Source organism: Danio aesculapii, chromosome 20 (assembly GCF_903798145.1).
Source record: "Danio aesculapii chromosome 20, fDanAes4.1, whole genome shotgun sequence".
NCBI classification, from domain to species: Eukaryota; Metazoa; Chordata; class Actinopteri; order Cypriniformes; family Danionidae; genus Danio; species Danio aesculapii.
Window position 1 is genome coordinate 13,559,516 of NC_079454.1, and position 122,314 is coordinate 13,681,829.

Genomic DNA, 122,314 nt, shown 5'->3' on the forward strand with positions numbered 1-122,314 from the left:
AAGAGGTTTGACCAACTTAGCCAAGGGGTAGTCTTGCTTTTTGAATTCAAACTATAGCAGTCAATGCTTTTTATTGCCTTACTAAATTTTAAAAGTTATAGCCAACCCTGAAGAAAAAAATAAATAAATAAACTTTTTAAGACTTCATGCAACCAACCACAGGCAGTCAATACTGTATGAAGTAAAATACAAATAAAAAAAGTCCTATTTATTCAAGTGAATTTCTTCATTCTACCTTCTCTTATCTATGGCTTACTGGAACGTCCGAGTCATTCTAGAGAATTGTTTTGCCCTGATGTTCATATTTCCAATTGTCAGGTGTGAATACAGAACCCAGACGCAGATCAGCAATACAAATAAACTTTATTGATTAAGAACAAAAACTGGACACAGAGCTCAAATAACAGCCTACAGGGCTAGAATAAACATAAAACCCATGGTAGGGAAATTTGTAATTTTAACCCTTGCCCACTGTTCAAATTTACCACCCCTTTTGTTATCAGAAAGAGAAAATCAGAAACAGCTTTATTGGAGGCAGTGTGCTGGATGTGAGCAGTCCAGGGTGATTTTGGCAGCCCTTTTGCTCGCTCTGGATAAGTACAGTTCTTGGGGAGTAGGAAGGGTTGTTCCAGGGATTCGCTCAGCAGTCCGAACTATTCGACGTAGTGGAGATCATATTTAGTAGCTGAGCTAAACCAGACAGTTATTGATGTGCAGATGACTGATTCAATGATGGAGGTGTAGAACTGTTTCAGCAGCTCCTTTGGGAGGTTAAACTTCCTCAGCTGACAAAGAAAGTACAGCCTCTGTTGAGCTTTTTTGACAATGGAGTCAATGTGAGTGTCCCACTTCAGGTCCTGAGAGATGGTGGTGCCCAGGAACCTGAATGACTCCTCTGCTGCCACAATGCTGTCCATGATGCTCAGTGGGGGGAGAGCAGGGGGGTTTCTCCTGAAGTCCACTATCATCTTCACTATTTTGAGCGTGTTGAGCTCCAGGTTGTTGTGACTGCACCAGACAGCCAACTACTTAACCTCCTGTCTGTAAGGAAACTCATCGCCGTCCTGAATGAAGCCGATAAGTGTGGTGTCGTCTGCAAACTTCAAGAGCTTGACAGAGGAGTCTTTTGAAGTGCAGTCATTCGTGTACAGGGAGAAGAGCAGGACTCACCCCTGGGGGGCACCAGTGCTGATTGTGCGGATACTAGATGAGAATTTTCCCAGCTTCACCAGCTGCTGCCTGTCCGTTAGGAAGCTGTTGATCTACTGACAGACAGAGGTGGGCACAGAGAGCTGAGTTAATTTGGGCAGGAGAAGTTTTGGGATGATAGTGTTAAACGCCGAGCTGAAATCAACAAACAAGATCCTCACATAGGTCCCTGGTCTGTCTAGGTGTTGCAGAACATAACGCAGTCCTATATTTACTGCATCATCCACAGACCTGTTTGCTCTGTAGGCAAAATGAAGAGAGTCCAGTGAGGGTTCAGTAATGTCCTTCAGGTGGGCCAGCACCAGTTTTTCAAAAGACTTCATGACCACAGACGTTAGCCTCACCGTTCTGTAGTCATTAAGTCCTGTAAGTTTGGGTTTCTTTGGGATGGGGATGATGGTGGAGCGTTTGAGGCAGGAGGGCACTTCACACAGCTCCAGTGATCTGTTGAAGATCAGGGTGAAGATGGGGGCCAGTTGGTCAGCACAGGATTTTAAACAGTTATAAAATCTGGGCCTGGTGCTTTTTTCCCTCTTCTGTTTCCGGAAGACCTGGCGCACATCATCTTCACTGAACTAAAGTGCAGGTATGGGGGAGGCGGGGGGTAGTGGAAGTGTTAATGGTGGCATGAAGAGCAGTTCAGAGTGGGTGTGGGAGGTTTTCTCCAACCGGCAGTAAAACTCATTTAGGTCGTTTGCAAGTCGTTCATTGTCTACAGTGCTGGGGGATGGTGTCTTGTAGTTTGTGATGTTTTTCAAACTTTTTCACACGGATGCTGAGTCGCTAGAAGAGAACTGACTCCTTAGTTATGGTAGGGATGAAAACATCCACTGAATTAAACTGCTGTAAAATGCATTAGATAAATATTTTTTTCCATTTTTAAATCTGTTAATCAACCTCAGTCCTGATCAAACTACTAAACTGTTTAGAAAATTACAGGATTTTAACTCTTTAATTGCCAAATTAATAAATAATGTCACTGTTTGGTGAAAAAAACAAACACACTAAATGATGTATTATTAGTAAAAAGGTAATTGTGGACTGGATTTTTTTAACCTTTTATCAGTCTTGGACATGTGAACGATTAGTAACAACATTGGCTTTGATGCATTGTTTGATTTAATTTTTTTGTCTCCGTAATTTAATGTTGGTGGCTGTTTTTGCCTTGTTGACTTCTATTATAACAACATTTGATGGTGCTTAAGTCATGTTTTTTTGTTTACTCCATGTAGCTCTGAAAGCTGAGATGCCTATTTTGATTTTCTCAGACACGTCAAGGTAAGTGCGCAAAGGTCACTCTCACACACTCAGACACACATACACACACTTTAATTTGCTGTTATACTCCATATAAATTCTAGAAACTAAGCTTTTTTTTGCAGAGGCCTTTCTAAAGGGTTAATGGTGCCAACTGATGATCAACTGTAAAACTCACAAATTTTGCCTCTTCCCAACAGGGAAAACCACCAACAATCAAAAATGCATGATTAAATGGGGTCATGGTTTTTAATTAAAAAAATGTAGTTATAATGGAAGTCATTGGGGAAAAAACAGCCACCAACAGTAAATGGATTATGAATGGCAATGATCTCAGCATGTCTGAATTTTGAAATCTTTAGAAATCATGTTCAAGCACTTCTGATCAGGTCTCGTTTTGGGGTCAAGAACTAAGCATTAAAAAAATATGAGCCAAATCTATCTTAAGAGGTTTGACCAACTTGCTTTTTGATTTAAAACTACAGCAGTCAATAATTTTCTAGCCAAACTAAATTAAAAAAGTTATAGCCAGCCCTGAAGGGAACATTTTTTTTTAAAGACTTTATGCGATCAACCACAGGCACTCAATACTGTATAAAGTACAATATAAATAATAAAGTATTTAATTCTAGGAAATCGCTTCATTATTCCTTCTCTTATCTGTGGCTTATTGGAACGACCGATTCATTGTAGAAAATTGTTGTGCCCTGATATAGCCGATTCAATTTATTTCATTAAAGCACTTTCCTATATGTGTTCCCAGTTGTGTTCCCTTGCCCTTCCCTGGACGTACAGTTGAAGTAAAAAATATTAGCCCTCCAGTGAATTTATTTATTTATTTCCCAAATGATGTTTAACAGAGCAAGGAATTTTTCACAGTATTTCCTTTAATATTTTTTCTTCTGGAGAAAGTCTTATTTGCTTTATTTCTACTAGAATAAAAGCAGTTTTTAATTTCAAAAACCATCATTAGCCCCCTTAAACAATATTTATTCTCAATTGTGTACATAAGAGACCATCATTATGGTTTGCCTACTTACCCTACCTTGCCTAATTAACCAAATTTACCTAGTTAAGCCTTTAAATGTCACTTAAATCTGAATAATAATATCTTGAAAAATATCCAATAAAATATGATGTACTGTCATCATGGCAAAGATAAAATAAATCAGTTATTAAAACTTTTATGTTTAGAAATGTGTTGAACACAATTTTCTTTCTGTTAAACAAAGATTGGGGGAAAACATACAGAAGGGCTAATAATTCAGGAGGACTAATAATTCTGACTTCAACTGTATATGAAAAACCTCTCTCCCAAAACTTGAGGGGCTGAGGCACTGTCCATGTAAACTCCCCTCTGCCACATGACCACATGAGAAGTAAAATGGCAGTGGGGATTCCCCCAAAGGAAATGCTTAGGAAAGTTCATGTGCGTGTGTCTAAGCTAATTGGAATGCAGCCTCTCTCTCACAGTCTGTATTGTTTGAACATCAGATTCTTCTAGTGAATGGCTTCACCCCGATGGATCTATTATTTAAATGTCTGAATCATTCTAGTTCATTGCTTTGCCAGAGGCTGTGTCCAAATGCTTATGCAGCTTAATTGCCCTAACAGGTAGTGACTTTAGAGGGAGTGTTTGTGCAAGAAGGCACCTCACAACACTGATTTAGGACAGACTTCAGACTTCCGAGGCAGCATAATTTAGTCATCTTTATTTGTAACTGACCTGTTAGGAATAAAATTTACACAGAATCACATAAATGGAATGTATTTGGGTATTGGGGGTAACACAATACAAGTAGCGTGAGTTATGTAATAATATTACTTTTATAAGTATTGAGTAAAGTAACATTACTTTTAAAAATTAAGTAATAATATCTGAGTTACTTTTTAGTTTAATTAATTAGCTTTTAAAAAATAAATTGCTGAATTAAAATTAAAGGAGTCACAATGAACCATGCAGTCAATGAGAGAATGTGTTAATTTTTTTAACACATCAAAGGAAAGGAAAGGGGGATTGTCTCAATGTACAGGGATTTTACTTAACCCTCCAGATACCCTAAAATCTGCTGACACCTTTTTTCCACTGGGGTCAGTTTGACCCCAGCAATTAAAACCAAAAGGTTAGTGTCAGGTAATTGATGTCTTTGTTGACTACTTAACAACACTCTGAAATGCACCCCGACCCCCTGCTCCTCACTCCCAACCCCCCACTTCCTGCCCCTTATACATAAAGATTACCTGCATTATTATAGACAAATCTACAAATCAGCATGAAAACTCACCGTTTCACCTAAAATTGGAAAACTACATATATTTTTGTTGTTTTATTAGTTTTGTACTTATGAATAACAATTTCTTTTAGCAAGGACTGGAACTCAATTATGTATGGGGTCAAATTGACAGCAAGAAAAGCAAACATGGTTTGCTGGACATGTATTGTCTAAAGCAGGGGTGGGCAAACTCGGTCCTGGAGGGCTGGTATCCTGCATAGTTTTGCTTAAACTCTAATCAAACACAGCAACCAGCAGAGTTTAGTTCCCACCCTGCTTTAACATTACCTGTAGATTAGCCTCAATTAGTTTGCTTAGGTGTGTTTAATCGGAGTTCTGAGTTCAGAGTTTTAATCTAAACTGTGCAGACCTGTGGCCCTCTGTTATATGTCAGATGATATTTAAATGTTTGACACCTGTGCTATATACACTGCATGTGTTGTTTATTAAGCTGCGGTCACACTGGGCTTTTCCTTCCATAGACTTCCATTCATACGCACGCGAATGCGTCAGACTGGAAACGCAAGGTCATGCGTCAAGTTTCGCCGTTTGCTGCGGTGCAAAGTTCAAGCTTGGTGAACTCAGACCTGCGAAACCGCATCACTTGACTGCGTGAGACCAATCGAGGATCAAAACATGACCTCTCTGGACAGAGGTTTAAAACATCGAGCTATCACTCGCTTTTTTAAATGTCTAATCATCTTGTTTAATCCGGCCCCTTTTCGCAGCGCCGCCCGACAGAATTTCGCACACACAAAGCACAGTGTAACCGTAGCTTTAATTGAACCTTTTCGTTTCATTGTAAATAGAAAATGTATTGATATCTGCTGATTTCTTTAATTTTGTTGAACATTTTCTGTTGTATATTTGTTTGCTGCCAAAACAATAAAATACATTTGTCTGAAGAATTTATATGCTTTCTATTTTAATAACACTTAAGAATACTGATTCATTTTAGTAAAACTACAATAACTATAAATGACATACTATCAATGTGTATGCTGTATAATGCTGTGAGTTGTAACACTACAGTAATTAACTGTAAGCAGTTTCCAGTTAGTTACCACTACTGCTCTATTACAGTAATTAACTGGCAACACTGTTGCCACTTACTCACTGTAACCAAACCATTACAGTGAGTAGCTGGCAACGGTGTTGCCAGTATTCTACTGTAAAAAAGCCTGGTAAGGTCTAACAGTGTAAAACAGACTATATTTGAAGTGTTTGGAAGTAATTTGTGTTTTCTTCCTGTAGAAAAACGTCATAAGAACAATGTTTAGTGGCTCAATGTATTATAACAGTGTTTTTAAGACAAAACACTTTATTGATATAGTATACAACCAGGGCTTGACATTAACTTTTTTGATCACCAGCCACTGTGGCTAGTAGTTTTCCAACATTACTAGCCACTCGCCATTTTCACTAGCCACAACTTTATTGTTGGAAAAATATATTTTATACATATAAATATGACTTTGACATGCTAAAATTACTTGATTTAGGTTTTGCATTATCTCCACATGCATCCTCGTTCATTTCACTTTTTGTGTGTCGTGTATGAGCTTGCTCAATAATCATGAGCAAATGGGTCATGGTTTTAAAGTATTACAATTAGTTTTTATTTCACATAATTTTCAGAGATCAAAATGAAGGATTTACCAAATTTATCTCTGACCACACCAAACATAAACAATTAATTATTTCTTAGCCACAAATTTTAAATGTGTCAAAACAAGCAAAATATAGCTGTATACTGTACTTTTTATTTAACAAAACATATGCACAGTAATCTGTCCTGGCTAAAGGTCCAATTTCACCAGTTAACTACACATAAATGGGAAGTTAATCTCCCATTAAAAGCAATGTTATTGTAAAAAATGATAATTAAAACATATTAACGTGAAAGAAAGCAGGTAAAAAACAAACCAAGTGATAATGAAAGGATTATCATACACACATGTAACGTTAGACCCATAAATAATCTGTTCAAAGAATGGTTAAAGCGAAAGCAACTGGTGCAGCTTACAATAAGTCAACTCTGGAAATCTTGAAAGCAGCAAGACTGTGGGTGCATGTTCATCACTTTTTGTCTAGTCTATTAGAAAGAGAACCGATCGCATCAGTTGTGTTTCTAGACACAGTTGCTTCACGAAAGGAAACAGGAGCGTGCACGCCTTATAAACTGTTGCGCGCATCACCTCAGCTGTTAGCGCAAGTGATTATCCTCTCATTCTTTATTCACCTGCTTTGCTCGCGTGAATTTGCGAACGCAATTATGTTTGTCAGTCGTGTTGCTACTCAATTCTAAGATCGCCTTTGGATGCATATTGGACCATCCTTATTGTCGAACCCTGCTTTTAAGAATTATTATCTGTGAAAATTATTTTCAACCAGCCAAAGTGGCTAGTGGGAGTGTCTGTCTTACCCGCCACCGCTTAAATCTACCCGCATTTGGTGGGTTGGTGGGTGTTAATGTAAAGCCCTGTATACAACCAAGCACATGTGGTAACAGGTAATGGAGTATTAATCATTTCTCCCAAAGAAAAGCCTGTCTAAGCAAAATGCTAGCAGGCGTCTGCAGCTCCGCTCACGCACCGCCGCTTTACCCTTGTTTGGTATCGACTGGTTGGTGCGATGACGCGCAAACATAATGCCGACCGTTGGTCATGCCCACTTGTAGCTTCATTTGCGCTCTTCAGAAACCTATGGGTGATGTCACGGATACTACGTCCATATCTTTTACAGTCTATGATTGTTACGAAAGTTCAATTGCTGGACCCATTTGTCCCATACATCCTGCATTGCTGCGAGTTTGTCACGATCTCATCTGCCCTGCCTTGTTTCTTTGTCACTAAAGCATATGATACGGGAGAAAACATGCAATGTCTTCAGAGACATGGTGGCTTGAAATATTGACCTTCCAGTGTCAGCAATCCAAAGGCTTGCTTTTGCTTCTCCTTTGAACTTGTATGCTCCTGCCAAATTGAGCAACCCAATGTAGGCTTGCAAATCAGTCACATCAAAGTTTTTCCAGCTTTCCCCATAGGCCCTCAAATTGACCACAAGGATAATAGGAGGATTCCGACAAATAGTACAAAAGTAGCAAACACATTGCTTTAACCTTTGAATAAGTTCTGAAAGAGATCAAGCCTCAGCCAGGTAATAAAAAGTAACTTAATGCATTACTTACCGTAAAAGGTAACTATGTAACACAACTAATATTTTATAATATTGTAATGCATTACTTTCAAAAGTACCTTTCCCTAACACTGTCTATGACTGTGCATATTTTACGTAAATTAAGGTAAATGTTTTGTCTAAAACCACTCCATTTATGTGATTAAAACATTTTGTTAATATATGTGGGTTTTTGCTAAACTGACATGCTTCTACTATGTTTCCATAGACCACACGGAAACGACAACAAAATAAATGTACAAAAACTAGCACACCTACTTGCAAAACTCCTCCACAAAATATAGTCATAGCTTTTAAAGAGACCATATATGAGTGAGTGCAATTGTGTGTATTCTTACAGGTCACATACATTAACCTTTTGCAAAAGTAGTTGTGTAAATGACCAAATATAAAGATTCCATTTTCAATTTTAAGAAACAGTGCCATCTAAATGTCCTCTTAGAATGGATTTAATGTGCTTTCCTTAAAATGCTGCTGATGACGTTTTGTTGAAAAAGACTAAAATAAATATGAATTTGTATTGTATTACTTCTGTATGATCCAATAATGGGTCCATTGGTTAAATAATACACCTATAATGATTTAACTTCTTTAGCAATTCAGCGAGCACATCAAAATATGTGGAAAAACAAACGTGTTCCTGCCTCTCAAGAGGAAACTGTACACTTTTCTTTGAACTGTCAATAATACCTCAGATCCTCAAATGTGTACTGCCCAAAAATAAATCACTGGTGAGACTGAATCGAGGTCCTCAGAAAGTAAACACAATGAATCACGCACAGAATAATGTAACTTTGAGTATTAGATTCATGAAATTCCAAGAATAGCATTGCCGTTTAATAGATATGAGCAAATGCCCTTGATTGTTTCCACCGGATTAGCCAAATTGTATGGAGTTACTCATTCCCCTGTTTATTTACTGTGTCAACAGATACCCACTCATGGCTGTATAAAGGGCATTTTGGGTGTTATCTCCCACAGTTCTGCTCGAACATGGCGAAAGCAGTGATTTGTGTGCTTCTCGCATCTCTGTTTACCCTCTGTAGATCTGTTCCAGTGGTAAGTTTTTTGAATTGAACTATTGTAGGAGCTCACAATTGCAACTTTTAAATGATCAAATGTAACTTTTAGTATCACTGAAGTGGCTGGTTTATTGCTACAAGTGAGGACAATTATGCATTTTTATGCATTTTTGTTTTGTTTTGTCACATACCCTATTTTATAGAGAATTCTAACCATAAAAAACTGTGTTGTTATTGAAGATCATGGTGCCAGAGAACCTTTCACCACATGTCTTTAAGAAAAAAGCTAAAGCATTAATTGGTTCTTTTTCAAATTATTTGGTTAACTAGAAGTAACTTTGCAAGTACATGTCAATTTATTCTACTAATTCTAACATGCAATACAGTCTTCTAATACTCTAAGACTTATAGAGTTACTATTAATAGATTCAGTTGACATAGTTACATATAGTTAACACAGTGTTTAAAGGGGACCATCAAAATAAAGAGCAATCTAAAATGGTTCTTGTATGGTATTGCTTTGACTTACAGCTGACACATCATCAGTGTTGCTAACTAAACGATAAAAAACTATTTAGATTCAGCAATCTTTTACTATACTTAGTTATACCTCGACAGAACAGCTAGCAAGTAATTTAAATGATATATTTTGGCCTTTTTAGCAACTACTGAAAAAAAAACAAGGCATATATTTTCCTCTAAATTATAAAAAATGAAACTACTGTAGCCAGCAAGCATCACACAGACCTGAAGATTAAAGAAGTAAATAATAATGAAAACACTAGAACATTTGGTAACACATTATAATAACGACACACTATGAATCGTTTGTTAAGCATTAGCAAAATAGTTCATTCATTATTTAAGCATTAACTCTACATTAATAGACGTTAGTATAAATACAACTACAAATGCTGTATTAGCGAGTTATAAGGCACATATATAATGTGTTTATTGACTGTGTTTTCGCTTTGTTAGTGATTCGTTTCGCTTTGTTCATTATTCTTTACTAAATTAAGTATTGCATTATTTACAAACCAGTTATTAAAGAATAGTTGGTGGTTTTTAGCTAGTCTTGAATGAGCTTTGATTAATCTCATTGCATATTCTATGCATTGACTGTTTTGCACCATGGTTGCATAATGATGCAATATAATGCAATTTAGTAGCATGGTTGTGCGTTCAAATTTGATTACATTTCAAATCATGGTAATGTGCTTCTCATCCAGTGTGTGACCTCTATATTTGCCATTGCTCTGTGAGAGCTTTAAAGGGGCGAATAGGTTACCCCTTTTTCATATTTAATATAAGTCTTTTGTGTCCCCAGAATGTGTCTGTCAAGTTTCAGCTCAAAACATGCATCAGATTATTTATTATAGCTGTTTGAAGTGTCTATATCATAGCTGGAAAAAAGGTTTTGCTGTTTTTATGTACTGGCCCTTTAAGGCTCGTCCTTCCCGCCCACCGTTCCCACGTGCCTGTCAGCAATCGTTGCCCTCGGCTGCCTCAGGAAGCAGATCTGACGTAATGTGTGTGAGAAATACTACAGTAAGAACTTTAACAATCAGTATTTGATGCATTTTTTTGTGGATTTGCAACAATGAGTCACACACAATGTCATTACAAAGTTCACGCACACACACAGCAAGGACAAAAACACATAGCGCAGACACATACACACACACACAAACGTAGCGCAGACACACATAGCTCAGACACACACACACACACACGCGCGCGCGCACGCACACACACACGCACACACACACACACACACACAGAGAGAGAGAGAGAGAGAGAGAGAGAGCACTTTAAGCTTTGCACTCGTTTTGCACGCATATGTGACATGATACTGGCAATCTCCACTGCTGTATGGATATCTTTTGTATTAATGTACAAAATAAACCTGATTTAACGTCCACAAACCGCGATTGAAGCGTCTTCCTTTATAATTGTTCTGACACGCGGCCGTGCTGATTAAGTGCATCTGAAGTGAATCGCTGTAATTCATTACACACATGCACTGTTTTAAGTCATTTTCAACTTGTAAAACTCACTCTTGATCACGTTTGATGATGATTGATGATCCTAGCGAACTGAACACACCTTTTATTCCTGGTTGCTTTGCGCGTGTCCTCTCTTGATGATATGATTATACACGTGACTACCAGACATGTTAATGTGCACAGCTGTCAATCAATTTTGGTGGGCTGGGGGACCACACTCCTACATAAAGTTGCGGTCGATCTGAAAACCGCTCCAATTGGTCCACCGTTTTTATGTTGTTAAATTTGAAAAAAAAAAAAAGGACTGGGTGTGTTTATTTCAAACCAATATGACAGTTTATACACTATACTTACACACATTTCTGTCCAAACAGCTTGAAATGTAGATTTTTCACCATAGGTGCCCTTTAAGCTCTGTAAACAGCAAAAATTGCCAGTTAAAGCTTTTTACGAATAGAAATCTCTTTCAGAGTCAAAACTTCACATTTGGCTGTGATGTTTAACTTGGCATTGACACAAAATCTATAAAATGTATATGATAAATGTCTCCTGAGTTGGCCTCTTCAGGGTGAGATGAGGTAGCTTGAGTTGTTGGACAGGCTAACATATAAGTTGCAAGGTTATCTATGCTCTGCTATACAACAAAGTGCTGCAGTTAACTCTATACTTGGAAAACACACAGCTGTACGTCCAGCCGGTCACTCACCCAACAAACAGCTCTGAGCTGAAACAGCTATGTTCATTACATTGTACATTATATATCACATTATTTTAATCACAGAAATATACTAGCAATTCATTTTGTAGATTAATATAGTTGCATGGAGAAAACCTTCACTTTAGCAGAACATTAAAGAATATATTTTCTTGGTGTTTGGTGGTTCAAAAAAATACAAGTAAACAGCTACCAGCAGAACAAAATGTATATCCATAGATTCCAATAATACATTAAGAAATTGATTGGCAAAACAAAATGATTGGCAAAATTAACATTATTTACAATTTTACCTTTAAATCACAGCAAATGACCATTCTGCAAATGGCAATTTTGCTTCATTATATCTCAATGCATTTTCTAGACTCTAGGGGCACAGGTATTCATTTAGTTTTGCTTATATAGGTTATTTTCTGTACTGTGCTGCTAGCCATTGACTTGCTTTATATGAATCACCCATGGTTTTAGGTAAGGATTTTCTTTATTTTTCTACTAGAATAAGGTCACTGATCAATCATGTGTGGCCTGTTCTGAATAACAGCAAATTACTATTTTGGGTGAACTTTTTAAAAGGTTAGTTTACCCAAAAATGATAAGTCTGTTATTAATCCCTTGCTCTATTGTCGTTCCAAAGTCATAAGACCTTCTTTCCTCTTCAGAACAAAAATTACAATATTTTGGATATCTACTTGATCCTCCATTGACAGAGACTTATTTAAAGTATAGAAATATAGCAAAAACATCCTCATGATTCAGTGGTTCAATTGGAATATTATGAAGGTACATGAATACTTTTGTCTGCACACAAAACAGAAATAATGACTTTATTCAATAGTATCTTCTCATGCTTCCCAGGCTTTTCATGGTGGCTCAGATGCTCACTGTCCTCTGACGGTGAAAATCCTGGACGCTGTTAAAGGGACGCCTGCTGGAAATATAGCTCTGGATCTGTTTCGTCAAGATCAAGGTGGGACATGGGAAAAGATTGCCAGTGGGTAAGAGAACATTAACCTAACTACATTACTAAAAAATATTTTAAAAGGTTATCAATAATTACATTACAGATTTTTCCTGACCCAACATTTCCTTAATATGATAATGATATCCACATTCATTTTTAACAACAACTCTTGCTTCTGTTTGAGCTCAGTTAGAATTTTTTTTACTTATTAATGAAAGCACTTAGTAATTAAAGTGATTGTGCAAAACTTTGTTTTCAGTTTCACTTTTCTTGCCTAGTGTTTATTTAATTTTGATTGATTTATTGTTGTAATTATATATATATATGTATAGATGTATGTATGTAGTTGAAGTCAGAATTATTAGCCCCCCTGTTTATTTTTTTCCCCAATTTCTGTTCTGTTAAACAGAGAGAAAATTTTTTCAACACATTTCTAAACATGATAGTTTTAATAACTCATCTCTAATAACTGATTTATTTTATCTGTGCCTTGACGACAGTAAATAATATTTTACTAGATATTTTTCAAGACACTTCTATACAGCTTAAAGTGACAATTAAAGGTTTACCTAGGTTAATTGGGTTAACTAGGCAGGTTAGGGTAATTAGGAAAGTTATTGTATAATGATGGTTTGCTCTGTAGACAATTGAAAAAATATAACTTAAATGGGCTAATAATTTTGACCTTAAAACGGATTAAAAAAAAAATAAAAACTGCTTTTATTCTGGCCGAAATAAAACAAATAAGGCTTTCTCTAGAAAAAAATAAAATTCCTTGCTCTGTTAAACATAATTTGGGAAATATTTAAAAAAGAAAAAAAAAAATCAAAGGGGGCTAATAATTCTGACTTTATAGATGTAAATACATATATATACATACTGTAGATTGTATCACAAATTAATTACATTTACGTACATTACATTTACTGCACTGATATTCTGTTATCACTGCTATTCATTAATTATAATTGTGTCTTGAATTTTAAAACAGCATCATTAATATTTTTCTTGACCTCAACTACAGTGGTACAAACTGATTTTGTCATTAAAATGTTAGAAAATTATTTGACAGCGTAACGACTCATTTAATGACACATTTTAAGGACAAATTCAGTTAAGTTCCACTGGAAAACGTGATGAGAATAATATACATAGCAGCCTTATGACAATCATGTTTATGACAGATTTATGACAAATTATATTGTCTTGAAAATATCAAGTTTTCAAAGACAAAGGCACTGAAAGATTCGATGTGGAGTTTGCATGTTCTCCCTGTGTTCGCATGGGTTTCCTCCAGGTGCTTCAGTTTCCCCCACAAGTCCAAAGACATGCTGTATAGGTGAATTGGGTAAGCTAAATTGTCAGTAATGCATGTGTGCGAATGAGTCTGTATGGCTGTTTCCCAGTGATGGGCTGCAGCTGGAAGGGCATCCGCTGCGTAAAACCTATGCTGGATAAGTTGGCGGTTCATTATGCTGTGGGGCCCCCTTTTTTAAAAAGGGTCTAAGCCGAAAAGAAAATGAATTCCATAACCAATTGAAAGTGACTTAATGACAGTTGTCATACAATCTCAGACAAATGCAATCTCCTTTATATTCATGATGTGCCATGACATGATTATACAGGTCTAAAGAACACCCCGTCAAGTAGATTGTTACCCTTTTGTTTAACTGTTGACTGATTTCAGGCGGCCACCATTTTAAAAGCAAACTCGATGCAGCGGTGGGAAGAAACCTGGAAGTATCGCACGTATCGGTGTCATACAGGAATGTTGTGTACCTGGCTGTATATCTTATCGGCGAAAAAAAGTGACACAAATTTATCATTTCACCAATTTACAAGTGACCCAAAGGTCTGTTCTGAATGTTTAGTAAAAAAAGAAAAAGGGATATCAGACCTCATTTTCAGCAAAGATAAGTGAAATGGCACTAGATAGCTAACGTTTTCTTTCCCAAACACACATTTTAGATAATGTAAATAATGTTTAGATAAAGTTAATGAACGGATTCTTTCACTATATTAGACTTGTCCCAAAACTGAATTTTGGTACTAAAATGTATAAAAAACAATGTCCATATCCCACTAACGTTCAAGCACTGTTGAGCACGTTCTTAAACAGTACTGATTTGCCATAGTATTCGCCAGTGCTTAACAGAAATGACTGTGATTAGTCACGAAGGTCATCAGTTCACCGCACTTCACCAATGTTTAACACAGATGAGCGATCCGCTGATGACTCGACTGATCTTCGCGGCTTTAAAATGCTCCAGTGTCCAGGGTTTTGTGTTTGCACTTGGTGAAGATTGGTGAACTGATGACCTTTACGGCCAATCACAGTCATTTCTGTTGAACACTGGTTAACACAATGGCAAATCAGCTGCGTTTAGGAACACGCTTAACAGCTCTTACATTTTAGCAGGAAATGGACGTTTTTGAAATTAAGTACCGGTACAACACTATTACAGACAACATGAGGGTGTGCTAGAGAAGACTGCATTTTTTTATCGCTCACTAGGTTACATTGACTGAAGCTGGGAGGCGTCCCCACGGTGTTTAGCTGGTGCCATAAACTTAAGCCTTTGAGGACATTTAAGCGTATTACTGTTAAAGAGATTATGATTTTGTTTGATGCTTAATATGCTTTTAATTGTTTAAACTAAACTTGAATGATATTAAAGTGATGTTTACAGCATATCTGCATTTTAAAATCACGGCAAAAGCTGGAGGTGTGTAGTCCACAGCATGTTATTGCAATGTTTGCATTGCTGATCCTATACTTCTGGGTTTCTTCCCTCCGCAGCCTCACTTTCGCGTTTTAAAATGGCAGTTGTGTGAAATAAGCATATAGAAATTGAAAGTTAAAATGCTTAAGTTTCTTTCTCTAAATCTGGAGTATAGTTGAAATTTTCCAATTAAAATTATATTTATAAAATTTGTATGTTTATATAGCAGTCAAGTAAAGTGACCTTTATTTCTAAAGAACTTGATTGTGTCAAAGCAGCTTGATGCATAAAACACAGGATAAATGCGTAAACAAAATAGTCAGGTATAAAGTTTCATCCCACAGGAAAGTGGACATGACTGGTGAAGTGCACAACTTGATCACGGAGCAGGAGTTCACTCCTGGTGTGTATCGGGTGGAGTTTGACACTTTAACCTACTGGAAGGCGGAGGGTCGCACACCTTTCCACCAGCTGGCCGATGTAAGTACAACTCTGATGGTACTCATGTATTCAGGAGCATTTATCCACAACAAATGGGTTATTGTTATATCAAGTCACCGTATAAAACAAGAATGGACCAAGTTACCATAGGAATAGGATTGGCTTAGGACTACTTATTTTGATCTAGTTTTTAGATCCCCATAGTAGATTATAACAACTATGTGTAGATTAATACCCTGAATGATTGTCTTGGATGTGAACCAAGAGCTATACTAACACCAGGGAAGTAAATATTTAAGAACCTATATCTTGTTTTCTATAGACACACAGTATATTGACTAGTTTAAGATAAGAGGACAGAGCATTCAAGGACACCACATGCATATATGTTCAACCATACAGAGCACATGCATACTGTGGCTAATACTGGATTGGACTGTTTTTGACTTCAGAAATGCCTGAATTCCTCATGGCATAGATTTAACATGGTGCTGGAAAAATTCCTCAGGTTTTGTCCATACTGAGATGACACTATCACTCGCAATTGCTGTGGAATTTAAAAATCTCCAAGGTGCTCTATTGGACTGAGAACTGGTGACTGTAGACGTCATGAGTATTGGTGAACTCAATGTCACATTCAAGAAACCAGTTTGAGATGATTTAAGATTTGTGAATGGATGTTTTAAGATGGATGTAGCCATCACACATAATACAACGTGATCATGGACACGGTCAGCAACAACATTCAGCAACACAGATCAACAGATGCTCAAGAGGTCCACAGTGTGCCAAGAAAATATCCATATAACATACAAATATATCATTATATATATATACAATTTTGAGCATGTTGGATCCATGCTTACATGCCTTTTATTCCCAATTCTGATCCTACCATCGAAATGTTGCAGTAGAATTCAAGACGTAGACTTCTGTTTGTTGAGCCTATGTGAATTGTAGCCTCAGTTGAAAGGAGTGTCAATGGTTATGCTCTCTTCTTCTGCTGTTGTAGCCCATTTGTTTCAAGGTTTGTTGTGTTCAGAGATGACTTCAAGACATCTCCTGCCACTGATTGGCTGTTTAGACATTTGCCTTAGCAAGAGGTTTAAGAGATGTACCTAAATTAGTGCCATTGCATGTAAGAATCTCAAGTTGCATTAATGTCATCCTGTAATAACAGGATTCAGATTTAGATGAGAGATCAGTAACAAAAACGATTACATTCTTACATACTCAACTTTACATCTTGTAATTTAAAATCTACTATTTTATGTTTTATCAAAATTGGCTAAATTGTACAAATTAATATGATTTCATTTGGATGAAAATGTAAGATTTTAAAAAGGAGGCGTGTTCCCAAATCCCACTCCTAACCCTATTACTCATTTGTGGGGATGTCTGATATGAAACTGAAGTTTCAACCAATAACATCCAGCAGCAGGCCTGCAGAACCACACACGTTTTAGGCACACACAATCAGAAACTGCAGATGTTAAAATGATCATTACGATATAATAATTATGACTGAAATGGGAAATCATATTTGTGAAATTCAATAGGTGGCGATAATGCTAGGGAGTTAGTTAGTTAGTTAGTTAGCATATATGGTTTGCCTAAATCGTGTGTGCCTGAAACGTGTGTGGTTCTGCGGTTCTGCAGCTGGCAATATCTTGTTTCAACAGTGTCGAGATCCCAAAGCGCAAGTGTTTCGAAACGCTGTGCCGAAGCATGATCCGAAACATCGAGATCACTTGACTAAAGGCCCGTTTCCACTGAGTGGTACGGTACGGTTCGGTTTGGTACGCTTTTATAGTCGTTTCCACTGTCAAAAAGCGTACCGAACCGAACCGAACCGTACCGTACCACTTTTTCGGCACCCTTTCGAAAGGGTACCAAACACGAGAAAGGGTACCAAAAGGCAGAGCTAGACGCGCAGCTGTCTTTTTTTACGAGGCAGTCTGAGGCGCGAGCGGTTTCGCTTTCTTCCTTGCACTCGCCGCACGTATATATCTGTAATAACAAACTTCTTGAGCTGATGATAATAACGTGCGCTTAATTATTGACGAGCTTTTGAAACCCGATCCTGTCAGACACTGACAAACGTGAGAGTGAAGCGCAGAAAAAACAAAGGAGAAGCCGGAAAAAGGAGCACATTATTTTTTCAGCAAACGTGAACAAACTGCCTTGTTTAACTATTATTGTTATCATCACCTTTTGGACTAATATGAACTCAGAATAATGGAATTGTTCTCTAACAGAGGCTACATGTGCTGCTGAATATTATAGACACAGATGAGAAGTTTACACTGACTGTAGGCTGTAGGCTATATATTGTGTTGTTTTGAACCTAAATACCGACGAAATGTCTGCTGTGTGTTCTTCTGTAGTTGATAACATATCGGAGACTGTAAGGGTCTGTATGTGTTTATATATGTTCATTTATTTAGTTATTTAATATAATTACAGCCGTTACAGTAGGCTGTTTCGCACTGTCATTGATCTGCAGTTATAATCAACTCATGTTCATTGAAAAGTTAGTAATAAACATTTCTACACAAGTATTTATGTGTATGAAGCATCTGTTTTGTGAGAAGTGCTTTTCATATGATATGTGAGCGACCTGTACAGCTTTGTAGACATTTCCTCCAGCGAGAATGACGTCGACTGTAACTTTGTCATACACCACGCCCCCAACAAAAGGGTACCCTTGTTAGTGGAAACGCAAGCTTGATAAAGGTGACCCGTACCAAACCGAACCGTACCAGTCAGTGGAAACGAGCCATAAGGTGATACAAAACACCCAGGTCACGTGACTAAATGACTAAGGAGATTCAAAACACCACGTCACATGACTAAAGCGATTCAGAGCATTTCGTGACCTGGTGAATCTGCCTTTGACTGACAAGGTCAGAATCAAATCTCATGTAGGCTAGTGGACGGTGCGTGTACACAGATGAACTGTGCGGCAAATGACCGGAGTTTAAATTCCGACTTATACAAACACTCTAAATTATGACTTGATGTATTTTAATAATGTTACTTTTTATGACCAAAACAAGACATTTATTTACAAAGTGTTCATTCGGATCTCAGACTAATGTTAAAACAAAACACATTACAAGAACAGAGCACTTAAAAACTAACATCTACAGCTGCATCAACCTGGATTCGAACCCATTATCCCGACATGATAGTCTGGAACTCTCACAGCTCCTCTAAATCACTTGAAACCTCGACTCTACAACATGGGGTTTAATACCTCAATTTGCGTTCCAGAGCAATACATAAAAAAAATTACCACTAGGTGTCACCGTAGAGACAGGTTTCAAAACGTTTCGAAGCTTCGACACATTTGCTTCGACTGTTCCAGTGTTTCATGAAGCTTTGCTTTGCCCACCACTACTCATTTGGGGGATGAGCAACTCATTTTAAAATGTATGAATGAGTTTGTAAAAAATGGATACAAATTAGGCAGTAAATCAAAACATTACAAATTGCCTTAAGATTGTGTTGGATATTTACGCACTAGGTTTAGATGTTTTCAGCTTTTCATAAAAATACAATATTATGTGAACAGCTTGCAGAACACAATACATTGTCATCTTGGAATAACGGTAACATTTCGTAATAGATTACATAAGACAAGTACAAACCCTTTGTCTTCCAAATGTGCTGAAAGCTGTTTCTCAGTGGATCTTGTGTTTTTTTTTGCAGGTGGTGTTTGAGGCTCATGCAGAGGGACATCGTCATTACACACTGGCTCTCCTTCTGAGCCCTTTCTCATACACCACGACGGCTGTGGTCGTCAAGGCACATGACTGACATCATGAAACTTCTTTGAAAGATGGTCCACATCAACAGCTTTAAACCAAATACAGTACATCCAGAGTTCACGATTAACTCCTTGCAATAACTAAGTCACTTGATTGCCATTTCATTAAGTATTTATGTAGGTATTTGTGGTAACTTTTTGATAGCTTTAAACAAGTTATCACACCTGGTTTTCATAAAACCATTTACAAGTGGGAGACGCTAGTTATGTTTCCATCCAAAGATACAAATTTGACTTGTGCAAAACTGGAATATCATATAAAACATTTGTGAATAAAGCACCATTTCGATCCAATGAGCAAAAGGGAACAAAATTGTCACTTCCTGATAAACTAGAATGCCAAAAAAATATATATATATATAATAATAATAGAATTTGGTGTGGTAGGAGAAGCCATTGTGGGACTTATTTCTTATTTAATAAATGACTTGAGACTCATAAGATGAAAACAAGACCATGATCGCGTGGTGGCTTTTGGAGGCCTGAGACAACTCTTTGAGAGTGCAGTCACATAAGAAAGTTGAGAGGTAATAATACCCAACCACTTTGAGGTCTTTGACTACGGACTACGTTTTACATAGTGGTCAGTCCACTAGACGATAACCGTTTTCAAGGAATACCGCGTTTTAGAAAAGTCAAGGTTTTAAACCCTGCCAAAATTTTCTTTTTTTTTTATCCAGACAGTTAAAAAGAATATTTTAGAGCAGTGAGCACAATACCATGAAACCGTGATATTTTTATCCAAGGTTATCATACCGTCAGAATCTTATACCAGCCCATGCCTACGGTCCACTGGTTTGTCCATTAATGTCATCCCATCATGAACATGTGTTATTATGATCTGTTAAAACCAAACTTTCAGTAATCTCTTAAACTTGATGTTCACGATATTGTTACAGCATGCTGTAATTTATTTGGTTAAATGCGTTTTCATCATAGTTTATGCATTTTTTTCTTATAGAATAAAGATTTTACCCTAGTCATTTGTGCGCATAATAGCGTGAACCTTAAATTCGAGTCTATATTTGACCAATCCCAGAGGTACATTAAAACAAATTGAATTACCCACCTTTGGGGTTGAATGGAATGAGATTGTCACAGAAGTTTACCTATTTTCCGACTACTTACTTCGCACCATCACACCATTAAAAGATAACCACTTTCCAAAACCCAAAGATCAAAGTTCGTAATTTATTTTTTCGTATGATGGACCAAAAGCCAAATATCCATTGAGAGCCGTGGGTCGAAGTTAAATATACCAAACTATATTACTTTAAAGTCACCATGTGTAATTTCCCCATTTTTTTTTCATAATTTTTCAAAATAAATGGAAAACATTCCTTTAATTGCAGTGTAACTTTTTAAATGTTAACATATTGCAATAAAAACATAACACAGTGGAGTTTAATGCTGAATACACTAGTAGAGCAGTCTGCCTTTGCCTCGATTTACTAACTGAAGTCTCTGCATTGTTGGGTGACCGTGAGTACATTTACATAAAATATGATTAATTTGCACAATTTAAACATTTCAGTTCGCTTTTAACAATAAAACAAAGGGTTACATTACATTTTAACTGACAATCTCGAAACCATCTCCCCCTCTTCTCAGATGGGATGGCAGACCAAATCAAAGGTTACCTTGGGCCACAGGCCCTAGTTTTGGCATCTCTGTATTAAACCATAAGGTCACAAAAGGCCTACCTGAACATGTTAATACCAGGTGGAAACAGTAAAGCTCGGCTGACCACTTATCAATGGATTACTGAAAATGCTTGTTAATACCAGGGTAAATCCCTTGGTGTGTTTTTGTGGTAACAAAACAACATTTAAACTGTCGGCTTGTCGACTTGTAACCACAAGTGTCTTTAATGTGGCTTGTACTAAAAGTGAATCATATTTATTCCATAAATCCAGTTTTACAACTTGCATTTGGTGCCTCCCAGGTATTAATTTTGGTGCTTGAGTATAATCAAGTAAAGAGATCAGACTCTTAATAAGTTTTCAACTATAAAGTCTTTTAATGATCATTACAGAGCGAAACGCAGTGAACAGACTGGTACAACAACGAAAACAAAAGAGAAATCTGGAGCCAGGATTGTACATGTCAGTCAAAACAGCTGGCATCTCAAGACATTCTGCTTCTCACACTGGTGTTACAGTTAAAGTGGACCCTCAACGTTGAAGAAACATCAAGAGAACAGCAAGAGAAACCCCATGTTTTTTAGTCCCATTCAATGACCAGCAGACAGATTTAGGAGACAGAGCTCCAGATCAAAACAACAAAAAAAAAGAAAGAAAAGAAATTGATGTAAATGTGCACCCAGTTTTATTTTTATACACCATCCACACGCACCCCACTGCACATCTCAACAAATAAAGTGAAAGTGGAAAAAAAATAAATATATATTTTTAAAACTCAAGGCACAAATATGAATACTGCAAAAATGTAACACTCAACACATTACAGTACAGTAATGGTGAATAAATCATTTTTTAAAACTATCTATTGTTTGTTTTATTTTCTGGATATTTTCAGACAGAATGGAGCAGCTATGAAAGGGCTGGAAAATGAGATGATATGAATCCAAATTAGAAGACAAATGACAGCACTGAAAATGAAAGCTTCCGCAAAAAGCTAAATGCCAGAACCAAACACACCGGAGCAGTCTCACAAGTATATTTCTCCATAAAAAAAGAAGTTATATCATGAAAATGGCATGTCACCCCCAAAAAATTAACTAACTAAATAAAAATCAACTAAACATTCAATATTGCATCCCACCACACTTTAAGAACAAGGTGTCATTTTCAGTCTCAAACTCTGTAACCAAGCAATTTGCAGCAGTGCAAAAGCTAATGATTAGCACAATCCCTAACAGTCCTGTCTGATAATAATGAGCACAAGACTCCACCATTAATCCATTACCAAACTAAAGTGCGGCCTCACGCCTGAATAAGAAAACAGTGCACTGTGACAGGTGGAATGATGCATGTTTATTTGAACACTCTGCAAACCTTGTATGCCTTACTTCCCCTCTTCAAAAGCTTATACTCCTTCTAAAATGCCTCTATTTCTACTTTAAACATCTAATAAAGTTGTCATTTCTCACTAGCCACTTCAACACAAACACAGGGTGTAAGCCAACTCACATTTGCTCCAGCTTTGCCTAAATTTTGTTTATGTAAATGGTTGACCATGTGCAGTGGAAAAGCATGGCGAGTTTTCCATGTCATTCTCTAGCCTAGAGCAATCCTCTTATACTAAACTGCATATGTATGCAACATGTGGTCATGACATACACAGACTCACCCATACCGAAAAAAACAAGTCACTTTTAAAAACAGTAGGAGAGCGAAAAAGCAGACTTTGGCATCAGTAACCTCCATTTACATATACATATATATACATATATATATATATAATATGCGGTTTATGAAATGACAAGAATTTTTAATTCTTCAGTTGGTCAAATGGTATTTGTAACCCGTAACCACAGTAAACAGGTCTGATTAGACTCCATTTTAAGTCTGATTGTTTAAAAAGACACTGTAAACAGCAGACTGAGTACTGGAGATCACGTCAGGGTCACCACAAAGGTAGTAAGACTGTACTAGGGTTATGCGAAGCGTCCACTCAGAAAATGTGAAACGGAAATATGCAGATGGAAAGAACCAACAACAAAAAAAAAAAAACGTTTTGTGAGCTGTGAGTGTCTTAACTTCAAGAACTAGAAGTCCGGTTAATGCCGCTGCTAAAATCTCTCCCTCAATGTGTAATTCTTCAAGTGGACACAAACATATGTGAACGCACACAGACAGACAGGATAAGAGGATATGAAACAGCAGATTTAGGACATACATATGATAACTTAAAAAGAAAAAAAAATACACAAAATAAAGCAACATAGTACAACTTCAAAAATTAAAAATATATACAAAAAAGGCAAACATGAACCAACCAATAGTCTTTCAAAAAAGTTTTCCAACAGCTTGTAATGCTCGAAACTTTAACAGCATAAAGTTGTCATGGCCCAAGTGTGCTCTGAATGCCATTCAAGGGCAGCGATGCCGTCGCCCTCTCATTTTGGCCCTACCGGAGCACAATCTTCACACAGAGAGCTACGCACACAAACAAACAAACAAACAAACAAACAAAAAAAACACAGGTTGAAATACACGCCAAACCCAGTGAAGGGCGTTTTGGCTTTAGCAGCTACAAACCCGATTAAATATCAGGTCTTCCTGCGAACGACCTGTCTCGTAAACACCTCGCTATCGCTTCAGTCACATCTACTGAGGAGTGCACTTCAAAAAGCAAGATGTGAGAATGATCACGCTATTAACAAAAGCAAAGACGAAAAAAAAGACATTCAATAGGACTAAAAGTTTAAGACACAAAATAATCATGTAACAAAAAATAAATTAAGGCATGCAGTAGGTGATGGTATCTGATGTTGGATTTGATTTGTTTTCCTGCATTCTACGGTCATTGCTGTTGTTTTTTTAAGTTTTTTTTAGTTTTTTATTTATAAGTCTGTCATGTGTCCCACACCATTGAAGATATTTTTTTAAAAATCACTTAAAATTAACAAAAACAACAAATAGCTGCCAAAAAGAAGAGTGTTTCCATTGGAACCACAGGCGTCTTTTAGGGGACAAAGCTAAAGCATTGTTTAAAAGGCCAGTTATTTACAGGGTAGTCTGGGTAATTCATGCAACGTGTCAGCATTCTGTATAGCCATGGGACTGTTGAAAAAAAAAAAAAAAAAAAAAAAAACATTACACACCACCAAGGTGAGATGTATTCCATAATATTACAAAAAAAGGTGAAGGACAGTTTTAAAATACATCCATTTAAACTGCAATAACATCTTTTAAACAATTTCTCTTTAAAAAAAAATGGTAGATATGTATAAAAAAAAAAAAATTTGATATTAACAGAACATGACAAAAAATGTCTATTGGCGTCAAGTATATAGTGCTGTTGCAATGTAAAACCAAGCTTTCTACAATGTAAGCACAGATGACTGAATCTAGCGTTTGATAGCCTATAAAATTCAATTAAGGCTTTGCAGTAAACATCTGATTCGTTGACGCTGGCACTCCCCACTTTTTTTTTTAAATGTGTTGTGATCGGATTCGCTAAAGCCAGCATGGACATAGAGAAACATGCAATTGAACGGACGCAGTCACGCTAATACACTTTCACAGATATGATCCAGTAATCGTAGATCCGCACGCACACACTCACGTCACGCAATTAACTGTGCATTAGACAGGCCTTTGCCCTCGTTGCTCCTGTTTTTAAGGGCGTTTGGCATCGATACATCACATTTTCTGACTCGAGGGGGGGAACTGGGGGAGGATTGGTCACGCTGAGCCTGTCAGTACTCTGCAATGAGGGCGAGCTCAGGATTGAGGTTGACTGTGATGTTCTTATACAGGTTGCTCAGATAGATTTCCGGAGAGTATTGCAGATTATTCAAGCCGTCCAGATGCTGTCGCTCTTTGGAGTACCTCAGCAACTTGTACCTGAGGGGGAGGGCGAGATGAACATGAGTTAGCATGTCCTTGGGATAATCTGCTGGAAAATGTAAAGATCTCTGCGGACGTATGACTGCAAATATGTTTTTGCCACACACGGGTCAATCCACTCTAGGTTAAACAGCAAAAGATGAATACTAGTTTTAAGGTCGGGTCAAATGTAAGCAGGTCAGAGGTAAAGATTCAACAAGGCTGTTTTCTACATTCATATCATAGTAGTGCTTGAAGTCCTAGCTTCCTAGATAAACAAAGGGGGGTGTTGAAGAAGAAAGTGGATCAGTAAAAGGCTCCTTCACAAAATGTTTGTTTGAACAAAAAGGCACTTCCTCAGTGCAGTTAACCTAACAATGTGCCAAGCAAGCAGTTACTGTTTTTAAGGAGAGAAGGAAGGGGAGGGTGTAAGGTCAGGCTTTCCCGTCCACTATAACTGTTGTGATGCCAGAAACTTATAGGTAAAGAGGGGGAAAAAAACGAGTATTATTCCAACTAATTTAATTTGTATTAAATCAATGATATTTGCACATAACAGCTCAAAAATCATATTAATTGTTTAATTTGTTTCATAATATTTACACAATACATAGTGGTATGAATGCAACATCTCAGGTGTCATTTAAGGGTTATTAATGAGTTATTAATAAATTGATTTGACTTAAATTGATTCATTTACAGTTAAAAAATAATAATAAAAAACAGCATTTTTTTACCCATGATGAACCACCTCAATACTAGATGCTTTTTGTTTTTGTACTAAAATCTGCTTTCTAGATACTAACATACATTGGGAAAGAAATCTTTATCATTTAGTATGCAAGAATTATTTTAATAATGCATATCTGGGTCTGTAGCTTTTAAGAAAAATATACAATTACAATTTACAAATACATATACACATTGCAATATGCAGTTTAATTTTGTGATGACATTAGAATTAAATTAAATTGCACCGACCTTCCCAAGAACTGCACTTCTCCTCTGTGGTGATGGGGGATAGATTTGTATTTGCCAATATCACCTTCTGGCCTGGTAACATTGAAGCCTGCATAATGAACCCTGAAAAACAACAAAAACACACTGTTACAAATAGGTATGGGACGATAACCATTATATATGTATACCGCAGTTTGGAAAAGTCAAGGTTTTGAAATCACCCATATTTTCTGCTATACTGTTCCCAAGGTGTGCGTAAGATTTTTTATTTAAATAATAATAATAATAATAATAATAATAATAATAATAATAATAATAATAATAATAATAATTCCTTAAAAATATACAGCACTTTTCTTGACACTCAAAGCACTTTACATATTGGGTGGAATCTCTTTATCCACCACCAGTGTGCAGCATCCACATGGATGCGCAACGGCAGCGATATTTCACCAGACCGCACACCACACACCAGCTGATTGGTGGAGAGGAAACAGAGTGATGTGGCAAATTATGATATGGGCATAGTTGGGGGCCATGATAGACCGAGGACAGTGAGCAGTTTTGGCCAGGATACCGGGGTTAAGCCCCTACTCTTTTTGAAGGACATCCTGAGATTTTTAACAACCTTGAGTCAGGACCTCGGTTTAACGTCTCATCTGAAAGACGGTGCTCACTAACAGTATAGTGTCCCCTTCACTATACTGGGACGTTGGGACCCACACAGACCGCAGGTTGAGCGCCCCCTGCTGGCCTTACTAACACCACTTCTGGCAGCAACCTAGCTTTGCCATGTGGTCTCCCATCCAGGTACTGACCGGGCACAGCCCTGCTTGGTATCAGTGGGCAACCAGCGGCCGGCTATTAGTTTTTTAGGAGAACAGTATCTCCAGCAGAAAAAAAAGGATCAGATCTCGGTTATGCTGGTGCAGTCGTTAATACACGGTTCAGGTAATCAAAAAGCCAGCTCACCTACATGATGTTTAATTATGGGTGGGTCGCAGGTGGATAAGTTCAATGATTGGTTATGCAGACCACTTTGCCTAAAATATCAAAAAGTTCAAACGCTTTGATTAAACTAAAGCGATCAATGGATGTTTGTCATAAAGAGTGAAAGTATAGGCTGCTCTTTTAATTTTGATCATACAGTTAACAAAGATTCAATATTCAAAACTGAATATTTCACTTTTATTTTATTTATATTACAATTGTATTTACCAGACCAGTTTGTGTTTTGGCCGCGGCATATAGCAGACCCTGAGGCACATCGCTTCACCTCAAAGTTTATTAGTTATTCTTGTTTATTTGGTAAATAACTGACCGACAAAAACTAAGATACAAATTGTACAAAACAAAATTCGTTCAAAGAATATTTTTCTTCAGACGAAAATATATGAATTGTATATTTTTGTACGTCCCCGTCCGCTACACAACTGTGCAGTGTTTGTTTCGCTCCACGGGAAAAAAGGATTTAATTAATGCTCCACTGTAATTGCTGCTACACAAACTCCTGTGATATATTAGCTAGATATTTTTCATAAATGTATTTACACACAATTATTATATGCAATAGCCTGTAGCCTACTTTAAATAAGTCAAAATATATGCGATTGTTGACTCATCACCGTGGTCGCAGCATGCGTGTCTGTTTATAGCTTCTGTAAAAAAAAGACCTACATTTGACCAGCCTTTTAGCAAAGCCTATATTAATATACTGATATTCCTGTGCCAGTTTGACACTGTAAATTAAACTGAGGAGAGTTTAACTACTCCAAAACACTCCGTCACCTGAACTGAGCGCGAGGGCGAAGGAGAAAAGTGCAGCGCTGAGGTAAAATCATATTCTCAAGTCATAATCTTTAAATTAATGACTTGTATGAAAAATGTTGATAAAGGGATTGGGATATAGAAATTACAGCAGTGCGTTAAAAATGCTTATTTTTTGTGGAGCGATTAATTTGAGTTAGTAGGCCTGCTTTATTAAAATAAGCTTAAAATAAAAACAGCCTATGCTGGTTATTAAAAAGGATTCAGTGTTTTCGTTTTGTAATCTAAATTTGTAATTTAAGTGTAAAATACTTAGGGCAGGCCTTTTATTCCTTCTATTTAGTTTATTCTGTTTTTCTATACAATCCTGAAAGATTCACAAGCAAAAATAAATAATAAACTAAAATGGGTAATAACCACATCACCGCGGTTGACATCTCATTATGGTGGTAAGGCGGTGATGCGGTTATAGTCATACCAGCGGCATGACATGCTCGCACCAATGAACCCCGGGCCGCGAGCGCTCCGTGAGTCACGTGACAATTCAACTGACAGTTTTTTGTCATAATTACTGCAAACTTATTTGAGCAATTATAACATTAAATGTGGAGGGTGGCCTTACAATATTTTCCAGGGAAAAAGGGGGTCTCAGGCAAAAAAAAGGTGTGGAACCACTGATTTAGATAACAGGTCGTCAGTGTGACAACAGCCAATCACATAACACTAAACATCAAATATATTCACCAAGCCGCAAATGCCACCTTCTTCCAGGCTTGGGCACTCCAATACAAGTCCTGGTATGTTTAAAGATTATTCATAAAGCACTTGGTGATTACTATCCGCGATAATAAGCTTTTCTTCCAATTTGATGAACTGCTATTCTTTGGTGTTGCATGTGAAGACTAGACTCCTCTAGTATATAGAGATCTGATTGGCTGACACCCAATTTGGTGGTTGAAAAGTTGAAAGATTTTCAACTTCTGCTTTGAGCAACAGACCCAATGGACACACAAATCAGTTCGGCAATGCTTGATGCCATGTTAACACAGAGGCAATTAGATCCAGTATGATCACAAATTTAATAGTTACACTTTATAAATGTTTAAACAAGTAGTTAAATGATTTTAAAAACTATATTGTCAATAAATAAATCAGTCGAGTCAATGATTCAATTACCCATTTATAGACGTGCTTAAATGAATCTGCTGTCTGTATGAATCAGTTGAATCACAGTGGCTGCGTCCAATCACTACGACAGTGGCTGCGTCCAACATCGCCTACTACTTCAGTAGGTACTACATATGAATTTGAATTTACTACACAACCACTACAAAAATACGTTCTATATTGTATGTATTTGAGTAGTATGAATGGAACTCGGTTGTACTACATCCACCATTTGTCATTATCACATGACTTACCTACGTCAGTTGCGTCATTTCACTCCCATTCATGAATTCTCTCACATACCATCATGGGATAGCGTAGCACCGGAAGTATTAAGTCATCCGGGTACTTCTCAAATACTGTTTTTTAAAATCTATGAATTCTAACATACTACTCAACTCGCATACTGTTTTCAACGTACTATAAAGTATGGAAGTAGAATATAATTCAACTTGTTAAAAATAAAAACTTAATATCAATCCCTGTTTATAAACTAACCATTTTGATGGTCCTATATTTACACACATACTTAGAAATCAAATAGAACCAACCTGTTCCAGAGGTCATCATCCTCTCCTCCCCAGCCCCAGAATGCATTGGGAAAGCCATTAATCTTGAGGAACTGTTCAACAGTAAGTCCACTCACTCCACCAAAAAACTCATTGTAGGGAAGGCTGCAAACACACACAAACATTTGACAGTCACTAAACTGAAGAACCACAACAAACTCTTGAAAAACCTTCTAAATAAATTCAAACAAAAGGAGGACAGAGAACACAAGAAGAAACAGAAACCTTACCATCAGGGATCTCTTGAAAGCAATAGGCAACAAAAAACAAGCCTTTTAATAGTACAGACTGTCATGCTACTTTACAAAGTAAAGAGGAGATTCAGCACACATTTATTCCTTTGCAGTCTGTCCACAAAACAGTTTTAGTTCCAACCAAGATACACCCACAGGAACAATTGTTCTTTTAAACCAAAGCATAGAAAAGCTGCACCATAGAGTCACATGCAAAATAAGGGTAAATTCTCAAACCATCCCAAAACACTTTTGAGAAGCAATTATGGCAGTGTTAACGCATCATTATGCAAATCACATGATCTGCAAAACACAGACAATGGAAAAATAAATAAATAAATTTCGCAATATTTATTGTCACTAATAATATAATATTTGCAAGCTGATATCATTGAATGTGTCACTAACTTTGCAAAACCACAAACAAAAACCCTCCAAGATGAAGTCTGTTAGAATGAAGTTAAAAATACTACTTGAATTCAAGAAATGAAATTCATAGTATTTTATATTGGTGGTAGTTTCACACAAGAGTGGCAATTTCATGAATATTATTGTACAAGCAATAAAAGCAATGAGTAAATAGGATAGCTAATATTATTTGAATTTCACAATATTCTTTTCCAAACAATGTTTAAGTAAAAATTTTGCATTTACACTGTGCTTTTCCTTATTCTTTTTACCAAATTGTAATCTAATGAATAATTACCTACTCATGTGCTTTGTTTATAATTTAGCTATTCTGAATCAATCATTTAAACGAATGATTCAATGAATCACTTAAAACACACAACTTTTCTATTTATATATCCATTAGCCACAACGAAAGCACAAAAACACACTCTGCAAAATATTGCTAATCATCACAACAACAACAAATAACTCCCCAGAACATTGAGATATAGTTTTTCGTCAGTATCAAACCTTAAGTTCCAACAGCATTTCAGTTCTACGTTACATTTGTGCAATTTCACAGCAGTTTACTGAACTTATGCAAGCAGCAATTGCAGCCCTGCATTTGACCAAACACGAGGATGTCTTTGAAAAATAGGCACTCAAACACAGCTACTACAGGGATTTTCTGGTGCTTAACACTGGCGAAATTACACAGACAATTTCTCTCTCAGAGTAGATAAAGGAATCAAAGAGGGAAATTCAATACCTTTTAAGACCTTTTTTCAGACTCTTCCATACATTTTAAGACCTTAAAACCACTTTAAGTTTCAACTGACGAGATTTTAACTTACAGTATATTTAATAAATATTAATGTAAGAAGTTAATCCAAAACCAAAACATTATTCACATATTGAATAAAAATCCATTAAATCTAGCTAATTCAGCAGGTTGGCGCCTATAGAACTGCAGAAATAATAGTGATGCCTTAGTTACTGTAGTAAACAAAGCAGCTTGATGTCAAATCTAGTAGGACTTCATTGATTTCATACACATTTTTACACAGCATCCTGATATTTGCAGATTTAATTTAGGAAAACTTTAGCATACAACCATACATTGCATAATCAAAAATTATCTAAAATTTAATACCTTGCAAAATAGCATTTAAGGCTTTTTAATACTTTAAGATCTCACGGACACTCCACCTCTAAAAGGATTTGAACAAACATTATGGTCTGGATGAATGAGAAACGAAAAAGAAAAAAAACAGACTCTCAACCATGGCATGAAAGCCTTTACATAAAAAGTTATTAGCTAAACAGGTTTAATGACATCCATTAAGAAGCGCACATTAAAATCAATGCAAATACACCCTAAATATTTAAGTGTCCAAATCGTCTGTAAATTTTATAAGCTCTTATTTTATATACAGATTTTCTTTAACTATGTTTATCTGAACTAAGCCAATAGTTTTGCATGCAAAAGTGGTTTAAAAGTTCTTCTTTCATGACCAAGCAAGTAACACATCAAAGTATGCTGTGGTTCAAACTGAGAAACTATATCTTCACACATTATTTTATACCAAATAATGTTACCGGTTAGTTTACTGCAAAGTTAAACTACAGCTTAAATCAAATGAATCATTTGAATTGGAACGCTTTATTAAAGCATCTGTGTTCTATGGAGCCAGATCAGTCTCAAAAATAATACATTTACAAAACAAAAGACTAAATACTAAATTCAAAACAATTTGTAAATTCAAAACAGAATTCATAAATGTACACAATATTTGTTTTTTTGTTTACTTAATATTAAAGTAATATCAAAGGTTTTTTATTGTATTTGGCATAATAGATTGTGTATTTTAAGCATAATTAAAATTAAAAAGAGAATTTAAAAATAATTTTGAAAAAATTTTGTGTTACACTAATGAGAATGAGTGGAGGAAATCTCTTAAAATAAAATACTAAAATAAATTGATTAATAGATTGATATAAAAAATATTAAATATAAAATAAAAAATATATAATATAAAATTGTCATTTTGAACTATATAATGCTATGTAAAAACCAGTGAATTCACAAATTGTGTTTGAATTTACATATTGGATTTGTGTATTTATGAACAGTGTTTTGAATTTTCGAATTGTATTTTGTATATGTGAATTGTGCTGTGCATGTAAGAGCTTTTTTTGCAAATGTATTATTTTTGAGACTGATCTGGCTCCATACATTCTGGTCTTTCAACTGAGAAATTTCCAATTTTATAACTATGATCATAATTTGTTTTCCAAAGACAAATGTAAAACTTTGCAACAACACAATGTCAGAATTAATTAAATTCTTTAAGCTATGAATATTCTTGACATTTTAAAAGTTTTTATTTATTTTTCTTAATTTTGAAATGTTTTAATCTTTAATTTCATGAAAACAGATTCTTCTTTTTTATTTTGGTGTAAAATGTCATTTGGAACCTTAATAAAAACAATAAACCCTCACAAAACACTCTAACCATCCGACTGAACAAACACTGGATTTATCCCTAAGGATTTCCAAGGGTCTACAGGCACTGGATAACATCACAACAGTTAATACAATTACACATACTTAAACTTGACAACGCGTGGTCTACAACACTAAAACTCTTTAAACACAAGTCTAGAAGAGTTAAAAACACGCACTTTGAAATCAAAACTGAACTCATCTTAGCTGCCTTAAAAACCTGGAGTAAGTGGGCAATAAAGAAAATAAAAGTCAAACAAATAGAAAAAACACCAAAAGTAGGAGAGATAAAAGAAGAAAATAACAAAAATAAACCTCTGGAAATGCTTTCAGATGGCTAACTTACATGTACATGTATTTGTCCAGCTTGGCGGCAAAGTGTCGAGGCATCTGACCACAGCCGTAGTAATTACGGTCGTTTTCTGGAATGTGATCGACGTCGTGAAACACCACACAGTCCCAGTCCAGGTCTTTCATGGCCTCTTTAAAGCCCACGTTAAACAGCATGGCACGGTTAAATGGCTGAGTACCCGTCTGAAAGCACACAAACACATGACTGAAAACAGACCCAAACTAACAATAAATGCTGTTTTATTTTACATTATTGGTATTATAAACTTGAAAAAAAATACTAGGGGTGTGAACCTACACTGGTCTCACGGTCCGGTTACGATTATCATGCCATCGATTCAGTTCAATTCGATATCTTAGTGCATTAACAATGCTTTCCATGCACAATTTAATATTTTACCAAAGTCCCTTTAAGGCAAGTCATTTCACTCAGCGGCCATCTTTGAAATGCCTCTCTGGCAGTATGCTCAGGCATTCTGTTTGAATGGGGAAACATCAAATTCTCCAAAACTACTTGCCAAGATTACGATTACATTACATATTATGAATAACCAATAAAATTAAACAACAACTGTCTCCTTAGTTGCATTCCTAAATGTTCGTATCACACAAAATCTGCAGAAACACGTCTAGTCCAAGCCCTTCCCCTGGCGAATTGTCATTCTATAGCGATCGCTGATTGGCTCATGTAATAGAAGGCAGGCTTTATTCGCCATATAGTGATCACTGATTGGCTCATGTACTAGAAGGTGGGGCTTCATTCGTCATATTGACTGTTACACTTTTACCCATTCAAAAGTATACGAGTGACACATCTTGTGTATTCTATGGTCTTTGATTTTACTTAGAAACACAATTCTTGTATTAAAATGCATAATTTTTAAATACATTTTATATGTATTTGTAATACAATCTTGTCCTTCAATACAAGCAGTCAAGTACCTTTAATTTTACCTGCTCTTTTTGAATGCATCAAAAAAAAAACAAAAAAAAAAAAAGTACATGCACAGAACATGAGCATTTATAGCAAATAAACAAACGTAAATATTACTTTTAATGTACTGTTGATGTTCACCGATGAGTGACACTGATGTTAAACAGACGTGGCGATCAAAGCTGATCCATCATAGACACGGTGGAGAAAACCCACTCTGCAGACATGTTCATGTCTGGATCCACAAGTATTGTTATAACAGCTGAGAGGAGAGGAAACTACGCTAACAGATTAAAGGGGCCAAAGTGAGAGAGAGAATTGGAGTTTACTTTTATTTTCTCCATAAATAGGGGCTTTTACTGTAACCTCAGTGTCAGTGTATGACTGTCCAGCAAGAGTTCAGAGTTTCGAACACTCGTTTTGATTACTCATGCTCGCCTCCCTCACCATAGTATTCTACCACGACATAGCACATATGAGATAAATGACGTCTATATGTAATAACCGGTTATGATCTATTACTGAACCGAAACCGAATTGTCCTTGTCTGTATTGCGGTGCACCAAAGAAACAATTAATTTTGACACCCCTAAAAAAAATGCTATAGTCGTCAAACGACATTTTATATAGACACTTTTCTCACATTAGAGGATTTAGACTACATTGCTCACATTATCAGTTTATTCTCTATGGTTTTAGAAAATGGTAATAAAATATGACAAGAACTGTCAAAACACATTAATCTAGATAATGAAAACATTTGGAAATATGAATAGTGTATTACAATCAACCAAAATAATTCAGACAACTGCTAGTTTATCAAAACTTGCAACTATCAACACTTTGTCGTTTCATCCTTAGCCTAAATAGTTAAAATCTTTCCATCCAAAAGAGGTGAAATAGACTTATGCGCAAAACTGAAATATTGCATAAAACATTTGCGAATAAAGCACAGTTTCCATCCAAGCAGTCAGACAGAGCAAAATCCATGGACGCCATTGTGGGTCTTTTTATATATAGAATAAATTACCTGCGCCTCAGAAGAAATGCAATGAACACAAGATGATTTTTGGAGATGCGAGAGCACTCTAAGGTAATAATACCAGTCCATTTTGATGACAGACTTTGGCTGAGGGATTTTAGAATTACCCAAAAAAAAAAAAAAAAAAAAAAAAAAAAAAAAAAATTATATATATATATATATATATATATATATATATATATATATATATATATATATATATATATATATATATATATATATATATATATATATATATATATATATATATTTTTTTTTTTTTTTTTTTTTTATTATTATGTGGTCAGTCTTCTGGTTTGTCCATTAATGAAGTTGTGTGCATAAGTTTATGCGCATTTTACATTTTACATTTTTTTTACATTTTACATTTAGTCATTTAGCAGACGCTTTTATCCAAAGCGACTTACAAATGAGGACAAGGAAGCAATTTACACAACTATAAGAGCAGCAGTGAACAAGCGCTATAGACAAGTTTCAGGTGTGTAAAAGTCTAAGAGGCAAAACATTAGTAGAAAATTTTTTTTTTTTTTTTTTTTTTTTTGAGAAAGAGAGAGAGAGGGCACAGTTAGTGGTATAGCCAGAGAGGCAATTGCAGATTAGGAAGGAAAGTGGAGACTTTTCAAGAGTGGAGAATTTTCAAAAATTATGTGCATCTTGGAATCTCCAATAAGCATATTATTAAGCAATATTCCAAAATGCGTATGAAAACAGATTGATGGAAAGATAGCTAATGTCATTTTACTTGATTTTGCTATCCTCGCTTGAATTAAGGATCTATAATGTACACAACACTATCTTTTTAAAAATATATAAATAAATATATTTGTTGTCTGAATAATTTTGGATTTGACTGTATATCAAGTTAATAAACATTGCTTTGCACACCTGTTCAATGACATAAAAGGCAAACTGCAAGCGTTGGCGTTGGAGCATTGGAGTAAGGTGCTGAAAAAGAATGGGAAGATGCTCATGGCGATTCCTAAAGGGGATTAATATGGCCACCTAAAGGGAATGAAGAGGGAAAAAAAGTGTCACACTGATGTCCTGATTGACCTGTTCTGAACAATGAAATCACAACAGTGACTCGCCTTCCAGCGTGGTTTGCAGTCTTTGGGCTTCCAGTGGCCTCCAAATTGAATGTCCATATGTTTGAGCCTCAGTTCAATCTCCTCCATAGGGACCTCTGTCATGTTGACTTCCATCTGACCCTCTGCAAGATAACACAAAAGTAAGAACTAGGAAAAAAGAAGACCAGGATTTAAAATGAACACTTTTTTAATGACTTAAGAACAGTTACCAGCCATGAAACTTTATGCATTTCACAATCCGCTAGATAATTGTTGTTAAGTTTAAGTATTAGTAAAAAGACGTGGAAAAAATAGATTTGGAGAAAAAAAAATGTAGCTGAAATAAGGTCCGAAAAACCACACTGAATGGGCCTGAATAAGACTTTTAAGTAACTAGTCTTGTAGGCTAGATTATTTATTTCACAATTCTCTTCTCTCTTTCAAAGAAAACATTACAATGATTTACATTTTGTAAAGTCTATTTAAGGTCAGCTCAGCTGTATGCATGAGAGTGACAATGGTCATGAATAATTCACACCTGGAGAGACAAAAGACACTCCCCCACTGGCTAATGTACACCCATCAAGGGCATTGAAAAGCAATGTCCAGCTGCAAAAGGTAGCCCAAACTAAATGCTTGCTGTATTATGACAATGTAAACCCTACGGGTTAAGCAATATATGTGCACTTGTACAGCATGCATAAATATATATTTAAAAAAGTATAAAACATGTTTGCAATAAAAGTTGTAATTATTACAGTTGTAATAAAAGCTTTGACTGGCTTCGAACTTTGACTGGTTCAACTACAGTAAAATAAAAAATGTATAAAATAAATAACACTTATTACATAAATCGCGTTCTGAATAAAGCAGCATCAGATTACAGTGGTCCCGTGAGGTCAAATGGGTCAATTATATAAATATATATTATATAAATATATATTCCAACTTCCAAATATATATAACTTCCATAATTCCTAGAAATGAAAATGAATCAACCTTTCTAGCCATTGAGCCGTGTTTGTTTGTGGGTGTGCACAAGCTCAGGGAGCTATCGTCATCATTTGTGTTAAAGGCTCATGAAACCCCCCCCCTTTTCAGTTCAAGTCTACCTCCGAAATTTTTCAAAAAATGCTCCAAGATGGGCATGGAGCAGCGCTGTGAGAAGAGGGTGGAGTGGGCGTAGATGACAGTGCAGGGGAAAAAGAGGAGCGAACTGTCAGTTGGCTCACAAAATGAGACAAACCGTGAGGAGACTCATGATTTTATAGTTTACAAATTTATAATGCAAAGGAATAAACAGTGAGTAATTTAATGTCCTGCTACATTTGTTATTCGTAATTTCATATACACATAGCCACAATTTATTCTATCATTATAAAGATAATCGTGTTTATATAAAAACTACAAATGAGGAGGAGTTCTCTCCTCGTCAATCTCCAGGTCTGAATGCAGACACAGTGGACAGCAATGCACTCTCTTGCCATGTCTATTCCAACAATTAGCCCTCAACATGCACTCACTGCATTTAAAAGTAGGAACTTTAAGCTTTCTATAGATATATGTCTCATGTCTTTGTGATTTGTTGTCATGGAGTTTCAGTGCATTGTACTGACATGTTTCTAAAAACATTTACTAAATGCCTATACTGTTTATTTTCCTTATTTTGCAAAAGCATATATTTTTGTTGTTATTGTGAGTGTACACAAAAAAGTGTACACACCTAACAGATTCGATTGATGCATTGCTCTTATCTGTATGATCAAAACTGAAGTGTAATTTAAGTTCTTTCGCCATTATCAGAAGACGACAAACCGTGTATATGCGTTTGCAGACCCCCGAGGGTTTATAAATACCAATATATGCAATCTTATAAGTAGCTGAAATTAAAAATTGATGTGTGGCCAAAATTGTTTACTCAATCTTTGTTTCCTTTAGTCAAGCTTATTTGTATACTTACTTGAACAGCACATCATTAGCTTACCAACAAGCTAACACCAAACTATTCAAATAACCAAGACCAGGAGTGCTCAACGCTGTTCCTGAAGATCTAACTTCCTGCAGAGTTCAGCTCCAACCCTGACCAAATACAACTAAACCAACAAAGTAGGATCTGAAGGAGCACTTGGTAATTAAAGACAGGTGCTCTTGATCAAAGTTGCAGCTGAGCTCTGTAGAAAGGTAGATCTCCAGGAACAGGATTGGGCACCCCTGACCTAGGCAAACACATTTCATTAGCTTAAAGCACTTACTCATAGAAGGTAACCGTTCCGGACAGGGCAGGTTCTGAGCGTATGTGAAGTTCTCTGGGAGGTATGTGGTTGGCTGAGCGATATACTCGCTAGAGTTATTTCCATCTGGATAATCTGTTAAAACAAATGCACATTAAAGTCAATGGCCATTGCTGCTCCTTTTTCAGTTCCACAGTATTACTTATGACTGAAAAAAGTACTTCAAGGGAAGATTTGATTTTATCCATTGGGAATTAATTGGACGATAAATGGAACAGAGCGAGACTGAGTGGGTGTGTCTAAACAGCTCTTTGGCTTTTGTTTAAGATCATTTAGCAGCCTGCATTATATATGATGCTAGAGAAACTATGCTTCAGAGGAAGACTGAATTTCTGCATTATGATTAAATATTCAACCAATGTTTCTTCTTTGGAAAAAGTAATGAATAGTTCACAGCGAGACCAGGGACATTCATTAAGTGAGGAAATAAGGTGAAATTGACTGTGTAGAGGAACAGAATCTAATGAGCCAAAGGTTTACTTCCCTTGCTCAGCTTCGATCTGACTCGCAGACAGCCCAGAGGGTGTCATTTTTGTCATAAATCCAGTATACATAGCAGTTTTGTACATAGATAAAGTGCTCAAAACACAAAACTTCACAAAATTGTCCACGCATGCTCATGATCAATGAAGTGTACATTCGGCCCGTTTCCATGGAGTGGTACAGTACGGTACGGTACAACAAATTACAAATACTCAAATTACTGTAATTGAGTAGTTTTTCTCAGGAATTGTAATTTACTAAGTAGTTTTATAAATGTGTACTTATACTTTCCCTTGAGTACATTTTTAGTGCAGTATCTGTACTTTTACTCCACTACTTTCCTTCAACCTGCAGACACTTCTTTATTTTTTCTCGTCTATGGGGATTAGAAAACTCAGTCCTGTGATTCCTGTCCAATCAAATCGCACATAAAAAGGTAAAAGGCATCATAATGGACTAACTCAAGACATGGTGATTTATAATTGCAGAAAACTGTTTGGAAGCCTTAAAAGTGTCCAAAAAGATGTCCAAAATCTTTACATGCAGACCCAGAGACTGTTTAGATGCATGTCACTGATGAGAAGATGACAGACGTTTACTGTATGATGACCAAAATGGACTTAAACACCCAGCAGGCACAGGATGTCAACATAAAGCCAGATTGACGTTGTATCCCAACGTCGTGGGGATGTTGCAAAATAAGGCTGACGCCAGAACCCAACATCAGGCCGATGTCATTGTTTAACATCCAACCTAAAAATCAACCAAATATCGACGTCTAATGATGTTACAGCTTGATGTTGTGTGGACGTTACCACTATGACGTCTATCAGATGATGGGTTGCCACACCTGAGGAATAAATGTCAGTATTTGACGTCAATATGACGTTGGTTTAAGATGTTGGATATAAGTCACTTTCTAACACAACTTAAAAATCAACCAAATTTGACACTGTACATCATTTGACAAAATAACGTTCTCCTTAGACATTGAATTTTGGTCACCTGACATCACAACCTAAATCTAACCTAATATTAACATCTCATGATGTTGTGTGCCTGCTGGGCAATCACTAAATGCACTACAGAATGCTATGTTTACACACATCCACAAATTATATGTAAACGTATCAGCGTTTCACAGCGTAATACTCACTACTCAAGTACTTTAGAAAGGTCTACTTTTACAACAGATACTTTTACTCTACCTGCACTACATTTTGGGCAAGCAATGGTACTTTTAATTAAGTATGATTTTTCAGCACTCTTTCCACCACAGGGTACGGGTCACCTTTCACCTTTGCGTTTCCACTGCCAAAATGGTACCAATGGTAAAAATGTCAAATTAAAGCTATGGGTCATTCACATAATCACAAGAAGCTCTTCTCGCGAAACAGATGCTTTATACACATAAATTCTTGTGTAAAAACATTCATAACTAACCTTTCTATGAACATGACATTATTATAGCTGCAGATCAATGGTAGTGCGAAATAGCCTACTGTAACATCTGCAATTATATAAAATAAATAAATAAATGCATCAATTATGAACACATACAGACCCTTATATCTCCGATATATCTCCGATATGTTATCAATTACAGAAAAACTACACACAGAATACATTTAGGCCTTATTTGAGTTCAAAAACAAAACGCAACTGTGACGGCCATCATTACATTTAATTTTTTAATATAATTGACCTTTTATTGTGACAGGACAGACAGGAAAGCATTGGAAGCAAAGAAAGGGGAGGGATCGGCACAGGACCTCAAGCTGGGAATCGAACTCAGGTCAAAGTGAGCACACCTTGGTGCTATATGTTGGTGCAATTTACCACTAGGCGATTAGCGCAGACCATAATTAGATTTTAATTTCTATTATTATATGGGCGAACTGTGATTGGATCAAAATGGTCACCTGAAGTTATTTAAAGCGCCCTGAATGGTGGTTTGGTTTCTTATTCATTGTCACACAGTCAGAGCATGCAGGTGATTCCGGGTCACGAGGTCATGCTGCTGTGTGTTTGCAGAGAGCGCAGTTGCTTGTATTAAGCCCAGTGGCTGTGAAACTGTAAGTTTTCATGCTGGTTGTTCTTATTCTGAGGGAGTGGTGGTGTTCCTTGGAGTTAGGCATGGTATCGAAAGTGCAAGTGTATGAGAAAAGTGTTCGACGCAGACGTAGAAGCAGAAACATACATGAATGGGAGTGTTTTTTTTAAGGAGGTTTTGTTTATTTTATGATGCGTGTTGATCGTATCATGTATTCGGGTTTGATTTGAGTGACAAGGTATTTTTATTTTTTCTTTGACACTCCAGTTGCCTATATGTTTTGTGTTTTTCCTTTTTTTGTTTAAATGTTTGATCACTGCTGTGATCGTATTTAGTTTGAAACAGTTTTCTGGGCCCAGTATTATCAACGGGTGATCGGATAAGCAAATGTTTTTCTTCTTCTTTAAACTGAGTGATGTTATGAGTTTTGTGTTCAAAGATATATTGTTTGTATGTTAATTTGGTTATTTATACATTTAAAAGATTACGTTAGAACATGGTAGAAGAGATGTTTCGAAGTGCATTGAATACATAGTTGTTTCAGCGTGCACAGAATGAAAATCTACTTTAACATTTACGATCTGTCAAAGTGCATTAATTACACGATTGTAAACCTCTCATCTGTGTCTGTAATCTGTAGCCTCTGTTAGAGAGTAATTCCATCATTCAGAGTTCTTAATAGTCCAAAAGTTGATGATAGTAGTTGAACACGGCAGTTTGTTTGAGTTTGCTGAAAAAATAATGTGCTCCTTTTTTTCTGGCTTCTTCTTTGTTTTCTCGCGTTTGTCAGTTTCTGACAGGATCGAGTTTCAAAAGCATGTCAATAATCAAGCGCACATTATTATCATCAGCTCAAGTAGTTTGTTATTTCAAATATAGACGCGTGGCGAGCACAAGCAAGAAAGCGAAACCGCTCGCGCTTCAGACTGGCTCCTAAAAAACTAAGGGGCACAGGGTAAAATCTGCTCTTTTTTTGCCATCGTGGCTGTTCATCAAAACGACGACAAGGTTTGTTTGAGCCCGGGTCAACCATGGCTCATTATTATATGTATATATTATTACGGTGTAATCTGTCGGCTGTATTTTAAACATGGCGACTCTTTTGTTTTCATTCTGGCTTGTTGCGCAAGTGAATGATGTTTCTCTGCAAACCAATAGCGTTCAGCTGTGCGTCTAGCTCTGCCTTTTGGTACCCTTTCTCGTGTTTGGTACCCTTTCAAAAGGGTGCTGAAAAACTGGTATGGTACAGTACGGTACGCCTTTTGACAGTGAAAAATCACCATAAAAGTGTATCAAACCGAACTGTACCGTACCACTCAGTAAAACGGGCCATTATAGTCAGTTAAATGCCTGTTGAAGGAGCAGTATCACCATATATTAAGCAGACAGTCTACTAATACTCAAATGGACCATCAAAATAAAGTGTTACCAATATACTAAATGTTTTACAAGGGCAATCAAATATAAATAAGGTAACTGTTATTGAGCTACAGCATATTTGTATTTACACAATATATTCAGGTGTCTGGTTTTGCCAAATATAAACACGCAACATATGCCTTTAGAAAAAAATTTTGAGATTTGACATTCATCATGATAATCATCAATATGAACTGATTTTAATGAAGTGACATTCACTCTTACCTGTGCCGTTGAGTGTACTGTTCTTATTGGTGTATAGTCTGATCATGTGACCAATGGTCCGCACATTGTCTCGCAACATGATACCCTGAGCCTGTACCATGAAGAAATATGTGTTGACTGAAACAGAGAAAGAAAAAGAGAATGAATTTCCCAAATGATGTAAAGAGGAAACAATTAAGGTGAACAGCACAGTGATCTCAGAACAGAACTCCTGAACAAAACAAATGCGTAATCACAAATTTGCAAACATCCTCATTGCAAAAATAACTAGCAGGGCAGCAAAACTGAAAGCTTTTGTCTTGAATTACATCCTCTCAACAAGACACAATTATAAAAAAAATGGCGATTATTTTAAAACTACAAGCTATCATTGTAAGCATCAATGGCTTACTGTGGTTTCGCCTCAGTTCCTGTCAGTGTAATGTAATTTTAATTTAACTACTATTGTAAGGTTGCGTCAGCATTCGTAAGTCCAGATATGAAGAGAAATGAACCGAGTTCAGCAGAATGTCTACCGATGAGTTTCAGCTGTGTATCTGTAGGAAAGCTATACCAGGTTTCACATCCTCCAATGGGAAAAAACTATATAAGCTGCCAAGTCTACACCCATAACATCTATGTAGACCATATAAATAAGCAAATGATCTTTTTAACTATTGCAAATGAAGGTTTTTTTTGTCATTAAAAAATAAGACATACAATCATGTTGTTCTCATAGGTACAATTTGATCAAATAAATTTATTCACTTGACATTTGTTTGTATATTTTAAAGATTAACTTGAGACAAAAACTGTAAATGTTCTACTCCGTAACAGCTTGTTTTTTTAAACAGCGTGACAGATTCTGTAGAAATTTTCATGTCATAAAATAAAACAAATCATAATATCATGATAAAATTGCAAATTAAAAGTAACTTTTCTTAAAATGTTAACTCAATAATATTAAGTAGGATGGATTTACTTCAATGGGACTCAATACAGAACACTCTAATTTAATATCCTTCAAGGATAAAGGATTCTTACAAAGAACAAATTGATGGATCTTCTCTTAATATTCCAATCTTTTGGCACCTTAGAATGGTCAATTCAAAAATGGCTATAGCAATCAGGCTGTCAATTTATAAAAAATCTGTATTCAATTTATTAACATACAAATGTATTACTGCTTTCAGATCCATAGAGTGTACTGCACAATTTGAGGTCTTTTGTGGCAGTATCTGGTTCCTTATTTCCTGCGATTCAACAGTATCCAGGTACCCTGTACAAATATTTAAATAAATATCTTCAGCAGGTTGCATCACTAAAACTTGAAAAGGCCTGATTAAACTAAAAATCAATGTAGTCAAAAAATATAGTCAATCGCAATAGTTTTTTTCAGATTAAAAAACATGAGTCTCAAAACAAAGTTGGCCTTCTAACACCTTGCCAAGGCCAACATCACAGAAAAGTTGGCTGTAGCCAGTAAATGTATTCAAACTACCATTAGCTGTGGTCATGGGCTCTGCCTTCTTTGACTTGGAAGTCAACAAAATAATAGTTCTTTATGTTCCCTCTTGAATCATTTGCTTGGCCAATCAAATCGCTCTCTTTCACCCAACAGTCGATTCTACATGCTGTATTGGGTAAAGTCATTTCAACGTTAGCCTGGTGAGAGGTGATGTGTGGAACACACCAAACAAACTAGCCCTACAAATGCTTACCTGTGTAACAACACTGCCCAACATTAGCTTTGTGTGCCCTGGCCACAACATTTTAGCACTACTCAGGATATCAAACTGTGTTTTTTTTATAATACTAAACTTACATTATCTTGGTTGTAAGTATATCAGGACATGACGTGTGTGTGTGTGTGTGTGTGTGTGTGTGTGTGTGTGTGTGTGTGTGTGTGTATATAAGAGTTGGGCAACGTTGACCAGTTCGGCATTGCACTATGTCTAATGTGATTGCATCGTCATCATAGGCGGCAGTGAATTAATTATTATGAATATATGAATCTACCATTTCAACTACCTGACCCACATGGTCTTTTTTTACCCATAACCACATCATAAATAATTAAAGATAAGTTACACACAAATTACCACCTGGCTAATCACTTTTTTCGTGGGCATGAATAGGCAAAGTGATCGGTGTCATTATAATGCCGACAAATTTGGTTGGCAAAAAAGATGCACAACCAACAGGAACCAACCAATAGTATCTGAGGTTTTCGCTAAAATTACTAAGTACAAACGTGAAATCAAAAAATTAAAGCAGTGTACTGACGCTGTGACACATTACCTGATAGATTCAAAAGATATAAGATTTGTTATATAGAAACAAGATTAATTAAATATCACGTTTAACAACTATGTTGAGACACGATCCAGCGGTACATCCTTGATAAACTGCCCGACGTGCACTGCTCTCTGTGGTTTTGTGCTCAAAGTACCTGCTCACGCTCTAGAAGTGGAGGTGAGGGGGCTGATGTCTACCAGCGATGGACGATGGCAACCCTAGTGTGTATAGACAGTAACCTACTCATTCTAAAGTTAATAGCTATGTTTGTGGAAACTGCACCACAGTCAGTAAATTCACACTGCTGATACACATCTTTTAGCGAGAATATAGCACCCATTAAAAGGTAGAAAAAAAAAATTTACTCCAAGCCTAGGGACAAAAAACACACATTGGTTCTTCCCAAGCGCCCAGAGCTCTTCATAAATTAGACACAGTCCAGTGAATGCCGGTCAAACAACGGTGTGGAAAAAAACATTACCTTTCTTGGACACTGATTCTAAAAACACAGCGACAGCCATTAAACAGGATTTGGGTGTGTGTGTGTTTCTAATGTTGTGGAATTTTGTTGGAAGGTTGCCTGGATTTTTAGAGAATATTTTAGATTAGACCCTGAAATAGGGACAGCAGACTAAAAGTCTAGCATGTCTACAAATCAACACATCGCTGTGACTGCTAAGGTAATGAAATCCCATCTTTAGGCTACAACATAACAGCATTTAGAAAGTTAAATTTCACAGTTTAAGAGCAACTTAGCATATGTGAAAGCATTCAATAAAATCAAGACAAACTAAAAACAAGTTAAGTTAAGGTTTGTGGCCCACAACTATAAATAAAAGGACATTTAAGACTACAGCTCAGTTTCTTTTTTACTGACAGTTGAATGTGCTACCTTTGATAGCGTGCACACAATACGCATAAAAGAAACATGTTCATCTTTCTTCAGCAATTAAATGTTAAGACTAAGTTTGTCTTTGTGCTTTTTTAAAGCAGAACTGCAATAATATATTTTTATATCACATCAACAAGGACAACAGCACTGAAAATAGAGCATTTTGGAAACATTGAAGCGGCCGTTTTGGGTTTCAAACGCTGCTGCTCCGTTACAGTGTGGATGGGGAAAACAGAGACATCTGAAAACATCTGACATCTGAGGCATGGCTGCAAACATTCACCTATCTGACATGGGGCTTTTTCATCAATATTAAGTGCAGTCTTGCATCCTTTCCTTAAGTTCAGACTTCGCAAGTTTGATATGGAAAACAAACTCCCAAGGACACATCAGGTAAATCTTCAAAGGGAACAGTGTACTTTATAACCTCATTCACATCACCCTGGCTACGTTGTTTCACTATAATAATAAATAACAATAAAACAATGACATAAGGAACTGCCTATTTCGTTTTAATATTAACAACTTAACAGACACGATAATATTGCGGCATCATATAGCTACAAATTTATATGACTGTCATCTTCACTGTATGCATATTTATAACAAAACAGAGCCTATAAAACTAATGCCTCCTTTCATTTTCTTCGAAAAATATCAATCACACGTACCCTGCTTCCTTTGCTGAATATCAGTTTTAATAATCAATAATGACCATTATAAAAGTGTAATGTAGAAAAGGATTACAATATAGGAAATAAAGGCAAGCAATCAGTCAAACATGCAGAATCAGTGTACATGGTTACATAAATTAGTATATTAATCTATCTTTGTGCTCAGCCAAAACATGTTACCTAAGAACAAGTAATAGACTCAAAAGACCATTAGATAGGAGCAAGATTAATTAAATATCACGTTTAACAATTATAGTGAGATGAAATCCAGCAGAAGATCCTTGATGAACTGTCCGACGTGCACTGCTCTTACCTGGGGAGGTGTGCTCAAAGCACCCGCTAACTGCCTGGAGCTCAGATGTGCACATATGTGTGTGTACAGTCACGTGATGTGAGGTTTCAGCAATGTAGTGTAGACAGAGAACTTTTCAGAAACGCTAGGTGAAACGCCAGATTGGACGTGGGTCGATTTAGTTCTAAAACGCAGTTTTAAAACTTAAAAAACGTATAAGTGTAAACGGGGTCTCACATAGGCATAAAAATTCAAGTATGCTATAGGCTTAAAAGAGGAGTTTCAGGATCAGGTTTCTTGTACATATTGTATGACAAAAACTTTTTAATTGACTTGATAATATTCAAAACAATAAGATCACATCTTTGTTTATGTGTGTGTTTTTAAATGTGCTTTTAACTTGTGAAGACTATGATGGTGTTCATGTTGCCATTGTGTTTTGTTGCACTTCAAAATATGTTTTGCTTTAAATAGGCATTAAATTAACTGATTACCGCATTTTAAATTATGCTGAACATTATTATTCCTAATAATTTCAATAAAGATAACACATTTGTTACCATAAATGGTTAATATGCAGATTCAGCAAAGGCTTAAGTCACATGTATAAGATAAAGACTTGTAGAATTACATTTAAAGATATACAGTGTGACTATACTGTACTCAATCTATGCACAATGTACATTTAATGTGTATTTAAACTAAACGTATATGTAAATAACACAATGTTTCCAAAAACATTAACTCATTTCTGCTTTATATTCTAACACACAATTTATTATCTATAGCCTATATATTTTACAATTACTGGTTTAAAAAGCATGCTAAATTTTTCCACAAGGATAACACAGTTAATATCCTACATAGTCTAACACACTGCTTACAATGTTCTTTGTGAGGGAAACATTGCAGATATGATACATATTACAAGGGAGGAATTCAGCTTTATCAGAACTAAATCACCAGATGGTAAATTTTACATGTGGCTACTATGGTCTGTTTGTTATGCTAACGAGCAGCCTTGTTTGCTGTGTTTTACTACAAATACCACCTATAAACTTGTAGTATTTTGAAAAGTGATAGCAAATACCCCTCAAAGAGATATAAACCGACTACAACCATGCGGTTTATAAGTAGAGCCAACAAGACGCAACTACACACATGGAGCTCAAACTTCGATCATATAGTCACTGGCTAAAAGCACATAATAAACCACTAACTGGGTGTTATAAGAAGCTGAAAGTGAAATCTGCACGTACAACACACGTCTCAAACCCTAGTTATCCACCTAACTAGACGCCAATTGTTGGACATCACATGCGCGTGGGACATTTCTAAACATCAACACAATAGCTGTTTATTTAGGCGGATCACTGGGTTTTTAAACACAACCCGTCGCTAGTGCCTGTTTGTTTGGGGAGGTGGCGATCAGTATCAGAGTCAGTGATGAATGAAACACGATTAACACGTTTTATCGCATCGCTCCCAATGAGCCACAAGGGCCGGTTAAGTTATCAGAGCCGGACTTACCTATTCCGGGAGCCACATAAATGAAGTAGAGGCAGGTCGTGGACATGGAGAAGAAAAAGAGAAAGGCCATTAAGGAGCGGTTGGACAACCGCATCAGCCGTCTCCACTTCCACATTGTGTCTCGGCTACTAGCTATCCGTCACTCCCATAAAAACACGCAGATCGCAGAAAAGAGACGCTGTTGGCTGTGCTGAAACGGTCATCCGGGGGGAAATGCGGTGCTAAATCAGGCTGCTGGTAAAGTCCGCATCGTTCATTCAGCTGGATGCAAGGCCGCAGTGCTCGCTCGCTCGCTCTCCCAACAAAGTCAAGAAATTTCCAGATCGAAAAATAAATAAATAATAAAACGTGCTACATCAAACGCCGTCCGGGCTCGGCGGGCGGTCAGCACAATGCATTTTGTCCGGTGCTGAGGCTGCTTGAGTGTTCTGGTGTGTTTCTAGTGTAGGCAGACACGCCTCGTCGCGTTGATGATGATGATGTTTGGAAATGATGAAGGGAGTGAAAGTGATGATGATGAGGGACCTGCCCTTCCTCCCTCTGCCCCCTCTCTCTCGGTGTGAAATCCCCCCACGCTCCAGGGAACGCTTCTGCGACACGGCGGCAAAGAAAGGCGCTAGGGCCGCAGAGGACGCCGCGGCGACCGGGAAGGGAGCGGGAGAGCCGAGAAACGTGACGGAGCTCGACCGGGATTCCTCCGATATCGGTTCTGCTGTCGGTGCAGGTGCAGACACTGTTTCCGGTAGGCGTGACTTACAAAATGGCTGCCAGTAAAAAGCGTCATCATCGTGGTTTACGCTTGAAGACAGTTTTCAAAATAAAAGTCACACAGTGTCAGATGTGAATAAGGGCGAGGGATCGGGAAAAAACGTTTAAATAATTTACCACAAGTAGTACAACAATGAAATTCCATAGCACAAACAGAGGTTAGTATCAATTCTGGCTGGTTTTAATCATCCTAACTTTCTTAAACACCCTTGATAAACGTAATCTCATAAACAAATTAGCATATCCAACCTTTACAAAAACTAACCATGGTTTTACTACAAGTTAAAAATCAATAATAATTTCAAAACATGGTAATTGTAACCTAATCATGGTAGCTACAAATTGGGCAAATCCATTGTGGCCTATTGAGAATAAAACTGGTTACACTCCCAAAATGGTTTTTACTACACATTTACTATACTGGTTAATTTTTGTAAAGGAGAAAGCAGCTGAACACATTAACAGCTTGGAACTTGGACTTCAAACTTATCAACAAAATAATTGCTGAATAAGTGGGTTGCCAAGGGGTTGTCTAAGGCATCTAACACATTGGCTGTCTCTCAAATCCTACCTAAAACCTAGCAAAATCTAGCTGTCTAACTAGAAAGCATAATTAACCGCCACTGGTGCATGGAAGATTACTGTGCATCAATTTAAAGTGTTTAGTTCACTGCGTTATTGAACATCACTGATCACTGGGTTTTTGAACATAGCCGATTCATATAATGTTAACTTACACAATATTTTCCAAACCTGCTTATCAGAGTAAATTAGCATTACTTATTAAACATTAGATAACCTGAAACTTTTAAAAAAAATCTTTTCCCTAATTGTACTGGTAACTGCATGATTTGTTTGAGATATAATCTACTTCTATTTTTGTGCTCCTAAATATGGCATTTAAACACACTATAAATTATTAAATTTAAACTATTAAATTACACACTATTAAATTATGCGTTAACTTTCTGTATTATTAATACATTTCGAAACACATTTAATAGTTTTAATAAACAAATTTACAAAGTAGTTGAAATATTTTAGGATTATTTTGGATTATTTTTAGGTTAAAGTGCCATGATCATTGAAGTTTAGTGAGTCATGTTGCATAATTAATTAAAAAACTCTCCTCACATACAGTTTGCATGTATGAACTCAAATATCCAATAATCAGAGGTGGAAAAAAATCACTGTATTTATCGTTTATGTTTCACTGTTTCTCTTTAGTAAATCTCTACAGTACATGAAGTTGATAATATTATGCAACCCTGCTTTTATTTAGTAGTTTAGTAGAGTAGTGACAAAATTCATTTGTTTTTTTTTTTACAGTTTTTTGTTCTTCTTTTTTTATACTAACACCAGTTGCGCTGGTGATATATCTGTCTGTGGTGACACATTTTGACAGCATAGTGCAAAACTTAAAGGCATAGCTTACTAAAAATTCTGTCATCATTTACTCACCCTTAACTTTCTCCAAAACTGCTTGTGTTTCTCTCTTCTGTTGAACACAAAGAGGATCCTGAAAAATGGTGTCTTGTCCTGGATGTCAACATTTTTCAGAATATCTTATGTTCAACAGAAGAAAGAAATTCATAAATGTTTAGAACTACTTGAGTGTAATTAAAAGGTAATATTTTAATAAAGGTCAGATAAAAACATTATGGAAACACTGACTTTCCTATTAGCACAGAAACTAATGACAGAGAGGCTGATTATTCGTAACAAGGCCTCAGTTCAAGGGAATTGTTAGATCCCATTTTCATTCAAGGTTATTCCAAGGTTCTGCAAACAAAATGCTCTAGATTTCATATTTTCAGAAAGGAGGGCTGCTGGAAAAGTGCCAGCCGGCAAAGTGCTTTTAACAGCAGCACATACGTCATTAGAGAGCAAGGTGAAAATGAAAACCAAAGGACACTGGTGAAGTGCCATAAGTTTTATTATATTATTAATTTTAGTTACTAGAATATGACTTTGAACATTTGCATAGCAATAGCCAAGACAGGAATTAACTACTAATTTGTGGTTACTGCTGTATATAGACTGTAATTGAGGTTTATGTTACTGTGGAGGACATAAGACAGTACTGGTATCAGCCACTGAAATGGCCCCGTAGCTCATTCACTGCAGCATTTGTCAGTGCCTTCTGTACAGATTTAGTTTCCATAATGCACACAATGGAAAGCCTATTAACTCAAATTGGATTGAATTTTGTCAGCAGCTACCCAAACTATCTTAAATGCAAGATGTGATTGGGCTAATTAAAAATGATTAGCCTCCTAAAAAATCAGTGGTGGAATGAGTACTCAAAAATCATACGTAAGTAGAAGTACCATTACTTGCCTAAAATGTAGTGCAAGTAGAGTAAAACTGTTGCAAATATTACTCAAATTATGAGTAAAAATTAGGCCTTTCAAGAGTACTCAAGAGTAGTTAGTGAGTATTACACTGTAAAAAGCTGATGTGTTTACATGTAATTTGTGGATGTGTTTAAACGTCAGATTCTGTAGTGCATTTATTTATTTCCCAGCAGGCACACAACGTCATAAGACGCTAATATTAGATTAGATTTAGGTTGTGATGTCAGGTCACCAAAACTCAATGTTTAGCCAGCATCTAAGGACAAAGTTATTTTCATGTCCAATAATGACATCAAATGACAATGATATTTGGCTGATTTTTGGTTGTGTGTGACCAAAATCCAATGTCGAGCCAACATCTTGAACCAACCGACATTTATTCATCAGGTATGGCAACCAAAATCCAACATCTGATAGACGTCAGTGGTAACGTCCACACAACATCAAGCTGTGACATCATTAGACGTTGATATTTGGTTGATTTTAGGTTGGATGTTTTCTAATCCCCTAAAATGTACTCAAGGGGTAAAGTAAATATACACATTTTTAAACTACTTAGTAAATTACAATTTCTGAGAAAAACTACCCAGCTACAGTAATTTGAGTATTTGTAATGTGTTACTTTACACCACTGCTAATAATTGGGGCTCTTAGTAATGAATTCACTTTTTAACTTAGTTTGAGAATAAAAAACATCTGCAAAGTTACAATGCTGGAATTTCAATGGAAATATTCAATTTTTAAATGGATAGTTAATTAAAATTTCCCCCTTAGCATTTACTCACCATTAGTGGTTCTAAACTTTAATGAATTTTTTTCACAAAATAAGATATTCTGGAGAATGTTGTAAAAAATGTTGTCTGTCTGTCTGTCTGTCTGTACTTCAGGGTCCATGGCATCAATAGGTCTAAAACAATACCTGCTCTAATGGGAAAAAAGAAAAAAAAAATCAATACTGTCATCTTTATAAATCTCACTGGAAGCTGCAAATAAACATACATCTCTAAAATGTAATTGAGTATTGACTTTATCATTTATGTTACATTTGTTTTGATATTCATTTAGATTTCTGTAAGAGCCATTTCTAAAATCACACAAGAGTTCTAAAACCAAGCAGCGATACAGATGAAGCAGAAAACGTGTCATGTCATAAGTTTGCCACGAGAGGTCACTCATTAGCCTTCGTGTTTATGAATCAGTCACTTAAAGAAATAGTTCACCCAAAACATTACATTAAAACGATTTGCTAATCCTCCAAATGTATCAAACCTGTTTGTTTCTTTCTTCTGCTGAACACAAATGAAGATATTTTGAAGAATGTTTGTTTCCAAACAGTTTTATATAGCACTGAAAACAAATTTCAGTAAACATGGCTACCGTCCTATTGCTTCTCAGTACTATATAGAGAAACGTCACTGAAGTGGTTGGAAGACAAAGTTAAATTCTTTTGGTTCTTTGATAAAGAAAAATTAAAATTTTGAAAATTAAACTTTTTATTCAGATAAACCATATTAACTCTTATTGTTGTATGTATGCTGCATCATATTGGGATATTTGTGGCAGATGTCTTCTTAATTTGTGACACTAGATCACATAATAAGTAAAAAAAAAAAAAAAAAAGTTTTATCTTGCATGCATTTGTTTTTGTCGACAGCCAAATATATGTTTCATGGCTATGATGATTTTTTATTTTATGCCAAAATCATTAGAATATTAAGTAGAAGGCATGTTCCGTGAAGACCCTTTTATAAATTCCCTACTGTAAATATATCAAAACTCAATGTTTTAGCAGTATTAACAACATATTTAGTAAAAAATAGGAACATTCTATTATTTAGTTAAATTTCTTTGTTCACTAGAAACATTTATATTTATATAAATCATTGTCTTTCTTATCAAAGTTAGTGCAAATACATTTGGTGGTAAAGACTAACTATTCAGATTCTCCAGAATTCTGTATTATAGTTGGTTAAACAGTATTGATTTAGTCAGAAAGCACTGCAGACATTTCAGAACATGACTAAACTGTCTGTTTTATTTTAATAGTTTCATTTGAAACTGATGATAAAATGTTTAACTAATTTTATTTAAATGAGAGATTAATTTATGAATCCGTTTTAACTGCACTGTAAAAATACCCATAAATGAGTAGTTTTTCGTATTTTATGATTGATTTTATTTATTTATATATTTGCCATTTATTTATATTTTTGAATTGCATTATGGGACCTTGATGTTTCTTTCAACAGCTTTTAACCTTGAATAAATGACAAAGTTACTTTTATTAACATTTAAAGTAATATTGTTGTGTACTGCCAGTACATTTTCTGTTATTTTACAGACTTATTTCTCTCTGTATTGTTTCTTATACATTACATTATTTCAAACTACTAAAATGTTCATAAAAGTCACTTTGTTAAATTGTTCAACTTTCATTATTAAAAGAGGACAGAGCAGAGATCAAGGTCTTTTAATGCCATTCACAATCGCAAATAAACACAAAACACTTGTGAATCACAAAATATGGAAACAGATATTTTTTTACAGTGTGATTGTGATCACATTTAGAAAATGCAGAACACTAAAGGTCACTACTTCTGAAGTCATTGTGGCAAGGCTTGTCTGACATTAAAAGCTGTATTTGAGTATCTCTACCAGTTGAGCACTGAACTGGAGACTCGGTTTCGTTTTCACTTCCATAATGTGAACTTTCACATTACTATAAGTCACACCCTGTACAGAAGACCTGCCTTCAGTAATCTCCCAAAGAAAAATAACCAGGAAACTATTCTAACTCTATAGCTGAAAAAACAGTCTCACTTGCCTTCATATTCGTTGAAATGGCAGAAGCCAGTATTTCAGTGGAACATGATCAGTTCAGCTGTCCAGTTTGTCTAGATCTATTAAAGGAACCAGTGACCATTAACTGTGGACACAGTTACTGTATGAACTGCCTTACAGGCTGCTGGAATAAGGAGGATCAGAAGGGGGTTTACAGTTGCCCGCAGTGCAGAAAAACCTTCACCCCAAGACCAGCGTTGGGTAAAAACACCATTTTGGCTGAAATGGTGGAGAAACTGAAGAAGAGTAAAATCCCTGTTGTTCCTGCTGGCTTTAGAGACGTGCAGTGCGACGTCTGCACTGGAAGAAAAAACAAAGCCATCAAGTCTTGTCTGGTGTGTATAGAATCCTACTGTCAGATTCATTTCAATCGTCATGAAGAATTTCGCTCAGGCAAACCACACAAAGTGATTGATGCCACTCGACGAATCAAGCAGATGATCTGTCCTCAACATGGGAAACAAGTGGAAATCTACTGCCACACTGACAAGACCTGTATTTGTTGCCTGTGTGCAATGGATAAACACAAAAAACACAGGATGGTAACAGCCACAACAGAGAAGACAATCAAGCAGGTATACATTTAATTTATTTGTCTTCACTTCACAAAATGATGCCACATTACACATGCAAAAACCATTTCAGGCTTTCTGGGTTAAAACATTTTTATTTTTTGCTTTACAGTAATCCAGCTGTATAAATCATAAAAGAATGGCTGTGAAATATGACTATATATCCTATGGAGAAAATAACTTTTGTGTTATGTTGTTTATTATAAGGTGTCACAGTCATTAGATTCATTTTTTCAGTGTTTCATATTTTATTAATATTTTTTTTTGTGATACACCATTGTGTATTCACAATATTAATGTTTGTTTTATTAATGTATTTATTTATTTATTTATATACTGTCAAAAACTAATTTATTATCACTACTAATGACTGTGTTTGAAACAAAATAACATCAGCAGTTGAGAAAGCTTGCGCTTTGGGTTACCATGGCGATACTCGTTGCGTTTACTTCAGATGCTACTATGCTGCGCCTGGGGAAAGACACTGAAGTCTCAATGTGATTTTGTTTCTCCTGATAATTCAGGTATGTTTTATAAAAAAGTCAATGTGTTTATTATAATTCATGTAAAAAACATGTGAGTACACATTTCCTCTGTGTTTTAAAGTGAATAGCTTAATTACAGTTGTTTATTGAGTAGCGTGATTCAGATGAAGGTACCGGTAAAATGACAGTTGGTTTGAGTTATGTTTGTTATAACTGACTCCCCAGTAAATAATATGTATTTTACTCAGTATGTGATAATTGAACAGAAAATGACTTATTTGTATATATTGGTTGTATATTTGCTAATGGATAAAGTTTATGAGAGTAGAGAGTAACATTGGGAATTGGTGTCAAGTGTAACTGTTACAATTTAAATGATACAAATAACAGACGCATGATTGTTCTGTGAGTTTAGTAGTTTTATGGTAAATGGTTATAAACCGAGGTATTTACAGAGAAAGAAAAAGGAAAAAGATGGTTGAAAAAGAATTTAAAGTGTATTCTGTATCATACTGATAAATATACAGAAGGTATAATCATTATATGTGGTAATGAAAAGAGAGTACAGAGTGTATAAGTATTTGAAGAATTGATTGTGGTAAAAAAAGAGAAAAACAAAGAGAACAAAACTGAATGTTTGAGTAATTGAAACATGATTTGTGAGGATATATTTTCAGTACATGATTTGTGAAGACATGTTTGCTATAATATGACTGTTAATAAACAGATGCTACTATGCTGCGCCTGGGGAAAGACACTGAAGTCTCAATATGATTTTGTTTCTCCTGATAATTCAGGCACTTTTAATCTGCCTACGAGTTCCGCTGCCAGGACCCGTAACAAATTCATGGAGGTTCCACCGAGATTAATATCCAGAGTGTGAGGCTAGTGCTGGGATCCAGACTTTACGGCGACGAGACGACGACAGGGTTGCGTGCGACTTGAGACAGCTGCTGACGTCCAAAGAGAGCCAAAAGGGACCAAGCTGAGAGGAAGGCGACGCATCACTAGAGGGTCGTGAGAAGGTCTGAAGCTGGACAAGATGGCTGACGAGAGGAAAAGACACGTCTGGAGCATAAAGAAGAGCCATAAAGAGTTGAATGAGCATGAACTGGGGCATATTGCTGACAGCATTACTTCAGTTGCAGGTTTGATTTCACCCGCCATCGCCAAGGATGACGAGGAAAGCTGTTTGAATTTCATAATTTCTTATATGCAGAGTGACAGTTTACTTAAACTGGAAGATGAAGGATTCGCACAATTACTAACATTAAGAGACATGATTAATGAATTGAGTGACAGTCGTGTGAACATTACTGTGAGTGATCCATCTGTTTTTATTAAACATGAATTTGATGCACATACACAGGCATCTCCTATACGCAGACACACAGATTCTACAGTGTCACAGTAAGACACTCAAATTTAAATGAATATCATAAACTACTCGCTAGTTATGAGAAGTTAGGGAAAAAGCTGTCAGAATACAAGATTACACAGACAGAACAGAAAACAATACCAACTACAAGTCAGTTTGCTCATTCTGAAGTCTTACTACGACCACAGAGAGAAAGCATAATGTGTCCAAGAGACTTTCCATATCTACCACACAAAGAGTTTAAGATACATGGTGGTCAGATTGGTGATAGTGCTTCAGACATCGGCTATAATATCCTATGCAAACAAATTGATGAAGGCATCAAGATGAGTTACTCAGAGAGTGAGATCATTCAGGCTGTTCTGCGGATAGTTTATCCGTGACAGTTCAAGGAAATGCTCATCAATAAAGATGATCTAACTGTGCCAGAGCTAAAAAGTTTCCTACAATCACATTTAAGTGAAAAAGGCAGTAGTGAGTTCTTTCAGGAATTAATGAGTACAAGACAACGAGAACATGAAACTCCACAACAGTTTCTATATCGTGTAATTAACCTAAACAAAAAGTAATTTTTGCATCCAAACAGAGCAACACTCACATTGAATTTGAACCACGAACAGTTCAAAATGTGTTCCTGCGTACCATTCATCAAGGTTTTCTTCCCAAGTACAGTGACATCAGAAGTGAACTGAAATCTTTGCTCACAGATCACACAGTAACCGATGAAGCACTGCTGAAACAAGTGACAAAGATCTCAAGGGAGGAAAATGAACACCAAAGACGATTAGGTCAAGCCATTCAGCGAAGACAGACTCAAGCTCATAGTGCACAAATTGACTCAGAGTCCAACGAGAGTGATTCAAACTCAAAAATACAGAAAAAAAAACAAGACAAAGACCATACAAGCACTAAGCGTTTAAATAGAAGCTTTAAAAAGTACAATCGACAAATTGAAACAAGCTAAAGAACCATGTCACTGTTCTGTACAGATGGGAGTTGGCTCACATGTTATACACAGACCAATGTCAGTGAGAAGAGGAGGACCATATGGGTGCCCAACATGTATAGAGGAGAATAACAGCTCATGCAATCATTGCTTTATCTGTGTAGAAAAGGGGCACAGGGCTATTGGTTGTGGTAAAAGGACAAGGGGTACCAGGAAGATGTACCAGTCTGCTGAGCTGAGATCAACTGGAGGAAGGTCACCAGAGAATGGAGCTTGTGAAGCCAATGCAAACAGTACAGCCTGCTCTAGCATGTCTAGAAAGATAAACTCACAGAACAGAGTAGCAAAGCTAATTTAAAGCAAATGTTTGTTAAAGTGCAACATCAATGGTTATGCTGTAACTGCCCTACTTGACACAGGAGCTCAAGTCAGTATTATTGATCAAGCTTGGAAAAGAACATACTTACTAGATCAGCACTTGCGACCTCTGAGCGACTTAATGGGGTCCAAACCTCTCCACGTCTTGGCTGTTAATGGAGACATATTACCATTTGATGAGTGGGCTGAGGCTACAGTAAACCTTCTTGGTAACAGTGACCCAAAGTTAGCAGTTCAAGTTCCTTTCCTGGTGGGTAAAATGGCCCTTGAACGACCTCTCCTGGGATTTAATGTCATTGAACAGTGGGTCAAAGGACAGACAAATGGTCCAAATGTTCTTACAACAATTGCTACCTTGCTAATGGGAGCCATGGAGATTGGAGATGATCAAACTGAAGTGATCGTAAACTTTATACAGACACAAAAGCCATCTTGTGACACTGAAACCATCATCAAAGTTGGATGTCAGGATGTTGTTATTCCTTCGGGTCAATTGGCACATGTAAAATGTCAAATACCTGTAGATTTTGACTTGTTAGAGCCTGCCATCTTGTTCAAGTGTAATGTAGACAACCCACAGCTTGAACGACTTGACATTGGAGATGGATTACTGGAAGTCTGTGGGAAACAAAGGCCGTTCATTAACATTCCAATAGGAAACCATACCAGTTATGACATTACCTTACCACGACGAATGACAATCGGTAGTATACAGCCCATTAAAAAAATTGTGGAAACCAACCAAATAACAGAACCAATCCATGTGAAAGTTGACAGTGCAGAGATAAAAGGAGAAACTCACAGAAAAAGTATTACAGTATCAGATCATTGGGACCCATCTGTGAATTTAAGTCACTTAACTGAGGAGCAACAAAGGATAGCAAAGAGAATGTTATACGAAGAGTCTGGGGCTTTTGCACACAATGACGAAGATGTGGGTTGTGTCCCAAGTTTGCAGATGCCTATTAATCTGATTGACAACATTCCTGTCCAGAGAGCATACTCTTCAGTTCCTGAGCCACTACATAAAGAAGTTAAAGAGTACATCCAAGATCTCTTGGCCAGAGGTTGGATTGTGAAGTCTAAGTCCCCTTACTCTGCACTGGTAGTTTGCGTCAGAAAGAAAGATGGAACACTTAGACTTTGTGTTGGTTACAGACTACTTAACAAGAAAACTGTTCCTGACAGGCATCCCTTGCCTCGCATTCAAGACCTTACTGACACGTTGGGAGGGTATAGCTGGTTCTCAATTTTGGATCAAGGAAAAGCATATCACCAAGGCTTTATAGCAGAGGGATCACGACATCTGACTGCTTTCATTACTCCTTGGGGCCTTTATGAGTGGGTACGCATTCCATTTGGCTTAACTAATGCACCTGCTGCCTTTCAACGAAGTATGGAAGAGATGCTGGACTCCCTGCATGATGAATGTTGTATCCCATACCTTGACGATATCTTATGCCACGCAAAAACTTTTGAAGAACACGTGGAAGGGCTACGAAAGGTGTTGCAAGCTTTACAGAGACATGTTCAAAAAAAGAAGTAAGATACGTTGGACGATTGGTCAGTGCTAAAGGATTCAGGATAGACCCTAAAGATTTGGATGCTGTACAAGCCCTAAAAGTAAAGAAACCTACCACAGTAGGAGAAGTCCGAAGGATGTTGGGATTTCTCAGCTACTATAGAGCTTATGTTCAGGATTTCTCTCGCATTGCCAAGCCGATATATGATCTTTTGTAAGTGAAACGAGGGACAGAGCCTATCAAAACAAAATCTAAGGCAGATGAAAAAAAGAATGTTCAACTACCATCACGAACACACATTGAGTGGAAGGAAGAACATCAAAAGATACTGTGCAAACTAGTTGAAGCTCTAACTACTCCACCGATCCTTGCATATCCTGAATTTGACCTGCCTTTCACACTTCATACAGACGCCTCAGAAAAGGGACTTGGAGCTGTACTTTATCAACAGCAAGCTGGAAAAATGAGAGTAATCGGATATGGATCAAGGACATTAACACCAGCAGAACAGAATTACAGACTCCATTCAGGGAAGCTTGAATTCCTTGTACTTAAGTGGGCAATCTGTGAAAAGTTTTGGGACTACCTATTTTATGCTCTTCACTTCACCGTTTATACAGACAACAACCCTCTGACCTACATAATGAGTACTGCCAAACTTAATGCTGTGGGCTATAGATGGGTTGGAGAACTGTCGGATTTCAGGTTTGATATTAAGTACAGACCTGGGAAGGTGAACGTGGATGCGGACATTCTTTCCCGGTGTCCACTGAACATCAACCAGTTCATCACAGAGTGCACAGAAGAGTTATCTAGTGAGATTGTCAAAACCACATGGGAGGGCACTAAGGCTGCTGAACTAAAAGATGTTGCTTGGGTTGCTGCTCTTAACCAGGCTCAAAAAGAACAACTGGAGAATGATGTTGGTGAAGTCTTAGGAAAGCTAAGTCATAATGAACTACAGAAGGCACAGAGACTGGACCCAACTATTGGGGAGATTATTAGAATGAAAGAGTCCAATGCAAACCTCACTAATGACATGAGGCAAAGAGCCAGTGGACCTGTAAAAAAACTAATGCACGAATGGTCAAGACTACACCTGGATGATGGATTATTGTACAGGAGAACTGAGCAACGACGTCAGTTTGTTCTACCAGCTCAATTCAAGCAGTTAGTATTCCAGCACTTACATGATGACATGGGTCATGTGGGAGTAGAGAGAGTTGTAAACCTAGCAAGAGACAGATTCTTTTGGCCATTCATGAAGAAAGACATCGAGATATATGTTACACGAAAATGTCCATGCATCAAACAGAAAAGACCAGCATTACCCGAGAGAGCTCCGATGAGTAGTATAAGTACTAGCTGCCCATTTGAATTAGTATCGATAGACTAATCTCCATTTGGCATATCTCCATTTGGATTGTAGCAGAGGGGGTTATAAATATATAATAGTCCTTGTGGATCATTTCACAATATTTGCTCAGGCATATGCAACTAAAAATAAGTCTGGGAGAACAGCAGCAGAAAAAATTTTCAATGATTTCATTCCACGGTTTGGATTTCCAACTAAACTACATCACGACCAGGGTAGAGAATTTAAAATGACCTCTTCAAAACCTTGCACCAACCGTGAATGAGCCATTCAAGAACTTCCCCATATCACCCTCAGGGCAATCCCTGCAGAGAGGTTTAACAGAACATTACTCCAGATGATGAGAACACTGGCAGAGAAAGAAAAGGAAAAATGGAAGGAACATTTACCACAGATTGTGCATGCATACAATTGCACACGACATGAAGCGACAGGATACTCACCGTTTTACTTACTCTATGGACGACATCCACGACTGCCCATTGATCTTGTGTTCAAAGTGACTAACAAAGAGAAAAGTAATGATCCAAGAGGATATGCTAAGCAATGGGAAAAGCGACTGAGAGAAGCTTACAGAATCGCTTCAGAAAACAGTAAAAACTCAAGTGCCAGAGGTAAATTGAAGTGCCATTAGGTAAAAAGAAACCTAAATGAGAGAGGTGGACCTGGAAAATTGAGATCATATTGGGAGCAAACTGTACACGTTGTCAAAGAGCAAATAAATGATGGACCAATCTACCGAGTGGTTGCAGAGATGGACAGCTCAAAATCAAGAGTTTTGCACAGGAATCTGCTGCATCGAGTTAATGACTTACCAGTAGAAATCCCAAAGGAAACATCTAAACAGAAAACCAAAAGAAATTAAACAAAACAAAATGATGAGACAAGATCACTCTTTGAGTCTGATAGTGATGAGAATCAGGATGATGAGATCTATTATTGGTTGAGGGTGCGACAAACACAAGAGAACAACCAAAGACTTATCATTAACCAACCAGCTGATGAACCCAACTGTGATCCTCCACAACGACAACCTGAAAGACAAAGACAAAGACATTGGAGAGAGACCCCGAGAACACAACCTAGAGAGAACAAGAATCTTACCTGTCATCCTTTACGACAACAATTTTCTGAACAACTTGAAAATGAAAGATTAAGAAAATGCACAAAGATTTGGGAAGAACAACCTATAGAAAATGAGAGGCTTACCTGTAATCTTCCTAATGGGAATGAACTTACCTGTGAAAGACAAATGACATGGACAGAAACACTGGCAGGACAATCTGAAAAAGAAGAGGAACAATTTGAGGGAGAATGTAGTCAGATATCTAAAGATGATACACCTAAGCAAGACGTTCTCAAAATACCTACTTTGAATTCAGAGTAAACTGACCAAACAAGCCAAGTCCGAAGATCCACACGTGACAGAAGACCCACGTCTAAATTAACTTATGAAATGCTTGGTCAGCCAGAAATTCAGTCATACCCAACAGTAAACAGTTTAGAGACTTATGAGATGAATCAGACACCACATTGGGGGTTACCATCCTACCAAACTACACCTTAACTTACACCTTACATTAGTACACCATATTCCTTTCTTACGCCACAAGTCGCATTGCCATTTTGGGTAGCTCCTATGACAATAGGGTACTAAAAGATTAAGAATAAAAGGTGTTATGATGAGAGAATATACTGGCAGGAACCATCTTTTCTTTGTTGGGGAGTGTGTGATACACCATTGTGTATTCACAATATTAATGTTTGTTTTATTAATGTATTTATTTATTTATATACTGTCAAAAACGAATTTATTATAACCACTAATGACTGTGTTTGAAAAAAAATAACATCAGCAGTTGAGAAAGCTTGCACTTTGGGTTACCATGGCGATACTCTTTATGTTTACTTCAGATGCAACTATGCTGCGCCTGGGGAAAGACACTGAAGTCTCAATGTGATTTTGTTTCTCCTGATAATTCAGGTATGTTTTATAAAAAAGTCAATGTGTTTATTATAATTCATGTAAAAAAGCATGTGAGTACACATTTCCTATGTGTTTTAAAGTGAATAGCTTAATTACAGTTGTTTATTGAGTAGCGTGATTCAGATGAAGGTACTGGTAAAATGACAGTTGGTTTGAGTTATGTTTGTTATAACTGACTCCCCAGTAAATAATATGTATTTTACTCAGTATGTGATAATTGAACAGAAAATGAGTTATTTGTATTTATTGGTTGTATATTGGCTAATGTATAAAGTTTATGAGAGTAGAGAGTAACATTGGGAATTGGTGTCAAGTGTAACTGTTACAATTTAAATGATACAAATAACAGACGCATGATTGTTCTGTGAGTTTAGTAGTTTTATGGTAAATGGTTATAAACCGAGGTATTTACAGAGAAAGAAAAAGGAAAAAGATGGTTGAAAAAGAATTTAAAGTGTATTCTGTATCATACTGATAAATATACAGAAGGTATAATCATTATATGTGTTAATGATAAGAGAGTACAGAGTGTATAAGTATTTGAAGAATTGATTGTGGTAAAAAAAGAGAAAAACAAAGAGAACAAAACTGAATGTTTGAGTAATTGAAACATGATTTGTGAGGATATATTGTCAGTACATGATTTGTGAAGACATGTTTGCTATAATATGACTGTTAATAAACAGATGCTACTATGCTGCGCCTAGGGAAAGACACTGAAGTCTCAATGTGATTTTGTTTCTCCTGATAATTCAGGCACTTTTAATCTGCCTACGAGTTCCACTGCCGGGACCCGTAACATTTTACATTTTAAATTATAAAGAGAGAAATATGATCACATACGAATTAGTCAATTTCTGAGTATACACTTTAATATGTAATAGTAAATAGTCCTTTATATATATATATATATATATATATATATATATATATATATATATATATATATATATATATACACACACACAGTTTAAGTCTGAAATATTAGCCCTCCTGAATTATTAGCCCCCCTTTATTTTTTCCCCAATTTAAATTTTTTAACGGAGAGAAGATTTTTTTCCAACACATTTCTAAACATAATAGTTTTAATAACTCATCTCTAATAACTGATTTTTTTTTAAATCTTTGCCATGATGACAGTAAATAAGATTTTACTAGATATTTTTCAAGACACTTCTACACTTCTATACAGCGTAAAGTGACATTTAAAGGCTTAACTAGGTTTATTAGGTTAACTAGGCAGGTTAGGGTAATTAGGCAAGTTATTGTATAACCATAGTTTGTGCTGTAGACTATTGAAAAAAAATATATAGCTTAAAGGGGCTATTAATTTTGACCTTAAAATGTTTTTTAAAAAATTAAAAACTGCTTTTATTCTAGCCGAAATAAAACAAATAAGACTTTCTCCAGGACAAAAACAAATATTATCAGATATACTGTGAAAATTTCCTGAGTCTATTAAACATAATTTGGGAAATATTTAAAAAAGAAAAAAAAATTCAAAGGGGGTTAATAATTCTGACTTCAATTGTATATATATCACACAAAGGCCTCTTCACCCTTCACCTCTGTGTATTACTCCGCCCACATACAGCCAGCAACAAGCAGAGATGCTACAGTTTGACAAATAATACTGTTGTTAGACAACAAAATGTACTTTTGAGGCTTTTTAAGTTGAGAATGTAGATTGCAACTATGCAGTTTATTTGTAAGAATAGTGCCTATTTTAAAATATTTACAATTTCTGAGAGAGCTTGTCGGCGGCCAAAGACGGTTGACGTTGTCGATCCACAAGATAGATATATTTTATCCGCATAATAACCCTTGTTTAGTATGTTTTCTTGAGCACAAATAAGAAGCTGAAAAATGGAAGTGACGCGTTTTTAAGGTGGACAGGTGTCATGAGAAATCGGATCCCTCCTGCAATCGACTCCGCTTAGGACCCTAATGGATCTTATATGTAACATTATATATTTACATAAGAAGTTGTAGCACGTCGTAGGTGCTAAAATAAAATAATATCAAAAATAAAAGCTTTACACATGCCTTTAGTTGTACATCAGTATACGAAATACATAATTTAAAATAGTTTTATAACGTTATTATAACGTTCTTTTAAATTACATAAATTTATACGAGATTTCACTGCATTTATATATATATATATATATATATATATGTAAATAAATATGCTCAGTTCAATTCTGGCGAGTTCTGAGAAGTGTGTGATGTTCGCTCTACCGATGTATCATTCTTTTATTTCAATAATGTAACATTTTATTTAGCGACGGATGTTTGAGTGTCTTTTTCTTTTCCTTTTGCCTACTCATTGTCGTTGACTGGCATGTATGTAGTCGACAGCACTTGGGAGAAACGCATAAAGGCCAATATGAAGAGCAAAATAGTTTCTGTCTCCTTTTTTTATTCCTTAAAGTCTCCACGGGTAAACGCTGGGACACCTGGCACCCGTCACAACGGCAACAGAGAAATACTGTAGACTGTAATAGACTGTAGGGAGATATCTCTGTAGACGGATGGCATTTCATGTCACGTTCAGCCTTATAATCTTAAAATGTGAGCAAAATCAGCTGTTTTGTCATCACCTTAAGGGGGTCACACACCAGAAGCTCCGCTTTCCAATACGCTATAGAGAATCATTCAAATACTAGCTCTAAAGTGACGTTGGTGAATTGGTAACAGCTTCTGCTGTTCTGACGTCAGCTGCAGATGTGAATGAATGGCGGAAGAAAGTAGTTCCTAATACAAAAGGGTTTAGACTCTCCGTGTTTGATTTTCTTTTTTATATACAAGATTGTGCTGTCAAACTGTTGTATAAACTCAATATTACACTCGTAGCAGTGTGATAGGGCTGTATATCAGCACTGGTGGGGCGTTAAGGCACTCTGCCTGCGACCTCGTGCCAATGCATGCCTCCCACCAGGTTTTCATATAAGATGTTGTAGATAAAAGCTGTTAGTTTAAATGAGAAATCAATGTTTGTAAGAAGTGCAATAATTGTGTTTTAATGACTGACCAGTTCAAAGTCTGAACTTTGACACTGTGTGATTGCATTAATGCAATGGGAATGCTCCACCTGAGCCAGACTCCACAGGATGTGTATAGCAATCCTTCTGACTGGCAGAATCATGTTATAGTGTGGCAATAGAGTGCAGTGCGTGACTTTAGTCTTTAGAGCTGCGTATTTTGAGCGTGTTGTATTTTGAGTCCCACATAAAAAAACTACTATAGTAATTATAGTATAATTAAGAACCATACTATAGTAAAGTGTATTATACTGTAATATACATCATAGTATTTGCAAAACTGCTACTGCTAGTGAACAGATAAATAGTCACAAACACACTTTTAAAACCACAGTAAACTGTTGTTGTGTATTGAAGTATAAAATAGTTGTAAGGATGTAGAAAACTTACCTCAGTGACTAAAGAAATACCACAACAAGTTAATTGAAGTACTTTGCTATAATATGATTTTAAAACGCTTTTTATTTACTATAGTTATTTCGATTACTAAAGTATTTTTTATAGTAGGTAGCATGATCGCCTCACAGCAAGGTCTCTGGTTCGAGCCTCGGCTGGGTCAGTTGGCAATTCTGTGTGGAGTTGTTGCATGTTCTGCCTGTGTTCGTGTGGGTTTTTTCTGGGTGCTCTGGTTTGCCCCACAGTCCAAAGACATTATAGGTGAATTGAATAAGCTAAATTGTTCGTAGTGTATGTGTGTGAATGAGAGTGTATGGATGTTTTCCAGTGATGGGTTGCAGCTGGATGGGCATCCGCTGTGTAAAACATATGCTGGATAAGTTGGCGGTGCATTCCGCTGTGGCGACCACATATTGATAAAGTGACTGAGCCAAAAAGAAAATGAATGAATAGTATTTGTTCAATTGGGGTGTTTCTGTACTGTGATCTCCAGTTCTTACCCACAGCAAGCTGCACTGTGTGTGTAGAAATCCAGACTGAGTGCTTACCCACAAAACTACAACATGATTCATAGTAGTCGATATTGGGTGATGCTAAATGTGTAAGAGGGGTTCATATGCATGCAGCTGCCCTACTCACCTGGGATGCGCTTCCCAAAACCACTGTTAGCCAACTAAGGTCGCAAGATCCATTGTTAAAGCATAGTTAAGCAATTACCGTTGCATATAATGTGATTTGCTTTCAAAATTATTTTTTATAGTTCAGTTTTAACAATCTTCAAATTGACAGTTGCACTCCCTTTGTTGTGCACTTGGGAATTCTTTATGCCATTAATCCAGCAACTGTGGCTCATGATAAAAGCAATAGGTGACTTCAAGCTGATATTTCCGAAAGTTTGAATAGAAAACATACTATATGTTATTGGCTTTAATTTGTATAATTTAAATATCTGGTGCAGTGGGTAGCACTGTCGCCTCACAGCAAGAAGGTCGCTGGTTTGAGCCTCGGCTGGGTCAGTTGTCATTTCTGTGTAGAGTTTGCATGTTCTCCCTGTGTTCGTGTGGGTGTCCTCATGGTGCTCTCGTTTCCCCCACAAGTCCAAAGACGTACTATAGGTGATTTGGGTAAGCTAAATTGTGCGTAGTGTATGTGTTTGAATGAGAGTGTATGGGTGTTTCCCAGTGATGGGTTGCAGCTGGAAAGGCATCCGCTGCCTAAAACATATGCTGGATAAGTTGGTGGTTCACTTTGCTGTGGTGACCCCAGATTAATAAAGGGACTGCCGAAAAAAAAATGAATATTTAAAAATCTATCTTTTACTTTTACACGAACTACAAATCTGCCATGTTATGGAATACAAATTCAGTAATGCAACACACACATACACACCTGCTCCCAGTCACCAGTGATTGCAAACACTCACACAGCTGAAGCTGCTCACAGACTAATTACTTGGACTATAAGAACAGCACAAACACACACAATGTGGCTGAGTCTTATAAGCTGTATAATGAATATTACGACGCAGTTTCCCTTGTCCTGCTTTCCGTGTTAGACTTTGTTTGCTTTGCTTTGTTTTGTTTGATTGTCCCTGTATTCTGCCTCCCTTTTGACCACTTGCCTGCTATTTCGACTATGACTCTGGATTGCCCATATACATCTGTTTGTTCCTGTTTTGACCACTGTTTGCTTGGCTATCCTGATCTGATCTGATCCTTTTACATTTTGTTTTTATTTTTAATCTTACAGTATGTCCACTGTAGTGGACCACAGGACCATTTTAGATCGAAACGACCGCCACTCAGACAACAAAACTGTACAGGATATGGCTGAAAAGGGATGTTAATGCAATATTACTGTAACCAAAACAAAAGCCATTTTTCCTTTTGTATTGAAATTCCTGAAACAGTTTAGTCTAAAAAAGCCAAACTAAAAAAAAAAATAAAAATAAATAAATAAATAACGTTATGTTAATCCAAAACAAATTTAACATAAAAGCGATTTAAAACTGATTGTCATTCTCTAATTGTCTTTAATTCTCTAATTATCTAATTGTCAGACTCTAAGTCAGAGTCTCCCTCAACGATTTTAAAGAATCCTCTCTGCTTCAGTTCTGCCTCCTACAACATGCAGTCATTAATTACATTAAGATGGTCCTGGTGTCCACTATAGTGGACATTTAAAAAAGGATGATATTTTGAAACACAAACAAATTAACAGCTTTGAAAGCTAAATGTATTGTTTCTGACACTTTAATAAACAAATATATATGTAATAATAATAGTAAAAAACATTTAAAAAGCTAAATTTAATATCTCAGAATCAGAATCAGAAAGAGCTTTATTGCCAGGTATGTTCACACATACGAGGAATTTGTTTTCGTGACAAAGCTTCTACAGTGCAACAGGATAACAGAGACAGGACAAAAAACAATAAATATATTTAAAAAAAAATAGAAGTAAGTATTGAGTGCAAATATACAGATTGACAAGTGTATGTACGTGTTTATTACTATATACAACATTATATGTGCAGCTGTTATGTGCAAATTGGCATGTAAAGTGTGTGGTTAAATAAGTGTATATGTGTATAAAAGTGTATGGCAAGTAGTGATGTTGGTTCCGCAATTATTATCATCAAGTGTTCATGAGATGGATTGCCTGAGGGAAGAAACTGTTTCTGTGTCGGGCTGTTCGGGTGCGCAGTACTCTGTAGCGTCGACCAGAAGGTAAAAGTTCAAAGAGGCAGTGTGCTGGGTGTGAGGGGTCCAGAGTTATTTTGGCAGCCCTTCTGCTCGCTCTGGATAGGTACAGTTCTTGGGGAGTAGGAAGGGTTGTACCAGTGATTTGCTCAGCAGTCCGAACTATTCGACGTAGTCTTTGGAGATCGTATTTAGTAGCTAAATCAATGTGAAAGTCAATGTGAGTGTCCCACTTCAGGTCCTGAGAGATGGTGGTGCCCAGGAACCTGAATGACTCCACTGCTGCCACAATGCTGTCCATGACACTCTGTGGGGGGAGAGCAGGGGGGTTTCTCCTGAAGTCCACTATCATCTCCACTGTTTTGAGCGTGTTGAGCTCCAGGTTGTTGTGACTGCACCAGAAAGCCAACTCCTTAACCTCCTGTCTGTAAGCAGACTCGTCACCGTCCTGAATGAGGCCGATAAGTGTGGTGTCGTCTGCAAACTTCAAGAGCTTCACAGAGGAGTCTTTTGAAGTGCAGTCATTCGTGTACAGGGAGAAGAGCAGTGGGGAGAGGACACACCCCAGTGCTGATTGTGCGGATACTAGATGAGAATTTTTCCAGCTTCACCAGCCGCTGCCTGTCCGTTAGGAAGCTGTTGATCCACTGACAGACAGAGGTAGGCACAGAGAGCTGAGTTAATTTGGGCAGGAGAAGTTTTGGGATGATAGTGTTAAACGCCGAGCTGAAGTCAACAAACAAGGTCCTCACATAGGTCCCTGGTCTGTCTAGGTGTTGCAGAACATAATGCAGTGCCATATTTACTGCATCATCCACAGACCTGTTTGCTCTGTAGGCAAACTGAAGAGAGTCCAGTGAGGGTTCAGTGATGTCCTTCAGGTGGGCCAGCACCAGTTTTTCAAAAGACTTCATGACCACAGATGTTAGTGCCACCGGTCTGTAGTCATTTAGTCCTGTAAGTTTGGGTTTCTTTGGGATGGGCATGATGGTGGAGCGTTTGAGGCAGGAGGGCACTTCACACAGCTCCAGTGATCTGTTGAAGATCAGGGTGAAGATGGGGGCCAGTTGGTCAGCACAGGATTTTAAACAGGCTGGTGTTATAAAATCTGGGCCTGGTGCTTTTTTCCTCTTCTGTTTCCAGGAAAACCTGGCGCACCTCCTCTTCACTGAACTGAAGTGCAGGTATGGGGGAGGCGGGGGGTAGTGGAGGTGTTAATGGTGGCGTGAAGAGCAGTTCAGAGTGGGTGTGGGGGGTTTTCTCAAACCGGCAGTAAAACTCATTCAGGTCGTTTGCAAGTCGTTCATTGTCTACAGTGCTGGGGGATGGTGTCTTGTAGTTTGTGATGTTTTTCAGACTTTTCCACACGGATGCTGAGTCGCTGGAAGAGAACTGACTCCTTAGTTTCTCAGAATAGTTCCTTTTTGCGACTCTGATCTCCTTTTCCAGTGTATATTTGGCCTGCTTATACAAGGCCCTATCCCCATTCCTGTAAGCAACCTCCTTGGCTTGACGTAGCTGTCTGAGTTTTACAGTGAACCATGGTTTGTTATTGTTGTATGCGAGTTGAGTCCTGGTAGGAATGCACACGTCTTCACAGAAACTGATATAAGGTGTTACAGTCTCTGTGAGCTCATCCAGATCGTTTGCAGCAGCTTCAAAAACACTCCAGTCAGTGAGGTCGAAACAGGCTTGTAGATCCCGCTCTGTTTCGTTAGTCCATCTTTTCACAGATCTTAATACAGGTTTGGCTGTTTTCAGTTTCTGCCTGTAGGTTGGAATGAGATGAATCAAACAATGGTCAGAGTGTGCCAAAGCTGCTCGTTGGACAAAGCGTTATGCATCCTTTATTGTGGTATAGTAGTGATCCATCATGTTACTGTGTCTTGTGGGACATGTAACATGCTGTCTATATTTTGGCAGTTCACGGGATAGTTTTGCTTTGTTAAAATCCCAGAGAATGATTAAAACAGAGTCCGGGTGTTGTTGCTCTATCACCGTGATCTGATCAGCTAGTTTCTGTATCACCAGGCTAGTGTGCGTGTGCGGAGGAATGTAAACACTGACGAGGATGAACGAGCAGAACTCGCACGGGGAGTAAAAAGGCTTACAGTTAATAAAAAGTGCTTCGAGATCTGGACAGTTACATCTGTACACCACCTTTCATTGATGTAAAAGCACGTCCCGCCACCGCGCGATTTCCGCGTTGATTCTTCGTCGCGATCCGCTCTGAACAGCTGATAGCCCGGTAGGTGAAGCGCGTTGTCCGGTATGGTGTTGTTCAGCCAGGTTTTTGTAAAACACAGAGCAGCTGAATGCAGAAAATCCCTGTTTGTCTGAGAGAACAGAATAAGTTCGTCTATTTTGTTGGGTAGAGAGCGGAGATTTGCCAGATGGATGCTAGGCAACGCGGTCCGAAATCCGCGCTGTCTGAGTTTCACAAGCGCGCCTGCACGCTTTCCTCGTCTGCGCGCTTGAAAGCGTTTGAGTAGCACTGCGGCTCCGCCGACTACAATGTCCAACAGAACATCAGATAAATCCAGGTATGGAAAAATATTTGGTGGTGTATGTGCCCGAATGTCCAACAATTCGTCTCTGGTGAAACTAATTGTAGGAATGTGTCTCGAGACAGGACAATCTAACAAAAACACAAACACTACTGCAGAGCACGACACAGACGCAGCCATCGTCATCGGCGCCATTGATAATAAGAATATTATCTCTAATCAGCATATCTCTCTCTCCTTCCCATAAAATGTGCTTTTTTGTATGTCAGCCATTTTGGAAGCAGTGTAAGAAGTGGTTCCTAGCATGCCAGCCAATCAAATGACATGTCACTAGAAAGCCCAGGATGACCTCTGAACAGTACAACTGGACTTGACAGAATAGCTCAAAGAATTAAAAAAAAATTAATGAAAACACAACGTCCACTACAGAGGACACAGGTCAATGGGTGGGGTCTCAGGAGGATATAGGCCCTGTATATGCTGTTAACTTAAGTTTTTATATAGAAATTTGTCATTTTACTTACGAAAGGTATATTTCACTAATAATATGCTATAATCTTTTTTGCCACAGCTGTAAGTGTGGCTGTCTACACCGTCTTAGGTACCAAAATTGGTATTCATTATTAATTAGTTTCAGACATCTATTCATAGAAATTTGCACTGCCATGTGACATTCTGCCATAAGTATTGGCAAGTATACCCATTCTTCAGACAGCAGCTCCCGCAAAACTTAAAGTAGTCACATAAAGCATCTCTTTCCCTTTTGAGAGAGCTGAGTTATAGAAGCAAAAGTTTCAGATCGATTTTGCTGTTTGTTGGATTGGTATATTGTGATTATAGTTACATAAAATATCCTTGTATACATATTTATATTACATATAATATCAGTTAAGTTATTGGAGAATAATTATCTGACAAAGCATTTTGTGTTTAACAGAAAAATCTAGAACAAACACAAAGAAACTTCAAGCAGAAAATCCAGCAGAAAGAGAAAGATCTTCAGGAGCTGAGAGAGGTTGTGAAAAATCATAAGGTGAGTCAGCTATAGCCTAATGCTCATCCATTCAGTAGTTAGCCCAGTTCCATTTATGCTCCCAGTCTGTGCAGTAGCAGGAAGAGCTCATTTTTGATGTGTGTCCTAACAGCAATCCACACAGACAACAATAAAGAACAGTGAGATGATCTTTACTAAACTGATCTGCTCCATTGAAAGAAGCCGCTCTCAGGTGACGCAGGTGATCAGATCTCGTGAAAACGCTGTAGTGTCTAAGGCTGAAAAACTCATGGAGGAAATGAAACAGGAGATTGATGAATTGAAGAGACAAGATGCTGAAATGAAGCAGCTTTTACAAACAGAGCATCCTATCCTTTTCCTTCAGGTAGTAAAAAATGGAAAAAAAATTTTAATCCAAATTAACAAACGTATATATTTTAAATTGTCTTTATCTTATGTTTTTTGTCTGCAGAGCTTCCGCTTTTTCTTTCTTCCCCTTGAATCTACAAATTCTTTTAAGATTGCCATCAATACTTACATCTGTTTTGACGATATTAGAAAATCTGTCTGTCTTCTACAAAAGAAGCTTGAGGATTTCTGCACAGAGACGATAAGAAATATATCTGGTAAAGGTAAAGCACTAAACTGGAGTGTTCAAATATCAAATGTGCATCATATAACAGAAGGATTAGATCAGTTATCTTGTCCCGTAAACATCATAATTAAATTAAATGACTCTTGGTTCCTATAGTGAGATATATTGGGGTCAATTTCACATCTGATGAGGATGAAGATGAGGAGGATGAAGATGAGGACGATGAAGACGAGGAAGAGAATGATGATGAGGAAGAGGAGGATGACAGTGAGTATGAAGGTGAGGATGAGGTGCACTTAAAAAAAGGAATTTATTTTATTTTTTGCATTTCATATCAATGGTACAAATTATCCTATTGTATAAACAATTTCAGTCAAAAGCAATCTATACTGTAGCTTTATCCATGGACCATGTTTTTGTTTTCTCCACAGTGTCAAAGCCTAAATTTCTTACAGCATCACAGTCCAGAAGTTTTAAACAAACATGGACACATCAAGCCTCCTCAACATCAGAGTCAAAATCGAGGAGCTTCAGAGAATCAGGGTCAAAACCTGGACCCTTCCCTAAAATAGAGTTAAAATCCAGGAGCTTCAGGGAACCAGAGTTGCATTCTAGACCCTCGTCAATAACAGAAACAGGGCCCAGGGGTTTTATAAAACCACGGTTTGGATCTATACCCTCCAAATTGTCACGTGACAGATTCTCCACACAGAAAGACTAATGGCTCAGAACCTCCACAGCAAAAAAAAACAAAACCTACCTAGTTTTTTAGCACTGTATCATAAAACTATGTAGATTCCCTGCTGAAAAAAACAGCTTAAACCAGTCTAGGCTGGATGGCTGGTTTTAGCTGGTCGACCAGCCTGGTTTTAGAGGGGTTTTGGCCATTTCCAGGCTGGTTTTTTGCCATTTCCAGCCTGGTCTTAGCTGGTCAGGCTGGAAAATGACCAGCCAAAACCAGGTATGTCCAGCTTAAACCAGGCTGGTCAAGCTGGTTTTAGCTGGATTTAGCTGGTCATTTTCCAGCCTGACCAACTAAGACCAGGCTGGAAATGGCTGGAAACCAGCCTGGAAGTGGCCAAAACCCCTCTAAAACCAGGCTGGTCAACCAGCTAAAACCAGCCAACCAGCCTAGGCTGGTTTAAGCTGGATTTTTCAACAGGGTTGGCAAAGAGCTTTTGATTCTAGGGGAAATTTATAGACTATAGATGAGCATATGAAAAACGTTTCTGGAGAATTGTTGAACTTACCTAAGCCTCATTTCTACTATGTAGATATCACAGAACAATTTAACTTATTGAATCATATAAAGCAGTGTTTCTCAACCAAGTTCCTAGAGGACCACCAGCTCTGCACATTCACATCCATGTCTCTTTAAACAAACACACCAGATTCATATGATCAGCTCGTTAGCAGAGACTGAAAGACCTGTAATGGGTGTGACAGACAAAGGAGACATCCAAAACATTTAGTGTTGTTGGTCCTCCAGGAACGTGGTTGAGAAACACTCATTTAAGTACTCAAAGACAAAACCATAATTGACCATATTATCTGAACTATAATACTGTATTGTTGATTGCCATAGTCTTGATGCATTTGGGTAGAAGCATCACTGGATATGATTGTAGTGATTAATATGTTTCTGTGTTTTACATGTTTGGTAACTATTTAAAAAAAAATTGATTATATACAAATATAAACATCCAGAAGAATTCTGGAGTATATATACACTTGAATTTTATGTCTATATAGTGAAATTTTAGAGGTAATGTTAAAGCCTACCAATTATCTGGATATCCCACCTCAGGATGGTATGTGTTTTGGTATTTTGTGTCAATGTATTTTGTAGTATACAGGTACAATTATTAGCTTAGCAAATAAATGCTAATCAAAACAGTTTTAGATTCACTGTTTACTTCCATACTTTCTTGAAAAATAATGGTATTTCATTTAACCGTACCTTGTAAAAAACATCCTGAAGTGAAAGTGAACAGGTCTGCAGAAGTGGAGACATTCATCCTTGATTTTCACAGCTCATAAAGCATATAGAGTAAAACAGGATTCTCAGAGAGCATTGTGCTCAATCAGCAAATACGTTGTCGGAAAAAACAGTGTGTAAGTCCTGCTTATGCCAAGGTTATCAGAATTGTACTGGACAAGTTAATCTAGAGATTTTTTTTCCAGTCACGTGCTGCAGTGCATTTCCGAAAGTGAGGGATTTAAGGGTATTACATATCAACAAAAACATTACATTTACTAAAGACTACTAACTTACCGAGTATTTTCTTCGTTGTTGTTTGCGATCCAATGGCACCATTGCCAAAAACATTTCCCGTTCACACAGATCCACGAAAACAACTAAAAAGGTGTATTATGCATGTCATGCCAGTAGATGGCGATGTCAGTTTATAAAGAAACACTGGTCACGTATGGTCCTGCATCCTGCCATTATTGTTTTTGGTCTTTCTGGATGATTTTGCAAAAGGCAACATTACCATTTTCAAATAGCTTTTTTATCAAAAATGCAGTATATATATAAATTAATTAAAAAATGTTTTCAATGTGCCCAAAATACAAGAGATATTAGTAAGTTCTTAATTAGTAAGAAAATAATAATAATAATAAAGAAATATGTTATAAGGTGGTTATCATAATTAGTAAGAAAATAATAATAATAAAGAAATATGTTATGAGGTGGTTGTGGTTCAATTCAATTCTACCTAAATAGCATTTTTAACAAGTTGTATTGTTGCTTTTTTTTGCAATGTTTAACAACTTTCTGTATTTCAGTGTCAGTTCCCATACCCCAAAAGTCTCTTTTTTAAAGTCAGACTTATTCAGACTTACTGTGCATGTTCTATTGACAAGAGAAAGAAAAATATAATTGTTCCCATTTAAACACTAGATGCCAGCAAAGCCATTCTAGAGAGCTGAGAAATTGGTTTTTATAATGGAAAAGCAATTTGGCACTATATACTATACTGTCAGTTACAGTCTCAATCTTGTGAACTGAAGATATATGAAAATATTGCAAATATTGATAGTTTGTTAGCTAATACTAGTGACTAGCAACATCCAGAAGGATTTATGACATGATAAAAGTCTCCAAATTAACCAGGAAAACAGACATTTTTAACATTTGTGTGAAAAATCCTTAAAAATCCCACAGGTTGAGTCAGTTTTCAATTCAGTCTAAGCCCATTTTTAATTGAGTAAAATAAAATATTCAGCTCAGAAGTCTGAAGAAAAACACATTATTTAGCTTACATAGAATTATAAGAGAAAGGCAATTTTTAAATAGGTGCTAAAGACTGCAGTAAAATACATACAATAAATACATTTAGAAATTTTGCCATACATATATAATAAAATGTTTCAACAATAAAATATTGTGTAATATTATTCCAATTTATATGATCAGTTTTATACATAAAAATATATATTAAAACAATTATTGTGTGTGTGTGTGTGTGTGTGTGTGTGTGTGTGTGTGTGTGTGTGTGTGTGCGTGTGTGTGTGTGTGTGTGTGTGAGCTTTTAAGTTGCATTAATCCAGTCTTCAGTCTCACATTATCCTTTTAAACTATTCTAACATCACAGAAATAAAATACATTTTAAAACAATTTTATGACATATGAAACAGTTATTCTTAATGTAAATAATATTTCACCATAGCCTATTGTAGTGTTTGTCAATTTCTTATTAAATAAATGCAGCCTTTTTGAGTAGAAGTGATTTCTGAAAATAAAAAATACATGTTTCCAAGTCTTTGATGGGTACTGTTTATTGATGTTATTTTAGTACCTACCTTACTTGTAGAGTAGGCCTTACACATGCAGGTAGTTTTAATCGTAGCATCCATAAGAGGGCGACCGCTCCATATATAACAACTTTTTCTAGTAGACTCATGACTGAACTTTACAACTCATGCCAGTAAGCGTTGTTTAAATATTTTTCAAAACTGTATTGCATTTGTTTATAATAAAAAAGAAATAATAATCACCTTTATGCCCACAAAAAAAAAACAACAACTTGATCTGCAACAATATGCAGTAGCGCTTTAAAATAATGGTCTAGTTTGCCTAATGTTATTAACTTTCTTACTGACATGAGCAAATAATTAGTAATACATTTATTACGGTAGTTTTATCATCTTTGTTAATGTTAGTTAAAGTTACTAAGTTTAATAACATTAGTCCGTGTTTACTGTGCGTTAGGCTATGTTAACAAGCAGTTTTAGATTTAGATAATGCATTAGTAAATGTTGAACTGTCGTTATTAAATGCTTTACAAGATTATTTATACTTAGCTAATGTAGCTAAAGTAAATACATTAACTACCATGATTGTGTTACCTTTTGATGTTGTGAATGGAATGTGGCATTTCACACGGCCGCCATTTTAAAACATGAAAGCCAGGCTGCGGTGGGAAGAAACCCAGAAGTATAGGATCAGCACTGTAAACATTGCAACAATGCTGTGTACACCAAACCCCGCGATTTTAAAATGCAGATATTGTGTAAACATCACTTTAATATCATTCAGTTCAGTTTAATTTAAACAATTAAAAGCATATTAGGCATCAAACAACATTACAATCTCTTTCAGAGTAATACTAAGTGTCCTCCTAAGTGTCCTCCTAGGCTTAAGTTCATGGCAGCAGGTAAACACCGTGGGGACGCTTCCCAGCTTCAGCCTATGTAACCCGGTGAGCGATAAGCCAATGCAGTCCTCTGTAGCACACCCTCGAGGTATTGAGGTAAAGTTGGTTTTATATACGCACATTTGTTCAGTGACAAGTTGTTCGGCACTAAAGTTTAAAAAAGTCCATTTCCCACTAACATTAAGGCGCCGCCGAGCAAGATCAACAGAAATGACTGTGATTGTCCGTGAAGGTCATCAGTTTACCGCTCTTCACCAAGTGCAAACACAGATACAGCATTGGAGCATTTTAAAGTCGTGAAGATCAGTCGATTCATCAGCGGATCGCTCGTCTGTGTTTGCGCTCCGTAAACATCGGTGAAGTGCGGTGAACTGATGACCTTCACGGCCAATCACAGTCATTTCTGTTGAGCACGTGAACACAATGGCAAATCAGCAGTGTTTAAGAATGCCATCAACAGTGCTTAAATGTCAATGGGGAATGGACTTTTTTATTTCAGTACAGACAAGTCTAATATAGTGAAAGAATCAGTTCATTAACTTGAGTTTGATAAATGGCATCTAAAATGTGTGTTTGGGAAAGAAAACATTAACTAGTGCCTAGTTAACTAGCTAACTAGTGCCATTTCCCTTAACTTAGCAGAAAACTTAGCTGAAAATGAGGTCCAATATCCCTTATTATTTTCACTATTCATTTTCAACTATTCATTTTCACTCGGAAGGCAGTGAAAGTATAAATTTGTGTCACTTTATCTTCGCTGATAAGATATACAGCCAGGTACCCAACATTTCTGTGTGACTCAGACGATACTTCCTCGTTTCTTCCCACCACAGCCTCGATTTCGCTTTTTAAAATGGCGGCTGCATGAAATCAGTCTATAGGTCTTATCGGAGGATACAAGACACGACAGTTACAGCCCCAAATAGGATAAACAAAAAAAAAAAAAACAGCTATTTTTATGTCCCTTATTATTACAGTGTATTTATTCGTTTAACTGAGTAATTTACACATATAGGCTACTTCTGCTATACTGTTAGAATGGCACAAACACATGACACAATACATGTATCAAGAGACAAAACAGAAAATCCCTGTGATGTTTTGGCGGTTCTGTTTTAATGAATGAGTGGGCTCCTCTCTCTCTCTCTCTCTCTCTCTCTCTCTCTCTCTCTCTCTCTGTCTGTTCTGTTTTGTATTCAGTGCTGGTCTATGCCACCAACAGCCAATCTAAATATAGCCTCACGTGAGGAAGCAGGAACAGGGGTAAAGCTGCTCTAAAAATAGTCATCCAGTCCTATCGCTTCAATCCTTCTCTCCATCACCTTCTCTAAAATTTTCTCCTTTTCATCATCAATCTCTGACGCACTACCTCTGTGTACTTTTATCACAAACACAAACATCAAGAATTTATTCATTTTCTTTTGCTAACTTAATCTTCATCCGATTTTTGTAACTGTAAAGATTTACATCAAGCGGGTAAAATTGGTCCTTGATTCAGATGCAGGTCAAAATTTTCTACAGGCACTTTGAAAATACAGAAAATTATAAATTTAATGTAAATTGATAGGCTCACACGATACAACGAGGTCTTATGAAGTGAAATGATCAGTCTGGAATCAAGCTGAGGAGTATTCAACAATCCCAGAAGCATGCTTTTTATAGATTCCTAACATCCGACAATTTCATGCGACAGAAAGATTGCACTCTTGATTGTTATTAATCGATTCAATGGGCATTGTCAGTGGTTATCAGCTGATAGATATGGGCCAGTAGGGGCCTTCTTTACTTTCTGGTAGGCTCAGAAGGCTTTTTTCATCCATCCACATGGTTAATCAGCTTTACTAATAGAGAAGACTCAAGATCCAGATCTGTTTTTACATTACTGTGACGGTTGGGTTTAGGGTTGGGGTAGGGGTAGACGTTAATAAAATACAATTAATAGGAAACTTAAAAAATAATATAAATAATTGTAATTCTTACTTCCGGCAGCCGCATGTGCTCTATAGCTGATTAACCATGTGGATGGATGATAACAACCTTCTGAGCTTACTAGCAGGTGCAGAAGGCCCCTACTGGCCCATATCTATCAGCTGATAACCACTGATAACACCTATTTAATCGAGTGATAACATTTGAATCAGGAACTCAATCAGTAATGTTTGCAGGAGCTGTCGGTTAATAATACAGTAATAACTTTCAGTTTCTTGTACACACTCATTTTTTTACTCTAGAAAAATATGTTTTCTTTTTTCAAATTGCGGGTAGAAGTTGGCTTGCATATTATAAATCACTATTTTTCAACAGGGCGACACAGTGGCGCAGTGGGTAGCACGTTGCCTCACAGCAAGAAGGTCGCTGGTTCGAGCCTCGGCTGGGTCAGTTGTCGTTTCTGTGTGGAGTTTGCATGTTCTCCCCGTGTTTGCATGGGTTTCCTCTGGGTGCTCCGGTTTCCCCCACAGTCCAAAGACATGCAGTACAGGTGAATTGGGAAGGCTAAATTGTCCGTAGTGTATGAGTGTGAGTGAGTGTGTATGGATGTTTCCCAGGGATGGGTTGCGGCTGGAAGGGCATCCGCTGCGTAAAACGTGCTGGATAAGTTGGCGGTTCATTCTGCTGTGGCGACCCCAGATTAATAAAGGGACTAACCCGAGAAGAAAATAAATGAATGAAATTGTCCATAGTGTGTGTGTGAATGAGTGTGTATGGATGTTTCCCAGTGTTTGTGGCTGGAAGGGCATCTGCTGTGTAAAACAAATGCTGGATAAGTTGGAGGTTCATTCCACTGTGGCGACCCCTAGGTTAATAAAGGGACTAAACCGAAAAGAAAATGAATGAATGAATATTTTTTTACAAAAAACTAGTTTAAAAATCACATCGCATTCATTCGTCCACTGATATACAGTAAAGTTGCAGTAGCCTGCACTAGATGTCAGTTAAAATTTGTATGTTTCTAGAACACCTTAAAATGCAAACAGCTTAAAATGCTTTCTGAGGTTTTAATTGTATAACATTCTGGAATTGCATTCTTGAAAAATTGCATATGTAATACTGCCTTACATTCTTAAAAATAAAGTTTCCTAAAGTATGTTTTCGCAGATGATGTATGTAATGTTTTGCAGTAATGTACGAGAGCTTACAATGGACGTGCAGTTTTAGCAGCTTTATTATGAAGCAGGATGGTCAGACAGTGAGGAGTCAAAACAGGAGCAAACAACAAAATACAGGAAACTTGCAAGGGTCATATTAAGTTTGCATAACTTAAAAATAGTTGAAACCTAATTAACTTATTAAAAAAATAAATAAAACAATAATCTTAATTTCAATGCAACTTTAAAATACAATAGAATACAGTTCACATTACAGTTAAATACCGTGTAATTCACAAAAATTGTTAATCGTCACCCAAAAATGTTGTAGTTAATAAACATCTAATAGATATCTAAACATAGATAGCTTGACTTAAACAATGCTAAACTTTGGCTGTCAGTGAAAATCTAATAGACATCTAAGAATAGCCCAAAACTAGACTAGTCGTCAAATAGACAGATTAGACAGGCCTTATATATGTAGTAATTAATCTCTGTTTATTTAATGACTAGTCTAGTTTTGACCTAATCTTAGACGTCTATTAGATTTTCACTGACAGCAAGTTTAGCCTTGTTTTAGCCAAGACGACTATGTTTAGACGTCTATTAGACATTTTTCACTAGTTTCAACCCTTTAATCGATTGAACACAAAAGAAGATATTTTGAAGAAAGCTGAAAACCAGCTACCATTGACTTTTAGGAAAAACAAATCCAATGGACAGTTACATAACATGTTTTTACAAATTCACAAAGACTGAGTGTGACTGAGGTGCTTTTGTGTGTCGGTGTGATTTTTGGGTGGTGTGTAATCATAGTCAAGTTCATGTGCTTTTTTGTTTTGGACTGTAAATAAACTTCACTATTATTCATTCCCTCACACGATTTTTGGTTCTCCTATATGAATCTCAGTTCTTTTAAATAAACCTTTAAAGGGACATGTTTTCCTTTGTGTAAAGAACATTTTAATAATTAAACAAACCTTTTTTCAACCATAAAGAACCTTATCTGGGGTAAGTTTTGACAGATGTTAAATGTTACAAAGTTCACGCGCGTGCACACACACACAGATACACACGCACACACACAGCAGCAGACACACACACACACAGACAGAGCACGCGTTTAGCTTAGCACTTTTTGCACGCAAATCTGACAGCCTACAGGTTAATCTCCACTGCTGTATGGATATCTGTTATGTTAATGTACAAAATAAACCTGTTTTAACGTCCACAAACCGGGATTGAAGCGTCTTCCTTTATAATTGTTCTGACACGTGGCTGTGCTGATGAAGTAAAGCTGAAGTAAATCACTGTAATTCATTACACACGTGCACTGTTGTAAAACTCACTCTTGATCACATTTGATGATGATTGATGATCCTAGCAAACTGAATAGACCTTTTATTCCCGGTTGCTTTGCGCACATCTGGTCTTGTTGATATGATTATACAGGTGACTACCGGGACATGTTAATACACGCAGCTGTCAATCAATTCGGTGGGCGGGGGGACCGCACTTCTACAGTTGCGGTCGGTCTGAAAACCGCTCCAATAGGTCCACCGTTTTTATGTTGCTAAATTAAAAAAAAAAAAATCACCCCAATATGACGGTCTATACGCCATACATGCACATATGTCTGTCCAAACAGCTTGAAAAGTAGATAACTTTAACTAACACTAATTTGGTTTGTAAACAATTTTGTTTAATAAATGTCGAATAGACATCTAAACATAGACAACTTGGCTAAAACAAGGCAAACTTGGGCTGTTAATGAAAATCTAATAGACATCTAAGAATAGCCCAAAACTAGACTAGTCATCAAATAGACAGATTAGACAGACTTTATATGTGTAGTCATTGATTTCTGTTTACTTGATGAATAGTTTTGGCCTATTCTTAGACGTCTATTAGATTTTCACTGACAGCCCAAATTTAGCGTAGTTTTAGCCAAGACGACTATGTTTAGACGTCTATTAGACATATTTTAAACACAAATAACTGCTTGCTGGGTAGTTACTGGAACAGCCTTCCTGTAAAGAACCTACCAGCTCAGCTTTTTGTCTTATAAAGCTACAAATCACTCACTCTGAGACGGACACAGCAGTTCACTGTTGATTTAAAATTTAAACCAATTAGTCTTGTTATCACTTCTTGTCCATGAATGGATGATAAACTGTGAGCTGAGAATGTGGTTATCTGCGTGGGCTGTGCCTCTCCTAGTTTTCCCCTCACAGAGGTGCATATATATCCGTGTGAGTGGGCTGCTGCAGTGCACGTGCCGGTTGTTGGCAGCATTTTATCAATTGAGCCAATGACGCATGTTTGTCTCGCAGTTGCCAGCAAACACACATTTCATTCACACACACAGTCTTCTAATAAACAATTACTGCACTATAGCACACACATGTTTGCTCCCTCACTGTCAAACTGTAATGATCTGATGTCTGAGTCATTCTTTAACTAGTGGTTTTTGTTACGTTGAGCAGCACTTTTAGAATTAAATCAACTGAATGTGCATGCACTACCACACATGCTGTACAGAAAATGGTTTGATTTACAGATCAGCAAATAAAGTCAAAAATGAGTCAAAACATGATGTTATGAGCATAAATGAAAGATTATTAAGATGAATCAAGAAGCAGAGGGACCTCCAGAGGTTTGTGTGTTTGCTTGTCATAATCTTACTGCGTTGGCAAGAAATGTCACATGCAGATAAACAGCCTGGTTGCCATAGTGACGATGCCTTAACTCCACATGCATCAGTGTCTTCCTGTGTTTGCATGTTCAGATGTCTGCTTTGCACTTATCATAACAATTTTAACAGTATTTTAACAGTCTTTAAAGGTATTTTAAATATACATTTCCGGTTAATTTATTCACCCTGTAAGTGTTTTTTTCTTCAGTTGAACATTAAAGGGATACACTGCTAACAAATATATGTAGAATCTACAGTAACTTACTGCCAGTAGTTTTTAAATCAGTTACAGCAAAAATACTGTATTTACTTTTACAGCACCATTTAACTTGCTGTATATGTATTTACAGAGTTTTGCAAGTGTTTCTGTCTGCGGACTGCAAGACGGATGCATAACACGAAGGGGCGTAACTTGTAGTTAGTAAGAGAGTTGTAACTTGCAGTTATCGAGATCCCATTGAACCATGTAAGATGTCACAATGAGATGTTGTTGGCAAGAAGGCGGAACAGAGAACATTTTCACCAAATGTTTTCATTCATTTTCTCCAAATTTATCCACAACCAATTTATTTGATTTATTACTATATTCATTCATTTAGCAACCTCACCATGCAACTTCACTCGTTGACTCCTTCATTCGTTTTGTCATGACAGTTAGCCTACTCAGCGTCACCCCACGTGGTGTCACATAACAGTACAATGGCGTGCACGTCAAATATGAAAGACTCTGCAACTTGAGGCTCTATGTTAATAACTGTGATAGTTGTGTTTAGGGTTGAGGAAAGTGTAGATATTAATAACTGATGGTTGGGATTAGGTGTGGAGTAAGTGTAAATGTTAATATTATGGTTACGTTTAGGTTTGGAGAAGGTGTACATTAATAACTATGACGGTTGGGTTTAGGGTTGTGGTAGGTGTAGACGTTAATAACTATGATGGTTGGTTTTAGGTTTGGGGAAGGTGTAGACATTTATAACAATGATGGTTGGGCTTACAATTGTGGTAGGTATAGACGTCAACAACTGTGATGTTTGGGTTTAGGGTTTGGGGTAGATGTAGATGGTTATAACTATGATGGTTGGGTTTAGGATTTGGGGTAGATGTAGATGTTAATAACTATGACGGTTGGGCTTAGGGTTTGGGGTAGATGTAAATGTTAATGACTATGATGGCTGGGTTTAGGGTTTGGGGTAATGTTAATAACTATGATGGTTGGGCTTAGGGTTTGGGGTAGATGTAGATGTTAATAACTATGAGGGTTGGGTTTAGGTTTGGGGAAGGTGTAGACAATAATAACTGTGATGGTTGGGATTAGGTGTGGAGTAGCTATAAATGTTTATAACTGATAGTTAGGCTTAGGTTTGGAGAAGGTGTACTATAATAACTATGATAGTTGGGTTTAGGGTTGTGGTAGGTGTAGACATTAATAACTATGATGGTTGGGTTTAGGTGTGGAGTAGGTGTAGATGTTAATAACTGATGGTTGGGTTTAGGGTTTTGGGTAGATGTAGATGTTAATAACTATGATGGTTGGGTTTATGGTTTGGGCTAGATGTTAATAACTGATGTTTGGGTTTAGGGTTTGGGGTAGATGTAGACGTTAATAACTGTGGTTGGGCTTAGGGTTTGGGCTAGATGTAGATATTAATAACTATGATGTTTGGGTTTAGGTGTGGAGTAGGTGTTGTTAATAACTATGATAGTTGGGATTAAGGTTTGGGGTAGATGTAGATGTCAATAACTATGATGGTTGGGTTTAGGGTTTGGGGTAGATGTATATGCTAATAACTCATGGTTGGGTTTAGTGTTTTGGGGGTAGATGTAGATGTTAATAACTATGGTGGTTAGGTTTAGGGTTTGTGGTAGATGTAGACGTTAATAACTGCGATTGGGCTTAGGGTTTGGGCTAGATGTAGATGTTAATAACTAAGATGGTTGGGTTTATGGTTTGGGGTAGATGTTAATAACTATGATGTTTGGGTTTAGGGTTAGGGGTAGATGTAGATGTTAATAACTATGATGGTTGGGTTTATGGTTTGGGGTAGATGTTAATATCTATGATGGTTGGGTTTAGGGTTTGGGGTAGATGTTAATAACATGGTTAGGTTTATGGTTTGGGGTAGATGTTAATAACTGTGATGGTTGGGTTTATGGTTTGGGGTAGATGTTAATATCTATGATGGTTGGGTTTAGGGTTTGGGGTAGATGTTAATAACTGATGGTTAGGTTTAGGGTTTGGGGTAGATGTTAATAACTATGATGGTTAGGTTTGGGGTAGATGTAGATGTTAATAACTATGATGTTTGGGTTTAGGGTAGATGTAGATGTTAATAACTATGATGTTTGGGTTTAGGGTAGATGTAGATGTTAATAACTATGATGTTTGGGTTTAGGGTTTGGGGTAGATGTAGATGTTAATAACTATGATGGTTGGGTTTAGAGTTTGGGGTAGATGTAGACATTAATACCTGTGGTTGGGCTTAGGGTTTGGGGTAGATGTTAATAACTATGATGGTTGGGTTTATGGTTTGGGGTTGGTATAGATGATAATAACTATGATGGTTGGGTTTAGAGTTTGGGGTAGATGTAGACGTTAATACCTGTGGTTGGGCTTAGGGTTTGGGGTAGATGTTAATAACTATGATGGTTGGGTTTATGGTTTGGGGTTGGTATAGATGATAATAACTATGATGGTTGGGTTTAGAGTTTGGGGTAGATGTAGACGTTAATACCTGTGGTTGGGCTTAGGGTTTGGGGTAGATGTTAATAACTATGATGGTTGGGTTTATGGTTTGGGGTTGGTATAGATGTTAATAACTGTGATGGTTGGGTTTAGGGTTTGGGGTAGATGTAGATGTTAATAACTGTGGTTGGGCTTAGGGTTTGTGGTAGATGTAGATGTTAATAACTATGATGTTTGGGTTTAGGGTTTGGGGTAGATGTAGATGTTAATAACTATTATGGTTGGGTTTAGGGTTTGGGGAAGATGTAGATGTTAATAACTATGTCGGTTGGGATTAGGTGTGGAGTAGGTGTAAATGTTAATAACTGATGGTTAGGCTTAGGTTTGGAGGTGTACTGTAATAACTATGATAGTTGGGTTTAGGGTTGTAGTAGGTGTAGACGTTAATAACTATGATGGTTGGGTCTAGGTGTGAAGTAGGTGTAGATGTTAATAACTGATGGTTGGGATTAGGGTTTGGGGTAGATGTAGATGTTAATAACTATGATGGTTGGGATTAGGGTTTGGGGTAGATGTAGATGTTAATAACTATGATGGTTGGGTTTAGAGTTTGGGGTAGATGTAGATGTTAATACCTGCTGTTGGGCTTAGGGTTTTGGGTAGATGTTGTCACGGATTGGCCAGGCTCTTCCACCAGTATCACGCAACGAGCATCTTCACCTGAGTTCTAATCACGCACAGCTGCACCCAATCACTCTAGCACACTACAAAAGCACACACCTCACATCACTCAGTGTCTGGGCTCGTTTATACGAAGCGGACTCATTGAGAGTATCTGCTGGTATTCTATACCAACTAAACTCGTCTCTTGTACTTACCTGATCTCTGTTTCCTTCCAGTCTGTCCAGCGTTCCCAGTGTCCTGTCTGAGTTGTGTGTTTCGTCAGTCTGTCTTCACCGCAAACCCTCTGGTGTGTGCATTCGGTCTTCCTCAGTGTCTGTCATCCATCCTGCTCCACAGAAGGACTATCAACTCAATCCGAATCTCATTCACTTTCCTATTGTTCTCTTTGTGTGGCTCTGCTGTCATAATAAACATCGCTCATCATTTACACAGCCTGTTTGTCCATCTGCTTCCCTAACAGAAGCCCGGACCATACACAATTGACAGCTTGAGCACTCCCGATCCCATTCAGGAGTTGGTGGACTCACTGAAGAGAGTCTTACTACCATCTGCACCATTTCCCGAAGCACCACCAGCACCGAACACTTCTTCACCGTCCACCCACTCATCCAGTCCCATTTCTCGACCAGCGCCCTACTCTGGCGGGGCGGAGGAGTGCAATGGATTTCTATTACAATGTTCTCTTGTATTCACAATGCAACCTGAATTATATCCCACAGAACGCGTTCATCATCTCCCTTCTCTCTGGGTCAGCTCTCCGGTGGGCTGAAACCATCTGGCAGCAAGCTGGGCCGGTAACGAATTCCATTCATACATTCACTAAATATTTCAAGGAGGTCTTTGGTCGTGCGGATGGAGAAGTAGCAGCCGGAGAACAATTGTACGACCTCAAACAGGGAGCCATGTCCACACAGGATTATGCGCTCCAGTTTCGTACTCTGGCTGCTGCTAGCGGATGGAATGAGCGATTTGTCCTCACAACGTACCGGCTCGGATTGGAGCCCAACCTTTGACTACAGCTGGCAGCCCTCGACGATACTATGGGGTTGGAAAAATTCACAACAATCTCTTCGATATTCTGATCGTTTGAGGGTCTACCAGCATGATCTCACACCAGTACCTCACGCACTCCTCCGTCCACCTGAGCCAGTCGCCCCTCCAGAACCAGAACCCATGATCGTCGAATCTGGTAGACTCACGATCACTGAGCAACAGAGGAGGCTGACCCGGGGTCTGTGTATATACTGTGGTGCCGAAGGACATGTCAGGCTTGACTGTCCCATTCGTCCAGTACGCTCCTTGGTGAGTGTGTTCAATTCTACTATTGAAAAAATGCACCCTCTCACCACCAATGTTCAGTTAACTGACCACTCTGTCTCTGTTTCAGTCACGGCCCTTATCGACTCTGGGTCAGCTGGAAATTTCAACTCGCACGCCCTCTGTCGCCACCTCCAGCTCCACACCGAAGCCTCGACGCACGTCTACCAGATTCAACCTATAACCAACGATATCCATTCCCAGGCACGTATCCATCATAAATGTGAACCCGTCAACCTCCAAGTGGGATTGCTTCACAAAGAGGAAATTCAATTTCTGGTTCTGGAGGGTGCATCGATGGACATCATTCTAGGGCGCCCGTGGCTGGTGAAGCACGATCCCATCCTCTCTTGGGGCACAGGAGAGATCAAGAAATGGGGTAAAGAATGCATGTCCAGCTGCTTTCCCGACCTACCCTTGCAGATTCAGACCCCTAACCGTCTACGTCACGTCTGTCGAAAGCCCAGTCGAGAAACGATCCCGAAGATCTACTCCTCATACGAGGACGTATTTTGCCCCAAGAGAGCTTCCCAGCTACCTCCACATCGGCCATGGGACTGCGCCATAGACCTGATTCCAGATGCTCCAATGCCCAGAGGTAGGATCTACCCGTTGTCCCTACCGGAGACTAAGGCCATGGTGGAGTACATTCATGAGGTTCTGAGTCAGGGGTATATCCGCCCATCCACGTCAGCCCAAGCTGCCTCAAGCTTTTTCTTCGTGGCTAAGAAGGATTAGATTAGATTAGATTAGATTCAACTTTATTGTCATTACACATGTACAAGTACAAGGCAACGAAATGCAGTTTAGGTCTAACCAGCAGTGCAATAGCAGCAAGTGCAGGATACAGGTATAAGTTATAAAGTGCAGTTATAGAAAAACTATGGTGATATTTACAGATGGATGTACTATCAACATTATATACAGGTTGTATTAGCTATGAACAGATTTACAATAAGTGAATATATGTAAAGGATGCTATTAATAATCAGGAGTGGCAGATAGATAAACATAATTACAAATGTCCATGTGCTGTGGGTGTGTACAGTTCAAATAAATGAATCAGTGCAATGAATATGTGCAAACTTTAAATGTGCAAATGTTAAATAGTGCAGTGATTGTGAGGAGTATAAGTTAGAGGAGTGTGGGGGGTGTATTGGGGGGGCAAACGAGTCAGTGAGGGGCAGAGTTCAAAAAGGAGACAGCTCTGGGGAAAAGCTGTTCCTCAGTCTGCTGGTTTTTGTCCGGGGGAGCCTGAAGCGCCTGCCGGAAGGCAGGAGAGAAAACAGTCTGTGAGCAGGTTGAGAGGTGTCCTTAAGAATACTGCGTGCTCGGCGCAGACAGTGTTTCTTCTGGATGTCCTCAATGGCTGGCAGTGTAGTCCCTGTGATGCGTTGGGCAGTTTTCACCACCCGCTGCAGTGCCTTACGCTCAGCAACAGAGCAGCTTCCATACCAGACTGTGACGCAGTTGGTCAGGATGCTTTCTATTGTGCAGTGGTAGAAGTTCACCAGGACGGCTGATGAAAGCTGGTTCTTCTTAAGTTGCCTCAAGAAGTATAGGCGCTGATGAGCCTTCTTGACCAGGCTGGAGGTGTTGGTGGTCCAGGAAAGGTCCTTTGAGATGTGGGTCCCCAGGAACTTGAAGGATAAGACAGGCTCAACGGCCATCCCATTAATGTGGATGGGATCATGCGAGCCTGTTCGTCCCTTCCTGAAGTCCACAATGAGCTCCTTGGTCTTATTGGTGTTAAGGAGCAGATTATTGTCGGTGCACCAAGTGGCCAGATGCTGTATCTCCTCCCTGTAGGCAGTCTCATCATTATTGCTGATTAGACCAATCACTGTCGTGTCATCTGCAAATTTGATGATGGTGTTGGATCTGTTCACAGGCCTACAGTCGATGGTAAAAAGGGAGTAGAGGAAGGGGCTCAGCACGCAGCCCTGTGGTACACCAGTGTTGAGTGTGACGGTGGTAGAGCAGATGTGGCCTGATCTAACATTCTGAGGTCTGTTAGTCAGAAAGTCCATAACCCAGTTGCAGAGAGACGTGTCGATATCCAGGTCTCTGAGTTTGATCAGTAACTTAGAGGGTATGACAGTGTTGAATGCTGAGCTGAAGTCAACAAACAGCATTCGTGCATAAGTGTTTTTATTGTCCAGGTGTGTGAGGACAGAGTGCAGTGCTATGGAGACGGCATCTTCTGTGCTCCTGTTTTCACGGTAGGCAAACTGATGTGGGTCCAGTGTGGATGGCAGAGAGTCTTTCAGATGTGCCAGGACCAACCGCTCGAAGCACTTCATGATGATGGGTGTGAGTGCTACAGGGCGGTAGTCATTCAGGCATGTTGGGCTGGAGTGTTTGGGCACCGGCACAATAGAGGTGGTTTTAAAGCATGTTGGCACAGTTGCTAGGTTAAGTGACAGGTTGAAAATGTCTGTGAATACCCCAGAGAGCTGTTCTGCACATGCTTTGAGGACGCGCCAAGGGATACCGTCTGGTCCAGCAGCCTTACGCACATTGATCCGACTCAGTGCGGTGTAGACTTCTGAGGAGGTGAGTGTGATAGGTGAGTGGTCGGTTGAGGTAGTGTTCCTGGTGTAGGGTTCTGTATTGTCTCTTTCAAAGCGGGCATAAAAGTCATTTAGCTCGTTCAGGAAAGAGACATTTGTGGCTGTGGGGGTGGACTGGCTGGGTTTGTAGTTGCTGATGGCCTGGATGCCCTGCCACATACGCCGAGGATCAGAGTTGTAAAAGTGCTCCTCTAGCTTTAGCTTGTAGCAGTGCTTGGCCTTTTTGATGCCCCTCTTCAGATTAGCCCTGGAAGTGCTGTAGGCCTGTGCATCCCCTGATCTGAAGGCAGTGTTGCGTGCCTTCAGCAGGAGGCGCACCTCCTTGTTCATCCATGGCTTTTGATTTGGGTATGTGGTGATCTGTTTCTGGGTTGTAACACTGTCTATGGTGGTGTTGATATATTCCAGAACAGAGGAAGTGTAACTGTCAATGTCTGTGTGAGAGCCACATGTGGCCTGGGAAGCAAACATACTCCAGTCTGTGTGTTCAAACCTGTCCTGGAGTGTGGAGTCCACCCCCGCTGGCCACACTTTGATGGTCCTTACTGATGGCTTCACATGGTTGACGATGGGTGAGTACTTGGGGGTGAGAAACAAACAAAGGTGATCTGATTGACCCAAGTGGGGGAGGGGGGTCACAGCGTATGCTTCAGCCATGTTTGTGTAAACTTGGTCTAAAGTTTTGTTTCCCCTTGTGTGGCAGAAAATGTTTTGATGGAATTTGGGGAGCACTGTCTTTAAGTTTGAGTGATTAAAATCCCCCGCAACAATAAAAGCAGCCTCCGGGTGAGCAGTCTGTTGTTTGCTGATGGCTGCATGAAGTTCATTCATAGCTAGCTTGGCATCAGCGTCGGGAGGGATATAAGCAGCAGTTATTATGGTGGAGGTGAACTCCCGTGGCAGATAAAACGGTCTACATTTAACCATTAGAAATTCCAGGTTAACAGAGCAATGTCTCCCAACGACGACAGAGTTTGTGCACCAAGCTTTGTTAATATAAATGCATAATCCTGATGGGGGGTTGCGGCCATGCATCGACTGTAGAGTGCTTAACCAAGGAACAATCAAATTCCGGTATCCCCTTCCTCTCGTCCCTGCGGCCCTGGAACAACTCCGATCCGCCAAAGTCTTCACCAAGTTGGACCTCCGCAGCGCATACAACCTGGTAAGAATACGCGAGGGGGACGAATGGAAGACGGCGTTTGTGACCCCTACTGGGCACTACGAGTACCTTGTCATGCCCTATGGTCTGGTCAACGCCCCCTCCGTATTCCAAAATTTCATCCACGAAGTCCTCCGGGAGTTCCTCCATCTCTTCGTCATTGTCTATATAGATGATATACTGATTTACTCCCAGAGTGAGGCCGAACATCGCCACCACGTTGCAGAGGTCCTGCAAACCCCCAGGAACCACCAGTTATACCTCAAGGCTGAAAAATGCTCATTCCACTTATCATCTGTTCAGTTCCTGGGATATATCATCTATCAAAGAGGGGTTCGTATGGACGAGGGGAAGGTCACTTCCGTCATCTCCTGGCCAGAACCCAAAACTATAAAAAAACTCCAACGATTCCTAGGATTTGCCTATTTCTATCGACGTTTCATCCACAATTACAGTCTCATCACCGCTCCTCTTTTACCAATCTCCTCAAAAATAAACCTAAAACACTATCTTGGCCTCCCGAAGCCGCCGCAGCCTTCCAAAGTCTCAAAGAATCCTTCACTCAAGCTCCACTCCTGACTCATCCTGATCCTGACTTGCCTTTCGTGGTTGAAGTGGATGCATCGACCACTGGAGTGGGAGCCATCCTGTCCCAGTACCACGGTAATCCCACACTACTCCATCCATGTGCCTATTTCTCCCGGAAGCTCAGCCCGGCGGAAAGGAACTATGACATCGGAAATCGAGAACTTCTTGCCATCAAGCTCGCCCTGAAGGAGTGGCGACACTGGTTGGAGGGGGCCAAACATCAGTTCCAGGTGATCACAGATCATTAAAACTTGCAATACATCAAAGATGCTAAAAGACTCTGTCCTCGTCAGGCCCGTTGGTCATTGTTCTTCTCCAGATTTCAGTTTTCTATATCATATCGACCAGGATCAAAAAATATCCGAGCAGACGCACTTTCCAGAATTCACGATCAACAAGAAACCATTGAGACCCCGGCCAAGATCCTTCCTGATCAGATCACTGTCTGTCCCATCACATGGTCCGCTCCTACAGTCGTCGCCACTCCAGAATCCAGAACTCCGCTGGGTTGTCCCCCTAATCGACGGTTTATCCCTGAAAATCAACGGGTGGATCTCATCCATTCCAGTCATACATCTCTGGGCACTGGACATCCCGGGGCCAACAACACCCTCTCGCTGCTATCCCAATGCTTTTGGTGGCCGAATATGGCAAGGGGTGTGAGGAGATACATCCAAGGCTGTAGAGAATGTGCTATGTCGAAGAGTCCTCGCCATCTACCTGCAGGCAAACTCCATCCCTTGCCCATCCCGAACCGCCCCTGGTCACACCTAGGAGTAGACTTTATGACGGATCTCCCATCATCTGGAGGAAATAACTGCATTTTGGTTATTATAGATCGATTCTCAAAATTCTGTCATTTGATTCCCTTGAAGGGTCTGCCCACAGCCCTAGAGACAGCTGAAAATCTATTCAACCATGTCTTTCGATGTTTTGGGTTACCCGAAGATATAGTCTCTGACCGAGGACCCCAATTCATCTCCAGACTATGAAAAGCCTTCTTCGGACTCCTAGGTGTGACCGTCAGCCTCTCGTATGGCTATCATCTACAGACCAACGGCCAGACAGAGAGGAAGATCCAAGAAGTGGGGCGGTTCCTCAGGACCTTCTGTCACAGTCATCAAAACTCCTGGAGCCAGTTTCTGGGCTGGGCGGAATACGCCCAAAATTCCCTGCGGCAACCTACCACCGGACTCACGCCATTCCGGTGCATTCTGGGATTCCAACCTCCACTCTTTCCCTGGGATGGTGAACCTTCTGATGTCCCCGCAGTGGATTACTGGTTCTGGGAGAGTGAGAGGGTCTGGAACGATGTTCATTACCATCTCCAGAGGGCAGTTCGCAGAACAAAGGAGGTGTCCGACAAGAGGAGGATTCCAGGTCCCATCTACACTTCGGGGCAGAAAGTCTGGCTCTCCACCAAAGACATCCGCTTGCGACTGCCCTCCCGAAAACTTAGTCCCAGATTTGTTGGTCCCTTCACCATCCTGGAACAGGTCAACCCAGTCACGTACAAGTTACAGTTACCACCTCAATACAGAATCCACCCCACATTCCACGTATCACTCCTTAAACCCTATCACGACCCTCTGACTCCCTCCACAGAGCCTGGCCACGAAGAGGAACCTCCTCTCCTCCTCCTCCACTGATGTTGGAAGAAGAGTCCATCTACACAGTCAAAGACATTCTACGGTCCCGGCGTCATGGTGGTCATCTAGAATACCTCTTGGACTGGGAGGGATATGGACCAGAGGAGAGGTCGTGGGTCCCCAGATCCGATATATTAGACCCCGCACTTATGGATGAGTTCCACTCAAATCACCCCGAGTTTCCGGCACCTCGTGGACAAGGTAGACCACCACGGCGCCGGAGGTTTAGGCCCTCAGGAGCGGGCCCTGGGGAGGGGGTAATGTCACAGATTGGCCAGGCTCTTCCACCAGTATCACGCAACGAGCATCTTCACCTGAGTTCTAATCACGCACAGCTGCACCCAATCACTCTAGCACACTACAAAAGCACACACCTCACATCACTCAGTGTCCGGGCTCGTTTATACGAAGCGGACTCATTGAGAGTATCTCCTGGTATTCTATACCAACTAAACTCGTCTCTTGTACTTACCTGATCTCTGTTTCTTTCCAGTCTGTCCAGCGTTCCCAGTGTCCTGTCTGAGTTGTGTGTTTCATCAGTCTGTCTTCACCGCAAGCCCTCTGGTGTGTGCATTCGGTCTTCCTCAGTGTCTGTCATCCATCCTGCTCCACAGAAGGACTATCAACTCAATCCGAACCTCATTCACTTTCCTATTGTTCATTGCTGTCATAATAAACATCGCTCATCATTTACTCACCCTGTTTGTCCGTCTGCTTCCCTAACAGATGTAGATGTAGATGTTAATAACTATGATGGTTGGGTTTATGGTTTGGGGTAGATGTTAATAACTATGATGTTTAGGGTTTGGGGTGGTTGTAGTTGTAGAGGTTAATAACTATGATGGTTGGGTTTAGGGTTTGGGGTAAATGTTAATAACTATGATATTTCGGTTTTCGTTTGTGGTAGGTATAGACATTATAACTGTGATGGTTGGGTTTAGGGTTTGGGGTAGATGTTAATAACTATGATGTTTAGGGTTTGGGGTAGATGTAGATGTTAATAACTATGATGTTTGGGTTTACGATTGTGGTAAGTATAGATGTTAATAACTGTGGTTGGGCTTAGGGTTTGGGGTAGATGTAGATGTTAATAACTGTGGTTGGGCTTAGGGTTTGGGGTAGATGTAAATGTTAATAACTATGATGGTTGGGTTTGGGGTAGATGTTAATAACTATGATGTTTGGGTTTAGGGTAAATGTAGATGTTAATAACTGTGATGATTGGGTTTGGGGTAGATGTAGATGTTAATAACTGATGGTTGGGTTTAGGGTAGATGTAGATGTTAATAACTGTGGTTGGGCTTAGGGTTTGTGGTAGATGTAGATGTTAATAACTATGATGGTTGGGTTTAGGGTTTAGGGTAGATGTAGAGTTTAATAACTATGATGGTTGGGTTTAGGGTTTGGGGTAGATGTAGATGTTAATAATTATGATGGTTGGGTTTAGGTTTGGGGAAAGTGTAGACGTTAATAGCAATAATGGTTGGGTTTAGGTTTGAGAAAGCTGTAGACATTAATGATCATGATGGTTGGCTTTAGGGTTGTGGTAGATATAGATGTTAATTACTGTGATGGTTAGGTTTAGGATTGTGGTAGGTATAGACATTAATAACTGTGATGGTAGGGTTTAGTTTTGGGGAAGGTGTAGACGTTAATAACGATGATGATTGGGTTTAGGGTTGTGGTAGGTATAGACGTTAATATCTATAATGGTTGGGTTTAGGGTTGTGGAGTAGGTGTAGACATTAATAAGTCATGTGTGGCGCCATCTTGCCGGCAACATAGTTTTGACGTGGGTCTTCATAACTTCAAGGTATGCTTCTAATGTACTACAGGTTATGCCCCTTCAAGTTATGCCTGTCTTGCAGTCTGCAGACAGACCCTACTCGAATTTTGTGTATATCTTTAATGTAAAATATTCTGTAATTTTCACAATGCAACTTTAAAATACAATATCATACTGCATAACTGTCCTACAATAGAATACAGTTCATATTAAATATTGTGTTCACACAAAAATGACAATTTACTCACTCTTGACTGGTTTCAAACCTTTATAAGTTTATTTAATCTGTTGAACACAAAAGAAGATATTTTGAAGTAAACTGAAAAGCAATAACCATTGACTTAGGAAAAACAAATCCATGGATAACAATGGTTACAGGTTTTCAGCTTTCCTCAAAATACCTTCTTTAGTGAAAAAAGAAACATGAAGATTAAAGGTGACTAAATGATGACATAATTTATCTCTGTCCCTTTAACACTAAAACAGTCATCATCTCACATTTTAACTTGTACTCCAACTGAGTTCGTCTGAAGTCATATACACTGAGATGGCTTGAGGGTGAGTAAATTTAATAAATTTTTTTGGGGTGAAGTATTGCTTTACACAAGCTCTTTAAAACTCTTTAGGATAATATTTAGTTAAAATGCAACATAGTGACCTAAATGCAATTATATCAGCTTAATATATGCTCTCAACTTGCATAGACTGATAATGGTGCATGTGTACTGGGCCTATAAGGTTTTTACCCCTTCCATGTACTGTAATTGTCAAAATCAAATCCAACCCAGAAGTGCAATTAAAGTCTTTATAGTTTATGAATTGCTGACTTGTTTTAGCAGTTAAATGTTGACGCAGCTCTCACTCCACATTAAAGTTTTGTACTGTCATAAGTCAAATGAACTGGGTCAGCTTAAAGAATGAAATGCAGTGTCAGGAACTGACAGCATATATCTGCCAGGATTAAGATATTACAAATTACAGCTTTAGAACTTCACAGAGATAACTTGCAGATTATGAATATTACAAAAGTTATATATAAAACCTTATCATTTCTTAGCAGCTTTACAAATAAAATAAAAAAATGGCCTTGTCACACTTGGATTTGACTGAACCTATTTGATTCAGAAGCCATTTGAAATTGATCTCTCTTGCTTTTGTAAAATGAACATGCTGACATCATTTATTAACCCTCTTGCCTTTCTAAATCCATGAGATCTCTGAATAAAAGACTGCATAAAATTCATTTTTTCATAAAAAAATTCTTTCCTGTAATTCATTTAGTCATGTCCTGATTCCCTATGAGTAGGGCCAGACGGAATCTGCGAACGTTTTTTGTTATTTCTGCTGAGAATTTTGTTAAAAATCTGCGGATTTCTGCAGAATAATTTTGGGAGTATCATAATTAAGACCTTAATATGTGAAATAAAAAATAATATCTTTTTAACTTGTATTTAATGTTTAAAATGCAAATCCAATTAGATTTACTTTATTTGGTAAATAAAGCAAGTCTCTCATATAAAATATCTACTAAAAGATGGAAAATATCACTGTACAAACTGCGTTGTACATAAATCAGATGAACATTTTCATATTAGCCAATAATATTACTGAAATTAATTTAAAAACTGAATAAATATGGATTTACACATCTGTGGAAAATCTGCGGAATTCTGCGCGCGCAGATTCTGTGTAAGCCTATCTATGAGGAAAGTAGACAATTTTGTTTGTGACTCTATTTATGTCACATCATGTGATATGATGTTCTGTTTTTGGATTATTTAGCTGTCTTTGGTCAGTGTTGTCTTCATTTGTAAGTCAAATCACACTAGAACTGTGCTTTGAACAAACTGTGACCAATATTTTCACCAATCTCTGCTCTCTTGTGTGGTATGTTTCGTTGCCACATCAGGCATTTTCTGAAAACGTACCTTTATATACATTTCTGGAGAGTGTTAAATACATCCCCAGAGCAATACTTTTTTGCAGTTTTTGTTTTTGCGAATCCACCAGAAGCCGGTGTGTATGCTTTTTGAGATTCTCTGGCGAGTCCCATTCACGCCTGCTGTTCTCACATAACTCCACCAGAGGTCACTGTCAATTGACTGACTTTATGACTGATCGACTGGCCCACCCTCCTCCTTCCCTAAACCCAACCAAGTGTTTTCAAAAGCACAGATTGACCCAATCACCCACTTCCCTAAACCCAACCGACAGTTTTAAAAAGCAATCCAGAAAAAGAAAATAACTCACCTGGTTTTTACCATGCTTTCAGATTTTACCACATTTTCACCCTGTTATTTAGTTATTTATTTTCCTTTTTTGGCTTCTGTTTTTGTCTTACCCACTTTCTGGAACCGTTCTTAACCAGGCTCCAACCCTGTCATCGTGGTCGACTCCTCTCTGTGTCTAAAGTCTGTTGATGTACATGGCAAGCTAACTGGACAAACTGGTAACAGGAGAAGAGCAGTCTATACAGAGGTAAGAGGACTGGCTATATAATTCGCACCCTCCAGAAATGTATTTAAGGCTATGTTTTCAGAATGAGCCAACACTATGTTGTTCGTTGCACATTTCTGCATCTTTCAGATGATCAATCCACTAGAGGGCGCTGTCTACATTTTTGTGAATCTGAAATACATTCCTTAGGGTGTGTTTTGTTGTGCGTTTCAGATACACTTCCATGAGAAAGTGGGGCTTGTCATACAGATCAACCAGCAAATCATTGACCTAAAACTTTTCCTACACCCAATCAATAGTGTTTGCAAAAGCAAACGTAACTAAAAAAATGTGTTCTGTGGCCACATAGTTTTACCTTGATTTTACATTGAATTTATGCTTATCCAGACTCGAACCTGAGTGCTCAGCATCACAAGTACAAAATGAGCTACTAAACAATCTAACCACAGCAGAAAAGTTCATATGGAGATAGATAGGTGAGGCAAATGTATTCTGTTACAAATCATAGACACTGTTAAGTTATTTGTGGTATTTTTTTGGCATTGTGTAAGGAACTGCACGAAAATAATGTTTTATTTGTTGATAATATATCCTTGTAAATATCATTAGTGGTAAAAGGAATAAAAGTTTGTAACGCCATGCCACCAGAGGGAGCCCTCGCCTGACTACTGACTCAGCTCCGCTCAGTGCAGTCCCTTCCTGTTTGTGTAGTATTTCAGTGAGAGCTAAGGCCATGCTTGTTTGTGAAGTATTGCCAGTCTACCTGCACTACCAAGCGTTTTCCAGGAGACTTTCATGATTGCCTGCCTGTGTATGACCCTGCCTGCCTTGATCAAGTACATTATCTGTCTTTGCCCTCTTGCTCTGTTTGGACTGTTTGTTGTTATACTGAACCTCTGCCTGCACTCTCACTACGTTGCCTGGATTTGCCCCTGTGTTTGTTGACTGGATTGGACTGCTTATGTGTTGCTGACTTTCCGTCCGTTTACTCACTGATGTCTCTGCCTTAACCCTTTAATAAAACTTCTGCATATGGATTCTAATACTGTCTCAGACCCCACGTTACAAAGTTGTAGACATCACATCGCGTAATTCACCTAGAAACAGTGAGTCAAATATATATTAAAGTAGATTTTTTGCTGTGTCATAAAAATATGCTTAATAAATAAAAAATGCTATAATACACTAAAAATATGCTATAAAATACACAAAAATAGGGTACATGTATTTCTATTGAGCCTGTGTTGCAGCAAACCCTCACCGGAGCATATTTTTATCCACCCATATACATATTAGAATCACAGCGGTGTGGTAACACAGTAGTTATGTGTATGATTAGCCTTAATAATAATAATGTAAAAATAAAAATAAAGAAAGGTTAAATCATCAGGGTGAAAATAGCTCAGAATAAAGGTTTTGTCAGTACAAATGGTTCCAAAAGTGATTATGGAGAGAACATTCAGTGCTCAATGTTGTCTGTCATCAACATAAATAGCAAGACAAGGCCATCAAAATAGCAAGAATGCTGAAGAAATTATTAGATTAAACACCCGTACTTATGTTAATATCACAAATAGTTATCTCATTATCCATAACTAAAGCAAAGTTCACACACAAACTTTCATCAATTAACATTCAGTGTCTTACTAAGCTAATAAGTGGAAGTTAAGTATTCATTATATTCACACTCTTTTTAGCTGCATTCTTTATTTTTGTGGGGGTGTTATGTTACCAGCTCCCTAACTGACTACTGAGAAAAACACAAAGACATTAAAAGATTAATTAAGATTTCTTTTTATTTTACGCTCCTTTTTTATCTTAAAAAACCAACACCAGTGTTAATACTTCAACTGTAGTGACTTTCTATATATATATATATATATATATATATATATATATATATATATATATATATATATATATATATATATATATATATATATATATATATATATATAAGACGAAAGAAAAAAGTTATTTTCATATGCAGCACCGAGAAGATGGGTTTTATAGAAATCATACTCTTCCAGTCATGCAGTACATATCACTCAGATACATTAATCACACTGTAAGGGTTTAACATAATTAAATATTTAAGTAACACTTGAGTAGTTATATAAATATATGGGTAGGCGATGAGATGTGGATCAAATTAAATTAAAAATTATATGTACATTTAAAGCAAAATGTGTACCATAATGTTTCAAATAAATTTGTGAAAATAAAATGTCAATATATATACACTACTTGACTAAAGTCTTGTCACCAATCCAAGTTATAGGGACAGCAAATAATAATTTGACTTCTGGTTGATAATTTGGTATCAGAAGTGGCTTATATGAAAGACAAAGGCCTCTAGATTACACTTATTTTACCAAAATAAAATATGATCATGACTTGATTTTTAATTATTTCATTTAATTATTTCATTAGGACAGTAAAGTCTTGTCACTTCACAGAAATAACTTTACAGTATTGAACAAAGACAAGGTGCAGTGGAAAAAGAATTCAATATTGTGTATGACTCCCATAAGCTTGGGCGACTGCATCCATATATCTCTGCAATGACTTAAATAATTTATTAATAACTAATTAATCTGAAATGGCAAAGAAAGTGTTCTTGCAGGAGTCCCAGAGTTTATCAAGATTCTTTGGATTCATCTTCAATTCCTCCCCCTTCATCTTACCCAAGACAAACTCAATAATGTTTATGTCTGGTGACTGGACAGGCCAATTCTGGAGTGCATTGACCTTCTTTGCTTTCAGTAACTTTGATTTGGAGTCTGAAGTATGAGAAGGAGCGCTATCCTGCTGAAGAAAATGTAATGGGCCCCACAAATGTCTTGATACCTTAGACTGTTGATGTTACCATCCACTATGCAGATCTCTCGCACACTCCCTATACTGAATGTAACCCCAAACCATGATTTTTCCCTCACCAAACTTGACAGATTTCTATGAGAATATTGGGTCCATGCAGGTTCCAATAGGTCTTCTGCAGTATTTGTGATGATTGGGATGCAGTTCAACAGATGAATCATCGGAATGATCTACCTTTGGCCACTTTTCCAATTGATCAACTAGAAAGTTAAAGTTAAAGTCAAATTATTATTTGTAGTCTTACAACTGGGATTGACAAGACTTCTGTCAGGTAGTGTATATGTAATGTGTATGTAATAATAAATAATGTCCAGTAGTCATTCAGCAAAACAGATATATTTGTGTAAAGGTTAAATAAAATTCTTATTTTGACCTTTAACTGTAAATATATCAAATAGTAAATTATCATACAATTTTTTATTCATTTTCCTTCGGCATAGTCTTTATTCTTCAGGGGTCGATGACTTGCCAACTTATCCAGCATATGTTTTACACAGCAGTTGCCCTTCCAGCTGCAACATGGTACTGGGAAACACCCATACACACTCATTCACACACATACACTTTGACCAATTTAGTTTATTCAATTTACCTATTTTGCATGTCTTTGGACTGTGAGGGAAACCGGAGCACTCAGAGGAAACCCACGTGAACACATCGAGAACATGCAAACTCCACACAGAAATGCCCACTGACCCAGCCAGGACTCGAACCAGTGACCTTGCTCTGCGGCGACAGTGCTAACCACTAAGCCACCATAACATCTTTCATTACATTTAATTTATTATCTATATTATTTGATGATTAAAAACATCTTGAAAAAGGATGTTGGCAAAGTGTAAAGATTAAAAATACAATTAATGAATATTTTGGGAATGCACTGTCATCCTTAAATAGTCTTTTAATATTTGATCAAAGCTCAAAATTTGCCAGATTTGATTTATTTAGTTATTTATTGGTATATATACAAATCTTACACTGTATAAAATTTTAGTGGTTGTCTTCATACAAAAAACAATTAAAGCAATGAAAACTAATTTCCATACTTGACTAACTCAAATGTTTAATCCAAAAGCTTAATAAAAAAAAAATACATAACTAAATAAATATGATAATAAATAAGATAATTCAAGGACAAATAAAAAACTCAAATTGAAAATGAATTAAAAAATGATCGTAATAAATAAAGCATATGGCACATGATTGATAAAGATCCTCAATCAAATGAGCTCCACTTATTGAAGCAAACAGTGCAATACAGTGACTCTATAATATATACAAGTGTGAATGAATAAGGCAAACTTATTCCTTATAAACTTTTGAGAGGTTTGCACACATCACTCAATAGTAAAACACATTTATAATTCACATTTTGAATACATCAACTCCCTGAATGCCTGTTCAGACAAGCCGACAACCCAGATTTATCTATGTAGCAATCCCAAAAGAGATGTCTGAAAACAGGCACCAGAGTTGACCTTTTGCCAGTGTATAGAAATAAATCTTTAAATCTTTGACTTTTTTAAATTAAAATAAAATTTTTGCACGACTCATAGTTTTAATAAAATAAGCTGTCTTAGTCTCTCTGTAAATCTGCATTTCAGAATCAATTGAAGAGATGAAGAGATTTTGCTTCTCATTTTGTTTGTGTTGATGGCTATACTGGATGAGGGATGTTCGCCATGTGCAAGTGCATAATATGTTTTCAAGTGCTAATTTTGGAACTAGTCTGAATGGATCTACAGTCAAATCTGCAACATAGGCTCATGAAAACGTAGCCCTATATACATTTCTGGAGATGGCGAATTATGTAACCAGAGCTACGTATGGGTGCATTTCATTTTTAAAACGAATGCTATGGGGCGGAATTACGTCATACCAGCTGACTGCTTACCTCTGTATGGATGGCTTTTCCACTGTTATCAGTTTGTCCGGTGACTCGACATATACGTCGGTGGACTTGAGACGCAGAGAGGAGTTGACTGCGACAACGGGGTTTGAGTCCAGTGAAAAACCGTTTCGGAAAGCAGGTAAGACAAAAACAAAAGCCAAAAAATAAACTAGTCGATAACAGAGTGATAATGTGGTAAAATCAGAAAATGTGGTAAAAATCAGGCAAGGGCTTATCTTTTTCTCGATTGCTTTTGGTCAAGAAAACACTGTTGGTTGGGTTATAGGAAGGGGTGGGGTTATCAGTCGGTGGATTTACGCGAGAACAGCAGGTACGAATGGCATTCGCAAGAGAAATTTGAGATCTGGAAAAGCAAACACAGCAGTCTCTAGTGTATTTGCAAAAACAAAAACTGCAAAAAAAAAAAAAAAAATGTCACTCCTGGGATGCTCTCCAGAAATGTATATAGGGGCACGTAATCAGAATGAGCCTAAGTAGAAAATCTTCCTCAGGGTCAGAAAGAGAGAAAAAAAAGAAAGTGCACTAGTCTGAGTCTCATTTAACTCTTTAGCAGCTCTGGTTGTAATAGATACTTGAGTTCAAGCAACAAATCCTCCATTCCGTGGCACTAACATTGGCTGTGATTTTTGTATTTGTAATATTATACATTTTGAAGCATATCGAAGTCACTTATACAGGTTTTTTTGCTCTGCACTTAACCCTGGGTTATTCTAAACCTTGCAATTAACCCTGGGATAAACTAATGTTGCACACTTGTAACTCAGAAGTGCTGTCAGCACCTCTTTTCACCCTCTAAACTCTGCCTTGTGGTATAATGTAAAATTATGTGTTGTTAGAATGTTCTCTCAATGTTTAGTAAACGACAAACATGTGGTTCATATTTACTTGATTTGTATCATCATAAAAACATTGTAAGGTGAAAAGAAAGTAATGGAAGACGGTGACAGGTCAGTTGGGGTACGGCAGATGCTCTTTTCTTCATACCTTTGTAGTTCAAAAAGATAAATACATTTCTTAAATATCCATACTTTTTACTAAGCTTTTTTTAAACTTTGACCAATTATTTAATAAATTGGACGGATCCTTTGGGATAGGTCACCCAAAAATATAAATTCTGTCACTATTTACTCACCCTTGACTTGTTTCAGACCTCTGAGTTTATTTCTACTGTTAAACACAATAGAAGATATTTTTAAAATTTATCAAAACCTGTAACCTTTGACCTCGTATTTGTTTTACCTACTATGTAAGTAAATGGTTTCAGGTTTTCAGATTTCTTCAGCATTTCTTCTTTTCATTATACGGTGAACTTATCAAATAATATATTCAAATAATTTGTTTAGAGACAGTCGCTAGTTAATGTCTGCATGTACTGGAAGGTGCTGGAGAGTTTCAATATGATGATATATTTCCCACTGAAATGGGACACTGAGTTGGTCCTGATGATCCGGTCAGAGTGAATCACTAGTTAAAGCATTTGGTTGAACCAAATGATCCGCTTGGAGACCAGTTAATGATATACTGAGTCAAAAGATCTGGTCAAAGTGAGTCTCCAGTTATTGGCTTACTGATCCAAATGATCTGATCACACCAAGTCTTTACTTAACGATGAATTGATTTAGTCATTCTAATTAGAGCCTTGAGATATCGAATCATTCATTCATTCATTCATTTTCTTTTGGGCTTAGTCCCTTTATCAATCTGGGGTCGCCACAGCGGAATGAACCGCCAACTTATCCAGCATACGTTTTAACAGCGGATGCCCTTCTAGCCGCAACCCATCACTGGGAAACAGATATCGAATCATTGATTCAAATGATCCAGTCAGAGAGAGTCTTCAGTTAATGATTCACTGATTCTTATTATACGGTCAACGCGAGTCAACATTTCAGAATTTCAAAGTTTTCATATTTAGGTTATATGTAGGAGTGCTTATTAACTAAAACTGGTGTAAAATGAGGTGCTGTTTAAACCCACATGTATGAAATGCTTAAATATAGTAATTTAGTTGCAACCCAGGCTCATTATTGATACTTACCCCTATACACATTTCTGGACAGCACGAAATATGTCCCATACGTTTTTGTTTTTTGCAGTTTTTGTTTTTGCAAATCCACCAGAGGCCACTGTGTATGCTTTTCCAGATCTCAAATTTCTCTTGCAAGTGCCATTCGTGCCTGCTGTTCTTGAGTAAATCCACTGACCGGCCGACTGATAAGCCCACCCACTACCTTCCCTAAACCCAACCAACAGTTTTCAAAAGCAATCCAGAAAAATAAAAAGCCCACATTCTCACCCAGTTATTTGCTTGTTTATTTTTTAATTTTTTGGTTTGTTTTTATTTTACCAGCTTTCTGGAGCCCTTCTCAAACCCCATCGTGGCGGTCAACTCCTCTCTGCATTTCTGCAAGTCCATCGACGTACATTGTGTGATAAAAAGTCGTCCATACTGAGGTAAGCGCTCTGCTGGTAGCGCAAAAAGAAACAGAAGCCATTGGCTAGCATCAATCGTAGCTCTGGCTACATAATTTGAGCTCTCCAGAAATGTAAACAGGGGTACATATTCACAATGAGCCTGTGTTCTTTATTTCTGTATCTGTACTTTTACTCAATTGCTGGATTTGCATGTCCGGGTAACTCATGAGCTGTGTGAGGCAAAATTAACCCAGGATTCAGTTACTCTGTGGTTTAAAACATAACCCAGGGCTAACTAATTCAAGTGTGAAAAGGCCTAAGACATTAGAAAGGAGGCTTCTCCAACAGACAAACACCTTCACATTTACCAAATCAACTTTCAACAATGCATATGTGTCTGTTCCCTCAGCATAGGTATCTAAAACATGCGTAACACTTAAAAAACTTGAAAGTGCTATAAAAGACAGATATTGTGTCTATAGGAAACCTCTTGTTACAAAAAATAACTTTTAAAAAAACAATCATTGCACTCCATCACAGACATATCAACACAAAATACACAAAATTCATTTGCGTCAGCGTCTTAAGGCAAGACACCCCAGGTAAATAACATAAAAGGCCCTATCATACACCCGGCACACATAGGCACAAGTATTTGGTGTGATTTGTTACTATTTTCAGACCAGTGCAATACTAACTTTCACGCTTTGCGCTATGTTGTTTAAATAGTAAATCGATTTGCACCATTTTGTGGACTCAAGGGTGTGCTGGTCTATAAAGGAGGTGTGTTAAGGCGCATCGTTGGTCCATTGCTATTTTGAGGAATTGATATAGATCACGCAACTGACCAACGATTTGGATAGCCTATAACTCAGTTTTTTTCCACACTTAGTTATTATTGTTCATTTATTCATTTGCTGGAAATTAGAACTAAATTTAGAAACAGTTTTGAAACAAATATTTGCTCTTAACAAACAAAATTAAATATGTAGGCTGATGATGTCTTCAGTGAAGTGCGTACAACAATGTTTCCTTATTCACGAAAGTATAGGAGTAAATTAAAGAGTAAATGTAAAGTAAAGAGAAAGTAAAGAGGCCGAATGGAGGAGGCTCATTCTTTATTCTCACTGCAGATGGTCTGTTTAACTATTTTCTTGCTATAGTAAAGGGTTTAGTTTTTATGCCACTTACAAAGTCCGCCAAGTAGATAGCAAATGTGCCATGGCGCAACGTAGCTGACTCTTAAAGGGAATGGGAGATGAAGCTCTGATTTGTTTATTGAACGTTATACTCAAAACACACCCATAAGTCATTAAAAGAATAAGCAAAACCCTATTAGACCATGCGTCAGGGCGCAGAGCGTATTTTTCCATCTTTAAACTAGCAGAAGTGGATTCGTACGTGCCCTTTATGCGTTTGCGTCATGTGCTTTAGACTTTGTGCTAAGATCATTAAAATAGAGCCCAAAATCTTTAACCAATAGATTTCTAGTAGATTACATTAAAAATGGCATTAGATGTTGGATTTATTGCTCTAGAAGTTTTGAAATGTCATTAAGCACACAAATGAGACGTACTAAATTAAATATGCACCAGTCCCAAGAAGCCAGACTTCAATGCAACCAAGCATTTTCTTCAGCCTCATGTTTAGGGGTGTAAAAAGGTCCTCTTTTTTCCTGTTATTTAACAGGAACTTAGGAAAATGTTCTTAGAACATATGTTTTAGCTAAGTGCTACTGAAATGGAAAACATGGCCTTTAAAGAAATGAATTGCAATCAACATTGTGCATAAAATTTTAGATAAGCAGTGTTTTTTTCTTAACAGTCTGAAACTAAACTTTATAAATAAAAACAAACAGCCCTAGAACAATACCTGTAGTGTCTTGCCTTAAACTGAGCCATATGTGAAAGTCTAAAGTCACTGAAACTTGCAAACACACACACACACACACACACACACACAAACTCATGCATAGGTTCAGGTGTTACGGTTTGATGTTTTTGGCAGCTTTACCAAGTGCAGGCACCGTTTCCAAGGTGATCTCCAGACTGTCAATTTCAGAGCATTTCCGCCCCCTCACGATGACCCGCACAGACTTTTTACACTCCACTGATTGGCTCTTTGGTTTGGTTTCTTTCAACATTTTAGGTTCCGGCTCTGGTTCCAGTTCAGGTTCGGTGCTGTCCTGCAGAGACAACTGCACAGTGTTCACTTTGACGGGACAGCAGCGCGGGTAGTGTTTAAACTGCTCAAATGGGTCATTGCACCTCTCGCAGGGGCAGTGACACTGACCTACAGGTCCCCCTATTGATTCTGAAATGGACTGACCTCGCCGCCGCAGGGGCCGCAGATTGAGGGCCAGTGATGGCCGGTAACTCCAGGGGGAAAAACACTGGCACAGACAGTGGTGCATGCAAACCCCTCGCAGCGAACGCATGTCCTTACAGAGCAGGTGGCGGAAGTTGGGTTTCAGCAAGAGGTAGATGAGAGGGTTATAAAGGGTTGAGGATTTGGCAAACATTGCAGGGATGGCGAACGCCATAGGCGGGATGTCATCAAAATGGCCAAATGCCGCCCACATAGACACCAGTGCATATGGACTCCAAGCAGTGAAGAATCCTATACATACTGCTACACTCAGCTGGAGAAAAACAGAGAAAAACATGAAATAAGTGTCAAGTTTCACAAGCTTCACAAGGAGCATCATGGGATGGTGTAACAGTGTTGAAGAAGATCATGTTTATTCTTATGAAAGCTTTTATTGAACTATGAAATAATACTCAGATTCAACATATACACATTAACATTCAAAACAGGTTGGTGAAACTATTTGTATAGAATGTTTTTAAAAAAATTAAAGAATTTTGGAATTCCAAAAAAATTGGAATTGCAACAACTGTACTGTGCACAAAGATACTGTTTTACCAATATGTGACGTTTATTTATAAACTAATTTCGAGAGGAAAACACATGCTTATGATGTCAGGGTTGACAAGGAGGACCCAAACGCAGAATAGACAGGAGAACACAAGGTTTATTTACAGGAGGTGAATAAGGCAACGCAGAAGGACAGTCCACACAATAGTGAAAGGTGATGGCAGGAGAACAGGCTGGGGAGGAGAGAAGACTCGGGACTTGTGGGTGTCTTACGGGGGGTGGGGAAACAGGCTGGTCGGAAAAGGGGTAATTCCAAACCTCAGGCCAAGCAGTAAATAAGTAGCTAGATGAACTCCGGTTTGGGACAGAGGTGGCAAACAGATGGAACATCAAATAAAGGGGATCCACAACCAGCGAAGACTCAGGAGGCAAGTGACAAGCAACTCAACAGGACTAGACAGCTGGGGAAACAAGAAAATTAAAAGTGCAGACAAAAAACAAACTAGAACAAAAAGAAATATTTAGGAGGGGGGAAAAAAATAGAACTCGAGAAATAAAATGAAACAAAAGGAACTAAACAAAACTACTAAAAATTAAAACAAAAGGGCAAAAGGAATAAGCTATAGCTTAAAATAAAACAAAAAGCGAACACAACAACCGGAACTAAAAAAATAAAGAACTAACAAAAGACGAGGGTTACAAAAATGGCAAAATGAAAACTCGTAACTAGTATTGAACTACAAACAGAATGAAAAATGAAAATGACAGCAACCTTGCTGAAAGAAGAAAAATAATCAACCAGAATCCAAAGGATATATTAATTTGAGATAAAGATCAAAAAGACTAGTACTAGACTAAGGCTAGACAAAAGAAACAAAACTAGACTATATAAAAAAAAAACCTCTATCAAGCACTAAACAAGATTAGCGACAAGCACACAAAAGATAGTATGACGAACCCACAAGGACAAGTGGAAAATTAACTCATTATGAAGGGAGTAGAGAGCACGAGGAACAGGTGAACATAATTAGACAAACAAGGACTAAACAAGGGGGCGAGGCTTAGGAAAACAAGGAGACGGGACAAGGGGAGCACATGGCCAACACAACAAAAGAGACAACCTGGACAGAAATTTAAAACATGAAGCAACCGCTTGCTTTTTTAAATGTCTAATTATCTTGTTTAATCCCACCCCTTTTCGCAGCGCCGCACGACAGAATTTCGCACACACAAAGCCCAGTGTGACCGCAGCTTTAAAGTAAACCCCCTCCCACCCCTGCTCCCCCTCCTTTCTAGATTGGGCAACACGGTGGCCCAGTGGATAGCACTGTTGCCTCACAACAAGAATGTCACATTTTAAAATCGCTTCTGAACCAGTCGACATTTCTGTGTGGAATTTGCTTGTTTTCCCTGTGTTTGCGTGGGTTTTCCCCAGGTTTCACGGTTTCCTTTCAGTCCAAAAACACGAGACCTAAGTAAATTAAACAATTAAATTGGCATCATAGATGAACTGTTAGTAAACTGTATATCACTCTTTAGCCATCCCTTTATTTGTCAATTGCCAGAGATAAGTTGGGGGAGTTCATCGAGCTTTACCTGAGCTCAAACTACCCTCTCGCCCTGTTAACGGGATGGAGCCCAGGGCCCTATCCTGGGAGAGCATGCCAAACAAGCTTTATTATCAATCATAAGCTAAGTGTGAACTCTGGAAAATTCAAGAAATTAAGTTTTTCATAACAAGAGCATTTTTAAAATAATGTTTAAATATAAAATGCTGTCAAAATGATTTGAATTAACCATAAAATACTGTAAAAAAACGTATATATCATAGGTATAGACATTTAAAAGCAACATTCTTTTTTAAGTGACAAACAGCAAGAATATGCAATTTTACAATAAAAGTTTGTTGTGTTATGTTTCGGTATAGTTCTTGTAACAGTTGTTAAAATTAGGGTAAATGGATCCAGATGCAATTTTGTTGCCTGTTTGCTCTAAAATATTGCCTAGCAACATCATCAGCTTTAGAAGGGATTAGGGCATGGGGATGAGCCCTTAAGAATGGAACACTCTGAGAGTGTTTTCATGACATGTCATCCATAAGCCATGTTAGTAGCACAGAAAGAAAACATGAACACTGAACAAATGCAAGTGAAACATTATACATCTTAATTAATACTGCTAATACATATCCTTTACCACCTAATTCAGATTGTCAAAATATTTTGCTTCTTGTATACTACGTCATACTCTATTAGCCGCTTCCACATTTCTTTTCTGTGGTTTCGACAGTATAAATTGGCAAAACAACACGTTCATTAGTACAATAACTGTACAATCCAAGCTGTTGTTTACATCGGAGGATTACCAGTTTAACTGAACAAATCTTGTACAATTGTTATTATTATTATTATTATTATTAAATTATTATTATTTAAGTATCTTTTTTCTTACAATAATTGTGTTTTGAGTGAATTATTCGAGGTACCATCTTTATTATTAATATTCAATATAAGATGTAATAATATTATACTGCAAATTTGGTTAAATGTTTAAATTTTTACCATATTTTTTAGCATAATTATTTCAAAAACCACAGCTATTTATTTTTACATTTATTTAGAGTGCATCTTTGAATATACAGTTTATTTTTTTCACTCATTTTAAATATATTTTAATGTCAAAAAAAATTTAATAATTAAGTTAGAGTGGGAAAGTGGTTAGCACTGCCACCTCACAGCAAGAAGGTTGCTGGTTCGAGTCCTGGCTGGGCTAGTTTGTATTTCTGTGTGGAGTTCACCGTGTTTGTGTGGGTTTCCTCCGGGTGTTCGGGTTTCCAGTCCAAACACAAGCGCTATAGGTGAATTGAATAAACTAAATTGTCTGTTGTGTATGTGTGTGAAAGAGTGTGTTTGGGTGTTTCCCAGTTGTGGCTGGAAAAGCATCCGCTGCATAAAACATGTGCTAGAATAGTTGCCGGTTCATTCCGCTGTGGCTACCTCTGAAATAGAGACTAAGCCGAAGGAAAATGAATGAATGAAAATATCAAGAATGATGAAAACTGAATACTGCACCTTTACTATGATGGTCTGGATATTGCCCATGCGTGTCTGCGCTGAGACGTGCTGCTCCACTGCTCTACGGGACTCTCGAACTGTGATCAGTATGCGTGTATAAGAGATGATGATGATGACACACGGCACCAGGTAGCAGGCGATGAAGAGCACAGTGGTGTACGAGCGGGCCACTGAGTTGTGATTGGACCAGGCCCAGTCAATACAGCAGGCTGTGCCATAGGGTTCAGGTCCGTACTGCCCCCAGTGGGCGAGTGGAGAACAGGCGAACACAAGAGAGTAGGCCCACGCACACACTATTAATACACGACCATGCTCATAGCTGAACCGATTACCTACGGACACACACATAAACACTGTTCAGTTCATGGTCAAAAATAATATAAAACAAAATATATTCATTACATTGACACACTGTAAAAAGTGATTAGTTACTTAAAGCGAGTAAACGCAAAAAGTTGACTTAACAAAAATAATGTAGCTAAACCCATTGTATCTTGGAACTGTTAAGTTGACTTCATTTTTATAAATATGCAAATTGTACTTTTAAACAGAAGTAAACTAATCACCTTTTTCCAATACACCTTTATTCATTTTTTTCAGCTTTTCTGTATCTAGTAAAATTACATACAGTAAAATAGATCTGCTCTTCCAGACTCCAGTGTGTTTTCTAAATTTAATGGGCTATAATTTAAACTTAATGAAGCACCAAATATGTTATATTGTAATAATTACAGTAATTATTTGAGAACAGATGTGCTAAAATAGTCTGACACTGTAAAAAGGGATTAGTTGACTTTAAAAAAAGTGAGATCAATTTGCATAATTAAAAAAATTAAGTCAGCTTAACAGTTCCAAGTTACAGTGCGTTTACTTACATTATCTTTGTGAGGCCAACTTGTTGCATTTAAGGCAATTAGTTTACTGACTTTAAATAACTAATAACTTGTTACAGAGCACTGAAACTGCGTCCGAAACCACATACTTCCATTCTATATAGTTTGCTAAAAACAGTATGTGAGCCCAGTACTATGTCCAAATTCATAAAATTTGAAGTATGTGAGAAGTACCCGAATGACCTACTACTTCTGGCGAGATTCTGAAGTGTGCATAGGATGCACGCTGCGCTATCCCATGATTTCACGTGAGGGAATTCATGAAAGGGAGTGAAGTGATGCAATTCATGCAGGTAGGTTATGTGAAATTGACAAAATGGCGGTTGTAATACGTCCGAGTTCCATTTACACTACTCACATTCATACTGTATAGAACAAACTTTTTTAATGGTCAAGTAGTACATTTAAATTCAAATTTTAAGTTTCGGACGCAGCCTGAATCATTCATGATTTAGGAACAAAACAAGTGACAGTTCCTGCATTTCTTTGTTTTTTCTAGTTTGGATCTAACATTTTCTTGAGGAAATGAACATGAATGCATATTAGTTAGTTATTCCATGTGACATATGAGTGTATATAAGTTATTCAGTTTGCTTATGCTCCTTCAGGACTCTAGTTTGGGCTCTGGATTTCCACACCAACATTGCACTGCAACTGAGCGGCTCTACCTTTACTGTGGGAGTATTGGAAGGGGAATGTGATGTGACACTTTGACAGTGGCATTGCATGGACCACCAAAGTCCACAGCCATCAAGGGCACCATGCTATAGTCACCATGGGCATCATGCTACAGAATTGTAAATTAATTATTTACAATTTAATCACAATTGAATTTTCATCAGATTTGCAACCTTTAAAAAATTTTTTTCAATGATAGAACAAAATTAAAGAACTAAGAGGCAGTGAAGTTAATGAAATAATTAAGTGCTAACTGAGAATTGCCAATAAACAAAAAAGCAGAATCACCAAGAAGCAGAATCATCAAGAAAAACTAAACTAAAACTGACTCCAATTGTACTTATTTTTCTATCACAGAACAACAAAAGTCCCAGTGACATTTTTTGAAAATACTTGTTTTGTTAAGCCGGGCATACACTGTGCAATTTTAGGTCTGTTTTGAGCCGTATTCTGACTAGTGGAACTCTTCTTTAAATCTGATTGAATTTCAGCTTTGTCATGCATCATTTGTCATGCTTCATTCATGCAGTATTTAAGAGGAACGGCAAGACGATGCCGAATTCAGACTACATGATTTTAGCACCAATTTTGGCTCGACAAGTTTTGAGAAATCGCCGACAAATGCCTGAAATCACAGGCAAATTGGTGCTCGCTCACGTGAGTAACAATCACACAATTTGAACTATCAAAGCAACGATCTGAGAGAATTGCAGATGAGTTGCCAACACCCGTGAGATATTTGGCATGCTTAATATATGAAGCTGCATATATTAAGTCAAATCACACTGCAATTCAAATCATGCAGTGTGAAATGTGTTCTGACGGAAAATAACATTGGTGATTACGTACAGCCAATGAGAGAGCAGCATTCACAAGTATGGGTATCTGCAGGTCAGCAGGAGGTTGGAGGAGAAGTTTAAGGGCTTCTTTTCAGTTTATTTGGACCCAAGAAATGGAGGAAAAACTAGTGTAAATGTGGCAGGAGCACCTGCATAGTATGTGGCCTGAAACAAAGTTGTCAGCGATTCTTTCTATTGTAAAGTCATGCAGTGTGAAGCACCCTGTCACCTATCCATCTTGCAGTGTAAACAAAACAGCAACGAAACACTACCCCAGATAGTCATGGGGTGAGATTACATCTGTGACAGGACTACTTTGAAAATCGGGCAGTCTGAACTCGGCATAACCTCTCCTGATAAGCAATCGAATGACTGGATGGTTTTCAGACATGTCAGAAATTTTGCTCTGCGCCTTGTGAGGGAATCACACAATTGAATCCAATCTACTAATCGACTGAGTTAAACTAAGTGTTTATGCCCTCACTGCATTTGCGCAAAAACCGAAAACAGACACACACACTCCCTGGTTCATAGGGGTGCACTGGTAATGAATATATTAATATATTAATGAATATTTCACAGAATCAATTAAAAGTGTATGTTATTCTGTTTGAATATTTGTGAGATACATATCTGAGTAGGAAAAATAATAATTTCTTTTTTTCCAAGCGAGTTTCACACTCCTTCCCATTCAGTTGATTTGCAAATTACCATTAAACAAAGAAGAAGGAGCAGGTGTTGCTTGTTGATTTTGTATATACAGTGTGAGCAGTCAAGCCACTGTTGAGCAATCGGACCGTATAGTGTGAGCACATGAATCGTTATGTTTGGCTTTATATCGGTGTGACTTGGTACCATGCTGAAATTGCATGGCAATTGCAAAACAGCTGCACAGCGTACGCCCGCCTTACCATTACTGTTGTGGAACAGCATTTGGTGTACTTGAGATCTTTGACCTTTCTTTTCTCATTCTAGTTTTTATGGTTGGTCTCTGTTTCTATCAGTGAAAACAAAAAGACATTATTTGAGGGTGCAAACATGATTCAGCTGTTGATTCAATGCTAGTTCAATGAAGGTTTGCTATCTGGCCACCATTTAACGGTGATTGGTGTTGCCAACAAAGGATTTGGACTTGCCAATGAAGTTGGTACAAGCTGTATTGAAGACTATCCTGGTGTTATTACCAGTGTAACTAGTCTGGTGGTCATGCCTTGAATTCTTTTACATTTTTAATTTTCCATGTTACCGTTGTCATGGCCATTGAGGCCAATTCTAAACTCTCTGAAACTCCCTATCATGGCCATTATTGAAGAAGACTAAACCGGTATGGATCCATTAGTAAGGAGATCATTGTCCTAAGGACAAAGTGATGTATGTTATTGAGCGGGCTCATTAGGCCAATATGATCGTTGTGATTATCTAAGGCTAACTGTAGCTCAGCTCATCTATTCTGCTATAGCACTCAAGTTGCCTCAACCTCAACCTGCAGCTATACTATAATAGTCATGGAAATGTGATTGTAGCACTTCATCTATGGTCACCACAGACCGCAATGCTCCTCCATCATCAAGATTGTCACTCCACAGCAATCAAGGCCACCATCACTCCAACAGAATTCAAGGCCACCATACCTGAGTACTTTGTGTCTGCACTATTTTAGAATGTGCAACCAGGGTGACTGTGTAAGATTTTGGACCTGCTAATAATGTCATTATGAGTGACATTGAAGTCCAGATCAATGATAATGGTGCTTCCAAGTCTAGTGATCGTGCCTTTGAACTCTCTGCACGCCCTGTTGGGTCTGCCGTGGCCGCTGAGCTAGATTCTGTAATCTTTGTCATTGTTAGTTGAAGCTGTCTCTGTGCTATCTGTTCTAGCTCCATAACTCCAATATTCTGGTTTATTTTCACTCAGTTTTCTCTAGCTCTACCAGTCCTGACTCCGTCCTGGCATCCAGAAGTACCTGGTCAACAATACATTTCCCATTTTTACTCTACCAATCTCCTGTTTTCTTGATTCATGATTATGAATATTTGTACATACTAAATCTGTTCTTCATAAGAAAGGGGCTCAGTTATGTGTAACCTGTCTGGAGTGTAGACCTTTAAATGATTCTTGTTTGGTGTGCCATGTTGTAGTCAGTTAGTAGATCAATGCGCAACATTGATCCTAGGTTTTCCATGTTTGCTAATTACCGCTCATGTATCTGTAACTACCGCTCATGTATCTAGTGAGATCTACCCTTACAAAAAATTACTGCAGTTTTTTTTTTTTAAAGAAAACTGCAGTTTTAAAGGAATACTGCGGTTTTAGTTATCTTCTGAAAAGTGCATTTTTTGGACACGAAAAAACTGTTATTTAAATATATTGCAGTACTACTGCAATACAACTGAATTACTACTATAGTGCAAATGCAGTACAACTTCTGCAATTAAACTGAAGTACTACTACAATACAAATGCAGTAAATCTACTGCAAAAGTACTGAAGTACTACTACAATAAAACTGCATTACAACTGCTGCAATAGTACTGAAGTGATACTAGTACTATAATGCAGTACTGCTACTGCTATACATGTTAAACAGTTTATTAGGTACATCTTAGGTACATAAGTAAAAGTGCACTTTGGTTTTGCTATGTCTTGCAGTATTGTAGATGTATTTCTGTAGTTAGTTATCCTTCTGAAAAGTGCAATAAAATATTTTGTGGTAGTACTTCAGCAATACAACTAAAGTACTGAAACCTCACTTGAAAACAATTGTCCACCGAGCAGGAAAAGTAGTAGCCGTACTGCAGTTGTATTGTAGAAGTACTTCAGTTGTATAGCAGTAGCAGTACTGCATTATAGTAGTAGTATAACTTCAGTACTATTGGAGCAGTTGTAATGCAGTTGTATTGTAGTAGTACTTCAGCACTATAGCAGTAAATGTACTGCATTTGTATTGTAGTAGTACTTTAGTTGAATTGCAGTAGATGTACTGCAGTTGGTTGTGTTGTAGTACTTCAGTTGTGTTGCAGTAATATAGTAATACTGCAATATACTTTGTGTCCAAAAAACTGCACTTTTCAGAAGATAACTAAAACTGCAGTATTCCTTTCAAAAACTGCAGTACTCTTTTTTTTAAACTGCAGTATTTTTTTGTAAAGGCCTTCTCAGTTTATTTAATGTTACTTCGGTTGTACTGCAGATTTTACTGCTGTTGATCTTTATTGCATTATAGTTGCTGTTGTACTGTTCAGTTCACTGCAGATATTTTTATTATCCGTTTTTGCAAATAAACTCCTAAACGTCTAATTAGAAAATTACTTGAATCCAATAAAACATCCCTAAAAAAAGAACAAAATATTCTTGGAAAATGTTGAAGAACAAACCCTTGTAACACAAGTGCAGTACAGTTCTTACCACACTATTGGCATATTAGACTACAGCAGCACACGTGCTGTAAAGACGGAGTTTACTTGTTTTTACTGCAGTTTACTGCAACTTATACTGCTGTTGAACTTTATTGTGCTGTATTTGAACTGTGTTTATACTTCATTGTATTGCAATTTTGCAATTGTACTTTATTTCACTGCAGTTATACTTCTATCTACTGCTGTTGTACTGCAGTTGTACTTCAGTTTACTGCAGTTATGTTTTGTAAGGGTATCTATGAGTTTCATGTGTTGGTGGTAGAGTGTTCTGTGAAAGGATGTGTTGGATGGTGTCCTCAGTTTTTCCCTTGGGTTAATAGTTTTCCTAGTCAGTATTTGCACTTGACTTCATCATACCCTCCCTTGTTTCTTCATTCTCTCAACCAAAATAGTACTGATATTTTCAGGGAAAAAAAACACCTTTGTGGTCCTCAGTCACATGAACATGAAATAAAACAAGTGTGTTAAGTTGACATGTAAATGTTTTTATTATATTTCAATTGTATATATGTATGTATGTATGTATGTATGTATGTATGTATATATATATATATATGTGTGTATATGTATATGTATATGTATTTGAAATAGAAATCATTTTTACTTGTCAACTTTTCATAGTAAAATATAACTTGGGGTACCGTGAAGTGGGTAGCAGACTTTGAGGCAGCAAACAGTGCTGAGAATAGTTAGAGTGGTCAGAGAGCAGATCCCAAATAAGACACCACAGAAGGCATAGATCACACACACTGTTCTTCCATACAGCCACCTGCAAATGGAAACAGCGGTCAATAAGAAACAACAAGATTAAAGACCATGAGTGGTCCATTGCATAGTTGCTTTCTGTCAGTCTTTTTTGCCTTCCAAAGTATATTGAACAACAGCACATTTTGCAGCATAGCGCTTAACAAATTTACAAAAACAATAAAAGATGATAAGTAATTATACAAATATTCAATCAAAAGTAGGTGTAGATGCTAGTAGTTACTGTTATAGTTATTGTTTATAGTTATCATTCTTTGTGTAAATGGGCCTTAAGTTACAAGTTACAAAATGTTGACCTTTAATTAGAGATGTTTCGTTTTGTCACCCTAGGCGAGATTACTATCATTGACCCCCAGCCACCAAGACAGATTCTTTGCTTGTAATGCATTCAGATGTACCTTGGGTAGAGCTGTGCAATTAATCTAAATGAAATCACAAACACGATTAATCATACCTGCGATTATCATGCACATCTTGTCATAGAAGCACAGTTGTGTGTTCAGTAGTAAATCTCTTCTAAAGGCCAGAGGATGCTCTCAATCAGAAACTCCAAATAAAGATATCCAGGAAATCCTGGTAGTGTTGGATTACGAACACAAGATTTAACTGCTTTCATTGATTTAGCATCACCCATCAGGCACACAATGTCATAAGACGTTAATATTAGGTTACATTTAGGTTGTGACTTTGGGTGATTAAAATTCAATGTCTAGCCAGCATCTAAGGACAAAGTTATTTTGACATCCAATAACGATGTCAAATGACGTTGATATTTGGTTGATTTTAGGTTGTGTTAGAAAGTGACCAAAATCCAACATTGAGCCAACATCTTAAACCAACGTCATATTGACATCAAATACTGACATTTATTTGGCATGTATGGCAACCAAAATACAACGTCTGATAGACGTCATAGTGGTAACATCCACACAACGTCAAGTTGTAACATCATCTATACGTTGATATTTGGTTGATTTTAGGTTGGACGTTGGACACTGACGTCGACCTGACATTGGGTTCTAACATCAACACAATTTTCATTTCCAAACAAAATGCAATGTCCCTGAAGTCATGTTGATGTCCTGTGTCTGCTGGGATAATAATCACATGATATGGAATCATAACACAGAAAGATTTATTTCAAACACTTGACATTGCTGTAAATAAAAACATTGTCCAATTAAATCAATTTCAATTCTAAATGTGATTTTGCGTAGCTTATTAGTGACCTACCACATGTAGTAAATGCTAGTTTATCTGAAGGACATGATGGAGGTTTACTAGAACTAGCTTTACTGACAAAATGCACATGAAAATTGCTTTAGTTTAATCGCTCAGCCCTAACCTTGGGTTGTTTGTTTGTTTCTCTGATGTGCAGTACACCACTGCCATAAAAAGAGAAAGGCATAATGTCATGTTCACATCTCTGACTTTATATTACCTTCCAGATGCAGCACTAGCATTACTAGTGATCGCAATTGCCACTCTTAACAACAGTCTGAAGTAAAGGGCAGTTTAACCTTGATGTCTGGGGTCTGTTTTTTTGTGAGAGATTTGGTCTAGCTGTGACATGAAGTCACTCTGTGCAAAAAAAGAGCCATTGGATTTGGTCTGTCTACTGCATTCTTTCTAGGTCTGCACACATCATCATTATCTTTGCGTTTACCGGCCGGTTTCCTCTTGATGGAGCACTGAACAGATTGTGTGTGTGGGGAGGTCTTTTTGGTTGGGATTATATGGACCATTTTGCTTTGGAAACATGATGAGCTGACACGAAGTGACAAGTATGTGTGTATAGGACACAGTGAGAAAGAAGAGGAGAGTGGGAGAGAGCAATGCCAGGTTTTGAGCATTTACCAGTCATATGCAATACAGCATGGTTATATATATATATATATACAGTGCTCAGCATAATTTAGTACACCCCATTTTGAAAATTAGTATTTTTATCCATTTCTCAGTGAATATAAGCAATGTATTTTGGTGCATTTAAATAAAACAGATTATTAAATAAAATGTTTTAATAAAATAATATTGTAGTCACCAAACATATTTAGAAATTGAAAGATAATACAATTAAATTCAAGCAAAATATAGCAAAAAAAAATTGCAAGCTATATATATATATATATATATATATATATATATATATATATTATATATATATATATTATCTATATATATATATATAACAGTTGAAGTCAGAATTATTAGCCCCCTGAATTGTTAGCCCCCCTGTTTATTTTTTCCCCCAATTTATGTTTAATGAAGGGAAGATTTTTTTTAACACGTTTCTAAACATAATAGTTTTAATAACTCATTTCTAAAAACTTACTTTTTTTATCTTTGATGACATGATGACAGTAAATAATATTTTACTTGATATTTATCAAGACACTTCTATACAGCTTAAAGTGACATTTAAGGGCTTAACTAGGCTAATTAGGTTAACTAGGCAGGTTAGGGTAATTAGGCGAATCATTGTATAACGATGGTTTGTTCTGTAGACTATCGGAAAAAATATAGCCTAAAGTAGCTAATAATTTTGACCTTGAAAATGAAAAAATATTATCAGACATACAGTGAAAATTTCCTTGCTCTGTTAAACATAATTTGAAAAAAAAAAATCTAAGTGGGGCCAATAATTTTGACTTTTACTATATGTAATGTAATGTGTGTGTTTTATATAGCACATTTATCATGTATGGCCATATACCCAAAGTGCTCCACACCACTACCAGTGTGCCACATCCTCTTGGATGATGCGACGGCAGCCACAGGACAACGGCACCAGTGCGTTCACCACACACCAGCTATAGAAGGAGTGGAGAGACAGTGATCCAGCCAATTCAGTGGATGGGGATGATTGGGAGGCCATGATGGGTAACAGCCAATGGAGGGAATTTGGCCAGGACACTGGGGTTACACCCCTACTCTTAACAAGAAGTGACATGGTATTTTTAATAACCACAGAGAGTCAGGACCTCGGTTTAACATATATATATTAGTGGTGGGCCATTATCGACGTTAAGGTGATGCGTTAACGTGAGACTCTTATAGGGCGATAAAAAAATATCGCAGTTAATTCTCAAAGTTGGGTTGGGAGCTGGGTCTATTCTACGCAAGCTATGATGACTTTCAACTTGATATTTTAGCATGGATGTATACCTGGCCGAATTGCACTGTAGGTGGTGAGAACGAGTCTTCGAACCTGTGTAAATTACCACATCAAACATGACGTGCTAGCATGGATGCAGTTCACTAGAGTGAATCATATAACTATCAGGCACCTGTAGAATTTATGTGTTCAAGTAAAACATACAAATAAAATGGACTGGGTGCTTTTTAAAATGAATGACGGTGAATGAAAGTCAAACTGGTAATCCGTCTGACAAAAAAACAGTCCTTCTGAATCAAATCAGCAGGATGCCCATCTGGATCTTTCACTTACTTTGAAGACACTACTGACTACGCTTACATGGACATATGTAATCTATTTATTTGCCTTAATAGACAATAATATAATTTAGGTGTTTACGTGAAGTGCTTTCATGTAAGAGTTTCCTGTAATTTTGGGTGACTTTAACTACAGTTCAGCAGTTCCACTTTCACTCATGAACAGTTTATTTATGCCTCTGTGATAAACTGCAAAGAACAAGCAAGGACTGGTGTGAGTGATATGGAATTTAATAACGCATGCCAAATGGAAAGAAAAACTTCCGCATTTCGCAATGTGTGTGTGGTCCTTTACTGACAGCCGCGTGTGTGGATCTTGTTAGAAATATAACGAAAAGTCCTACATCGCGGTAACAGTTTGATTGCGATGTTTACTTCAGCAATAGCACTAATATATGCATACTCCACGTCCTAATTCCAATTCTGTTAAGTTCAGTTATGACTTTAGTCAGGTTAAGGTAATCAAACATCGCTGTTTTGAGCTTATGTAGGCCTGCAGTTCAAAACTCATGTTTAACTGAATAAACAGTTGGTAAACACAAGAACATCTTATTAAACATAATTTATTTTCATCATCAATTATCATAGAGGAACAGTTTCTCAAGCAGTTTGTGATGCATTTTGGAAACAGGAGATGAGCCCCTGGT

At 37.6% G+C, this 122,314-nt stretch overlaps 4 protein-coding genes across 4 annotated transcripts in view; 2 read left to right on the plus strand and 2 right to left on the minus strand.

Annotated features, from left to right (window-relative positions):
• The first annotated feature begins 8,915 nt into the window (after positions 1 to 8,915).
• On the plus strand, positions 8,916 to 19,940 carry ttr (transthyretin (prealbumin, amyloidosis type I)). Its single transcript, XM_056481097.1, has 4 exons — positions 8,916 to 8,996; positions 12,536 to 12,675; positions 15,709 to 15,844; positions 19,520 to 19,940. Exons 1-4 carry the CDS (start codon positions 8,931 to 8,933, stop codon positions 19,625 to 19,627), a joined length of 450 nt encoding a protein of 149 aa, XP_056337072.1. The 5' UTR covers positions 8,916 to 8,930; the 3' UTR covers positions 19,628 to 19,940.
• A 1,693-nt stretch (positions 19,941 to 21,633) lies between these two features.
• b4galt6 (UDP-Gal:betaGlcNAc beta 1,4- galactosyltransferase, polypeptide 6) lies at positions 21,634 to 49,003 on the minus strand. Its single transcript, XM_056481096.1, has 9 exons — positions 48,276 to 49,003; positions 42,611 to 42,727; positions 38,392 to 38,505; positions 36,161 to 36,282; positions 35,958 to 36,074; positions 33,092 to 33,279; positions 29,599 to 29,721; positions 26,135 to 26,236; positions 21,634 to 25,171 (listed from the first exon to the last, which is right to left on the minus strand). The coding sequence occupies exons 1-9, from the start codon at positions 48,388 to 48,390 to the stop codon at positions 25,024 to 25,026; spliced, it is 1,146 nt and encodes a 381-aa protein (XP_056337071.1). The 5' UTR covers positions 48,391 to 49,003; the 3' UTR covers positions 21,634 to 25,023.
• Positions 49,004 to 54,147: 5,144 nt separating this feature from the next.
• ftr63 (finTRIM family, member 63) lies at positions 54,148 to 73,922 on the plus strand. The gene is made up of 6 exons (XM_056480730.1): positions 54,148 to 54,816; positions 72,471 to 72,566; positions 72,679 to 72,912; positions 73,000 to 73,159; positions 73,279 to 73,401; positions 73,554 to 73,922. The coding sequence occupies exons 1-6, from the start codon at positions 54,241 to 54,243 to the stop codon at positions 73,841 to 73,843; spliced, it is 1,479 nt and encodes a 492-aa protein (XP_056336705.1). The 5' UTR covers positions 54,148 to 54,240; the 3' UTR covers positions 73,844 to 73,922.
• Positions 73,923 to 107,654: 33,732 nt separating this feature from the next.
• The window catches only part of opn7a (opsin 7, group member a), a 52,689-nt gene continuing 38,029 nt past the window's right edge, over positions 107,655 to 122,314 (minus strand). The window contains exons 3-5 of the mRNA XM_056480734.1: positions 118,088 to 118,215; positions 111,619 to 111,953; positions 107,655 to 108,311 (exon numbers count right to left, since the gene is read on the minus strand). Of these exons, the coding sequence (XP_056336709.1) occupies positions 107,655 to 108,311; positions 111,619 to 111,953; positions 118,088 to 118,215 (1,120 nt within the window). The remainder of the gene's footprint in view (positions 108,312 to 111,618; positions 111,954 to 118,087; positions 118,216 to 122,314) is intronic.

What these genes read in the sequence shown, in the direction of transcription:
- ftr63 (XM_056480730.1), top strand. Translation starts at nt 54,241, where the DNA reads ATGGCAGAAGCCAGTATTTCAGTGGAACATGATCAGTTCAGCTGTCCA. An exon ending in ATCCTATCCTTTTCCTTCAG is followed by an intron (nt 72,913 to 72,999) that starts GTAGTAAAAAAT and finishes TTTTGTCTGCAG; the next exon opens with AGCTTCCGCTTTTTCTTTCT. An exon ending in AAGAAATATATCTGGTAAAG is followed by an intron (nt 73,160 to 73,278) that starts GTAAAGCACTAA and finishes TGGTTCCTATAG; the next exon opens with TGAGATATATTGGGGTCAAT.
- ttr (XM_056481097.1), top strand. Translation starts at nt 8,931, where the DNA reads ATGGCGAAAGCAGTGATTTGTGTGCTTCTCGCATCTCTGTTTACCCTC. An exon ending in TGGGAAAAGATTGCCAGTGG is followed by an intron (nt 12,676 to 15,708) that starts GTAAGAGAACAT and finishes TTCATCCCACAG; the next exon opens with GAAAGTGGACATGACTGGTG. An exon ending in CTTTCCACCAGCTGGCCGAT is followed by an intron (nt 15,845 to 19,519) that starts GTAAGTACAACT and finishes TTTTTTTTGCAG; the next exon opens with GTGGTGTTTGAGGCTCATGC.
- b4galt6 (XM_056481096.1), bottom strand. Translation starts at nt 48,390, where the DNA reads ATGTGGAAGTGGAGACGGCTGATGCGGTTGTCCAACCGCTCCTTAATG. An exon ending in GGAACGGTTACCTTCTATGA is followed by an intron (nt 36,283 to 38,391) that starts GTAAGTGCTTTA and finishes GTTATCTTGCAG; the next exon opens with AGGGTCAGATGGAAGTCAAC. An exon ending in CTGGACAAATACATGTACAT is followed by an intron (nt 29,722 to 33,091) that starts GTAAGTTAGCCA and finishes GTGTGTTTGCAG; the next exon opens with CCTTCCCTACAATGAGTTTT.